Below are 144,179 nucleotides of genomic sequence, written 5' to 3'. Positions count from 1 at the left end.
ACCCCCTTCCCTCCCGCCCGGAGCCGCGGGGCGGGCGGTGGGGGGGGGGGGGGAGAGGCCCCCCAAAAAAACCCCGCCGACCCAGCCTCGCCAACCCGTCCGGCTCGTGGTCCCACCCTGGACCTTTCTCGGTTGTCCGACCGTGCGCCGGCCTTAAAAAGCGCATCTCTCGCCCCTCCTCTAAAAGGGCCTGGGGATGGAGCGCCAGAGCGGGCCCCTTCCCCGGGCTGGGATTAAGCTGCGGTGCTCTACAGGGGTTGGTTGGTCACGACAGAGAGTGGCTCCCTTTTCCCCGCTTTCTACAAGGAGGTGACCACTACAGAGTGGCTCCCTTTTCCCCGCGTTTTACAAGGAGGTGACCACTACAGAGAGTGGCTCCCTTTTCCCCGCTTTCTACAAGGAGGTGACCACTACAGAGAGTGGCTCCCTTTTCCCCGCTTTCTACAAGGAGGTGACCACTACAGAGAGTGGCTCCCTTTTCCCTGCTTTCTACAAGGAGGTGACCACTACAGAGAGTGGCTCCCTTTTCCCCGCTTTCTACAAGGAGGTGACCACTACAGAGAGTGGCTCCCTTTTCCCCGCTTTCTACAAGGAGGTGACCACTACAGAGAGTGACTCCCTTTTCCCCGCTTTCTACAAGGAGGTGACCACCACAGAGAGTGGCTCCCTTTTCCCCACTTTCTACAAGGAGGTGACCACCACAGAGAGTGGCTCCCTTTTCCCCGCTTTCTACAAGGAGGTGACCACCACAGAGAGTGGCTCCCTTTTCCCCGCTTTCTACAAGGAGGTGACCACCACAGAGAGTGGCTCCCTTTTCCCCGCTTTCTACAAGGAGGTGACCACCACAGAGAGTGGCTCCCTTTTCCCCGCTTTCTACAAGGAGGTGACCACTACAGAGAGTGGCTCCCTTTTCCCCGCTTTCTACAAGGAGGTGACCACTACAGAGAGTAACTCCCTTTTCCCCGCTTTCTACAAGGAGGTGGCCACTACAGAGAGTGGCTCCCTTTTCCCCGCTTTCTACAAGGAGGTGACCACTACAGAGAGTGACTCCCTTTTCCCCGCTTTCTACAAGGAGGTGACCACTACAGAGAGTGGCTCCCTTTTCCCCGCTTTCTATAAGGGGGTGGCCACTACAGGGAGGGGCTCCATTTTCCCCACCTTCCATAAGGGGGTGGCTACTACAGGGAGTGGCTCCGTTTTTCCCGCGTTCTACAAGGGGGTGGCCACTACAGAGAGTGGGTCGGGGAAGCGGAGTGTAGCCAGTCTGCAACCAAGTGGGATTGTGTCTGCCTCTCACACACACTGTCTCCCGTGCAGCTCGCCGGTTGATGAGCCGGTCCTCGTCCGCTCCGCCTCCTTTGTTCCGACGGGTCTCATCACCGTTAAATGGCCAGGAGGAGAGTGTGCCGAAAAAAGATCCCCCTAAACCCTTCGTTCTGGTGTCGGGAAGCCTTACGATCCTTTTAAGTTGGTCCGACTCGTTTGTTACTGCTGTCATCTGGCCTGAATGCTGCGATGCTGAACAGACTTAATACAGCCAATGGGAGAGAATGGATTTTTCTCCCTTACCCCACTCCTCCCCTTTGCTCCCCACCTCCCCGGGTTAAATTGACCAAGATTTTGACAGTGATGATAGCCTCCAGATAGGGGGAAAAGATTTCTTATTTCATGCACTTTACTTTGCTTTTTTTTATTAAAAAAACTTTTTTATTTGACAGTCTGCCTTCTGTGTATATATGTTCATAAGCTGTTTTGTGTAAATATACTAAAACTTATATTTCAATAAAAGGGAATTTGAAATTTAGGATTTTAATTTAAACTGCTGTATGGTTTTAACTCTCGCTGGGTACGCTGTTTTTAAATCAGTCGACAGAGAGACCAGATTCCTCGTGCCTCCACTAGTACTAAAAACCGCCTCGGTGAACTGAAGTACTCTTGTAACAAAGGATTTGGTTTATGTGGATTATTTCAAACAGTATTACTGGAAATTTGCTCCCCCATTCCTTTGGCGTAACGCTACGGGTTATGAATTCACCACTGTGAATCAAGTTCTGAATTCAAACAAAGCCTTTTATTTGCGGGTGAATAAAGCTCCAGTAAAAAAGGATTTTATTGTAATATCTTTTTCCATATTCATCATGTGGCCAATATGGTTGAGCCAGATGTGCAAGCTAAAAAACATGACACTTTAAGTGCACGACTACAGTGGTCACGTGTTACACATAATTTTCCAGCATTGCAATTGCCGCCTAATGAGATGGCAAACCTGGGATTAGGTGCTAAGTACATATTTGCAAATAGAGTGAGGTGGTAATAGAAAGATGTATCGACCAATCCGCTTCCGTCTCCTATTGTAAAATTTCCATCACACCGGGCAAGATTATCATCTCTAACATATGGACCGATTCATTTCTTTATTGAGAAGGCTCAAGGTGAGGTGCTCTAGTGTCCTCTTGAGGACCAACCACGCTACTGACTTTGGGGAGGTGGTTCCAGAACTCTTATCTCTTATTCTGAACCAATAGAAAACCATTTGCGTCCGAGGTACATCCGGTTTGAATTCCAGTTCCCTTACATCAGACTAACTGTCCGCTCTCTCCTGTTCACTCAACCCTGTCAAATTTTTGTCCTGAAACATTCTTCTCCTTCCTTCCAAAATTCAAATCTGGGATCAAGCTTGATGCTAGTCAGGATATGCCAGAATTCATATAGCAAGAGACTTGAATGTGTTTTTAATTACCAGTTAATTTCTTTATTGAAAAGACTGAGGTGTGGTGCTCTTATTAGGTACTCTAACCTACTGTTCTCCTTGGGGAAACACTACTGACTTTGGGGAGGGGTTTCTAGGACTCAGTGGTACATACCTTGTATGTGACTTCTTTTTTTTAATGGCTATTGATTTTCCTGTTCTCAAAACTGCCCCTCCTTTCAAAATCTTTTTGGTAAAAAAAATTAAGAAATTAAATCATGTTTTTTAAACCAAGAATAGAGGAGTTTTGTAGTTTTATTTAATGACTTTTTCAATGGTTTGTCAAAAGTGTGTGATGCTGTCTATAACCATGTCTTCACTTGTCCTTGTAAGTACTCAAAAGAAGCTTTCAGCCACACTGACTTGGTTCTTTATTCAACTTGCATATATAGCCCACGGGTTTTAGGTTTAGGGAGCACATTGAATCCCTTGTGATGTGTCCCTTTCACTTAAATTACATTAGAATTTAAGGCCTGGCATTATTTTTAATCCCTTTTGTTATAATCCCAACTCAACGAGGCTCAAGTGTTTCAGATGGTACCAAATCAATCAATCAGTTGTCTTTATTGATCACTTACTGTGTGCAGAGAACTACATTAGCCCACTTGGAAGCGTATGATAGCTGTAGACCTGATCCCTGCCCTCAAGGATATTACAATTTTATGGGATTACAATACTGATAAATAATTTGATCAAGAAAATACAGCACCATAAACATTTTAGGCTTCCTTCCGGCTAAAGTGTTTTTGTATATATCAGCACGACCAGTTTCGACTGCTAATGATAATATATCTTCTCCCTGACATCTTTAGAGAACTGGACCTCAGATAATTGCACCTTTGAAAAAGAAGCATTTTTTTAAAAAATTTCTGATGATGGGTAACTTTCTGAAAACATAGGCAGTATTTGAGGGAAATGAATAGAAAAGGCTGATCTTGCAAGTGATAAATCTTTGGGCCAACAGTTTGCTCACAGAGCATAGGAAAAAAACTTGCCAGTTCAGATTATGGTCTACTCACAGCTTTAATCAGATGGAGGCAATTGCTGTGGAAGTAAAATTTTTATTCTGAACTAATAGAAAACCATTTGCATCTGAGGTACACCCAGTTTGAATTCCAGTTCCCTTAAAGAAGACTGTCTACTCTTTCCTGTTCAGCAAACCCTGGCAAAATTTTTGTCCTGAAAAACATTCTTCACATTCCTTCCAAAATTTAAATTCGGGATCTAGCTTGACTCTAGTTGAGTTACTCCAGAATTCATACAACACGAGGTTGAGTGTGGTTTTTAACTTTCCTGGCCCTTGAGGTAAGGTTTCAAGATTTCTTTTTTTTAAGAAGTTAGGGAACCAGAGTTGATTTAGGGGCACGAGGGAGAATTCTGTTTTAGACATGCTTAGTTTGAGATGGTGGCAGGCTAACCAAGTGGAAACGCTTTGGAGACAAGAAATGTGAGATGGCAGATCAGGGCTAGAAGGCTAGATTTGAGTCATCCAATTAGGGGTGGGAGCTGGAGCCATGTGAGTGGTTTATCCTCCCAAGCAAGTTCAAAACAAGAAAAATAGAGAACCTAGTGCAGAGATTTAGAGGGTGCCCAGAATAAGAGGATGAGACCATGTGGGAACTGATTGAAGGAAACTGAAAAGGAATGGTTTTTGTGACCTTGGGCAAGTCACTTAACTTCTCTGTGCCTCAGTGTTATCTCATCTGTAAAATGGGGATGAAGACTGTGAGCCCCACGTGGGACAACCTGATTACCTTGTATCTACCCCACCGCTTAGAACAGTGCTTGGCACACAGTAAGCACTTAACAAATACCAACATTATCATTAGGAGAGGGACATTTAATAGCTTTGATCCTTCAGCAGATCCTTGGATAATGCTGTAAACTCCAGCCCGAGTACTAGACACAATAGTCCTGTCTCACTTTACATTGCTGTCTTCATTTGCATTCAAAGCACAACAGGCAAAGGTTTCTTCTGCTCCTGTACTCTTAGAATACACACAGGAAGGGCTGAACTAGAGGGGTATAGATTGTACAGTAGGTAATTCCTAGTAAGCTAAGCAGAAGCTTTCACAAACCAGCCTGCATAATTGCTTCTCAATAACCCTGCTAAACAGCAGTCGGGTATACAGTTCCTTGTGCTTTCAAGTGTGCTAAGTACATTTGCCTGTCCTTCCAAGACAGATCTACTCAACCGATATCCAAAAATGTATTCCATTCTGTGCAGAGCTACTGCTCGGCTTTCTCTCTAATAGACTTGAGGTATATGAAGATCAGCCACCAATAATGACTTTAAACATTCTAGAGCCTCCAGCTACAGCCTCCTTCCATGCATCAGGGTGGATCCGGGTAGTTCAGTTGGCCACATATCCCCCAAAGCCAATAGCACATAAATAGTTTAGGGTATTCAAACATTTCCCACAACAAATGTAGTTGTTTTCAAAATTTCATTTTTAGTAGCAGGCTCCTGAGGTGGTTTCCCTTTTTTTTTTTTTAGGAGCACAGGAAAGTTGAAACTCATTAGTTTGTTTTTCCATTTTTTTCCTCAAGGTGCAAAGAGAAAAGACTCCTATGCTTTGTTATAAAAAGTTATTAGGAAAAGAACTCTTCAAATCCAAGAAAAGAGTTGATGAAATCCCCTCAAAGTAGAAGTTTAGCAAGTCCTTGACAAAAATAGAGTTCACACTAATAGCATTAATGTAGGGGTTTAAGAGAAAACAAAATCATCTTTGTGCGCTCCTCTCTGATAGAGCACAATGGGCTTTTTTAAGAGGGCAGTATATTTTCTATATATCCGTACAGATCAGATGCAGGAGTCATAATTTTTTAATGCAGCTGTTTTTACCAGTTTCTTATTTTGTGTCTTGCTGTGGGGGAAAGTGCATTAATAAACTATGTCATAGTGCTGTTTGGCTGGAATTTTTTCCCTTTTAGTATGGTTCCTCAGAGTAATGTTGAAAGTATGCTTACTTTATCTTAAAATTTCTTTCATTTCTCTTTGTCTTCTTAAAATACCATAACAGGGGCTTAATTTTTTCAAGTGAATGTATTACTAATTGGTCTCATTTGCAAACTAAATGTTTTTCTCTCCTTACTTCCATATGGAATGTCTAACTGGATCAGCACTTACCTTAAAGCCCTGGCCAGAAATTGCATTACCTCTTCAACTGGAATTCATGAACAGGCGATCACAGGTTTCCTGAGATTAATTATGGTTAATATTGGGGAGAAGAAAAAATACTCCTCTGACATCATTCCAGATCCTTCACTGACATTCAGTAGGTTTTCTACATTGGTCCTTGTACTTACACATGAAGTGATTCCTCACAGAACAGCTAAGCTGAGTTTTTGGGGTATTTTTTTAAGATAACCCTTTTAATGGAAAAGCTCTTTGGTGACTCAAGTCTGCATTGGGAAAACATTCATTAATTCATTCAATAGTATTTATTGAGCACTTACTATGTGCAGAGCACTGTACTAAGCACTTGGAATGTACAATTTGGCAACAGATAGAGACAATCCCTGCCCAGTGACAGGCTTACAGTCTAATCGGGGGAGACAGATGGACAAAAACAAGACAACGTAATCACGATAAATAGAAGCAAGCATTAGTTGCCTAGCTAACAATAATAGAAATTGTGTGGACCAACACATCTGAAGCCACATCACACAACAGTTCCCTTTTCAAGCCTGTCAGGAATCGCGATGGCAGCATGATCAATAGCATTTTGTACTTTTTCCACATTCATTTGTTCATTCATTCAGTTGTATTTATTGAGCACTTACTGTGTGCAGAGCACTGTAATAAGCACTTAGAAAGTACAATTTGGTAACAGAGACAATCCCTACTCATCAACAGGCTCACAGTCTAAAAGGGGGAGACAGACAAAACATAACAAGTAGACAGACTCAGTAGCATCAAAATAGATAAATAGATTTTTAGGTATATATATGTACACAGAAGCAAAGTGGCCTAGCAGAAAAAGTCCGAGCCTGGAAGTCAGACAACCTGGGTTCTAATCCAGGTTCTGCCAAATGCTTGCTGTGTGACCGTGAGCGAGTCACTGAACTTCACTCTTCAGTTCTCCTGTTCTCCCTCTTACTTGGACTGTGAGCCCCATATGGGATAGGGACTATGTCCAACCTAATTCACTTGCATCTACCCCAGCACTTTAAACAGTGTTTGATACATAGTAAGGGTTAAACAAATACCATTTAAAAAAATCCACCTTAATCAGTATACTCTGGCCTTTTCCATCCAAACAGATTAATCAATGAATGGTACTTTTGGAGAGCTTATTATGTGCAGAGCACTGTTCTAAGCTCTTGGGAGAGTACAACAGAACATATGGTCACATTTTCTACCTATAATGGGCTTACAGTCTAGAGAAGCACCTTACACTCTGGGGGGGGGGGGTGCGCGGGGCGGTGTGTGGTAAGAATGTGTCTACTACAATTAGATACTGTCTAACAGGGAAGGGCCCCTGATAAAGGAAAATGCCCCTGAAGGTCTCCCAATAAAACCTCTGTGAAGAGAGAGGCTTGGCTCATAAAGGTAGGATCTCATTTGATTGGGAACCGTCTTCATTCACAAGAGATTGAAAGCAGAAGCCTCCTGATTAGAGCCTCCTCCCCATCTGCTCCAGTTGTGTTCACTGAAATTCAGGATGTCCACTCTCAGGAGGTCTGGGGCCAGGAAGGGGGGAAATTTGCCAGGACCTTCATCTAATAGTTAAGGGGGCAAATGATTAAAACTGGAGAGAGAGTACACACCTGGGAGACAGAAGACCTGTGTTCTAAGCTCCACCACCTGTCTGCTCTGTGATCTTGGGCAAATCACTTACCTTTTCTGAGCCTCAGTACCCTCATCTGCAAAATGGGGATTAAGGTTGTGAGCCCCAGGTGCGATGGAGACGGTGTCCAACATGATTATCCTGCGTCTTCTGAGTGCTTAGTACAGTGCCTGGCACTAAGAGCTTAACAAATACCAATAAAAAAATACAAAAACAGTTGGAAGGCAGCCTCATGGTCAAAATGCCTATCTGCACCAGCTCCACCTAATGCTTTTGTGACCTAAGGAGCTGAATGATAAGAAAGAACACTAGCTTCAAATCCTCCTAATGTTATCTGGCTATTGTGCAAGCTATCATTAGCGCTACAAAGGATAACTTGGATTACGGGTAACTTTTTCAACCTGCCATTAGGTTTGCCCTGTGCAGACACAGCCACGGAGTTTCCATTTTTCTCTTCATGTCGGAGACCCTCCCCTCTCCCAGTTTTCTCTTCAAACAGGACTTATCTTAGTGAAAGGAAAAATTGCTCCCCTAAAACAGATGGTAATCACCAGCAACACAGTTTAGGAGGCTCCAGCAGTCAAATGGGAAGCAGAACAGGAGTACAGCATCTATCAATCAATCAATTGATATTTATTGAGCACTTACTGTGATTTGAGAGTAATATACCTTCTCCTCTGGCTGCCACCATCTCTTTTCACTGGGTTCCCCCCAGGCAGAAGGTGTTTCTGAGCTTCTTGTGCTTAGGTGTCAGCTGTGCCTCATTGATTCTATGTCCAAGCAAAGAAGAAGAGACATAGTGTATCCTTTCATAAACCTGTGGAGGGCATCTCTGCATGGTTTATGATTCTAGTTCTCAACCCCTGAGGGAAGTATTGAAACCACCATCATCACTAGCCTTATAATTCATGATGGTTTCAGCTTTTCAGAGCACATGAAAAGCAAGAATGACTGGCACTGTTGAGAAAGAAGAGAGCTCTGTCCTGTTGAGCATAAAACTTACTTTGCCATTCTGGAGATATCATAGTAGGCTTTCGCCATCTGAAATACTGTTGAAGCAGTGTGACCTAGAGGAAAGTTAGTCAATCTTATTTATTGAGCGCTTTCTCTGTGCAGAGCACTATACTAAGCACTTGGGAGAGTAGAGACACATTCCCTGCCCACAATAAGCTCACATTCTAAAGGCGGAGGCAGATATTAATATAAATATATAAAATTACAGCTATAAAGAGCACACTCCTGAAAGTCAGAGAACCGGGATTCTTTTACTGGCTCTGCCAATTGCTTCTTGTGTGACCTTGGGCAAGTCACTTTAGCTTCACTGTGTCTCAGTTTCCTCATCTGTAAAATGAGGGCTCAATTCCTGTTCTGTGAGCCCTATGTGGGAAAGGGACTCTGTTCTACCTGATAAACTTGTATCTATCTCAGTTCTTTCAACAATGCTTGGCACATAGTTAGCACTAAATACCATTAAAAAAACTAACATTACAACTCTGATGTCTATCAGCAAATTAAACAAAAAAAGGTTAAGCTTTTTTTACATTTTTTACTCTCCCAGGTATCATTTTAATAAAAAGATGTCAAAAATGCTTGCTGAACATATGACTAGATCTCATCCTCTATACAACTGCTTATTTCATGTTATTAAAAATCATATCTCCACCAGGAAGCCTTTTCTGACTAACCGCTCACCTCCCCACCCTATTCTCCCTCCTTCCTATTTGGTCTATGCATTTTGTGTCCATACCCCTTAAACACTTTGATACTCACCCAACTCTCACAGCACTTGCGTACATATCCTTAAACTCTGTGATTTCCCTTCCTGTAATGAATTTTATTATCTGTCTACCCCTCTAGATTGTAAGCTCTCTGTGGGTAGGGATCTTGTCTGCCAATTCTATTGTACTCTCCCAAATGCTTAGTACAGTGCCCAGCATGCAAAAAGTGCTAATAAATCTCACTGATTAATTGTTTGTCATACACTTTTTGCAGTTCCTTTGGTCTTGTTGACTCAGAATTTTCTGGCCCCTGAACATTTGTGTAATCCTCTAGGCGCATATTTGTCCTGAAGAAGATACTGTGTGTGTAGATAGAAATAAGCCAGTTGTTTGTTTTTGTGTTCCACTCCTGAGTCTTGGTGGGTTTCTGGATAAGTCTTTCTAACCTGCTTCTCTGTCTCCACATCCTACCACGGTATTGTTTCCCACCTATTTTACTGAATGTTGTGAGGATTTTGTTTGTATATAACACTTTGAGAATCACACATAAATCATTCTCAGTTTAAGTGAAGCTTTGTATTGCATCAGCTGTGCATAGAAAGAATACTGTAACTTAAAACATTTTGATCACTGGCAAGAGAGAGTCATTCGCTGTGGTCCCATCTAACATCTGGATCCCAAAGCCAAAACCCCCTTTGAGCTTTCCTGCTTGCAGTGTGTGCATTTCCATAAATCTCACTAAAATAAAAGGCACACAGAGCTGCAAGAGTTAGAAGCATGAAGAAATTTAGAAATGGTAGCGTAAGGGGGATTATTTCAAACAGCTGCAACAAAACTAGGCAATCATAAAATCAGATCACCTTTTCAGAAATGGATTAAAACTAACTGTAAAGGGAAAGAAAAGGCTCAAACAGGATGAACCACCCTGGGCGAAACTCAGCAGTGACAGGTTCAGAATCTGGAGTTTAGTGGTTGCCTTTCTGAAACTAAACAGTGGTGCATGAAGAAGAGTGGATGGGCCTCCTGACTGTTACAGATCAACGAACGAGTCTGTCCCAAGATTCAAGACCCCTGAGGATTCCCAAATCATCATGGCATTAATCACCCTCCCATCAGCCAGAGAAATTTGAGGTGAAAAGAGTCTATTAAGTCATTATGCCTCTCCCCAGAGAGGCCGAAGCACAAATTGTTCCCTGCAGTATAGTTGGTCTCTTGCACACTTGATGCTTTTAAATTATTCAACTAAAGGGACATCCAGCACTTCCCTTGAGGAGATAATTTATGGATTTGGGGACTATTTCACTGATATTCCACTAGATGGTAACCTCTTGGAGGGCAAGAGGTCCCATCCTCTCACCATTCTATGAAGTACCCACTGAAGTGTCACTGTACCTTCCAGGGGCTCAGATAATAATGTTTTAGACGGAAGTTCCCTTTGGGGAAAGTGGCAATTGGACTTCAGTCTCCTAACACCTCAGTGTGGAGTCAGACAGCATTAAAAATTACAGCTCATTTAAATGAAGCTGATGGGTGACATCCTGTAGCAACTGGCAATTGGCTCATTTCATTGCTTCATTAAAAGGAAAACTCTCTCTCCCACAGTTTGAAGAGCAACAAGTTTAGGTACATGGAGTTGTACTGGGTAAGGTGTGTCATTTACTCGAAGATACTGGTGATTTGCTGATATTTCTACCCCTTTTGCCCCACATAATACCCCAAAACCCCTTTCCAGAAATGTGAGAAAGTCACTAATAACATTAATGGTCTCTAAATCTCTAAATGCAATATTTTAAACTAGTAGAATACATTACGTATATGGCAGATTTTAGGATCCAATCTTTTCTTCATTGTTTCTTCTGAGGCAGATGTGAGGGCTCATTTTTTAGGGTATGCCCTGTCTTGTTCTAAATGGGATATTGAGACAAGGCTGATCATTGATGATTTTAGAAAAGGGAGGAAGTGAATTCAGTGGAGAAGAGAGGATTGAGGACTTGGATTTGTGCATCAACATATGGGAGATTTTTTGTAGGGGGTTCAAATGGGGTGTGATGGCCTACAATGACTGGAGGGGTCTGAAGATCAGAGGTCTCTGTGGAGACTGGGGAAGAACTAGTTTGAGAGTCCCAGGGATACAGGTAAGGAGACAGGTTAGGAGGTGGTAACAGTCTGGATAGGGCATTCCTGCAAAATGGAGAAAAACTCTGGTCAAATCAGGGAAGTATGATCTAGCAAAGCCAGGCAAACCTGTTTTTTAAATGACTGCTCAGGGCTTTTCTTGACTGGGATAAGGAAAATTCAGCCACAAGAGGTTAGTTTCTGGATTTTGTCTATTTTTTTGGCTTGCCTGAAGCAATCCTGTGGACCTAGGACTGACTGGATATATTTCACTAGAAGAACTGAGCCATCCTTATTGTATTTGACTCCATCACCCCACAAAACTCTTTTATGCTATATACATGGTACATCTTAGAGGCTTGTGATCTGAAGAGGTTTTCTCATTACTGGTAATTATGAGGTTCTTCAAGCTTTGTCAGTTAAGGAACAATTGATATCATTGGATGACTGACAGTTTTTGCTGTCAGTTTATGGCTTAGAGTGGGGCTGTTGGAATGTCAAACCTTTTTTGGGAGAGTAAATTTAGGCTGACTCAAGAAGGGTTAATGCTCAAAATTCATGTGCCTCAAAGAGCCCTGCTTGAACAGAAAGGAAGAGGGCTTGTGGGTGGAGGTGGGAGGTGGGAGTTTTCAAGTTCAGATACAAATCTAAAGTGCTGTTCCCCTCTCTCATCTTTCACACTGATAATCTTGGGATTACCTAACTGTGTCCTGGAATCCATCACATTAACAGGGAGGGAGGAGACCAAACATTTCCTGCACATTTATTGGGGTAAAAGAGTCTGTATGCTTCTTGAGCTATCCTTTTGAAGACTTATAGTAAAGCCCTGAAGCAACCGATTCAGTTCCACATCTTTAGGAGTCTACAGGGCTAGGAGTGTCCAAGAGGCTGTGGTGAACCTTGTTGAACCCAGGAACTGATGGAAGCTTCTTTATTTCCATTGTGCTGCTTCCACTGGCTCTAAATCTAGCCCACTCTAGGTCACCAGGTCCCTTAATCTGATCCTGCTTTCTGGAACAGTTCAAGCAGTGTTGCCTAGAGAATAAAACATGGGCCTGGGAGTCAGAAGGACCTGGGTTCTAATCCCAGCCCTGCCACTTGTCTGCTGTATGGCCTTAGGTAAGTCACTTACCTTCTCTGTGCCTCAGTTATCTCATCTGTAAAATGGGGACTAAGACTGTGAGACTCATGTGGGACATGGACTGATCCAACCTGATAGTTGGTAGTACGGTGCCTGGCAAAGAGAAAGTGCTTAACAAATACCATTAAAAACAGTGTAATCCTGCCTGGAGGTGAAGGGATAGACTAGACCACCTCACCTTTCTATTCTGTAATTTTGGGTTTAATGTTTCTGGTTTAATAAGCATTTGCTGATGCCCCCTCAGGGATTCTCCTATGAAATATTCATTTCTGAGAAGTGGAATATTTTAATACTGTTAGGAGTCTTTGAGATCCTTGGAAGGAAGATGTTGAATGACCAATCAATCATTTGATCTGTCAATCAATAGTATTGCGTGCTTATTGTGTTGTGTACGATAGAGTTGGAAAACAGATCTCTGCCTTCAAGGAGTTTATAGTTTAGCAGGATAGTTAGGCACAAAATCATTACTGAGGAGGAAAAAGGAAATGGAAAGTTGGATATGTGGATGAATAAGTAGAAGTATGCAGGGGTTGTAAATACAGAAATGTGGAGGTGGTGCAAAAGTGCTGAAGCTGCAGTTGGGAGGGCAAGATCTAAGGAGAAAAAAAAATTAATCAGGAAAGGCTTCATGGAAGAAGTGGGGTTTGAGAATGTCTTTGAAGATGGGGAGAGCTGTAGTCTAGCATCTCTGAAAGAGGAGAGAGTTCCAGGCAGAAGGTAGGGCATGAGTGGAAGTCAGAGAATCAAGAATGAAGCACGGTGAGAAGGAGCTTGAAAGGAATGAAGGGTATGAGGTGAGTGTAATGGGAGCAGACAGTGGTTAAGTGAGAGAGCTGATGGAGGTCCTTAAAGCCAGTGTTCAGGAATTTCTGCTTGATATGGAAAGGAATGGGTAAACATCGTAAGTTTTTGAGAAATGGGGAGATCAATCAATCAATCATAATGATTGAGCTTTTACTGTGTGCAAAACACTGCATTATATGCTTGGGAGAGTACAACATAACTGACACATTCCCTGCCTTCGGCGAGCTTACAATCTAGGGGAGAGATGTTCAGAACTATATTTTATAAAAATTATTTTTGCAGCAGAGTGAAATATAAACTGGAGAGTGGAGAGGCTGCAGGCAAGGAGACCTGTGAGGAGACTGGTAGAGCAGTCTATTTGGGATAGAACAAGTGCCTGACTGGGGCACCGCCATTTGGTTGGAGAGGAAGGGGAAGATCTGGGAAATGTTATGGAAAGAAAACCAGCAGGATTTAGCAATAGATTGAATATGACAGTTGAAAGAGTGAAGAGTTAAGGGTAATGTTATGACTGTGGGCTTCAGCAGCAGAGATAATTAGAATAGTTTCTAAATAAAATAATAATAATAATGGTATTTGTTAAGCACCTACTACATGCCAGGCACTGTACTAAGCACTGGGGCAAATACAAGCAATCTGGGTAGGACACAGTCCCTGACCCACGTGGGGCTCAAAGTCTCAATCCCCATTTTACAGATGAGGTAACTGAGGCACAGAGAAGTGAAGTGACTTAATAATAATAATAATAATGTTGGTATTTGTTAAGCGCTTACTATGTGCCGAGCACTGTTCTAAGCGCTGGGGTAGACATAGGGGAATCAGGTTGTCCCACGTGGGGCTCACAGTCTTAATCCCCATTTTATAGATGAGGGAACTGAGGCACAGAGAAGTTAAGTGACTTGCCCACAGTCACACAGCCGACAAGTGGCAGAGCTGAGATTTGAACTCATGAACCCTGACTCCAAAGCCCGTGCTCTTTCCACTGAGCCACGCTGCTTCTCCAAGGTAACACAGCAAACAAGTGGCAGAGCCAAGATTAGACCCCATGACTTTCTGATGCCCAAGCCCATGCTCTATCCACTATGCTATGCGAATTGGATGTGGACAAGTCTGCAGAATTCCACTATATGGCCATGGTGCCAGATTTTTCCAGTGCAAGTGATCAGGACATTTGAGAACTCTTTAAGGCCCTTTGGTCTCTATTTGCCACACCAAAACCTTTACTTACAATCTAAGGGGCTTTAGATTTGAATTTGAATTTACTTACAATTCAAAAGGTGCCTTAGCTTACTCTTGGGAAGTGGTTTGTGCCCTGAGACAGTTAGACTCCTCATGTGATTTCTGGCTTTATAAAGCATCCCATTTCGATAGAGTGATCCCATGAGCGTGTTTGGGCCATACCACAAACCGCAGGTTATTTTTCTGAACTACAGATGGAGAATTATTTTGATTCCTGTCCAGCCAGAGAAAGTTCCCATACATCCTTGTTCTTTTTGGTCCTCCTTTGCCTAAGGCAGTCATGGGTCACCCCACTCAATCTATATTTTAGGTTTGTGAATCCTGAAAATAAGTGCCTTTTCTAAGCTACGGGAAAGTGCCCCTACATTACTCTGCCTTAGTGATCCAGACCCATGTTTAAGGGCCGACAGCTCAAAGCACCTTTAATATACATTGAGGAGTCTGAAATTCAGTCTTCAGATACAGATTGGATCCTAATTACGCATTTTACTTGATAATCCCAACCTGATCATCTTGTAACTACCCTAGTGCTTAGAACAGTGCTTGGCACATAGTGAGTGCATAACAAATACCATAATAAAAATAATAATGATGATTATCCACCACTTTGGGCCTTTTCCACTCCAGTGCAGGGAAAGAGGTGGGTAAAGGTGTCTGTTCTGTATGTAAGCATCACACATCATCCTCTAGTACCAATTACAGTGATAAATTGAAGGTGACAAGTGATTTTATGACATAAATGCAAATCAGCATTTACTTCACTGCAATTTTCTATTGCACTGGCATTTTAATAGTGCCCATAAGTTTCCTTCACTTGCAGCAAGCATCAGTATGTTCTCCGTCAGTCAGAGAATTTATTTTCACGTGGGGAGTGCAATGAGCTGAGCACACTGTCTGACTTGGAAAAATGATCACATCCCCTTCCACAAATTATTCACAAAGCTAGTTAGCACTTCAGCCTTTGTTGGTGGAATAACACCATAAATACACTTTGTCAGGAGAAATCATTTCCACCTGTCAGATTTGACTCTTCAAATGGCAGCCATTCACAGATTCCTCTTGGTGTTTATTAGAAAACAAACACCTGTTTGGCATTATATCATCCTTGTACAACCGGTAAGGAAATGAGGACCAGCCCCCCACAATTTAGCTGCCAACTCTTTGCCCACATCCTTCCTCTGACCTGCAACTCCCTCCCCCTCCTTACCCAAAAGACCACACTCTCCCCACCCTCAAACCCCACCCTACTAAAATCATATCTCCTCCAAGAGGCCTTCCCTGACTAACCCCTCATTTCCCCAGTCTATTCACCCTCCCCTCCGCATTGCATATACACTTGGGTTGGTACCACCCACTTCCTTACTTTGATACCACATCCCCAGCCCTTCAGCACTTATGGACACACCAATCAATTAATCAGTGTTATTTATTGAGTGCTTACTGTGTGTACAGCACTATCCTAAGTCCTTAGGAGAGTAGAATACAATGGAGTTCCTTATCTTCTGCCATTTTCTTTATCTGTAATTTATTCTAACATCTGTCTCCCCTTCTACTGGGGGCAGGGATAGTGTCAACCAATTATATGGTATTGTACTCTTCCAAGTGCTTAGTACAAAGCTTTCCACACAGTAAGTGTTCGATAAATACTATTGATTGATCAATTGATTGGGTCATCCTGGAATGGGCCTGCCTCCCAGGTGATGAAAGTCTGAAGCCAGACTCAGGGTTGGCTGTGGGGATGGAAACAGGACAACCTACCATGTTAGTGCTACCCAAATCAAGGGAAGGCTGAAGCACAGGGGCAAAGTCAGGCATTATCTGGTTGCAGAGGAGAACGAGCGAATGGTCTGATAGACAGGCAAGCAGGCAGTCTCTCCCCTTGTTGAACTGTTAACTCATCCAATTGATCAATCAATTACCCAGCATTTAGAATCATGTTTGATATAGAGAGAGTACATACATAATAATAATTAATTAATGGTATTTTTTGAGCACTTACTACATGCAGAGCACTGTACCATCCAGGATATTAGTAGAAGTTAGGCACTGCAATATCCGCAACATCAAAATGATATGAGTTGAAAAGGGTGAAGTTTATTTTGTGAATTTTGTCAATTCCAGAAGGGGAGGTGCTGCTATCTTTTTATTTTGAAGAATGGGAAAAGCAAACATATAGCCTAAAACCTCCTCACCAGGAACTTTTTCTTCTTCTCCCATCCCTTCTGTCTACCACATACAAATGTTAGCCTTAATAGCCAGTTGATGCTCTTAAATGCATATCTAATTAATATGAAATATAACTTCAGAGAGTCTACTAATTGTTAAATGGAACTTTATGAGGACATAAAGATAATCACAAAATTAAGCCATTAAGAGTTATAATGAAGTAGGTGAACTCTTTGGAGATGTGGGAATAACAAATGTAGTTAAATCACAAACATCACCTTTTCATGCCTAACAAATTCATATCTCAAACAAAGCCCATCGAATAATCACCATCTCTTCAGATGCTGGGCAGTTTGTTTTCATTTTTCTGCCTCACATGCAACATTGAAGCTTGGACTGTTTGCTTATTTCTATACGTTCAGCGGAATAGTGAGATTAAATGGTGGGAAATAGCTGCAGAAGCATTTCATATGCACCTCACAGAGCAACAGAGTTTTGCTTTATCAACACTTTTCTTAAGTGCATTTGCATTAGGCATTCTGACGTTACCACTTCAAGGCAAATTCCTTTCCTCTTCCATCCCCCAAACTAAACCCACCATCTCTTCACAACAAGTATTTAATTTTCCTTTGTTCAGAATAAAATGGCATGTAAAATATGTGTTGCTATGGATGCAAAATCCATGTTGCATATAGACCTCTTTGAAGTGGGTACATTTGAATCAAGCCAAGCTGACACGACGGTGAATTAGGCAGAGTCGGGACACCACCTTCCCAGACAGCATCTTCAAACATGAAAGTTTTCTATTTGGAGGTAAGGCAGAGTGGACATCATGCTGCGCTGAAACAGAGTTTTTGTCTGGAAACGTTTCTGGGAAGTTGGTTTTCCAGGCATTTGCTAAGTATTCTCCTGCAAGAGTGTTCTTTTAAATCTCTTCTTACACTCCCCTGATAAAGTTCCGGAGCAGAACTCTCATGGTCTCTTTAGGACTGACTCTGCAGAAGATTTCCTTGACAGCAAAAACCTAAGGTTAGCCTGGAGGCAAACACAGTTTTCTGATTCATTTTAAAACCTAAGTTTATTTCAGAGCAGCTCCATGGAATCTGAGAGTGGAAGCAAGGGACTGCTTCTGGGAAGAGGCATAGTATCAGGAAGGCTGAGGAACCAGTTTACTTTTATTCCATCCTGGGGTCTCTCCTATGGAGTTCTAAAGAGTTCTAACAGAACCAATGGAAAGGGAAGGTTTTGCAGAAAACCCAATGCTTTATATAAAGGCTGTGTCCTAGATCAGGGGTCCGCTCTGTTAAGAGAGCCAAACAAAATGAAATATTTGAGTGATCGGTGTGTGGAGAGCCAATCATACAATTTATGAGGCCCCCATGTGACATGTAATGTCATTCCATCATGCTGCACACGGCACAATATAGAGGAGGGGGGCAGGGAAGGGGATGGAGGTGGGAGGAGAAAGGAGGAAAGGAGAGGAGAGTGGGAGGGAAAGGAGAGAGAAAGAGAGAGGAGCAGAAGACAGGAGAGGAACAAAGCCAGAGGTTAGTGTCTGCACCTTCTCTTCTCGCCTTTTCTGACCTCCTCTCACTTCTCTTGCCTCCTCTCACCTCTTCTATCCCCAGAGTTATGAGAGAGGAACTGTCAGGCCTGGGCAGCAGTGACAACACAGCCCATCCCTCACCGCCCAGAGCTACGGATGGAGAAAGGAAGCCCTCATCTTCCCATATGGAAAGTGCAGTCAGTTTTGCAAAGGCAGATGGATCCTGCTTTCTCCGGTTCGGAGCAGAATGAAGTCACTCCTTGCCCTGGGGCCAGCGTGGGTTCCGCTGGGGATTCTCCTCCCTCTAGCTAACCCGACATGCAGGAAATCCTCTTCCTGAGCAGAATTGAGTGAGAGAGCTACTAATCTCCCTACCTTTTACCTCCCCAACTGGCACTTCAGCACTTCTGAGACACCCAAGCACTTTAGAACTTATTTAGTATTCGTATTTAGTAGTATTTAGTATTAAATTATAACTTATTTAGTAGTATTTAGTAAACACTTATTGTGTACAAAGCACTCTACTAAGCCTGTAGAAAGAATTCATGGGTGAGAATTACACAGGGTCCCTGGACCTTGAGGGGATCACAATCTAAGAATAAAGCGGGGGGGGGGGGGGGCTGAGCATGGATAATAAATTATTAAAACACTAAGTCAACATAAAAAACAAGGGCAGGGATAAATACAAAATAAAATAAAATCCATAGGGTACTGTGGCTAGAAGAGCAGTTTCAGGTTTGACACTCATGGATTAGAGTTCAACAGTCTCAATTACAGTGGCTGCAACATCTGCGGCCTTTCCAGCATCCTCCATTCTGTGGAGGTGGCCTGCTGCTGCTGCTGCTGCTGCTGCTGCTGCTGCTGCTGCTGCTACTGCTACTGCTACTGTGGCTGTCCTGCTCACCGAGATGAAGCCAGGTAGGTCCAGAAGGAGGCCCTGGAATAATGTGAGTCTGCAAGTCTTCCTATTTGTAATTTATTTTACTGTCTGTCTCCTCCACTAGACTGCAACCTCACGGAGAGCAGGGATCAGTTACTCTGAACAAATATATAGAGAACAGGTATACGGAGAAGCAAAGATGGAAAGAGCACAGGCCTGGGAGTTATGGATCTGGGAGCAAGAGGCTGAGGCCTGAGTTCTAATCCCAGCTCCACCATTTGCCTGCTGCATGACCTTGGACAATTTACTTAACTTCTCTGTGCTTCAGTTTCCTCATCTGTAAAATGGAAATTCAATATCTGTTCTTCCTCCCCCTTCATAATTAATAATAGTTAATTATTATTAAGTGCTTACTGTGTGCCAGGCACTTTACTAAGTGCTGGGGTGGATACAAGGTAATCAGGTTGGACACAGTCCCTGTCCCATGTGGGGCTCACAATCTCAATCCCCACTTTACAGATGAGGTAACTGAGGCACAAAGAAGTCAAGTGACTTGCCCAAGGTCACACAGCAGACAAGCAGTGGAGCCAGGATTAGAACCCATGACCTCCTGACTCCCAGGCCCGTACTCTATCCACTATGCCATGCTACTTAGACTATGATCACATGTGGGACAGGGGACTGTGTCTGATCTGCTTACCTTATATCTACCCCAGTGCTTAGTACAGTGCTTGGCACAGAGTAAACATATAACAACTACTGCCCTAATGATCAATTTTAATAATAGTAAATGTAATGTACTTTCCAGAGTGCTTAGTTCAGGGTGCTGCACATGGCAGGTGCTCACTAACGACAATTCACTGATTTTTATTTATTTATATTTTTTGAGAGTGAGCTTCAACAATGAGGTTAACTTGGGAGGAGCAAAAAATGCAAGTTGGAGTTTAGGAAGCAGATAAGTGTCAAGACAGCTGTTAGCCTTGAATCCAATGGTGAGGAATTTCTTTTGGATAAGAGAACTGGGTAGCCATTGGGGATTTTTGAGGGGGCAAACAATGCCCTTTTTTAATGGTATTTGTTAAGAATTTACTAGGTGCCAGGCACTCTACTAGATGCTATGGTAGATACAGGCTAATCAAGTCAAGCACAGTCCATGTCCCACATGGGACTGTGAGTCTTAATCCCCATTTTACAGAGGAGGGAACAGAGGCATAGAGCAGTTGAGTGACTTGCCCAGGTTCACACAGCAGACAAGTGGCGGATCTGAGATTAGAACCCAAGTTCTTCTGACTCCTATGCTCTATCTACTAGGTCGTGCTACTTCTGCCATCTGAATGGAATTTTAGAAAGATGACCCAGGAGCTCAATGGACTGTATAAAAAAAAATTCCACAGCTGTACAGACTGAATAGGAGGGATGTTGGGGGTGGGGAGACCAGTGAAAACGCTTTTGTAGTCATCCACCTAAAGGGTGATGAGGATTTGTAACAGGATAGTAGCTATAAGCTGGAAAGGAAAGGACCAATTCAGGAAATATTGTGGAGGAAACACTGGAGGCTGTGTGGTCCCCAACACCTTGTAAAAGTGAGAAACAGCCCTCAGGCTCAAATGCAGTTCCTGAAATTCTCCAGTGGCTAATACTCAGTGTGGATTTATTCATTCATTCATTCAATAGTATTTATTGAGCGCTTACTATGTGCAGAGCACTGTACTAAGCGCTTGGGATGAACAAGTCGGCAACAGATAGAGACAGTCCCTGCTGTTTGACGGGCTTACAGTCTAATTGGGGGAGACGGACAGACAAGAACAATGGCAATAAACAGCGTCAAGGGGAAGAACATCTCGTAAAAACAATGGCAACTAAATAGAATCGAGGCGATGTACAATTCATTAACAAAATAAATAGGGTAACGAAAATATATACAGTTGAGCGGACGAGTACAGTGCTGTGGGGATGGGAAGGGAGAGGTGGAGGAGCAGAGGGAAAAGGGGAAAATGAGGCTTTAGCTGCGGAGAGGTAAAGGGGGGATGGCAGAGGGAGTAGAGGGGGAAGAGGAGCTCAGTCTGGGAACGCCTCTTGGAGGAGGTGATTTTTAAGTAGGGTTTTGAAGAGGGAAAGAGAATCAGTTTGGCGGAGGTGAGGAGGGAGGGCGTTCCAGGACCGCGGGAGGACGTGACCCAGGGGTCGACGGCGGGATAGGCGAGACCGAGGGACGGTGAGGAGGTGGGCGGCAGAGGAGCGGAGCGTGCGGGGTGGGCGGTAGAAAGAGAGAAGGGAGGAGAGGTAGGAAGGGGCAAGGTGATGGAGAGCCTTGAAGCCTAGAGTGAGGAGTTTTTGTTTGGAGCAGAGGTCGATAGGCAACCACTGGAGTTGTTTAAGGAGGGGAGTGACATGCCCAGATCGTTTCTGCAGGAAGATGAGCCGGGCAGCGGAGTGAAGAATAGACCGGAGCGGGGCGAGAGAGGAGGAAGGGAGGTCAGAGAGAAGGCTGACACAGTAGTCTAGCCGGGATATAACGAGAGCCTGTAATAGTAAGGTAGCCGTTTGGGTGGAGAGGAAAGGGCGGATCTTGGCGATATTGTAGAGGTGAAACCGGCAGGTCTTGGTAACGGATAGGATGTGTGGGGTGAACGAGAGGGACGAGTCAAGGATGACACCGAGATTGCGGGCCTGCGGGACGGGAAGGATGGTCGTGCCATCCACGGTGATGGAGAAGTCTGGGAGCGGACCGGGCTTGGGAGGGAAGATGAGGAGCTCAGTCTTGCTCATGTTGAGTTTTAGGTGGCGGGCCGACATCTAGGTGGAGACGTCCCGGAGGCAGGAGGAGATGCGAGCCTGAAGGGAGGGGGAGAGGACAGGGGCGGAGATGTAGATCTGCGTGTCATCTGCGTAGAGATGGTAGTCAAAGCCGTGAGAGCGGATGAGTTCACCGAGGGAGTGAGTGTAAATGGAGAACAGAAGAGGGCCAAGAACTGACCCTTGAGGAACTCCAACAGTTAAAGGATGGGAGGGGGAGGAGGCTCCAGCGTAGGAGACCGAGAATGATCGGCCAGAGAGGTAAGAGGAGAACCAGGAGAGGACAGAGTCCGTGAAGCCAAGGTGAGATAAGGTATGGAGGAGGAGGGGATGGTCGACAGTGTCAAAGGCAGCAGAGAGGTCAAAGAGGATCAGAATGGAGTAGGAGCCATTGGATTTGGCAAGAAGGAGGTCACGGGTGACCTTAGAGAGAGCAGTCTCGGTAGAGTGGAGGGGACGGAAGCCAGATTGGAGGGGGTCTAGGAGAGAATGGGAGTTAAGGAATTCTAGGCATCGATTGTAGACGACTCGTTCTAAGATTTTGGAAAGGAAGGGTAGTAGGGAGATAGGACGATAACTGGAGGGGGAAGTGGGGTCAAGAGCGGGTTTTTTTAGGATGGGGGAGACGTGGGCGTGTTTGAAGGCAGAGGGGAAGGAGCCCTTGGAGATTGAGTGGTTAAAAATAGAAGTTAAGGAAGGGAGGAGGGCAGAGGCGATGGTTTTAAGAAGGTGAGAGGGAATGGGGTCCGAGGCGCAGGTGGAGGAGGTGGCACTTGCGAGGAGGGAGGAGATCTCCTCTGAGGATACTGCAGGGAAGGATGGGAAAGTAGGGGAGGGGGTTGTTGGGGGGGAGGAGAGAGGCGGAGGGGTGACTTTGGGGAGCTCAGACCTGATCGTGTTGATTTTCGTGAGGAAATAGGTGGCCAGATCATTAGGGGTGAGAGATGGGGGAGGGGGAGGAACAGGGGGCCTAAGGAGAGAGTTAAAGGTCCGGAACAATCGGCGGGGGTGACGGGCATGGGTGTCGATGAGGGAGGAGAAGAAGCTTTGCCTGGCGGAGGAGAGGGCAGAGTTAAGGCAGGAAAGGATAAATTTGAAGTGTGTGAGGTCGGCTCGGTGCTTGGACTTTCGCCAGCAGCGCTCAGCAGCTCGAGCATAGGAGCGTAGGAGGCGGACGGAGGAGGTGATCCAGGGCTGTGGGTTAGTGGAGCGAGAGCGGCGGAGGGAAAGGGGGGCGAGAGAGTCGAGATGAGTAGAGAGGGTGGAGTTGAGAGCGGAGACCTGATCGTCGAGAGTGGGAAGAGAGGACAGGGCGGCAAGGTGAGGCGAGATGCTATTGGAAAGACGGATGGGATCGAGAGAGCGGAGGTCTCTGTGGGGCAGTAGCGAAGATTTGCAGGGGGAGGGAGTGTGAGAGATGAGGCAGGTGAGAAGGTTATGGTCCGAGAGAGGGATTTCAGAGTTGGTGAGTGAGGAGATAGTGCAGCGATAGGAGATGACAAGATCGAGGGTGTGACCGAGTCGGTGAGTGGGCGCGGTATGGTGGAGGAGGAGGTCGGCAGAGTCGAGGAGGGATAGCAGGCGGGCGGCAGAGGAGTCGTCGGGTACATCCGTATGGATGTTGAAGTCTCCAAGGATCAGAGTGGGCAGAGAGAAGGAGAGAAGGAAGGTGAGAAAGGGGTCAAGGTGGTTGAAGAAGTCGGAGGTGGGACCGGGAGGGCGGTAGATGACGGCGACAAGTAACTGGAGTGGGTGGTAGAGGCGAATGATATGGGCTTCGAAGGAGGGGAAGGAGAGGGAGGGGGGAGGAGGGATAGTGCGGAAGCGGCATCGGGGAGAGAGGAGGAAGCCGACGCCTCCTCTCTTACCGGTGAGTCTCGGGGAGTGGGAGAAGGAGAGGCCTCCGCCGGAGAGAGCGGCGGCGGAGACCATGTCTTCGGGAGAGAGCCACGTTTCCGAAAGGGCGAGGAGGAGGAGAGAGCGGGAGAGGAAAAGGTCATGGATGAAAGGTAGCTTGCCTGTAATAGAGCGGGGGTTCCAGAGGCCACACTTGAAAGTAGCTGTGGGTGCAAGGGGAGGAGGGGGGGAAGGGCGGGGGGAGGGGAGGGTTTGGATGGGAAGGAGGTGGCGGGGCCCTGGACGAGGAGAGGGGGATGAGGGGTGGCGGTGGGACAAGAGGACTGGGATGGGGCATGGGTGGGGAAGAGAGAAGGGGGGAGGGGGTGAAGAGGGGGTTTGGTGGGGGGAAGAGTAGGGGGAGGGGGAAGAGGGGTAGCGCTGGTAAAGTGGGGTTCTAGGGCGGGAGAGAGGAGGGGGGGAGGAGACAGAGGAGAGAGCGGGAAAGAGCTGAGGGAGAGAGGGGAAGGGGAAGGGGAAGGGGAGGATAGGAAGGGGCGGGAGGGGGGAGGGGGGGAGGAGGGACATGGCGAGGCCAGAGAGGTGGGTGGCAGCACTGACAACAATAAACAGTAATAAACGAAATCGGTAATATAGCAACATGATACAATATGATACAATACAGTGGTGCTAATATAGCAACATGATACAGTATGATACAATATAGTCGTGTTAATAAAAGGGGTGATGACTAGGGTCGGGGGTAGACTCGATTAAGGGGCGACCTGATCAAATTCAAAATCTGACAACAATAAACAATAAAAAGCGAGATCGCAAATATAGCAACATGCTACAGTAAGGCACACTACAATAGTGTTAATAAGCAGGCGATGACCAGGGTCGGGGGACGAGCCGACCCTACCCGATCAGACTCAAAGTCAAGCGGCCAGCGGCCGAGAGTGTCCCAGAGCTCATGACCAAATAACCCTGTGGGGGGGGGGGGGGCCCTGTGGTTGTCCGGGGTGGGTGGCGGCCGTAGGCGGCGGCTAAGGCAAGGTAACATGGTGAGAACAAGGACGTCGTCGCCCGGGGCGGGGGCGGGAGGGATGAATCACCTCAAGAGGGAAGAGGGAGTGAGGCCTTCCCAAAATGGCCGCCTCAGGCAGAGTGGGGCTTCCTAAAATGGCCGCCTCGGGCGGAGTGGGGGAGCGGTTGGGGAGCACAATGTCCCCGGGCCCGAGCAGGGGGACACAATGTCCCCCGAGGACACAATGTCCTTGGGGCCGAGAAGGGGAGCACAATGTCCCCAGGATCGAGAAGGGGAGCGCAATGTCCCCGGGCCCGAGCGGGGGGGGGGGGTGGACTGGAAGCTGGTGGCTGGGGGTCTGTGGGGGCGAAGATCCGTAGTGTCGGAGTTCCCGAGCGGGGGTGCGGAGATCCAGGTTGTGAAAGGCTGAGGCGGGCGTGGGTCCGGACGGTCCGAGGCTCAGCTCCCCGGTGGAGGCGGAGGAAGCGCAGATGAGTCAGCGAGCGGTAGGCGAAGGGGGGCTTGTCGGGAATCGGGGCCGGGTGGGCCGAGGCTGCGCCTCAGGGGAGCAGAGATCCCGAGCCCACGAGGTAATGGCTCCAAGGGTCCGGGCGATGACAAGGCTCAGCTTCCCGGGAGAGGGGGGGTGGTCTCGGCGTGGATGAGTCGGCGGTCGGCGGCCAAAAAGCCGCTAAAGTCGGCGGTCGGTGGCCAAAAGGCTGCTAAAGAGCTAGGCTGGAAACGGGGGGCAGGCAGCCCAAGGAACCACCGCCTGGGAGGAGAGCTCCAGAGTCCATGTGGTGGTCGATTCGGCTGGGAAGAGGGGGCCCGGCGGTCTGAGACTTACCCCCAGGGGAGCAGAGATCCCGGGCCCACGTGGTAATGGCTCCAAGGGTCCGGGCGATGACAAGGCTCAGCTTCCCGGGAGAGGGGGGGTGGTCTCGGCGTGGATGAGTCGGCGGTCGGCGGCCAAAAAGCCGCTAAAGTCGGCGGTCGGTGGCCAAAAGGCTGCTAAAGAGCTAGGCTGGAAACGGGGGGCAGGCAGCCCAAGGAACCACCGCCTGGGAGGAGAGCTCCCGAGTCCATTTAAGTGACTTGCCCAGGGTCACACAGCAGACAAGTGCAGAATCAGCTCTGCCACCTGGTAGGGGCCTTGATTAAAAACTCCCTTGTTCAGGCACTTAAGGTAATGATTGTCTGGTATTTGATTCTAGGAGTCATGGAAATGGTTTGACTCTTGATACTACTCAGTAAGTACTTAAAAACACCTTATAAAACCAGAAAGGGATAATCCAGGGAATTTTTTAATTTGCCTTGTGGGCTATAACATTTTCCATATATTTTGTGGTCTTTTTCAGGTGTCTGGATAGTGTATCCTATTGCTTTAACTGGATGCCCTTGCACTGAAATATCAACTGGCCTGGTAATTTAGCACTGATCTCTAGGCATGAAAGTACTGCCCTGAAATTGTTTCATTTCACAATCTCTTTAGAATACAGCCTTGCCCCTATTAGACAGCCACCAAAATAGTTTCATTCTACTTCAAATTATATCTTATATTATATTATAATATCTTATATCGAATTATATCCCCCAAGACTGCACTGGTATTATTATTGCCTGCACTGGATTCTTGCATATAGAAACCCAGTTTTTCATGTATCCTAGATCACCCTTTTAATGAATCTGGGGGATTGTGGCTCAGTGCTCCAGAAAATCTTAGGGCACATTGTATTCGTTTGTCCACAGTTGGTTCAGCTGAACCTATAGAACTGCCATCGTGTGCTCCCAAATGAGAGGGGAGCTCAGGAAAGCCTGAGACTGAATTTGCCGGTCATTCAAAAGTTTTATTCCTGTGGCAAGGGAAGATCAGCAGGGGGTACGGGGTGAAAGCTTGTCAGCCATTGTTTTCTTTGTTCAGGAAAGTTTTCTTCCAGTGGGCTATCTGCGTCTCATCTTTCACCCGAATTACTGGGGCAGGAAAATTCATTCCTCTTTGTAACTGAATCACAGCTTTAATAAAGCTATTGTATTTGACCAGAGGCTTAGGAAATGGTAATATAACATAATAAGAGAAGATCATTAAAGTCCTATAAAGCTGGCATTCAGCTGCAACCATCTCCAACGTTCCCAGCCCCAGATAAGGGTAAACTATTTTTTTAATTAAAATCTAAATAGCAGTAAATTTCACTTTTCATTTTATTTCAAGTATATTTCCAGTAGGTATATGTTGTTCTCCAATTTCCTGCTTAGACCAGATGTAATATGGGCCAAAGGAGATGGATTATAAATTTTCAGAGAGTTTTCCAGACTGCAAACCCCAAATGAGCCTTATAGAGAATTGTACTTTCCAAGTGCTTAGTACAATGCTCTGCACACAGTATGCGCTCAATAAATACGATTGAATGAATGAAATTGGGAGCCTATCAAGAAGAAATAGTTCAGAAAAGAGCAAGTAAAAAGATTAAAAGACCAGAGATTGATTTTTAAGAACAAGAGCTAAATGACTTTAATTGGCCAAAGAATAGCTAAGTGGAGAAAATAACTCCGAAAGTATCTAAAACACTGATGAAAGGCAGGAAGTAATTAGCATGGTGTGAGGGTAATTACCAAAGCCAACAAAATGAAATTAAGATGAGGGAAGTTCACGTGATTTTTCAAGGGCAGTTTCTTGATGATGATTTGTATTGGACACAAAACTGATGGAATTGCTGGCAGGGCTGCCCCTTGAGATGTTTCAAACTAAATTAAAGTTTAGGGAACTCTAAATGCTGAGGGGGTGCATGAGTTGCCCTAGAATACCAGGGGTAGGCTAACTGAACTCTTTCAGATTTTATATTAGCATTAGCATCATCAAAAGTGAAGTCAGAGTTAGATTAGTCTCAGCCATGTGAGGTGGCCTATGAATGTGATGACAACACGTGAGGTCTTGGGATAGGGGAGTGAGATCAAGGACCAAGAACAGAGAGCCTTAAAGGACCCCTCTGGGCAGCAGAAGATGGGTTGTTGAGGTCCAAAAGAGGTGTTGTAGAAGTGTCAGAATTGTACGAGGCACACCAACCATCCACCGCCATCAGGGAGGTTAGTGAGAAGAATCCCCAATGTCCAAAGCTACAGAAAGGCCAAGGAGGAGCTTCCAAATCCCACAAACCAATCAAAAGTGAACATGTGGAAACCATTTCCATTCAAGCCCAAGGGATGTAATTGCAATTTCAGTTTGATGTGGTTAAAAAAGTTAGCTGCAACAGAATTCATCAAGACATTTCCATGGTCAAATAAGTTTTCTCGGGATGACCCAGTGATTCCACGGATCCCACAGTGCTCTCTTATTGTCGACAGATGACTGGTGTTCTGATGCCCACCTCTCCCCCCCACTGTGGGTTTCACAACAGCAAATCAGCCTCCTCTCCAGTCATACTTCACTCTGCTGGCCCATTCTTCTTCTAAAACATCAGTCTTCACTAACTATACCCCAGCTCTTTTGCTTCATTCCTCTCAAGCCACCCCCTTACTATGCCTAGTTCTCTTCTCTCTCATCGCTAACCTCTTATTCGTACCTTTCCTTCCACTTGGAAGTCCCCCCCCTCCACATCTGGCAAAGCAATGGTCTCCCCATCTTCAAGGCCCTTCTGAAATCACATCTTCTCCAGGAGGTCCTCCCTGATTATTCTCTCATCTCCTCATCCTAAATAATAATCATAGTAATTATGGTATTGGTTAATAAGTGTTTACTATGCATCAAGCACTGTTCTAAGTGCTAGAGTAGACACGAGCTAATAAAGTTGGACACAGTTCCTGTCCCACATGGGGCTCACAGTCTTAATCCCCATTTTACAGATGAAGTCGTTGAGGCCCAGAGGAGTTACGAGTTGCTTAAGGTCACACATCAGACAAGTGTAAGAGCCAGTATATTAGAATCCATATCCTCTTACTCCCAAGCCCGAGCTCTTGCCACTAGGCCATGCTAATTCCATGTGATATCCCTCCCAACTGCCACTTCAGCACTTCCTTCTCACCTTAGGACTTGTGTACTCACTCTCCTCACACACACCCCAACCCCAGAATTTACATATATATCTTTATACTCTATTTGTTCCTCCTACTTATAATTTTTTTAGTATCTGTCTCTCTAAGCTCCTTGAGCTTAATTGTAAGCTCCTTGAGGACAGGGATCAAATTTAATAATTCTTTTGTGCTACTAATGTACTCCTCTAAGATCTTAGTACAGTGCCCCGCACATGGAAGATGCTCAATAATTACTATTGCTTGGCTGATTGAGGGAGACAGAAATCAGCATCTGAGCAGTCCATCTTGCATGCATTTCCCAGTCCATCCATACACCCATACTAGCTAGAGGAGAGAGCTGTGGGTGGAAGAACAAAATTAAAGAAGATGACTCCCTAACTGGCCTACCAAATGTGGTCTAGAGAGTAATCAGAAGATGAAGAAATTGTCCAGGGTCCCAGAGTGCTTTTTCCCAATTGGAATTGTAGTAGAAAGAAGCAACAGAAAGTAAATATCCTATTGACCTGACTGTACCTGGCCTCGTGGATAGATTACAGGCCTGGGAGTCAGAAGGACATGGATTCTAATCCCCACTCTGCTATTAGTCAGCTGTGTGACCTTGGGCAAGTCACTTCACTTCTCTGTGCCTTGGTTACTTCATCTATAAAATGGGGATTAATGCTATGAGCCCCATGTGGAACATGGACTGTGTCCAAATTAGTTTGTGTCTACCCCAGCGTTTAGAACAGTGCCTGGCACATAGTAAGTGCTTAACAAGTACCATCATCATCTATCTCAGAGGGAGTTTCTTGTTTGGCTACCATTTCAGAACCCCCTTAGGGTGCCTGAAAGCTGACAGCAGGACTCTAATACTTTTTTTAAGGCCCTGAAAGTCTCTGTCTCCCATGTTACCTAAGATAGTTTTATCCAGCCTCTTCAATCAATGAATGGTATTTTTTAAGTGCTTACTGTGTAAAAAGCATTGTACTCAGCACTTGGGAGAATACAAGGGAGTAGATGTGATCCCTGGCCTCAGGGAGTTTACAGAATTGTCGGAGAGACACACTGAAATATGTTAAAGAAGGGGAAATGACAGAATATAAGAATATGTACCTAAGTGTTGTGGGGCTGGAAGTGTGGTGAGTATCAAAGTGCTTAAGCAGTACAGGTCCAAGTGTGAAGGCAATTCATTGGAGAGGGCAAACAGAGTGGGTCAATGTGAGGTTGGTCACAGAAGGCCTCTTGGAAGAGATATGATTTTAGGATGGATTTGACAGTGGGGAGAGTGCTGGTCTGTGAGTTATCAATCACTCAATCAATCAATGGTATTTATTGAGCACTTATGTGCAGAACACTGTACAGTGCTTGGGAAAGTACAAAACAACAGAATTAGCAGATATGTTCCCTGCCCATAACAAGTCTAGAGGGGGAGATGGAATTATAAAGGGGGAAAGATGGAAGTATAAAACTTTCTGTTCCACACCTGATGGATATTGTGGACACCAAGAAGAACAAAGTAAAATTTTTGTACTGTCCCAGCTGCTTAGTAGAGGTGCTCTGCATATGGTAAGCACTCAATGAATATCACTGATTAAATCCGAAATTCATGAGATCCAGTCTGATTTCTATCCTATCGGTACATTATCTGTGTCCATTTCCAAAGGTTAACAGAGTGAAAGGTTAACAGAGTGACTGCAGTTTAAAATAGGAACAACAAACAGAAAGTACCGTAAATTGTGTTTGTAGTTAAACCTCCTTGTTGCATTCAACCACAGAGGAAGCAGTATTTTGATTTGGATACTCAGACAGTATCCACAGCCATTGGCTTATCCAAGAAATGGTGATTGTAATAAGGGTTATGTTTTTACCTATGAAGTTCTCATTCCCTTGTCCTTTCAAGCAAGGTCATATATAGGATATAAAGTGGGAGGGAGTTCCATGTCAGAAACAGGATAAAGTCACCAAGAAAAAGGAAACAAATCTTTTTTTCTCTCTCAAACATTTAGTAAGGTGCTCTGCACTTACATGCCCAGATCATTGCAATAGGGCAATATCTAAATGGAACTTTAAAACACTACTTTTATAAAAATGCTAGTTTGGTCCACAAAATTTAGGGTCTAGTCTAAACCCTATTGCTGCTAAGACTTTGAACAAATCAAGTATCCTTTCTGTATCACAGCTTGCCGTTTGTTAAATGGGGAAAACAACATCCTCCCCTCAAGTCTCATAGTGATGTTACAAGGATGAATATGAGAAGTGCCTGGAAAGAGCTGTGTGTTTTGGAGGAGAAGGAAATTTCATGGAAACAAGATTATCTGATAGCACACAGCAAGGTCTAGTGGAAAGAGCATGGCGTTGGAGACACAAGGTCTGGGTTCCCTGCCACTAGTCTGCTGTGTGACTTTGGGTGCATCATTTAATTTCTCTGTGCCTTGGTTGCACAAGGGAAAATATGACCTCTCTCTCCCTACCAACACAGGAATGTTTTGACCACAAGATGAGATAATGGATATGTGAAGGTGTCTTAGGAAAACAGTAATTAAAACAGCACTATTCAAACACACACACACACACAGTCCATCTCTTAGACAAACCCAGGAACTGTTTAGCAAAAGCAGTGGATTCAATTCCAAATATTTTGATTGATGGCCTCTCTGGGGTTGTCCTGTAAATTTATTCTTCATTTGAAGGTTTTTTAGAAGCATTACAAATTTACCAAGGAGTGAGCCATAAGCATATATGACTAAACAAGTGTGGATCATAATTAATATCTCCAGGAGGGTGTCAGGCAGGGGAGTTGTTTAAAAAAGAAGTCAAATTGCCATTCTACAGGGTGACGATGGGCATTGTTGGGCGCCTGGAAAGCATCAGGCAGGGATGAAAATGTTCCATTCATTGTATTTTTGAAAGGATTTGATAGGCCAGGGGACAGCATATTTCGCTGCCTTGACTCTAATAGGATAAGATGTTGGCTAATATGATAACAGCATGAGATGAGATTAAGGTGATCTCATGGGCATGTCAAGCAAAATGAAATCAGTCATAAAAGTGACAGTCTAATTACAAACGAATGCAATGTGCATACAAGGGGGTGAGGAGTCATCAGTACAGCATTATTGTGGATTTAATTCCTCCCTTTTCTCCTCTCAACTTTCATCACTGTTCATGTAACAAAAATAACACATTTCAACCCGGTGAAACCAAGATTGTGATGGTGTGAGCACCGAAGGCCTTTCATTTGGGGAGGGCGTGAGCCGCTATAACGATTTTAGCAGATGTAAGTCTTTGACAGATGGGGTTGAGTGGGTGGCAGCTCCATTTAGCAGATAACGTGGTGGGCTAGGAATCAAGAGACAGGGGTTTCGTTCTTAAAGGTGGAAATGAAAATGGTTTACTCTGGGATTTCGGACTTAATTACTGTTAAATTATTTGCATAACATGAAAATGATTTGCATATCGCTGCAGCTGGGTTGTCCTGAAACCCAATTTTGTCTCCCGAATTCCCACCACCAGTGTCTTATTCCATCTTGACTACTGTTAGCCTCGCTTACTCTGGGAAAATTGTTACCTCTTTGCCCCAGTTTTCCTGAAAACAAAACGATCTTCTCTAGTTCTTACCCTGTGAGACTGGAACTCCTGGAAGTGGAGCATTATGTAAATAGAATGCATTCTTCTCGGATGAGAATGTTTGTTCTCCTGTGGTGAGAAAATCCTGCTTTCTAGTTCCCTCTAATCACAGATTGAGCACAGGCATGAGTAAACAGCAACTTTCCCTGATTCAGTGTATAGGCTTATGACAGTCAGTACACAGGAAAATTTAAATTAACCAGATCATACTGGTGACAGCAGATGAGGGCCCTGGAGGCACTTTAAAAGAGTCCCTTGAACTCTGCTCATCTGGAAGGATTTTTACTGTAGTCAGTTCAGCCTGCTGTCTGGGATGATTAAATACCATTAAGTACCACTGATTGATTGGGATGATTGGATTGTAGCTACACAGCTTTTAGCACAGTATTTGGCACTTGGTAAGCACTTAACAAAAACTACTTATTTTTTTAATTATGATTATTACTAAAAAACACACATGACTCCTGCTGCCCCTGTCGATCCCCATCCTCTTTCTCTTTTACCCTCTGCCCTCCTTTTCCTAACCTCATCCCTGCCCAACCTCGTAATAATTGGTGGTATGTGTTAAGCCCTTACTATGTGCCGGGCGCTCTGCTAAGCGCTGGAGTAGATTCAACTTCTAGACTGTGAGCCCGTTGGGTAGGGATTGTCTCTATTTGGTGCCGAAGTGTACTTTCCAAGCGCTTAGTACAGTGCTCTGCACGCAGGAATTGCTCGATAAATACGACTGAATGAATGAACTTTATGAGGTTGGATGCAGGAGAGCACCAGATTTAGAGGGTTTTATGAACCCTAGAGCAAAAAGCCTTCCAGGTGATCAGAATCCGAGCGCAGTCTTTCTGGCCAAACGAACTGCCCTTCCTCCCAAGAGAAGACAAAAATCCCTAGCCAGGGTGCTGGTGGGTCATCCGGCTGATCAGGACCGCCCGACCCCGCAAAGAGCTCCCGGAGAGGCTGGAGAGAAAATATAATAATGATGTTGGTATTTGTTAAGCGCTATGTGCCCAGCACTGTTCTAAGCGCTGGGGTGGGTACACGGTAATCAGGTCCCACGTGGGGCTCACAATCCCCATTTTCCAGATGAGGTAACTGAGGCACAGAGAAGTTAAGTGGTTTGTCCAAAGTCACACAGCTGACAAGCGGCGGAGTCTGGATTAGAACCCATGACTTCTGACTCCTAAGCCCGTGCTCTTTCCACTGAGCCACGCTGCTTCATTGCAGAAAAAGGGGCCATGGCCACTTTAAATGACTCAGGAAGTGAAAAGGAGGCCGGTCGCAGTTGCAAAGTGAAAGTCGAATCCGGTCCCGATTGGGGGGCTCGCGGTAGCCCCCATCAGCGGAAGATCCTGGACCCGAGGGGCAACAGTTTGGATGCCCTAAGTAGTCGTTCGCTCGGCCGCGGGGGAGAGGAAGGGAGCGGCTGGGCTCCGGACCCACAAAGGCAGCAGCTGCAGCCGGTGCGAATTGCAAGCCGCAGCCGGGGCGAATTGCAAGCTGCAGTCGGGGCGGATTGCAGCTGCAACCAGTTCCGATTGCAAACTGCAGCCAGTGCGGTTTGCAAGCCGCAGCCAGCGCGGCGATCGAAGAGGGCCTTTAGGCGTGCAGCAGGGGGGCAGGCCGAAGCCGGGCGGCGAGGAGGCGGGAGCTGCGGGATAAAAGGCTGCAGCAGCTTGCAGCAGGCCCTGCCCTGCTCAAGCCCCCTTTTCCAGCCAGCTGAAGGCGGTGGGGAGGTGGGACCGGGGCGGGGGGGTCGTCTGGGAGCTAGGGGGGTATCGGGTCCGTGAGTGGGGGCGTCCAGCATGGCCTCGGAGAAGGGTCTGGACCCCCAAGAGCGGCTCCCCCATGACGGTACCTGCGATGCCTGCGAGCCCGATGAAGCCCAGGCCGCTGTCAAAGTGTGCGAGGATTGTGGCTTTTGCTTCTGCCGGCCCCACGCCGACGAACACGGCCGAAAATACCGGGCTCACCGACTGGGGGGCTTCGTCCCCCACTCCGCGGCCACCCTGCCTGGCCAGGGAGGAGGAGGAGAGCATAAACAGGAGTGTGACAAGCTGGAGAGGAAGAAGTGCGAGGAGCACGGGCAAGAACTGAGCCTCTACTGCAAGAAGGATGAGCAGATCATCTGCGTCCTTTGTGCCGTGACTGGGGCCCATCAGCATCACCATCTTATCACACTGGATGAAGCTTATGAAGCTATGAGGGTGAGTATTGGTCAGGGGGTTAGAAGCAGGATTGGGTATCAGGAGTCCTACATCCCATTTTCACCCTTGCACTGGACTTAGTTTAACTGTGGACATCCCACTTGACCCCGCTTTTTCGGTTCACCCATCTGGAAGAGGCTGCAAAACATCAGTAGGCCTAAGAGCAGGTAATTTATTAAATCAGCCAGGACAGGTGACTCTGTTCTTATAGATGTTTAACCATAGAAGCTGCCCTACCTCCTGCACTTTATCTTAATTCCAACGTTTTGTCACTCTGGCTGTCAAGTGAAGAAGTTCTTCCCATTATCCAATCCAACTCTGTGGAAACAAACTTTTTTTTTTGTTTGGTTTGCTCTGGATGTGGTGACAACAGGTTAGTGTCCTCCCAATGGCCTGTAACAGTTAAGTTTTACCTCTCTTCAGGCTAAGGAACCCAATTCCTTTACCCTTTCTTTCCCATACCTACTCCTCTTCCCTTCTAAACATTTTTGTCTCTTCTCCGCACCCTTTGTAGTTCTTCGACTTTCTTTTTAAAGTGCTACCATCACACTGAATACAATATGGTAATATTAAGTACTTGATGCCCAAAATACAGGACCAGAAAGACTAGTCCCTTCTTTCAGCTTATGCATGTCATTTATTTGGTTCATACACTTCAGTATCATGTTGGCTTTTTTAATAATGGCACTACACTGATGATTCTAGTTTGTGGTCATCTGGTTCTCCAGGACTCCTTATAGTCATGGCTAAAGAATCTTTCCCCACCCTGTATCGCTGTATTTTTTTTTTCTCTATCATTCTCTTACTTCTACTGGTTTATTTGGGGGGGGAGGGCTAGTAGAGCAGTTTTTTTAAAAAATGATCAGGGCATTTAAAATTGTAGTATCTTCTAGAGTGGTAAGCACCTGCCCATTTATCAGTGTTCATTTAATGGCAGGGATTCTCTTTATTGCTGTATTGTATTTTCCAAGTGCTTAATACTCTGCACACAGTAAACACTCAGTAAATACTCAGTAAGTACAATGAATACTTTGCCCAGATTTTACTGGTAGATATTGAGTAACATAGATCCCAAGACTAAGCCAGATGGGACCCCTCTCCAGAGAAGCAGCATGGTGTAGTGTGGAGAGATCACAGGCCTGGGAGTCAGAGGTCATGGGTTCTAATTCTGGCTATGCTGCATGTCTGTGTGACCTTGGACAAGTCACTTCATTTCTCTGTACCTCAGTTCCCTCATCTGCAAAATGGGAATTTGAAACTGAGCCCTACTTGGGTCAGGGACTGTCCAATGTGATTTGCTTGTCAGCCCAATGCTTAGTACAGTGCCTTGCATATAGTAAACATTTAACAAATATTGTAATTATTATTATTTATTATTATTATTATGTTCTGGTTAGCAACACCAGGTGATCAAGAGTCAGCTGTGGAGTGTGACCCTTGATCCAGCTGTGCCGTGAACAAACTGTTAAATAGTATTAACCTTTTCCTGCCTTCAGATGGGAATGGACTACTGGGTATTAGTTTACTTGATATGTAGAAGTTCTACCTTGCCCCTTCTGGTCAGCTCCCTAAAATGGTACCTTAGAACTTAATATCTGTAAAGCTAGGGGTGAGTTACTGGGCAGAATGTAAACTAGTTCAGCACTTCCCTCCCTCTTAAACAAGTTCTAAACCCATAATACTGTTGAGAAACAGGGTAGCCTAGTGGAAAGACCATGGGCCTTGGAGTCTTAAGGACCTGGGTTCTAGTCTTGACTCCACCACTTGTCTTCTGTGTGACCTTGGGCAAGTCACTTAACTTCTCTGCTTCAGTTACCTCACCTTTAAATGGGGATTAATACTGTGAGCCCCATGTTAAACAGGGGCTGTATCCAACCTGATCATCTTGTATGTACTCCAGCGCTTAATACAGGGACTGGCAGATAGTAAGCACTTAACAAATACCATAAAAAACAAAAATTAGTTCAAATTATAGCTTTCTGATGTTCAAAAGATGTACCAGGACTTTTGACTCTGCACTTTGGTTTTCTCTGAATTTATCTTATTTCACCAAGATCTGAAGATTTGCATCATTCTGAGATTGATTAGTCAATGGTATTTATTGAGCACTTACTATGTGCAGAGCACTGAACTAAGCACTTGGGTTCAAAGCTGTATTGAGGGCACATCTCCTCCAAGAGGCCTTCTCTGACTAAGCTACCCTTTCCTCTTCTTCCACTCCCTTCTGTGTCACCCTGACTTGCTCCGTTTGTTCATTTCCCCAGCCCCACAGCACTTATGTACATATTTATAATTCTGTCTCCCCCCTCCTTCCTCAACTGTAAGCTTGTTGTTGGCAGGGAATGTCTGTTGTATTATACTCTCCCAAGCATTCCCAAGCTCTGCACACAGTAAGCATTCAAATATGTTTATACAACAGATATGTTTCCCGCCTATCAGGGGATGCCTCTGGCATTAACTAATTTGTTGTTCATCCAATACCTATCACTTATTGAGGAAGGAACAAAAACCCCTCCATTTTTGGTGACTGAAAGCCCCCTTAAAGAATAAAACACTGTACAGAATATGTAGGATTTGGGGAAAAAGTCCCAATTGTCTGTGTTTTCTTACAAGGAACTTGTAGTGTGTTAAAGTGCCAGTGATGCCATGAAATGTTGAAAGGACCCTTTAAATCAAGTCACCAATCTTCAAAGCATCCTGATATCAAATCCTACAAGCTTCTGAGTTTGGAGCTCTCAAAAGTTGGGCTTGTTTTACTTAGTACAACTTTGTCCATTATAATTTCACAACTATCAATCTGCTATATTTAGAAAAAAATTCACCCATTCTATCTGTTACTATGAAGTCCCCAGCCCCTAAAAAAAACTCCTGATATAATAAATGCTTCGAGTTTTCTGTCCCTCACTTACACTTTTTAAAAATTTAGGCAGATCCTTGGGCCAGAATCAGGTCTGAGATCCCTTCACAGACAGTTCAAACCACTTTATATGTCAATAACGAGGGGGGGGATGGAGGCCTGAAGTTCAGTAAGGTGTACACCAGAATTAGGCAAGTTACCAAAAAAAAACAAACCCCAAAAAACCTGCCCAAAGAAGAGTAAAGTGGGTTGCTTCAATAAGTGGCTTCCTGATTCGCATTAAGCCTCAATCTTCCAGTCCTGAAGTTGCCATCAGAAGTATTTGCTTCTCTAATAATGTTGTGGCAAATGCGGTTTTGAGATTAGGCTAATAATGGAAATAGTGGCAGAAACCCAGAAAATAAACTTACTATTGGTGTCTCAAATTTTTGTCTCCAGCCATATAGCTCATTGTCTCTCTGTGGCTTCAAGGAAATTCTCCAAAAGCTACATTAACTTATTTTTGTGGCTGAATTCTCTCTTTCAGGATTCAACTCAGACCCTCTTCAGTTTACTTCCTAAGTGGGAGTGTTCTTGTTCTGAAGATTTTATTTGTGTATAGATAAAGCTGAAAAGACTGATGCCTGACTCACATTCCCTTCCTCAGAGTGCACGTGTAAGCTTGTCCTCTGTTACACTGTTGCATTTGCCATATGTGGGACCAGGCAACATTTCCAGTTTGGTTTATTGATAGCAGTTTTTCTTCTGCCCTAAAGGAATCACCTCTCCTGATGAGTGGAAAATCGACTTTTGTTGGCTACTACTATTTTCCAGCAGTTCTCAATTGTGTTGTCTGAAGTAGCACCTTACAATGTCTATTCTTCAACACTAGTACTGTTCCTAAAAGGTCCTCCCTTTCTCTTGTAGCCTAGCTACTTATAACAGATATTTGAGAAGCAGCATGGCTGGTGGAAAGAGCGTGGGCCTGAGAGAGAATCTGGGTTCTAATCCTTCATCTATCACTCTATCAAAAAACCTCACAAATATTTGGTGGTTCAGTAAAAAAAACAATCGCAAAGTGACCAGATGGTACTGTGGTAGCCTAAAAGAATTAATGCACCCTTCAAAGATGTTTGTTACTCCTTGAGAATAGCTTGGGCACTGAGGAATGTGACTTCTAGTGCATCCTCAAAATAGAGGATTCGATTTTACAACTAAATGACTACTGCTTTATGCCTAAGTTGTGTGCTTGCGCTTGGGAATGAAGATTCAAGCTTCAACCAAGTGTGAGGTCCAGCTTCTGTATTTCAGTGAGTTAGTATGCCCGAATAAGTGTGGTTTTTTTTAACCTTTGCTGCATTCCTTTCTCTCTTCAAAGAATCTCTCTTTGCAGCATCTTTACTTAGTGCTGCCAGTGATCTATTACCAAAGTACCAGAGTACTGAGTTAAGTTGAAAGTCATTCCAATCAGAGTAAGAACAAGGCACTTAGTTTAGTTTTTATCTGCTTGTCACCACTTCTGTCCCTGGGCCTACTTTGATAAATACTGTTTACTGATCTCTGAACATAAAGGGAGACTATATCTCCAAGCTGTATCTGATACTGATGTTTGACTGAATTCCTAAGGGATGCCCATTGAATTCATAAAAACCAGTGTTGCATTGCCCTCAATCCTTCTAATTCCCCATCTATCTTTTGGTACTTAATGCTTTGGTACTTAAAACCAATTAACCCAGGTAAAATGATTTACTGGGTAGCAAAAACATTGAGTCAATCTTGAAGTATTTTTTTTGTGCCACACACTGTCCTAAGCACTTGGTAAAGTACAAGAGTTAGGCAGGATCCATGTCCTCAAGGAGTTTATAATCAAGCTGGCGAGACAGATGCTGAAAAAAATTATAGGTAGGGGGAAGCAGTAAAATGTATGGATATGTACCTGTCTAGAGGTACCCGAGTGCTTAAGGTACATGCAAGTCTTGAAGTATGGCTTGGGGAGATGAGAGAAATCAGGAAAGACTTCCTGGAGAAGTAATATGAGAAGGACCTTGCAGATGGGGAGAGCAGTGATCTGCTGACTGGGAAAGAGGAGAGAGTTCTAGACAGAAGGAAGGACATGAATAAGAGGCTGGTGGTGAGAGAAATGGGTATTAGGCACAGTGAATAGGTTGGCTTGAGGGAGAGTGGGAAGCTTATCTTTCTAACAGAGGCATGAATCTGGCAAGGTGACAGTCACAGGACAAAGGGTGGATAAAGGGAGATAAGCAGCTTGTAAGCCTTAAATACTGCTGGAATTTGTTTTAGTCCTAAAGGCACTCATTCTGAGCACACTTAGGGAGCAGTGCTGGGCACCTGACAATTTTTTTTTTTATGGTATCTAAGCATTTGCTATGTGCCAGTCACTGTACTAAGCATTGGGTAGATGTAAGCTAATCATGGACATAGACCCTGTCCCACATGGGGATCACAGTCTTAATCCCCATTTTACCAAAGGGATAATTGAGGCACAGAGAAGTGAAGTGACTTGCCCATGGTCACTCAGCAGACAAGTGATGGATCTGTGATTAGAATCTAGGTCCTTCTGACTATCCACTAGGAAACACTGCTTCTCAACAGCACAGCAACAGTACTACAGACAAGACACCAAAGTGGGAGGGATTCTTTTGTCCACCCTTACTCTTCCCCTTGCCCTCCATGGCCACTCAAGTTGATACCTCAGTGTGGCCCCTGCCCCCCACAAATCAGACCTGCCTAGATTTGCATAGGCTGGTCCTGTGAGTTTGGAAAAGTCCCACTTTCTGTTCAAGGGCCACCATATGAAGTCAACTCTACCCCACCCAATCAGATGGCATGAATGAATGGATGCAAAACTATGCTTAAGTGTTTCTCTGCTGCCTCTCCTTTCTGCTGTATGTTGAGAAGGCAGTCAAGGGAGAAAAACTAGAAGATCTGTCACCTGAAGAGGCTCTGGTTGGTGTGTTTCAACACCCTCTTCTTGGAATATGACCTTGCAAATAGAATCACAGCAGGCAGGTATGATTTTAAGCCCAAGGAATTTTGACAGTTGTTCTCTTTAACTGTGCTCTCAGAACTGTGGGAACATTTTAGAGTTCTGAAATTCCAATGAGGGGTAGAAGGGAACAGATTCTTGTTGGGAGTAGATTCAGTAAGAAATAGATTCTTGTTGGTTTGGCATTGATGGGCAAAGAGGCAGTATTTTACTTTGAAGTCCCATCCTTGCATCTTAGTACATAGTATTTATTGAGCACTTACTCTGTGCAGAGCACTCTACTATTTGGGCAAGTACAGTGCAGAAGAGTTGGTAGACGTGTTCCCTGCCCACAAGGATCTTACAGTCTATGGGGGAGACACATTAAAATGAATTGTGGATATGTTCATAAGTGCTGTGGGGTGAATATCAAATGTTTAATAGACTGAGCCAAATGCATAGCCAATGCAGGAGGAAAAGGGGAAATGAGGAATTAGTGGAGGTGGCCACTTGGAGAAGATGAAATTTTAATAAGGCCTTGAAGGTAAGAGTAATGGTCTATCATGTATGAAAAAGAAGGGAGTTTCAGGCCAGAGGCAGGGCATGGACAAGGGCAAAATAGATGAGATCAAGGTAACCTGTAAATAAAGTCTGATACGTGCAATCCAGATGCCCTTTTTTGGGGCACAATACATGGCTGGTGGGGCCATTGGGTCTGATCCAATATTGCATAGTTTTTGTTCTCATCGCTTGTAAAGAATGCATTTTCCTGCCAGTGAAATCAGCCATAATTGAGATGCTAGAACTTTTTATTCCCTGCCCCATTACAGAATCATCAGTTTCACACTTGTTTAGCCCCCAGTATTTTTTCCATTTTAATCATCAAGTTTTCTTCAAGCACTAGGTTCAGCAACATGTGATGAGTATTTTTGTCAAGGTTATTTATTGATATTGACATTAAGAGGTAACTATGATAAACCTTCAAAGAAAAACAGTAGTTTACTGAAGTATTCTTTTCCTGCAGATATTTTAAAATATATTTGTTAGGTAATGTAGATTTAGGAGTGGCTCAGTGTATGATGGGGCTAGGCTCTTAAAGGCGTGGGATTCAAGAAAGCACGACCAAAGGGGCTGAGAAACGAAAGGATGATGATAATGGTATTGAAGAGCTTACTCTCTGCCAATTGTGGAGGTAAATTTCAGATTATCAAGTTGGACAGGGACTATATCCAGCCTAATCATCTTGTACCTACCGCTTCACCTAGTAGAGTGCTTGGCACATAGTAAGTGCTTAGCAAGCACCATCAATATTGTTATCACTAATGTCAATTTTTGTCTGACTTTGACCAAAGGTGTAGTAATTTCTGATTTGGGGGCTCAGAAGAGAATCCATTATAGGATTTAATGGTCCATCCTACATTTTATGTATTTTATTCTTCTCTTACTGCCTTCCTTTTTACTCATAAATGTGGGCCACCATGGAAATTTGAGTGAGGAAAAATGTCTGGATGGGGAGTGATACGGCACATATCAGGTCCTTCTGGTTTCTCAGACTGGACTGGGTTTGGTAAGACTCCTTGTTTTAAACCCTTTGTCTAGTGCATTGAATTATAGAAACCAGATTAGGCTGTCTGTTATTTACACTTGTGCTGACAAGACCTTTTTTTATCCTCTTGCTCTGTTCTTTGTTTGTGTGATTGTACAGGAGGCAGTACAGACTAATACAAAGTGCCCTGCCTGGGAGTCAGACAGTTGGGTTCTATTTCTGGCTTTGCCTCTGACTAGTCACAGTTGCCTTTGTTTCTGCCTTCTCCCCCTTCCTGTCACCCGTTTTGGTTTTTAAAGACCAAACAGTCCTTCAAGAGCTCTGCTTTGGCTGGATTTTGCTTTTCAGCTGGATCTGATCTAGTCTAAGCACCCTCCCATCTGTAGTCATCAGACAAGGCAAAAGTGTGGAGCCCCTAGTTCGAATCACAAATTAAAACTTTTTTGTGAACACAGCTAATATGGCGAGGGCACTGACTGCCTTGAGGTATGGAGAATAGGAGGATAAAGCCTGAAAAAGATGGGGTTTAAATACTCCCTTAACCCCTTCTCACCCCTCAGTCTTCCTTAGTCTGCAATGAGACACAGGCAATGGGTATGGAAAGTAATTGTCTTAACCAGGGCTGAATCAGAGTTTGACTATGTACTAACCCATGCCTGAGGGACTCCAGGACAGGATTCTGTAGACTTCCATAGCTTGGGTCTCCAGGAATTAGGGCAAGTGGTGGATGCTGTCCAGCTCCTGGTAGGCAGGAATCATGTCTGTCATTATTGTGCTTAGTACAGTGCTCTGCACACAGTGGATGCTTAATACCTATGACTGATTATCCAGTTGGTAGTGTGAGATGTCCTGTACTTTCTGGGTTTGAGTTAATCAATCACTGGGTGCTTACTCTGGGCAGAGTACTGTACTAAGTGCTTGGGAGAGTACAGTATTTGACATCTTCCCTACCCACAACTAGCTTACATTTAAGCATTTATATCATTGCAACATTCTTCTCACACTGCCTCCCAGAGGAGAAGGAAAAAGGCATGTAAAAACATGCTCAAATTTAGCTTCAAAGTTGCTCTTCTGGGTGTAATCTCATCATCCTACCTCTAAGGCTGGTACATGCTGCAACTTCCCCCTTACCACCCTACCTTCCTAGGGGCTGTGTTTGTCCTAGAGAACTGGAAGGTTTCATTTCTGTTAGTGGGTTCTCAATCCTACCGAACTTCTCCATTCCCCTGGTTAGTAATCTGATACTGGAACTAGCTAGTCTGCCTTGGAATTCAGTTCAATTTGATTGTATTTGAGGGCTTACTGTGTGCAAAATACTGTACTAAGCGCTTGGAAGAGTACAGTATGACAACAGACACATTCCTGTCCACAGTGAGCTCACAGTCCAGAGTGGGAGACAGACAATGTAGATAAATTACAGGTATATACATATGTGTTGCGGAAATGGGAGGGAGATTGAATGAAGGAGCAAGTAAGAGCAGCGCAGAAGGGAGTGGGAGAAGAGAGGACTGCTTAGTCAGGGAAGGAACAGTGATCTTCCAAGAACAGTGCTCTGCATACAGTAAGTACTCAAATACCATTGACTGTAGACTGTAAACTCTAATAATAATAATGTTCGTATTTAAGTGCTTACTATGTGCAGAGCACTGTTCTAAGTGCTGGGGTAGATACAGGGTAATCAGGTTGTCCCACGTGAGGCTCACAGTTAATCCCCATTATACGGATGAGGTCACTGAGGCACAGAGAAGTTAAGTGACTTGCCCACAGTCACACAGCTGCCAAGTGGCAGAGCCGGAATTCGAATCCATGACCTCTGACTCCCAAGCCTGGGCTCTTTCTACTGAGCCACGCTGCTTAGGTGTACTAGGCTCTAGACTGTAGGCTCATTATGGGCAGCGAATGTGTCCACTAATTCTGTTGTACACTCCCAAGTGCTAGTACAGTGTTCTGCACATAGTGCTCAGTAAATACCCATTGTTTAATTTCCAGGCTGCCTCCTGCAGTTGAGTGGACAGACCTGAAAGCTGTGAGCTTATGGGTTGTGGGTCAGTTTTAATACATATCAAAACTACATGCCATCTTAGTGTATAATCTACTTTAGCCCAATGTAAGTATTTCAGATCTTTGTTCTAGAGACCCTGGGCTAATTTGCATGGGGAACTGATAATGAATCAGGATGGGAGGATGACTTAAGAGGTCAAACCCACTTAAGTTTGTTTAGACTCGTTACTTTCACTTTAAAGCACATTTATTTTTCATTTTGATTACTTATTTTAAAGCTGTTAAAGGCAAATGCCTTACATTCCATTATTGTCCTGAAGAGCATCTCCAGACTAAATCAACACCACTGCTCCTTAGCTGGGTGAGTCAAGACATTTCTGGCCAGTGAATCTAGCACAGTCTTTGCTATTTACCTTTTAGAAATGTCATGTGAAATAAAGCTTCCAAGCCTGGTCAGGGTACTTGTTTAATATTCTATGGGGAGATGCCTTGAAGGTTAGGGTAACGATCCCTTTAGTTTCACGCTTCACAGTTACCCCGGGGTTGTTGATGCTGATGCCTTGTGAAAGTGTTCTGTTCAGTAACAATTCTGCTGATGAGCCATGTTTTCTATGGGAAAGGACAAGGCACAGCTGAATGAAAACAACCCCTCTGCTGAAGGAGATTCCTCAATCCCTTGTTCCTGTCCCCAAGGTTTTAGGGCAAAGTTTGGAGCATTACTGTTTCACTTCATAGTGAGCAAATGGAAAGGGAGTAGTAGAATTTTTTTTTCTTCCTAAGAGCTTAAAACACTCACTAGCAGCTGGGTCCTGGGGGAAGAGCTTTCTGAAGAAAAAGCAGCAACTGTTCAGCCAATGAAATGCCAAGTTAGTAGAATGACATCATAAGACAAGCTCCTTGTCTGATTATCCCCTGAAAGCAGGGCACTGTTCTGCCAGCTTAACCCTTTCCTGGATGAATCAATTCTTAGTTATTTTTGCTTAATAATATGATTTCTTTCACAAAAAGACAGATGTGAAGTTGCAGACCACAGGCAGAAGGGTTGAGGGTTGTAAAAATGGTAGGTTCCTGTGTTCATGTGTGTAATTTTGACAATCCAAACCAAAGGGAGACTAGGAAATGGACTGTATTATCCAACTAATTCTAAATAAAATGCCTTTGAGGCATTGTAAATGGTTCTTCATTTGTAACAACCCCCCTAGAATTGAATCTCATATATGCTCTGGTTAACAGATGTTTGCTAACTCTTTGTAGTAGGGAATGTAAGCTATGTATGTACTAAAGTGCTATTATTGTGAATATACCGGTGAATAGGTGATGTAGATGTAAGTGCTGAAGTGTCATTGGAGAGCTATAATCTAGGGAATGTACCTCAAGATTGTTTTAAGTAGTAGTTTTAATATTTAAGTGCTTATGTTCTAAGCATGGGAAAGAACTTATGGGTGAGAATTAGGGCTCACAATCAGTATTAGTGCTTACTGTGTGCAGAGCACTGTATTAAGTGCCTAGGAGAGCATGACAGAGTTGGTAGACATTATCCCTGCTGTTAAGGAGTTTTTCAGTCTAGAAGGGGAGACACATTTTCCCCCCTCACAATTCAGTATTAAGAAGGGCAAGGGGTTTGGTAGCAGACCCCTAAAGAAAAAATAAAGTGAAAACACATCTGCTTCTGGCACTTGAGTTGCTGTTGCAGTACTGGCGATGGTTTGTGCCGAGCCACCCACGATCTCCCATCCAGACCCCCATGTTCACTGGCATTCATTGAGAAATGGCTGAGAGGGAGAATGGGTGCAGACTGTGGTCTTGGTACAAGATGTCCCTGAGATTCCAGCAGCAGCAGATACCCCCGGGCCCTCATCCAGTTTGTATTCCATCTCTGAGTAATACCTGGAATCAATCAATATGTTTTAAAAGGTATTTAAGTGCTTTCTGTGACACCCAAATCTATATCTCCTCCCCTGTTCTCTCTCCTTGCGTTCAGGCTCACATCTCCTCCTGTCTTCAGGACATCTCAACTTGGATGTCCTTCCACCACCTAAAACTCAACATGTCCAAGGCAGAGCTCCTTATCTTCCCTCCCAAACCCTGTCCTTCCTAAATCCCTAACTCCCATCACTGTGGATGGCACAACCACCCTTCCTGTCACACAGGCCCGCAAATTTGGTGTCACCCTTGACTTCACTCTCATTCACCCCACATAGCCAATCTGTCACCAAAGCCTGCCGTTCTCACCTTCACAACATCTCCAAGATCCACCCTTTCCTCTCCATCCAGACCACTACCACGTTAATACAGTCACTCATCCTATCCCTACTGGATTACTGCATCAGCCTTCTTTCTCACCTTCCAACCTCCTATCTCTCCCCACTTCAGTCCATACTTCACTCTGCTGCCCTGATTATCTTTCTACAGAAACCTTCTGGACATGTCACCCCTCTCCTGAAAAATCTTGAGTGGTTGCCTATCAACCTCTGTATCAAACCAAAACTCCTTATTATTGGCTTCAAAGCTGTTTATCACCTTGTCCCTTCTTATCTCACCTTCCTTCTCTCCTTCTACATCCCAGCCCGCACATTCCGCTAATCTTCTCACTGTGCCTCATTCTCACCTGTCCTATGTCCACATCCTACCTCTGGTCTGGAGCACCGTCCCTCCTCAAATCTGCCAAACAATCACTTTGGTATGACCTGCTGTCTCCCCCCTGCCACTCCCCAACCTGCTTCAAAGCCCTTCTGAAGACTCACCTCCTCCAGGAGGCCTTTCCAGACTAAGCCCCCTTTTCCTTCCTTCCACCTCCCCCCCACATCACCTTGACTCACTTCCATTGCTCTACCTCCCCGCAGCACTTATTTATATATTTAAATATCTATAATTCTATTTATATTGATGCCTGTTTACTTGTTTTAATGTCTGTCTCCCCTCTTCTAGCCTGAAAGCCCGGTGCCGGGCAGGGATTTTTTCTCTCTATTGCTAAATTGTGCTTTCCAAGCGCTTAGTAAGGTGCTCTCAAATATGATTGAATGAATGAATGTGTGTTAAGCACTATTCTAAGCTCTGGTGTAGATTCAAGACAGTCAGTTGGATGCACACAGTCCCTGCCTCACAGGGCTTACATTCTGTCAAAGTGAATCAATCACATTTATTGATTCCAAATCAACTGATTCCAAATCCAGGTGCAGAATGCTTAATAAGCATTGTAGAAAAATATTCTCTCTTGCTTTACTCCCAAAGTGCGTGTGTGCTAATGGTATTTATTCAGTGCTTATTATGTACAGAGCAGTATTCAAAGTGCTTGGTTGAGTACAACACAACAGAATTAGACAAATTACCTGCCCATATATTAAAAATCATCCCCAGTGTGGAAGTCCAGGGTAAATATAACATAGGCTAGAAGTAATTGGGATGGAAGTATAAGAATTTCTCCTGTCACCCACTCCTCTACATAGCTTCAGCTCTTTAGCACAGGCACAGTTGAGCCCAAAGACAAAGCAGTGAAAGAATCAGCCTGTTGTATTGCATTTCATTTTCATTCCGGAAGAGTTTCTGGGTTACTTCGAAATTTTTGTTCCCGGTTTCTCTTTGCCCATGTACAAAGTTTTGAACAGAGCAAGGCAGCCCTCACTGGTGGTTCATGGCTTCTTGCTGATATAAAGAACTGCTTCCTTGGTATTGTCTGTGAAAATCCTGTGTGTGCTTGGTAGAGCTACAAAGTGCTAGCTGGTTACCTCTGACTCTTTTTCTCCCAGAATAGAGAACCTGTTGATCTGAAGGTGGCAATGCTGGAGATGGTGGAAAGGTTAAAATTCAAGTGTGCGGACCCTAAAGTAAGTGTTGCTTTTGAACTGACTTTTCTACTTGAATACTCCCTCTGGCTCTTCATTCTCCTTGAGCGAAGTGCAAGGTATTGTTAATGATCATCTATCTGGATATGGCATTAAGATCTAATTAGGCCTGTCAGTCAGGAAGAGAGCAAGGTTCTTTGATACCTAGAGATAAGTTCTCTGCTTTTTTCCCTTCACCATTCTCTGACTGCTAGCACATCATTAATTGTTTTCCCTGAACTGTAGACAAGTGCGTTTTTAATCTCCTTCACCAGCCCTTTGAGGCTATCTTCCACGGTCTGTTAAATCCGGCAAAATGTTTGAGATGCACAGATCGGCTTAGAAATTGGACTCAGGCTTCTCCAGTTGGTGTCCGCTGGGAGTATGTCTCCTCTTCCTCATTTACGGAGAGCCAGCTGCTTTTTGAGAATGCTTTTGTCCATATGACCTGGAGCCTGACTGGGGCAGTAGGTTAAGCCCCCTGGCTTTGTCTGCAAGATGCTGGGGGTTGGAGGTTTGGCATTCTGGGAGTGGCATTCCAAGGTGTGGGTGAGGGGCAAACCAAGGAGAGAATACAATGGAATGATTTGGACTCTAGTGCACATCCTCTGTTTCTGTCTAGGCACTTAAGGCACTGCCAGGTGTTGGTGCCTGCTGGCTGAGCCTGAGATCTGTGCTGTCAAATGAACAGAACCTGGATCAAGTCTATTTCTGCCTCAGTACTGGAATACTGAGGGCATATTGATGTGGCAGGAGAGAAAAAGGGGAGCCTGCTTCTCTCCCCCCCCCCCTTCTGCTGGCCACCAATAGCAAACCCATGGAGACCCTAGCCTGGAGCCCCCTCCCTTTTCATAGACAGCACACCACTACTGTCCTGACATTGAAAGCTTATTAAAATCACATCTTCTTCAAGAGGTCTTTGCTGACAGCCCTCATTTCCCCTACTTGCTCTCCATTCCATGTTACCTATGTTCTCAGATCATAGAGAAAAATATTATTTTTTCTTTAAGTATTTGATATTCACCCCACCCTCAGCCCTACAATACTTTTGTACATATCCTTATACTTTACCATTTCCTCTCTGTAATTTATTTCAATGTCTGTCTCTTCATCTAGACTGTAAGCTCCATATAGGTAAAGATTGTGTCTACCAACTCCGTTGTATTGTACTCCCCAAAATGCTTAGTACAGTGCTCTGCATATAGTAAGCACCCAAATACCATTGATGGAATAAACCAGAGCGTGCACCTAAACTCAATAGGGATGGGCAAAGGAGAAAATCAGGCTCAACATTCATCAAATTTTGGTATAATAATGGTCTGCTTTGAGGGGAGGGGGCATGTTATGAAAATGAATGAAAATGCTTTGAGATCAGTCAGTGATATTTGAGGACTAGCCATGAGCAGAGCACTGAACTAACCACTTACTATTCAATACAGTAGATTTGGTAGGAATGATTGGAGCTCTCAAGAAAATGACCTGAGTATTTTAGTGACTGGAGAAAGAATAGAGCATCACCAAATAATGCTGTCACCCCATAGATGATTGGGGCCTGCTCCTGCTGGCGAGGGAGAAACTTTGTTCTCTCAGCGTCTGATTTGGGATGATGGGCTGGGTCCCTGAAGTGCTCCGCAAAGAATCAGGCTTGATCAGACACAGCATAATTTGCAGACTATGACTTTCCCACAGGCTCCAGCTTTGGAGCAGCTGCTAGCTTTCTGGGTTGTTTTTTTAGACCCAGAATTGCACTTCATGTGTCATGCTTTGCACACCTGGAGACAGCAGGTCATAGTGCTGCTTAGCATCCAGGTACCAAATGAGACAGTGAGCTGGTGTGAAAACAGGACATTTGAGTACTTAATTTCCATCTCAAATAAGATTAATGTGTACCCAGTAAATCTGCCTAAAAATATATCTGCTTATTCCAGAGGGAACGATAGTTCCTACCCTAGCCCCTAATGACAAGATCTCTTTTTAAGTAGTTTTTCTCAGGCCAGGTAAAAATCCTTCTATTTTTGTCCCATGCCCGCTCTTTCAGAGTCAGCCTCGACTCAACTAGGACTGTTCATCCTGACCCCACCCTCCCTTCTCTACACACTTCCTGTAGAATTATCCCCAGCCTCACAAAGTTTGAGGGAGTCCAGACAATGGGTTCCCACTTGAGTCCTCTCAGCTATCTTTCACCCTTGAGATTTGCAGAGAGCCGACTGAGGTGTCTGCATTTGGTCACAATATACACTTTTCTGACCTAGTGTTCATTATTGGATTTGGGATGCTTTTCCCTTTCACACTGTAATTTTATTATATTTTTTCTTTAAGAAGTCAAAGGGGCCAATAATTCCAGGAAGGACTGGTTGTAGAGGTGGGGAAGCAGGGGATGAGGGGGCTGAGGGGAGAGGGCAGCTGCACTAGTGTAACCATATGAGGATTCTGAAAGACAAGAAGTAGTGTGACCCAGTGGAAAGAGCACAGACTTGGTAGTCAAAGATTCTGGGCTCTAATCCCTACTCTTGTCAATTGCCTCCTGTGTGACCATGGGCAAGTCACTTAACTTCTCTCTGCCTGTTTCCTCATCTTTAAAATAGGGATTCAATATCTGTTCTCCTTTCCTCATGTTGGACAGGGATTGTGTCTGTCCTGATTAGCTTAGATCTACCCCACAATACTTGGTACTTAGTAAAAGCTTAACAAATACGTATTATTGTAGTTATTGTTATTACTACAGAGGAAGCTATTATCGTTATTACTGCAGGAGAAACCAGGCAGCCACCTTGCTCTAATATCTAGAAGTGTTTGGGAAGCTTAAAGTTTCAGATGTGTGAGGAATTTACGTCTTCCCTCCCACTCATAAGGGATAGTGCCATGGGTACCTCTGATTGGTGCCAGGCCTTGGTTAGAGCTAACTCTGATCCCAGTGAAGCTATGGAAATCAGCATTTGTTCTCTAACTAGCCCAGACTTCTGCACTTCTCATGGGTCTTTAGAGCAGGCCTGCTAGACTGTAAGGTCCTTGAGGCCAGGGATAATGTCTGCTAACTCTCTACTGTATTCTTCCAAGGACTTAATACAATACTCTGCACAGGGGAATCACTTAATAAGTACCACTGATTGATTAAACCTGGCATTTAGGGCACATGTTGCTTTAAAGAGCTCAAAGCACTCAGGAGCTTATCGATCAGTCATATCTGAGCACTTACTGTGTGCAGAGCACTGTCCTCACAAATCCCTTTATGGCATTGCTAATGTTTTTATGACTTCTTTTGTTTTATAGCAAGAACTCTCTAAGCAAAGAAATAGATTGAGAAATGAATAATGAAGACTGTGTAATTATGTTTATAATAGTAATTCAGTTTTCTTCCCTAATCGGTTAGCTCTAGAGAGGATACTTACTTTAGAGAAAAGATGAAGTTATCTGACTGCATGGAGTGGAAGTTTAAAAGCAGCAGGAGTTCAGCTCTGGCTTGGGATCCAAACCGCCATGCCATTCCAGTTGATGATACCTTTGCTCCTGACATCCCATGAATCTTATGCCCTTCAAATGATGGGAAAATTAAATGCATTTAAGTGTCGTGAGTGCATCAAATCCTCTCTTTTCTCCTAACCCAGGGAGAGTGAGTGTTTTTCTAACTTGACTGTTGAAAGTATTGCTTAGCAACATGAAATTGGTTAAATTTGCGATGGTGTTTTATCTTTAGATAGCATTTATATGCATTTAATAATAGCAAAAGAGCCACAATCCTTTTTTATTAGCAACTTTTGAGGGATGGAATGAAGCCCACTTCTCTATGTTTGCAGCCTCTAATCAGCATTTTTTGTCATGTTCAAATTCAGAAATGTTTGTGATTATAAGAAACTTGGACTGCTCATTGTAGGGTGGTTACACAAAGCTCTGTTACCCAGTGACTCCATTGATCTGGGATCATTGGTTAAATATTGTTCTGTAGTTTATCAAGGCTATTTCCTCAGCTGACTAGAAGTGTGTTCTCCTCGCCCCGCCCCGTCTCCCATCAAACAATAATTGTAATATTTGTTAAGCACTTATGTGCCAAGCAATGGACAGAGTGCTGTGATAGATACAAGTTAATCTGGCTAATCACAGTCCCTGCCCCACTTGGGCTCACAGTCTAAGGAGGGAGAGCAGTGGTTGGATCTCTATTTTGCAGATGTGGAAGTTAAGACACTGAGAAATTAAGCGACTTGTCCTAGATTTTAGAGCAGGCAGATCGCAGAACTGGGATTAGAACCCAGGTCATCTGTCTCCCAGGCCTGGGCTCTTTCCACAAGGCCATGCTGCTTAACCTTTGGGAAAGGAAGTCAGGGACATCCTCGGAGCCTAACTAGGCTAGAAGTGGGGCTGGAGCCCCCCACAGCAGCTGCCTGTCCTTGGGCGGGGGGGATCACGGGTCCATCACAAGGCATAATAATAATAATGGTATTTAAGTGTTTACTATGTGCTGAGAACTGTTCTAAGGATTGGGGTAGGTACAGGGTAATCAGGTTGGACACGCTCCTTCTCCCACATGGGGCTCACAGTCTTAATTGCTGTTTTACAGATGAGGTCACTGAGTCACAGAAGTTGTGATTTGCCCACGGTCACACAGCAGACAAGTTACAGAGCCGGAATTAGAATTCATATTCTGTAACTTCCAAGCCTGGGCTCTTGCCATCCACCTTCAGCATTAACTTACACGCACATTCAATTATTCATTTCATTCAATCGTATTTATTGAGCGTTATCTTTGTTCAGAGCACTATACGAACCACTTGCAAAGTATAGTTTGGTAACAGAGAGACAATCCCTGCCCGATAATATTTGGTCACTCCACCCCAATATACTGATGTTACTAACCACTATATCTTCATTTCTGCTCTTACTATACCTACATGATTGACATCTTCTGCCCCGGTACGCCCACAGCAGGGATCATGGTTTTGGCACATGGTTGTTCTTACCAGAACAGTAAGCACTAAAATACCATCAACAGATTCGACTAACAAACTCAGTAGAGACCAGTGCAGGCAGAAGGTCCTGCCTGGTTTGAACTTCGCTTATGAACCTAATCTTTAGGAAGTGTGGCCTAGATAACACAGTATCATTACTTATAGCCACAGCCTATTTTCTCTTGACCAAAGAAGTCATTTCTTGGACCGAATCCCCAATTTTCTCTTCATGTAGTGTAGTGTAGTTCAATAAGTTCTGAATGAGCTCCAGTTCAATAATCCTTATATTCAAAGTAACATCCAAGTCATCCTCCTAATGAAAATTGGAATCTCATGAGGGAGACCTAGTCCTCCCATCTGTGAAGCCCACTATGTTCAACTCTTAGGCTTTATGCAAGTAGTATTATGGAGCCTCAGACTTCACCTAAACTCCAAGTGTCTGCTGCACTAAGCATCTTCTTGCTTTGCAGCTTTTGATGATTGGAGCTTTTATTTTTTTTTGCCAAAAACAGCCTTGCAACATGGCTATGCAAATTGCACCACTTTTCAATGGGATCATGATAACCTGCTGAAATAGCATACAACTCTTTTGAGGGGATAGATCCCTGGCAGAGGAGAGCAATTCAGTCTCTGGGCAACCTTTCTACTTATGTTGGACCTATCTTCCTTCATTTTGAAGACACCTCGGGAGAGCTGAGTTGGCTCCAGAAAACCCCTTCTTCCCAAGTTCCAATGAAACGAAAGAGACACCATTTTCTGGAGCTAGTTCTCAGTCACTCAAATGAGTCACCCAGGCTGGTGACCTGTCGCAGCCAATTGATGGAGTTGGCACGGTTCTGCATCTCTCAACATAGGGGTTGAAAGGAGCGTAAACCTGATCCGGAGAATTTCCCCAAAATTGATGATTGGTACTGACAATCAACAGTCATTATGACTAGTATACACAACTTTATACTAACCCAAACAAAAACAGCAACACAAAAACCCACAGATGTTGTCTATGCCTGGTTTGCAGATCTAGCCAAAAAACTAATGCCTACAAGTGGTTGGGTTAATTTGATTTATCTATCACAACACACAAGAGGTCAAAGTAGAACTTGGGAAGCAAAATGACTTAGCTTATTAGTAGTAGAAAATGGATTTCTTCATATTGTATTGAAATCATAACATTATCCACAGGGCCTCATAATTTGATTCAAGCAGTGCAAGATATGGCCTGCCCTTCAAAAGAAGTACAGTATTCTTCAAATAAGGGTATATGTTAGGAAGAGCAATTGATTTCCAAGCATATTTTACTTCTGGTGTGAAAGCATCCTTGGGTTGGTCTTACTACTAGTAATAATTATGGTACTAGTTAACAGCTTATTATTTACTAAGTACTCACTGTATTAAGAGCTGGGACAGATACAGTATAACTCAGTTGGACACATTCCCTTGTCCCACAAGGGAGCTCCCAGTCTAAGTAGAAGAGAGTAGGATTTAAATAATATGCTGTCTGTTAAGTGCTTACTATTTGCAAGGCACTGTACTAAGCTCTGGGGTGGATACAAACAAATTGGGTTGAACACAGTCCCTTTCCCTTGTTGGGCTCACAGTCTTAATCCCCTTTTTACAGATGAGGTCTTTGAGGCCCAGAAAAGTGACTTGCCCAAGGTCACATGGCAGATAAGGGGCAGAGCCAGGATTAGAACTGATGACTTTCTGACTCCCAGTTCCGTGCTCTGTACTAGGCCATGCTGCTTCTGTGTAATGTCTACTATGCCCAACTGAGGCCCAAAAGTTGTGACTTGTCCAAGATCCCACTGTAGACAAGTGGAGAAGCCAGGGTTAAAAACCCATCATGTGACTTCCAGGTCCATGCTCTTTCCAGTAGGGCACACTGCTAAAACAACCTAAGGAAATACAAAATTCGAGAGTCAGCTCCATTCAGAGGGAACTACATGGAACAAGAGCATCAGCTATTGCTGCAGCTTCCTAGAGCACTTAACTGCAGAAAGAACTTCTTAATTTACCTACCACATTTTAACATCTTTCAGCCATAATCCACAGCAACCTCAGATATTTTGGTAAGTGTAGCAACTCTAGGATTGGAACTGAACCATGCATAACTGAGGGGCAGAGGTGACTTGGGTCCCATTTCTAACCTGGAGTGAGTGCAGATGAAATCTTCTGGGTTCCACTCCAGGCTCAGAAACAAGGTGGCAGGGAAAAGAGAGGATCTCTCCTCAGAATGTGCTCAGTAAAACAATGCTAATAATGATATTTTTTCAAATATTGTAGCGTACACAGGGCTATACCACCTTGAGCCTTTTCCAAGTTCCAAAGGGTGATTATTGTTAAGTATTCTGGGATACAGTCACTGTCCGTGATGGTCCTTGACAGCTGATCTGCACAGTCCCTCAGGATTTGTGTCCCCTTCACCTACAGCACTTCCATGACTGGATTGCTGCTTAAGTAGCCAGCATCTCAGAAACTCTGCATTACAATCAAATTCCCCTCTTTGCCTGAAGTGACTCTGTTCCGCAGTCTGCTGTGCCTAATGTGACCGCAGCATGAAGCGAATACAAATGGTAAAGGATAGTCATAAAAAGAAAAATAAATAGATAAGTTATGGAAGAATCCAAAATGAGATTCATTGCCAGATCTCTTTAAGCATAAATTCCATTGATTGATGTTTTTAGGCCCCTCACTTGTGGGGATTCAAGGCAGAGCTCCCCTTCCCCAAGCCGGAACTTCAGGGTGAACTCTAGGGGGAAGAGAAGAGGGAAAATGTCACCAAATGGAAGGCTCAGCTGTTTTGTCACTACTATCCTCCTAAAGTTTTAATATCTGGGTATCAAGGATCCTAAATTAAATGTCAAATACAATCTCGCACTGGAAGCCCAAGATGTTACTGCTGGCGGGGGCAGCTCTGACAGTCCCTGCAGCGCTCCTCAGAGCAGTGTCGGCCTCATAATCAGCTCTTCAGGAATATGAATCACAGTTGGCAAAGTGTATTATTGAGACTCCTCTGTCTAAGCAGAGCTGGCGGGGGCCGTCGAGGGAGGAGGACATCAGAACTCTTTCATTTTATTAAGCTGTTTAGGGCTCTTTGCTTTCGAGAAATACAGGCAGTGGAGACCAGTCTGGTGTTTTGTTTATTACTCAGTTTTGATTGGGATATAAATTCAATTAAAAGCTTTTGGAAGATAAAAGAATGGGTGAGGAACCCACCGGAGATAAGATAAGTTGGAGAATGTTTTTCCTTAAAAGCATTTTTTTATTTTGACTTGCAGCCAGGAAGCCTGCTAACTAGAGTTCTTTTACTCCATAACAATAAACCTAATTGCTTCTTTGCATTGATTTCCTGTTGGTATCAGGAAGATGTAGACCCACAGCCTAAGCTCATTGGATAATACTTGTCCTGGCTTTCATGGGGCCAAAAGCCCCTTTGGACAGGCTAACACCAGATGTGGCATGAGAGAAAGCATTGCCATTTGTGTGCTTGCTGTATGAAGTTTAACACATTTTTCTGCATGTTATCACTCTCAGACCTATCAGTGACCTTTAAAAAACTGCACTGTAAGTGTCACTAATCCTGGGAAGTGTTAATTGATGAAAATTCAGAAAATATTTATAATGAGTTTTTTGGGCAGAAGATTTTGATGGGTCTTGGTTTTTCCAGTGTCAGTGACTGCTGCTTCCAGATTCCCCTAAGGTCTGGCTGAAGTCAGAGGAAGGGGACATACAGGGCAGATCTCTCCAGGGGATTACCAGTGCCAATTAAAAAGAATTGTACAGAATCAACACAGTTCTTAATGCCATGTGCCCTATTAGTCATTAATGAAAGGAGAATTTGTTACTGGTGTGCAGGGAAGCATTGTGGCCTGATGGAAAGATCATGGGCCTGGGAGTCAGAGAACCTGGCTTCTAATCCCATCTCTGCCACTAAATTGTAGTATTTGTTAAGCACTTACTCTGTGTCAAGCACTGTTCTAAGTGCTGAAGAAGATACAAGATAATCAGGTCAGAAATGGTCCCTGACCCACACAGGGCACACACATTTAAGTAGGAGGGGGAACAAGTATTGAATCCCCATTTTACGGGAGAGGTAATTGAGGCACAGAGAAGTTATGTGACTTACCCAAAGTCACACAGCAGGCCTGTATTGGAGCTCAGATCAGAACCCAGTCCTTTAACTCCTAGGCCATGCGCTTTGCTACCTGTCTTGCAGCTTTGGACAAATTGCTTAATTTCTCTATGCCTCAGTTACCTCATCTGTAAAATGGGGTTTTAATGCTTCTGATTTAGGTTATGAGACCCATATGGGACAGGGACTATATCCAATCTGATGGTCTTTTATCTATCCCAGTAGTTAGTAGAGTGTCTTGCACATAATACGTGTTTAAAAAGTACCCTTCAACAAAAAAAGTGAGATACTAACCCTGAGAGCAGGCAGGGGGTGTTGAAAAGACCATGGGCAATTGATCATCTCCCTGCCTCTTGGTATCCTGATTTTACCCAAAACTGTTCACTCAGTGGTATTTACTGGGTACAGGGCACTGTACTAACTGTTTGGGGGAGTGTAGTAGAGCTTAGAGACATGATTCCTGCCCACAAGGACCTTACAGTCTAATGGGGGAGGTGGGCATTAAAATAAATTGCAGGTAGGGAGAAAGCAGCAGAGTATAAATATTGCGTCCATAACTACTTTGGTGGTGGGGTGAGTAGCAAAGTGCTTTGGGGCTCTGAAATATAGATGACAGAGGAGGACGACTAGGTTGGGGAAGTAAGAGGTTAGTCAGGAGGATCCATGCTAGCCTGGCCTGTCCTCTGCTATTTTCACCCAAAAATCTATTTCTAAGTGGCATTTTTTGAGCTATGCTTGAGTAAGTTTGAAAATACAATTATATCCTGCCCACAATAGGGCTGAAAAACATTATAAAAATACATATAATTGTATTACGAAAATTTGATTTTTGCCCTCCAAAAGCTTATTAGCCCTGACAGTTTGTTCAAATGGTTTTGCTAAAGGAAAAGAAGTTTAGAGATTTTGATTCCAAAGATTAGCTCCCTATACAACTCAAAGTTTACTTACAAAAGCTTGAGGAGCAGAACTTGATCTTTCTGCTCTGAGCTTGTTTTATTTTTGCATCTATATCAACAGTTGTCTCTGATGCACAATTCTTGGGTAAGTCAGATTATGTCAAACTAGAAAAAGAGAGGATATTGTCTGTCAGCCAGAGAAAATGACACCCATGAACTGAACCAGTGGCATATGTCTTCTCATGAAATTATGCCTTCTCAACTCCAAAACACTCAGTAAAACTATGAGTCCCAAATGGGCTGAATACATGTCACTTGGACATCTTAGCATTTCTGAATTACTCACTTCGATTTGAATGCCTGCAGTTCACCAGGCACTAGTGTGGCTGCTGATCACCCCTATGAATACCAGCCTGGGAAGAGCACTTGACATGATGTGTTTGACTGGTGATGTACCCTAATGTAATAAGATCACAAGTGCTATAAGGTGACAGTACACAAATTTTACTGGCACTTAGGGCACTTTTCTGGTTGGACCCTTGGTTCATTTCTTTCCGTTCCTGCCCACTTGATGCAGAGCCTTTGCATTCTCCTTCCAGGCCCTTGTGGACATGGGCACCATTTCAGAGTCAAAAGCTGTAGCAGAGGGAGCCTTAAAGGCATCAGTCCTGTATCCATTCCAGACAGAGAATAGGCCAGGTGAAAGCTGAGCAGTCATATGGCCACCAAAATTACTTCATGTCTTTCGTGTCTTTTTTTCTTTTGTGTGTCATCATCATCAGTGGAATTTTTGAGCTCTTACTGTGTGCAGAGCACCGTACTGAGCGCTTGAGAGAGTATGATAAAAGAGTTGGTAGACATGTTCCCTGCCCATGTCGAGCTTCCAGTCTAGAGGGAAAGGTCAACATTAATATAAACCATTTATAATATATAATTTATAGATATGTACCCAAGTGCTGTGGGGCTGAGGGTGGGGCAGATATCAAATGCCCGAAGGTCACAGATCCAATTGCCTGGAAAAGGCAGAAGGGAGGAGTCCGGGAAAAGAGCACTTAATTGGGGAAGGCGTCCTGGAGGAGATGTGACCTTAATAAGACTTTGAAGCTGGGGAGAGAGATAGGCTGGCATAGATGGATGGGAGAGGGAGTGCCAGGTTAGAGGGAGGATGTGGGAAGGGGGTTGTTGGTGAGATAAACAAGATAAGGGCAGAGGGAGTGAGGTGATGCTAGAGGAGCAGCTAGGCTGTAGTAGATCTGTGAGGTAAGGTAGAAGGGGACAAGCTGCGTGCTTTAAAGCCACTGGTCAGGAGTTTGTTTGTTGTGGAGGTGAATGGGCAACAACTGGTAGTTCTTGAGGAGTAGGGAGGCATGGATTGAACTTTTTTTTAGAAAAATGATACTGGCAGCAGAGTGAAGTGTGGATTGGAGTGGGTAGAAGCAGGGAGGTCAGCAAGGGGGCAGATATAAGATAAGGTATCAAGATACCTGCTTGGATCAGGATAGTAGTTGTTTGGATGGAGAGGAAAGGGTGGATTTTAGCAATGTTGTGAAGATAGAATCAACAAGATTTGTTTGACAGATCGAATATGTGGGTTGAATGAGAGAGATGAGTCGAGGGCAACGCCAAGGTTAAGGGCTTGTGAGACAGGGAGAATAGTGATATTGCTTACAGTGTTGGGAAAGACAGGAGAGGACAAGGTTTCAGTGGCAAGATAAGGAATTCTGTTTTGTTCTTCTGTATGTTCTCCAAGCTCTTAGTTTAGTGCTCTGCATGTAGTAGAAGCTCTATAGGAATAAGTAAGCACAGCAGCCCCGGAACAGCTCACTGGTCAAAGTGCTGATGTGTTCATTCATTCATTAATTCATTCAGTTGTATTTAAGAGATTACTCTGTGCAGGACACAGATATCAATATAATTAAATGAAACTGCAGACATAATATTAAGTGCTTTGGGGCTGAGAGGAGGGGAAGAGCAAGTCAGGGCAATGCAGAAGGGAATAGGAGAGGAGGGAAAGTGGGGCTTACTCTGGGAAGGCCTCTTGGAGATGTGCCTTCAATAAGGTTTTGAAAGTGGGGAGAATTAACTGTCTATCAGATTTGAGGCGGGAGGGCAGTCCAGGCCAGAGGCAGGATGTGGGCCAGAGCTTGGCAGCGAGACTGGAAAGATCAGGGCATTCATATATTAATTATTAAACAGTGGATTTTAATTATTCTCTTTTCCTTGGCAGATTTTCCTCCGGAATTTTTCGGGCAGGAAAAGTGGCCTAGCTAGTCCACCACCCTACCCTTTGGAAATAGGTGAGAAATAGAAAAAGTTCAGAGAAGCAGCCAAGATGGCTGCTCACCCTTTGCCCCTGCCAGCAGGATCTGGAATCCTTGTGGGGCTGGTACAGGCTGGGGTCCCAGCAGTGTGAGAAAAGGGAGCTGTTCACATCAGGCCCTGGCGCCCTTCCCTTTTCCCATCTCTCCCTCCCTTGCCCTCTATTTGCTCCTTCCCTCCCCTAATAGGCCACCCTCCAAAGCTCCGGTACCACAGTTGTCCTTTTCTCAAAATGCACAATTGCTTCTCTGAAGCCTGGCAGGACTTAAGCCAGTGCAGAGGCTGTTCCCAGGTAGAGATTTTGGGGAAGCTTTCCCACCTTCCTGCTGCCCTGCCAGCTCTTCTGGCTGGCAGGCTATGACTCCAGTCCTGGGCCTATGCCCAGGGGGTTCCCATCATCATTGCTGGCCTGTAGAACTAGCCAGCTAGCCCTCCCCTCACCTGCAGTGCCCATTCACTGACATTGTTGTAAGCACCTTGCCATGCCCCTCTCCCTCTCCATACAACAAATGCAATTTTGAATGGCTGCTAGCCCTTTACTGTTAAATCAGGAAATGCTGACAATGCTGACACATTTGTGCAGCTATGTTAGTAGCAGTAATGAGGGATTTTATTAAGTACTGACTTTATCCTACACATTGGATATATTGGACATAATTTTTGTCCCATATGGGGCTCAAAGTGTAAAAGGAAAAAAGAACAGACATTTTAACTGCATTTTACAGATGAGGAAACTGAGTCCTAGATAAGTGACTTCCCCAAGGTCACACAGCAGATCAGTGGCAGACTGGGTCTAGAAGCTCGATCTTCTGACTCCCAGTCCAGCGGTCTTTCCACTTGGTCACAATCCCTGACCTCTAGAAGCTTGCATTCTAAAATCTAGCTAAATGCTATCATGAGGTTGCTGTTGGGTAGGCCATTGTCCAAGGCAGTGTTTGAACAGGGTGGTAGGAGGGTTGTGTGTTAGCCATAAATTGAAGTTAAGGAAAGCAAAATTGGGCTTTTTCTTTGTATGCAAGCCTAATACTCTCTTCACCAATGTTTAAAAATAGTGTGTGCTTGAATAGAGGGCCCCCTTAAACTTTCAGAGTCACTCTCAACCACCCACTTCCTACACAATTACTTCTGGAGCAGATTTATGTCTTTGTCTTTTATGTAAAGTTTGGAATTGTAAGAGAAGATGGTGGAGGGGGGTGGGTGGGTGATAAGGGAGAGGACAGAAAGGAAGTAAAAACAGAAAGCTAACTCCTTTGCTTGTACTTACAGCAGATCTGACTGATGTTGTGGGCTTCTGAGAGATTTTGTCCTTGTCATTTAGAGATCCTTCACCAAGAAGTTGGATTCCCTCCATTTCTATCAAGGGAACAACCTGAAAGTTTGTCAAAGAGATTCCCTTTCCCCATAGGGACATATTGCCTCTCTTGGGATGGGAGAACAGACTGCTTCATGAGAACCCTGAGTGAAGGAGTGAACTGTACTTAAAGGGTTCATGTCCACCAATGCTGACATCCCAACATCTCGGTTGAACTGATTGCTTCTGAGACCTAGACCAGTTAATCAAGATATTCTCTGGGCAGAGCCCTATACTAACTGTTTGGAAGAGGTTAAAAGAAGGCAAGATACCTGACTTCAAGGACCTTGTATTTTAGTAAGGCTGACTGACACTAAGAGGGGAAGCAACAGAGTTTAAAAATCTGTACTTAAGTGCTACAGGAGTAAGGAGGGGAATGGTGAGTACCCAGGTACTTAGGAGGAGGGTACATCATGTGGGAAGATGAAGTTAATAAGGGAGGTCTTCCTGGAGGAGATGTAATTTCAGAAGGGCCTTGAAGATGGGGAGAGCAATCATCTGCCCAATGAGAAGGCAGAGAAAATTCCAGGCACCAGGAAAGATGTGAGCCAAAGGCTGGTGTGGAGAGAGATGAGAATGAGGCACAAGTATGTTGGCTTGAGAGAAGTGAAATGTGAAAGTTGGGATGTAATGGGAGAGCAGGGGTATAAGTAGGGTATAAGAGAGCTTATTGGGTGTCTTTAAAGCCAATAATTAGGAATTTGTGCTTAATGTGAAGAGGTTAACCATGCAAAGTTTTCGAGGAATGGGGACATGGGTGAAAAAACAATATTTTAGAAAAAATGATCTAGGCAATACAGGAAAGTATGGGCTGGAGAGGGAAGAGACTGGGGACAGAGTTCTTATACCAGGCTGATGAAGTAGTCAAGTTGAGATATGACAAATGCTTGGATCAGAGTGGTGGACTCTCTTCCCTTCTTCAAAGCCCTACTAAGAGCTCACCTCCTCCAAGAGGCCTTCCCAGATTGAGCCCTGTCTTTCCCTCTGCTCTTCCCCCGTCCCTTCCCCACAGCACTTGTCTATATTTGTATATATTATTTATTACTTTTTATTTTGTTAATGATGGGTATATACCTATTATTCTATTTATCTTGATGATAGTGACGCCAGACTACTTGTTTTGTTTTGTTGTCTATCTCCCCTGTTTAGACAGTGAGCCCGTTGTTGGGCAGGGATTGTCTCTATCTGTTGCCGAATTGTATATTCCAAGCGCTTAGTACAGTGCTCTGCACATAGTAAGCAGTCAATAAATGTGATTGAATAAATGGATGGTGGCAGTTTGGACAGGGCAGGGTAGATTTTGGAAATGTTGAAGAAAAAAGTGACAGACTAAATTTGGGAGTTGACAGTGAAGTCAAGGATTATGCTGTGGTTGTAGGCTTGTGAAACATGGAGGATCATGGTGTTATTCAACTGTGATGGGAAAGTTAGTTGGAGGAGAAGATTTGAGAGGAAACATGAGTCCAGTTTGGGACATACTGAGTTGAAATGCTGACTGGGCATCCATGTATAGAGACAGGAAGTGATGTGAGTTGGCATAGGAGTGAGGTCAGGGCTTAGGTAGATTCGGGAGTCGTAGATGGGGAGGTGGTGGTTGAAGCCATGAGAGCAGGCCCACCAATTGAGAAAGAACATACTGCCACTCTCCCTGTATCTTCTCTGGTACAGATGGCCATGTGAATGACCAGGGCTACTTCATGGTTCATGGGCCTCCTCCCCACCCCCCCATCCCAGGAATTCAACCCTCAGGCTATGCCCACCAAGTTATGCTCCCTTCTAGAGCACTGGACACTTGTTTTTTTGGTGATCCACTGCGGAACAAATATTCTAAAAACAAGCAAATGTTAGTTTAGCATCTTTAGTAAACTTCTATTTGAGCATTCAGTTGAAATGGCAATATTCAACAGACTGACACAGGAACAAAAGAATATGGGGCAGTAATTTGCTATTTCTTCTGCCCATTTAACAGCTAAATAAGCCAATCAGCTGTTGAAGAGAGATGGTCTCCACTTCACAGCTGATTAGTGGGTGCAAGGCAAGATCCAGGGAGTCTTCTATCTCCCCATTTCCTTTGTTAATTAGATGTGAAGCAGGGTTTGGAGAGGCAAAGCTGTAAAGTGATTGTTTCTAGCAGGATGAACTCTGCATACTCTTGTCTCCCATTTCACTGGGACTGCTTCTCCAGGACTGAGAAAGGTGTGGCCAAGTGCCATCATACCAGGAACGCCTTCTGGGTCTTTTCTAGGTAGTTTTTGTTAATTAACTGAATTAAGGAGACTGTGCCTGTTGTGTGAATTTGGGCAAGTCATTTAAGAAGCAGCGTGGCTCATTGGAAAGAGCCCAGGCTTGGGAGTCAAAGGTCATGGATTCTAATCTCTGCTCTGCCACTTGTCAGCTGTGTGACTTTGGGCCAGTCACTTCACTTCTCTGGACCTCAGTTACCTCATCTGTAAAATGGGGATTGAGACTGTGAGTCCCACGTGGGACAGGGACTGTGTCCAACCCGACCTGCTTGTATCCACCCCAGGGCTTAGTACAGTGCCTGGCACATAGTTGAGTGCTTAACAAATACCATAATTGTTAGTATTATTATTATTTAACTTCTCTGTGCCTCCATTACCTCATTTGTAAAATTGGGTTAAGACTGTGAGCCCCAGGAGGGACATGGGCTGAGTCCAACCTGATTAGCTTGAGTTTACCCCCATTGCTTAGTACAGTTCCTGGCACATAGAAAAGCACTTAACAAATACCATTTAAAAATGAAACAAAACACAAAAACCTCTGTGCCTCCCTTTCCTCACCTATAAAATGGGGATTCAATTCCTGTACCTCCTTCCACTTGTACTCAGTCCTTTGGTGAACTCATTCGTTCTCACGGCTTCAACTATCATCTCTATTCAGATGACACATAGATCTACATCTCTGCCCCTGTCTTCTCCCCCTCCCTTCAAGATCGTATCTCCTCCTGCCTCCAAGACGTCTCTGCCTGGATGTCTGCCCGCCACCTAAAGCTCAACATGGCCAAAACTGAGCTCCTCATCTTCCCTCCCAAGCCCTGTCCTCTTCCTGACTTCCCTATCACAGTGGATGGCACGACCATCCTTCCCGTCTCTCAAGCCCGCAACCTCGGTGTCATCTTTGACTCGGCTCTCTCGTTCACCCCACACATCCAGTCCGTCACCAAAACCTGCCGGTCTCACTGTTATAATATCGTCAAGATCCACCCTTTCCTCTCCACCCAAATGGTTGTTTTACTGTTACAGGCTCTCATAATATCCTGGCTGGATTATTGTGTCAGCCTTCCCTCTGATCTCCCTTCCTCCTCTCTCGCCCCGCTCCAGTCTATTCTTCACTCCGCTGCCTGGCTCATCTTCCTGCAGAAACGATCTGGGCATGTCACTCCCCTTCTTAAACAACTCCAGTGGTTGCCTATCAACCTCCGCTCCAAACAAAAACTCCTCACTCTAGGCTTCAAGGCTCTCCATCACCTTGCCCCCTCCTACCTCTCCCCCCTTCTCTTTCTACTGCCCACCCGACACTCTCTGCTCCTCTGCCGTCTACCTCCTCACTGTCCCCCGTTCTCGCCTATCCCGCTGTCGACCCCTGGGCCACGTCCTCCCGCGGTCCTGGAATGCCCTCCCTCCTCACCTCCGCCAAACTAATTCTCTTCCCCTCTTCAAAACCCTACTTAGAGGTCACCTCCTCCAAGAGGCCTTCCCAGACTGAACTTCCCCTTTTCCCTCTGCTCCCTCTGCTCCCTCTCTACCCCCCTTCACCTCCCCTCAGCTAAGCCCTCTTTTCCCTGCTTTCCCTCTGCTCCTCCCCCTCTCCCTTCCCCTCAGCACTGAGCTTGTTCGCTCAATTGTATATATTTTCATTACCCTATTTATTTTGTTAATGAGATGTACATCACCTTGATTCTGTTTATTGCTATTGTTTTAATGAGATGTTCATCCCCTTGATTCTATTTACTGCTATTGTTCTTGTCTGTCTCCCTGGATTAGACTGTAAGCCGATCAATGGGAGGGAACTGTCCCTATCTGTTATTGATTTGTACATTCCAAGCGCTTAGTACAGTGCTCTGCACATAGTAAGCACTCAATAAATACTATTGAATGAATGAATGAATGAACTGTGGGCCCCATATGAAACAGGGCCTGGGTCTGTGACTGCCTTGGGAATATAAAAAGCCTTCCATTTTTGGCTTAGCCACAAGTCCAGTGCCTTATTCTCACTTAACAGTTCCTTTTCAGGAAAGTAGGGTTAATGATATGCTTGTTATCAGATAATGTTTTAAAGCTTACAGAGAGCATTCTGCCCAAAAGAAGCAGTGATATCATTATTCTTCTTCCGGGAGTTCCAGGGCATTAGCTGGTCATCGGCTAGGTTAGGAACTTTTTCTTTTGTCGTATCAATTTAAGTGTGTATTCATTTTAATGTCGGATTAGAGAGCCTAATCTTACTCCTCACATAACCGTTTTTTAAAAATCACCACAGTATTCTTCAGGAATTTTGTTTTACCTTGCTATTGGCAGCATATTCTACTTAACTCTATTGTACTGTCACGGGCCCTTAGTATGGTTGTCTGTATACAGTGGACACTCAGTAAATATCAGTCGTAGTTATTGAGAGCTTACTATGTGCAGAGCACTGTACTAAGCACTTGGTAGAGTACAATATAACAGTATAATAGAGGTGGTAGGCACCATCGACTGCTCGATATGGGACCAGATGACTGTTACTTGGGTCTTTAAAGTGAGTCTTGTTTTTCTCTGCAGCATAGGTCTTGATCATGAATCTCGTATGTCTTCGGAGTAGGTGAATCACATTTTTGAATCCCTAGTAGGACCTGCTCGATAGTTCTTCAGTTCCAAGTTTCCATGGACATTAAATTGTGCCCTTCTGCTTCTGGGTCACTGGAGCTCTTGAGGGGTAGCTTGCAGAAGGCAAGTGTTTCTCAAAAGAGCTCATGAGCTATTTGGCTCTTCTAGTGCTCTTCTTTTTAAAAGGACTATAATGCAGAGCACCTTTTCCAAAAAATCTGAACTGTCATTAAAAAGAAGAAAAATAGGATGAGGAAATAGCTCCAAGTATAATTGGGAGGGTGGTGGCTTTTTAAAAAGGAGATGAAATTAAATGTTCACTACTACTAGAATTTTAGTGGCCTTGAACAGACCAACCCCTGCCAAGAACCATTCTGCTTGGAGGATAGTCAAAGAGGAGCAAGGTTCATGGAACCCAGTAGCATGACCTTGTAGAAAGAGCAGGGGCCTGGAAAGCAGAGAGAGTTGGGTTCTAATTTTGGCTCTGCCACTTGCCTGTTCTGTGATTTTGGGCAAGTCATTTAACTTCTCTGTGCCTCCATTACCTCATTTGTAAAATTGGGTTAAGACTGTGAGCCCCATGTGGGACATAGGCTGAGTCCAACCTGATTAGCTTGAATTTACCCCATTTCTTAGGACAGTGTCTAGCACATAGAAAAGCACTTAAATACCATTTCAAAACAAAACAAAAAACCCTCTGTGCCTCCCTTTCCTCACCTATAAAATGGGGATTAAATTCCTGTGCCCCCTTCCACTTAGACACAGGCCCAGTTTCACATAGGGCCCTCAGTTCGAGTCTGCCTTGATTGTGTTGTATCTACCCCAACACTTAGCATGGTGTCTGGCACATAGTAAGTGCTTAACAAATTCCACTATTATTATATTAATCTCAAATAGTGGCAACCATACTTCACTATCCTAATGGAGTCCAGGGCAATTGCCCATGCCACCTATTTCAGACCTTGAACTCTGTCCTCATAGCACCCTCCTTCTTCCTTCTCTTGACACTAATGACCTTGCTACATACTTCATGGACAAAATTGAAACCAGATATGATTTCGCTAAAACCTCTCTTGCCAATCCCTCTCATCTTTTCCAAAAGTTTCTCAAGAGATCTCCCGCCTCCTCTCAAAATTGACCCTCTACATCAGTGCCTCCAATCCCATCCCTTCCATACCTTATTAAAACTCTTACCCACTCCTTTCTTACCTCCCTGGCTGCCATCTATGTTTCCCCACAGTTCCCTCCAGTTATCATCCCATTTCCCTTCTACCATTCTTTTCCAAACTCCTCCAATGAATTGTTTGCATCCTCTGCCTCCATTTCCTCACTTCCAATTCCCTGCTTGACCCCCTGCAATCTGGCTTCTGCCCCCTCTACTCCAGGGAAATTGCCCTTTCTTAGGTAACTGATGACCACCTTCTTGCCAAATCCAGGGGCCTCTACTTTGTTCTAATCTTCCTCAAGCTTGCAGCTGCCTTTGACCCTGTGGACCACTCTCTTCTCTTGGAAATATTATCTAACTTTGGTTTCACTGACAGTGTCCTCTCCTGGTTCTCCTCCTATCTCTTTGGCCACTTATTCTCAGTCTGTTTTGCAGACTCCCCCTCCCACCCTCTGATTGTGGGAGTCCCTAAAGGCTCATTCCTGGGTCCTCTTCTATTCTCCATCTACACTCACTCCCTTGGAGAACTAATCCACTCCCATGGCTTCAAGTACCACCTCCATATAGATGATTCCTAAAGGGATCTCTCTCTTCTCTGCAAGCCTTACATTTCCTTCTGCCTTCAGGACATCTCTGGGTGTCCCACTGACAATTTAGAACCCACAAAAACCTTCAGTAGTTGCCCATTTGCCTCCAAATTAATCAATAGTATTTATTGAGCACTTCCTGTTTGCTCAGCACTGTAATATGCGCTTGAGAGAGTACAGTACCACAGAGTTGGTAGGCTCATGCCCTGCCCTCAGTGAGTTTAGAATCTAGAGACAAATTTACAGTCTAAACTATCAGACTTAAGATGCTCAACTAGCTGCCTCCACCCTTATCTCCATAATCTCCTAGCACAACCCAGCTTGCACACTTTGCTCTTCTAATGCCAGTTTACTCACCGTACCTTGATTTTGCCTTTCTGACCACAAACCCCATGCCCTCATTCCCTTCCCATATCTAATAGACCACTTCTCTCCCCGCCTTCAAGATCCCAAAATTCTTTCCCTTATAAGCACCTCATTTCTTTCATTTGTCTTTAAACGTGCCTGAGCTCTTGATATTCACCCCAGCCCCAAAATACTTGAGTACATGTCTCCATACTCTCCCATTCCTCCATCAGTAATTTATTTTAATGTCTATCCCCTGGTTTATTCATTAATTCAATAGTATTTATTGAGCGCTTACTATGTGCAGAGCACTGTAGGCAACAGAGACAATCCCTGCCCAATGACGGGCTCACAGTCTAAACAGGGGAGACAGACAGCAAAGCAAAACAGAACAAAACAAGACAACATCATCAAGATAAATAGAATCAAGGTGATATACACCTCATTAACAAAATAAATAGGGTAATAAATAATATATACAAATGAGCATAGTGCTGAGGGGAGGGGAAGGGGGAAGAGCAGAGGGTGGTCTTATTGTGAGCTCCTTGTGGACAGGGCATGGGTGTATCAATTCTACTGTATTATTCTCTCTCATATGCCTAGTAAAGTACTTGTTACATAGTAAGTGCTTGCTCTTGCTCTGTGTGTGTGTATACACACACATATATATACATTTTATATATAAAATTGAGAATCATTCTCAGATCATTGAGGGCAGAATCTGGATTAAAATTCAGACTCTCTCCAATCTGGGTTTGTTATTTTGTTGTTGTTTGTTTTTTTTTTGTAAATCTGTCACTGCTTCCTGGGGGTGGGTGTCATGTGAAATGAAAACCTCACTAGACTCTTTATACCAGAAACACAGTCTTGCTTCAAACAGTCAAAAAGTGTCCTTCCTCATCATCCTGACTGACTACATTCTTTGCTCAACCACTCAAAGCCAAACAGAGTTCTGGAAAGAAGATGCAGTCACTAAGGGAGAACAGCTGAGCCCTTACAGAAGCCTTGGCTTTGAGCTACGAAGTTGAAAGTTTCCAGCTGGAGAGAACTGGAGGCCACTGCCTCTGTGCAAGTGAGAAAAACTCAAACTATCTGAAAAGTTCCATTTCCTGCTCTTTAGCTCTTTCTGAACAATGACCATTCAGATAAGCCAAAAGGAACACTTTTTTCTGGGCCCATTTTATTATTACATTCTTTACATTCCACCTACATGACAATTCTCTGACCTAAAGATGAGTCAGGAAACTATTTCCTTTCTACTTGGCAGGTAGTCAGTCGAATAGGACTTGCATTTCTGAAGTAGTGCGAATGCTTGTTTTTTGCATATAGCTTACTGGCCTTGATTCTCCATGTCTCTGAACGTTCACTGAATGCCTTAGCAGTGCCTCCTGGAGCTGACTTTTTTCCCCAACAGGAAGCAGAGATTTTTAGTTCCTAAATTTTGTAATGATCCAAAATATATGATGGTACTAAAACCTCCTGGTTCAGGCCCAACAAGCACATCAGATGTTAATGGCATTCAGTTCATGGAAGTCTCCTGTTGAAGTGTGATGGGTTTTCAAGCACATACTTTTAGTTTGAGGTTTGGGTTATTTAATTATGCATGTATGAAAAGCTGGTTGGTGAGCTCCTTGGGTTTGGCAGACTCTGGAAATACTATTCATTCAATTTATTGAGCATGTACTGTGTGCAAAGCACTGGAGTAGCAGCATGGCCTAATGGATAAATCACAGGCCTGAGAGTTAGAAGGACCTGGGACCTGGGTTCTAATCCAGGATCTGCAACTTTTCTGCTTTGTGACCTTGGGCAAGTCACTTGACTTCTCTGGGCTTCACTTACCTCAACTGTAAAATGGAGATTGTCTGTGAATGCTATGTGGCTATACTCCAGTGTATCTACTCCAGTGCTTATTACAGTACCTGGTACGTAGGAAGAGCTTAACAAATACCTCAATAATTATTATTAGGGAAAGTGCAGTGGGGCTGATGAAATAGATAATTTATATCTATCTTTTTATGGTGTTTACTAAATACTATCTATCAAACGCATAGTCAAACTGTGTTCTAAGCTCTGGGTTAGGTACAAGTTAATTAGATTGGACACAGTCCCTGTCTTGAGTGGGTCTCATAATCTAAGTAAGGAGAACAGATATTTAATCCCCATTTTACAGTTGAGGAAACTGAGGCAAAGAGAAGTTAAGTGACTTGCCCAAGGTCACACAGCAAGCAATTGGCAGAGCTAGTATTAGAACCCAGATCCTCTGACTCCCAGGCCTGGACTCTTTTTACTAGGTCATGCTGCTTCTCTTCAGGGCAGCTCAAAGGCCCACATTCCTACTTGATCAGTTTTACCAAGGGGCATGTATTAGCATGTAATAGCACAAGCTATTAGATTTAAGACAGTGTGGACTTATGAAAAGGGTTTGGGACTGGACATCAAGCGACCTGGGCAGTGGTACCACTCTGCCTCTGGCCTGCTGTGTGACCTTGGATAAGTCACTTAATTGCTCTGTGCCTCAGTATCCTCTTTTGTAAACTAGGGATAAAACACCTTCATTTTCTCTGTCTTGGATTACAGATGGAATGAGAACTGTATGTGCAATCTAATTATCTCATGCATGTCCCAGCCAGTAAGAGTTTAATAAATACAGTTAGTGTGCATTAAAAAGCAGTATTTGCAGGTCTGAGCTCGAGAAGGTTTTGTTTTTTATAATAGAGCCCTACTAACCCATATACTGTAGACTTCCTCTCGTTGCAGCACTTTGTTGGATTCTACTACTGATTTAAAACTGGGGCAGGAAGGGGATGGATGAGCAATTAGAGACAAGGAATCCTGGCATGAGTTCTTTTTTTTCCCTCCTCCTCCTCCTCCTCCTCCTCCTCCTCCTCCTCCTGCCTCGCAAAATTTTCCTGATGCTGAATAATTCAGATTCAGGTTATTGGGAATGAGAGGATAAAAAAATGAAAGTCCATAATCTCAAGTTTTGGTTTTACTGGTCCATTCTTTTCTTGGCTGTGAACTTCATTCTACTACATTTGTAATGGTTGTGTGTAAGAGAAAAATAGGTTCACAATTTTTATTATACTTTGCATTTTTGGTCCGTAGGACCTGCTAAAGAATTATCAAAACATTCTGAAAAGTTTATTAATAATAGTAATAATAATGGTATTTGTTAAGCCCTTACAATGTGCCAAGCACTGTTCTAAGCACTGGAGTAGATACAAGGTAATCAGGTTGTCCCACATAGGGCTCACAGTCTTAATCCCCATTTTACAGATGAGGTAACTGAGGCATAGAAAAGTTGTGTCTTACCCAAGGTCACACAGCAGACAAGTGGTGGAGCTGGGTTTAGAACCCATGTTCTCTGACTCCCAAGCCTGTGCTCTTGCCACTTAAGCCATGCTGCTTCTTGATCCCGAACTAAAATTCCAATGTTTGGCTTCAGAAAGAATCACTGTTTAATTTCAGTGATGCCCATTTAATAAATCAATAATATTTATTGAATGCTCACTGTATTTAGAGAGCACTGTACTAAGAGCTTGGGAGAGTTTGCATAAATTCTCTGTAATAATAATAATGATGATGGTATTTGTTAAGCGCTTACTGTGTGCTAGACATTGTTCCAAGCTTAGGCACTTTGTGGTGAGTGGACACCTCAACCCTTGACTGAGTCCTATGATGGGCTGTCTTTCGCAGATGGAGAGACTTAATGTATAATCAGGAGAGCTTGAGGGCGGTTTTTCAAATCACTTCCATTCATTCATTCATTCAATAGTACTGAGCGCTTACTATGTGCAGAGCACTATACTAAGCGCTTGGAATGTACAAATCGGCAACAGATAGTCAGCCCCTGCCCTTTGACGGGCTTACAGTCTAATCGACGGGCTTGCAGTCTAATCTTCTATTGTGAGACCTGCCTGCGTACACCAGCTCAATTTACTGTTTTGTATTGCTGTGCTAACCGCAACCAGGAGGACTTGGGGAGAGTAGGTGGAGAACTTAATGGGTCGGAGGCAGAACTTAATGGGTCAGGATCTCACCTCATCCCTAGCTTCCTGGAGAAACACCATAGGTATTGGAAAACTGGTTACGCTTTTTTCAAAATGTTATCCTGCACATCTTGTAAAATGCATGTGATGCCACTGTGTCCAGTATTTTGGTATGAGTTAATGTTCTCCTTACTAGGCTCCAATCCTCCCGGCTTTAGCTAGTTAACATACAATATAATTAGTAAGGAGTGAATGGAGGGTGTTTAAAAAAAAAGTTTCAACATGCTGTTTTTCATTCATTAATTTAGTCAGTCGTATTTATTGACTTCCTACTGCGTGCAGAGCACTGTACTAAGTGCTTGGGAAAGTACAATACAGCAATAAAGAGAGACAATCCCTGCCCACAACAAGCTCACAGTCTGGGGGAGGGGGACAGACAGACATCAGTACAAATAAACAGGCATCAATATAAATAAATACAATTTCAGATATATACAAAGTGCTATGGGGTCGGGAGGGGGGGAAGAGCAAAGGGAGCAAGTCAGGGTGACCCAGAAGGGAGTGGGAGATGAGGAAAAGTGGGGGTTAGTCTGGGAAGTCCTCTTGGAGGAGATGTGCCTTCAGTAAGGCTTTGAAGGGGAGAGAGTAATTGTCTGGCAGATTTGAGGAGGGAATGCATTCCAGGCCAGAGGTAGGACATGGGCCAGGGTCTGATCCCTGCCTGTCAGCTTTCTTTCTCAGCTTCCCTGCCTGGTGTCGAGCAGGCTTGGACAGTCTGCTTCTTTTGTTTGCGTTATTTTATGATATTTATTAAGTGCTTACTGTGTGACAAGCATTGTTCTAAGCACTGGGTTAGATACAAAGTAATCAGGTTGGACACAATCCTAATTCCACAAGGGATTCACAGCCTTAATCCCCATTTTGTAGGTGAAATAAGACACAGAGAAGTGAAGTGATTTGCCCAAGGTCACAAAGTCGACAACTGGAGGAGCTTATCTGGAGCGTGCTCTGCCTCTACCATTCCCAACTCCCTCTCTCAAACCTCCACGTAGGTAGACCCCTTGTTCCTCCCTCTATCAATTGGAGTTAAGGGCGCCAGAGTCGGGATATTGACTACCTAACCTAGCCTACACACTCTCCCCATCTTCAAAGCCCTTCTAAAAAATTCCATCTCCTCCCTCTCTGTCCTCCTCCTCACCCTGCTAGACTGTTAGGTCCTTGAGGGCAAGGATCATATCTACCAACTCTATTTTATTGTAGTCTCCTAAGCATTTAGTGCAATACACTGCACAGAGTAAGTGCTCAATAAATACCCCTGATTGATTAAGGTGGGGCAAGGCAGCATAGGTGGTGGTTAGGGCCAAAGTCAGCAGACCCAAAGGAAAAAATCGTTGTTAACTGCTAAGGGGACAAATTTTGCATCTCTCCCTACCATTGGGATTCAGGGGTGGAGTGATGTTTTGTGGGGTGACTCTGGAGGTATCAAGGACCCCTGTTGCTAGAGATAATAAGAAATCAAATTCCCCAGGGCTGTCTTTTCACTTTCCTTAGTTTGTTGCAGTAAACTGGATATCACAGTACATATTTGGAATTCATGCAAATGTACAGGCTGTAAGCTAAGAGATTCAATTAAATATGAAATCCACTACAGTAATTTAACGATAAAGATTTCATTTAAAAATAAAATTTGGCTATAAAAAAGTTATGGCTCTCAGAGCAGTGTCAACTTTCCCACTCTGTGTAGATGTAGTATTTTTGATCACTGATTAGCCTATCAAATCACTTACCCTTCAGCTGGATGAGTTGTGTGGACAAGTTCCTATGGAAACCTTAAGTTTAACTGCACTCGTGATGGCTTAGTATATTTTGTTGGTCTCCTTCATCTATGCCGCAGCCTGTCATCTTTCAGTCAATCAGTAGTACTTATTGAGCGTTTACTGTGTGAAAAAGCGCTGTGTGCAAAGTGCTGGTCTAAGTGCTTGGGAGAGTTCAATACTAAATATACCCATTGTTTGTTGACCCTCAGTTTCTCCCTGCACTTGTTCCTGCAGCCTCCGTATGTGGGAAATAGCAACTAAGAGTACAGTACAAATGAATAATACTCAGAGTTCAACTGAATTAAATGTCCTTACAATAAATCCTCACAATATACTTGGATCTAGTTAAGGCCAGATGAATGTACATGGAGAAGCTGCATTATGATCTAGCAGTTCTAAAGAACTGTATCCTATTTAGAAAGTGTAAATTTATGCATTAAGTATCTATCTCTTGCTCAAAGAATAAGATTTTTCTCCTAGGCAAGGTTTAAAATAGCTAGAAAGATTTTTACCTTCTCCAAGCTGGTCTTTAGAGGAGCAAATGTGACCCAGAAAGTGTGGGGTGGGGAGTATGTGACCCTCAGGACTACATGGTATTTCATAACTCCATCCTGGTCTCAGCGTGATCAGAAGCGAGAATGCTGTAGAGTTCAGGCACCCCTGTAGTGAAAGCCTACAGAACATATGAATGCATAAGTTATTCTCTCTCTCTCTTTCTCTTTTCCTTTCCCTTCCCTCTCACCTGCTTCTCTTTCTTCCTCACCTATTAGATTTAGCATAAGCCCATAGACTAAAATAATATTAGCATGACCTTGCATTTGCATAACACTCTTATTTCCCTCCTGTTCCCCAGCAATTTCACATTATTTCATTTTATCCTCACAAAATCTCCATGAGGTAAGGAGAGGTGGGTGTTATCCCATTTTACAGATGGAGAAACTGAAGCCCAGAGAGGTCTCACATCAGGCCTTTGGGCAGAGCTGGGACTAAAGCTCAGTTCTAACTTCCAGCCCAACCCTAGGACCATGCCGCCTTCACAGACCATGCTCCCCACAGAAATCAGCCTGCAGGCACACATGGATTATATATAAATGTGAACTCTGACTCCCAGTTCTGATACATTTTTTTCAGGGTGCTGGTGTCCCTGTCACCAGACCTCTCTCTGAAACAGGGTGGACTAGAAGAGGTTGGTGACAATTGATGTGGGTTGTTGAGCAAGATTGCCCTAGCTGCAGAATTGTTTTGAGAATGGTCTCCTATCCACAGTAAAGATGTATGACAGGGCTCAGAGATGCTTCTACATAGTGCTGCATCAGCGTTAGCTTCTCTCCTTCCACTCCGTGGTGTCAATATCTCTCCCTTCCCCCTTTGCTCTGCAGGTAAATCGGAGTGAGATGAAGCTGTGTGTGCAGCAGGAGTTTGAGAAGGTGCGGCAGCTGGTCAGCGAGGAGGAACGGAAAGCTATTCACCTGGTGGACCTCCAGGAAGCCGTGGCCACGGCGCACGTGACAGAGGTCCTGGCAGAAATCCACTTCCACATGGAAAAATTGATGACAGACATGGCGGAGGTCAAGCGTCAGCTGGGTGCTTTTAATGACTTAGCGCTGCTCAAGCCAGAGGTAATTGAGCAAGTAGCTCACCTTACCTATATGGCTAGAGGGGAGGGGGTAGTGGTGCCTAAGAACCCCTCTCTTAGTGAGTCTTTCTGGGCTCTTTACTCGACTTCCAAAGTGAGTAAAGAGAGGCTGTTTGGTGGCAAAATGGAAAGCTAAGTAGTGGAGTAATTTGTAGAAACCCATGGGGCTGGGGTTCTTAAATGAAGCAGCATTACCTAGTGGAAAGCGCATGGACTTGGGAGTCTGAGGGCCTAGGTTCCAATCCTGACTCTTCCACTTGTCTGCTGTCACTTAACTTCTAACCCTCAGTTTCCTCATCTGTAAAATGGGGATTCAGTCCTACTCCTACTTCTTAGACTGTGAACCCCATGTAGGACAGGGACTGTGTCCAACTGTATTAGCCTGTATCTTCCCTGGCATGTAGTACAGTGCTTGGCACACACTAAGTGCTTAACAGATGTTATTATTGTTATTATATTTTATAAAACTTAGAATATGTTTTTCAACAGTCCTTTAATCAATCAGTGGCATTTATTGAGTGCCTACTATGTGCAGAGAGCACTGTACTAAGCGCTTGGGAGAGTACAATAGTAGAATTAACAGGCATGTTCATAATGAGACATAATGAGTTTATAATCTAGAGGACTATAATGGTTTTGTGTTCTCCATAGGAAGAGCAGTGGTCTTAATAAACTCTTGGAAGAATCTACTGAAACTAGTGGGCCAGGTACATTGGGCGGTATGCTAATTCAATCCTTTAGGGCACCTCTGGCCTGTAAGCTTCTTGTGGGTAGGGAACAACCAACTCTGTTGTACTGTCCAATGTGTCTAGTACAGTTAAGCGCTCAAACAGTTCCTTTGATTGATACAGCATAGTTTTAGAGCACTGTGTTAGATGGTTGCAGAATTAGTAGACATGATCCCTGCCCTCAAAGAAATTACAGTTTAATGAGGTAGAGAGGCACTAAATTATTTCAGATAGGAAGAATAATTATTCAGGGGCACCTTGGTGGTCCCAGATACTTGGCTTCGTCACCAGAATTATTTGTATTCCAAAAGGTGCTATATGAGTACCACCATCTCCCAGCCCTTTTTTGGCTTTCCAGACTCCTGTATGGGCTCAGAGCTTTTGTCTGGAGAAGTTATAATCATACGTCTTCATTGGAGGGGAGACTGGACAAGCTGTCTCAGGGAATAACCCCTCCATGCCCAATTTGTGGGACTTGTGTGTCTTTTGATTGTTCCTGAAAAAGGAAAATTTGGGTTAGGCTGACTTCCCGTGTTTCTCGAATCTGTTTCTCACCTCATAGAGTAACCTGCATTATGGGCCTGTTGAGCTGTGGCTTCCAAGTGGAGGTAAGGAGGTGCTCTGTCACTTGCAGAGCTAAGCCGTAAATATTACTTGTCAACCTCAGGATCCAGTGGGGAAGTAGCAGGTGTGTGGAGTATAAGCATTCATCTATGTCCAACATGGAAAATAATATGAGCGCTGGCCCATCCTACCAATAATTGCGGAGTCTGAGTCACTATTGGGAAACCTTGCCTTGAAGAAATGAAGCCAAGTCTGAAATGAGTCGGGTCTTCTGAGTAATCTTGACTAGACCTGATCACTCAAAGACCTTTCCTCCAGTGCAGTGCCAGCATGGTATAGTGGATAGAACACAGAACTTGAATTCAAAAGTTCATGGGTTTTAATCCCAGTTCTGTCACTTGTCTGCTGTATGATCTTGGGCAAATCACTTCTCTCTGCCTCAGTTACCTCATCTGTAAAATGGGGATTTTGACTGTGAGCCCCATGTAGGACAGGGACTATATCGGTCAATAAGTCAATTATATTGAGCACTTACTGTGTGCAGAGAACTGTACTAAGTGCTTGGGAGAGTACAATATAGCAATAAACAGAAACATTCTCTGCCCATAACAAACTTGCAGTCTAGAGGGGGAAACAGACATTAATAGAAATAAATAAATTAGATATGTACATAAATGCTATGGGGCTGTGGACTGTGACCATCCCTATTTGCTTGTATCCTCCCCAGCACTAAGTATAGTGTCTGATACATAGTAAGCACTTAACAAATACCACAATTATTATTAGAGATGCTCAGTTACATTTCTTTCAAGTGTCAGAAAGAATCGGCTTGTGCCTACTTGGCTTTGGAAGATGAAAAAATGTCCATTTTTATGTTTCTTGGAGGCCAAGAACTCCCGTTTGGAACACCATAGTGCCTTCATTGTTATCTATTGGTGGATAGCAATGACGGTAAATGTCCAGAAAGCATTATTCCCCAAGGATTTATGGACAGGAGAACAGAAAGTCACTTTAATGGGTTGAAGTAATTTTGGTGCTGCCCATGTCTTGAGCCAGGACTGGCTTCAGACACTTGGTTCCTGTCATTCTTATTCCATGTGACACCATCATGTCATACTGCGTGTGCACATCCCAATGTGTGCATAGTGCAGTATGCTCTCTTGTCTCACTGCATGCACGACACAGAACATTGATGATCCATGCTGCATTTCTCCCACCCACCTTACTGCCTCCAGACAGCTCAGCTCCAAGACTCGAACTTCCAGCCCCCCACCCTCCTTCACTTCCTAGAAGATTACTTCTGTCCCATTGCTGTCATTTTAGAGAAGGGTAGGGGCCTGGCCACCTTGAGGAGAAGTTTGCAGAGGCTATCTTTGACAAGTGGCCACTGCCCAGTACTCTGGGGCAGCCTAATGACATAACCGACTGTCTGAAGTGAGCCCTATGTCCTTCCCAACTGTTGGGAAAAAACCCATCATGGGACCTAGCACCCTTGCTGGTGCCCCACGTGGGTGGGCCAGGTCAATCAGGGTAGGCTAGACAGGCTAGGCCTAATGGAACTGACCTGTGTGTCCTTACTTTGGGCCTCATCTGGTCTGGGAGGACGTGGGCAGAAAGTACCAGCAGATGAGGTGACTGTGTTGCTTTGGTTTTGGAAAAAAATATACAGTTCCCAGCTGGGACTACCATTCTAACTTCCCACGGGGAAAATTATGCATATGTAAAATGTCATGCATAAACAGCAATTCCCCTATTTGAAAGCTTGGCCAGAGCTTTTTCAGGCCATATTTGTATCCTTACCCCTAGGTATGAGCTAGGACTGGGTTTTAATCCATGCAGCCTCAGTTTCCCTGCGGGTCTCCAATAGGACAGGCTTGAGGCCTCCTTCCCCCCCCGCCAGCCTCCAGTTGTTCTGTGCACATTCTGTGCAATTAACCTGGGGCTTGAGTCTTGGATCTGAGGGGCCACAGTGGTATGTGGCCTAAACTGGGGAGAGTGACACTTGAGGTGGGGCTTTGAAGGGGTGAAATGAAAAGAGAAGGAAGATGGAGAGGTGTGGGAAGGAAGGTTAGAGAGCACTTGGGGCTGCTCTTGCTCCTTCCTCTGGTGCCTGTGGGCAGGCCGTCTCTTTCCTGCCATCATTGCTTCTAGCTGATAGGAGCTGTGGGTTGGCATGCCAAGATGGACGGGAAGGAGGGCAGCTAGGTATTAGAAAAGGGGATCACTCTCAGGTTGTTGGTGGGGGTGGGAGGAGGAGGCGGAGGCGAGAACAGCTCCAGCTCACCTTGCAGCCGGAGAATGATGCGAACCTCATGGGCCCATATGCTGAGTCAAAGCCAAGTCATTACATCTGAGGGTAAGGAGTATAGCTGCCATCTCAGGTTCCACATTTGGCCCCTTTCCAGTTCAGAAGGGTGGGGTGGGATGGTTGCGTCTACACTTCTTGTCCAGAAAACTGTGGGCAAACCTAGTGGTGTTATCCCCACTTTGTCAAGTTCATGATGTTAAGAAATCCCCAAACTACACCTGTGGGAGAAAGGTGCAGGATGCTGTCACCATTTCCCCACCAGAAGGACAACCACGCCACATTCTGAAGTTACTCACACTATGCCAGTATGTAGTTAAATCACTTGCCAACTTTTGTTGTGCGAAAGGAAGAGTGGGATGAAGTTACCTTTCTAGAAGCCACCCTCCACCCACCTCTTTATTTACACTTTAAAGGAATTAAAAAGATGCCAGTTCTTCCTTGGCAATAAGCCTCCATTAAGTAAATCTCCCCTGCCTTGTGCTCCTTAACAGTTTGAATAGCTCTTGGGAAGGGAGGGGTGAAAAAGACCCAGGATCTTGCTATGCATAATATACACTGTTAGTAACAATAAGTAACAGAGCCTTTTCAATAAGCCTGTTATCATCTAATAGCCCCTGTTCCAGCTAATCTAGTAATTCATTGGTCAAAGCAAATTCCCAGCGCATCTCTTATATCCAACAAAGGAGTACAACAAAGAGGAGAAAAATGTATGCTTATTAATTCCAGGGCCTTTCTTGCGAGGATAGTTTTTTTTCAAGTCTCTTAGTGTTCCCCTTGTGTGTTGTAAGATTTAAAAAATACCTCCAGCATTTTGAATCCTGTCCAACAGTTTAATAGTTATTATACTGAGTATATTGATCCCCAGTCAAACACTATCCATATAGAGAAGCCGCATAGCATAGTGGATAGAGCATGGGTCTGGGAGTCAGAAGGACCTTGGACTTTGTCCAGCTTGATTATATTGTCTCTACACTAGCGCTTACTCGCTTAGTGCTGTGTTTGGTTTTTAAATGGCGTTGTTAAGCACTTATATGCCAAGCACTGTTCTAAGTGTTGGGGTAGATACAAGATATTAGATTGGATTCAGTCATGTCCCACATGGGGTCCACAGTGTTAATCCCCATTTTACAGATGAGACAACTGAGACACAGAGATCACTTAGGGTCACCTAGAAGGTAAGTGGCAGAGTCAAGATTAGAACCCAGGGCCTCTGACTCCCACACCCCTGCTTTTCCCATTAGGCCATCCTGCTGTCAGCCAAAAGACCAAGAAGCTGTGTGTAGCACCTAGAGCATAACAAATACCATTTAATTTTTTTTAAAAAAAACAGAAGCTGCCTGCCTTGAATTTATGAATATTCAATTCATAACAAATTCAATGATTTTGTTTTAAGAAACCAAGAGGTAGATAGCCACTATGATACTGCTTGCATTCTTACTTTTAATAATTATAATTAAGTCCTTCCTATGTGCCAAGTACGGTACGAAGTGCTGGGGTAGATGTAAGTTCATATCGAGAGCTCCTGGGTACAGATAAACTCTAAAAATATTTGTTTCAGTGATCCTAGCATCTGAAAGGCAGCCCCATAAATAGATTTTGAGGTTATTAGTTCACGGAAGTCATTTCTGCAGGTCTTTTGAATGGCTTCTTGCTGAGGTTCTTGGGAGAATTGCATTATCAATCCCAGGAGTATCAGAGTGCAACTGTTTTCATCCCACCTCCAGCAAAGAGACAACAGCCCCGTTGAGGTTAAATCAAGTAGGAAGTTGCTTCTACAAGGATGTTAATTATTCCTTGTATTTTAAAGTAGGTATCTAGCCTGAAAGTTTGCCAATAATCAGACACCCACAGTTTGAGACATATGAAATAGTCCTGGTTTCATCTGTCATGGTTTCTGTGTGTCTGACTCCAGGAGCCAGAGAACAAAACAGATTTGTAGGCAGTTTGGCCCTGTCTGTCGGGCATTGCAGTTTGTCTCTGTATCCTCAGTGCTCACTGATTGTGTCTGGAAAGCTCCCCAGACCCAATACCCAAAGTAGGAGATACTTGATGATGAATTGGAGGCTTCTGACTTTTTTTTTTTGTCCCATGGTACTTAAGCACTTTACTATGTGCCAGGCACTGTACTAGGAGCAAGGATAGATTAAAACCTGATCAGGTTGGGCACTGCCTCCATCCCATGTGGGGCTCTCAATCTAAATCCCCGTTTTACAGATGAGGAAACTGTAGCCGAGAGAAATTAAGTGCCTTGCTCAAGGTCACCCAGCAGACATATGGCAGAGCCTGTTTATTGACTCCTAGGCCAGTGCTCTATCTACCAGGCCATGCTGCTTCTGATTCCATGCAGAGAGATGGCAGTTGCTAAATTTGTCCCCTCTTCCTCTTCAGGTCTGTGGAAAAGTGAGATGGGCTTTCCTCCTCCTTCCTCTGCATTAGAGTGGGCAGAATCCACAACCCTGTTACTTGGCACCCAAGAGCTTGTTGGCTCATATTTCTCCTCCAGATTGTGTTTGAGCAGAAGTGCAGTGGTTTGCCTGGGGACCCAGATGCAACCACTTCTGAAAGTTGCCATCCACATGGCTGGGAAGAGCATTGTAGGGTCTTGGAGAGAGCACTAAACCAGTGGTTTCTCTGGAAATATCATCATTTTTAAAGAACTCAGGAAGGGAGGAGACAGAAAATATGATCCCAAAGCAGAACTTGTTCTCAGTTTTCATTGGAGATTCTGTTCTATAAGTCAGAGTTGTATATTTAGATATCCAGAGATGATTGAAAAATTGTGTTAAGGTTAACTATGTCATTGATAGTTATATAACTCATATTAAATCCAAATTACATGGCTGTTTTCCCACCAGATTATGGTTCCCAATAGGCACACCAGTCCTTCAGAAATAAAAGGAGGCTGACTGTATTTTCTCTTCTTTCTGAGGGCTTGGTGAGTTTTAAAAATCATTTTTCTTCATTTAAATCTCAATGTCTCCTGTTTCTGTAGGTCTTATTCTCTCTTTCTCCAACCCCCAGGGGAACAGAATCTCCTTAGTGTATCCAGTGGAGAGTGGGGTGTCATCTGGGTATGTTTGAAAACACTTCCCTCCCCACTGTGAGGTAGATATTCATGGGAAGGCGCTCTGCCTTTTGGTGCTCTTGCAGGTCCCTCACAACAAATAGATATTAAGACCCAATTGGGCAGTAGGTAAATGTGCTTTATCTCCCAGGTGATAGGTTGGGGAAGGGGGGCGGGGGTCTCAGGAGAAGGCACTGTAGACCTTAAAGGAAAGATCTGTTATTTCCATAGGCCAGGCCTCAGGGGAATTGGCTGTGATCTTTGGAGATATTTTTGGAGGCTGAGTGGGAGACCTGGCTGGAATAATAACCATGGCTTATAATTAAAGTGACAGAGAAAGGGGAAAAAAGCTGTTGGGTCTCAGGGTGGCCTCAGATGGCAGTTGAAAAGTCTGGGCAGAAAGTGGTTGGCAGAGATGCCAGTGATTTAAGGAAAATAGTAACAATGTTTTTGGAGCTGGCTAGACAGTATGAGGGATTGGTTGATATTCTGAAGTAGAGCTGTATGCAGAAACTAAATGCTGCCAGCCTTACAGCAGAAGATGGTGAGGGGAATGATTTTATTCCTAAAATTGTCTCTTCTGTTTTTGCTAAGGGCCTGTTCATCTCTGCTGGGTGGCCCTTAGGCTTGTTATATCAAACCTTCCTATGACCCTGGATTTGTCATGAACACAATAAACATGTCTTCTTACACTGGTGAAATCTGGATGGAAGTTAGAAGAAACAGCATGGCCAAGGGGAAAACTCAGGCCCCGGGGACCCAGGTTTTAATTTTGGCTGTGCTACTGACCAGCTGTGTGACCACAGGCCAGTCACTGAACATCTCTGGGTTCATTTCCTCCTCTGTAAAATGAGGATAGGAAACACATACTCCCTACCTCCTAGAATGAGTTCTATGTAGAAGAGGGACTATATTCAATTTGATTATGTCGAATGTACCTCAGTGCTCAGCACAATGCTTGGCACATACATGTTTCATGAATACCATTATTATTATAGAAACAAAATTTGAATCTATCCCATACCATAATTCTGATCCCAACACTCTTTCTTTCTGTTTATCTTTCAGAGAACAGTCAATGAGTTAAGGTAAGACCATGTTTTTGTTGTTGGTATCTGAATGCCAAAATTGCTGTTTGTCAGAATTGAAAGGGAGAGACCTAAGACGCCTCTTTATACAGTAGTCCAAAGCCCCCTGAAATGTGTGAAATAGTCAATTGACACAGGAATAGGCCTGTTTCCCTTGATTTGGGATTTTTATGTTTTTTTTCTTTTAAGGGAAGAGGTTCCCTTCTCACCCCAGCCAGCTCTGCAACTTCTCCTCCTACACCCCAGTCATTTCCTGCAGAGAGAGCAGAGCTGAGGAGATCCTGCTCACCTAAGCCTCTTCAGTCTCAAACGTTGTTATAGATGCAGCTCCACTTCACTACACCTTGTTTGAATTGTAGACTATCACATGAATTGAATTGAACCTTTACTTTGTTATACCTAGGTGGATGCTAGATTATTTTTCTGAAGGGTTTCAGATCCTATATCCTTTAGTACCTCTTGCCTACTGGACTCGGATAATGATAAAATGTGTTAAATAGTATAAATGAATGTCTACTTTGTAAAAATTCACTGTTCAGAAAGAGAATGCTAATTTATTTTTACCACTTTGATGCTGAATTAGAAATAATAATAATTATGGTATTTATTAAGCACTTACTATGTGCCAAGCACTGTAGTAGATGCAAGGTAATAAGATTGGACACGGTTCCTGTCCCACACGGGGCTCAGAGTCCAATTAGGAAGGGAGTAAGAGTTAACTCCCAATTTAAAGATGAGGAAACTGAAGCACAGAAAAATTAAATGACTTGCCCAAGGTCACACAGCATAAAAGTGGCAGAGCTGGGATTAGAGCCCAGGTCCTCTGACTCCCAGGCCTGTGCTCTTCCTGCTAGGCTATGCTTTCTCTGCCCGTAGTAAGTGCTCAGTAAATACTGTTGATAGAATTACAAAGCTGGCTTTAAATCACTGCTTCTGCCGTAAGGCTCTTAGTAGTGGGTTCTGGACCAGTTGCTTTACTTGCCAAAGTCATTTTAATAATGAAAATAGGGCATGTGATGGCTGCAGCCAAGAATACTTGAAACATTTACTTGGACAAAGTAAACTACAGTCCTTTGGTAGTGGGTGACAAGCCGAAGAAAATGTTCCATGACAGCTTTCTGAACTCATTGCTGTCTCCTTTCTCTCTCCTCTTCTGATGCATCCCTTCCCTTCATTCCCTATTCCCCTGCGTTTCTTGTGGCGCTGCTGTCAGATTGGATCAAATAGCAGGCTACGCTGCTGGCTCAGGACAAGGGCTGATTTGCATGTGCTTATGGAAAATCTTTGTCAGGATAAACCTCTTCAGTACTGGCTATTTGGACTAGTAGAAAAGGGGATTGTGCATGAGGAGGACATAAGGAGATGGGTGAGAAAGAGTTGTTTTTAAAAAAGTGAGACATTGTCATTTTAACGTTTAAAGCTGTGAGGCCCAGAGGTACTTTACTGAAGACCAAGATCTCAAGCTGTCTCCTGAGAACTACTGTGCCCTAGTTGTTGGCAGGGCACAAATTGGGCAGCAGTTCATGAGATCTCGGAGACACAAATCTTTTTATTTTGTTACTGAACCTAACAATCCTCAGTTATCAGGCAGGCAGAGGAGATGTGCATCAAGGTCCTTTTCCTAGTGCCTTTAAATCTGTGGTTATTGGTACTGATTAGTTTGTTTGTGTTGAACCACCATTTGGCTCCATCTGTTCTAATTAACACTTCAGAGCAGACTGATCTAGAATTTCTCTTTCATTTTTGATGTGTATTTTACCCTTCCAACAATTTCCTTTTGAAGTTTGCTGGGTTGTTGGCAGTATTGGACTGGGGAGAACTAGATATGAACAGTGAGTGTGTGTATGTGTGGTGTGTGTGTGTTGGTCGGGGGGGTGGGGAAGGATGGCTCTGGACCCAAGAGATGTATTAAAAATTACATTGTAGGATTATAGTTCCATTCAGCATGGGCAACACCAGCCCAATTCAATTGTGATCCGTTCTGCTCTTTCTACCACTCCTTTATCACCAGTAAATAGAGGTTGAGAAGCAGGATAGGGAAGGGCATCAAATCCTTTCCAAAATAGGAGATATTGGGAAGATCTTTTTATATCTAAACCTTTTGCCCCTAAAAGCACCACTTATTTCCCCACCCATCTATTGCCCCTCAACTCCCCTCCAGCCCCCCGATCACTGGGAACATTGTTTATCAACTGCAGCATCACAGCTTTCTTTCTTTTATCTCAGTGCTGGATGAAGTCAACTGTCCGAACACTTTGCTTTAGTTGCCTGTGTTCCAGATCCATTCTCTCGATTCAGACTATACTCTTCAGCTAGAGCATTTGAAAACCCCAGTGACGGTGAAACTATCGCAACAAAGAGCGATCGTTTTGGTGCATCATATCTTCGTTACATATTATAAACTACTTCTTCAAATCAATGATTGTCCCCCTCTTTAAACTGTAACCTCATTAAGGGCAGGGAACATGCCTAATTCTGTTGTATTGTACTCTCCCAAGAGCTTAATATAGTGCTCTGCATATAGTAGGTATTCAATAAATGATTGATTTGTGAGCTGCAAGATGCAGTCAGAGTCTGAAGCAAACACCCCAGCTCTCAAACCAAAATACCACAGCACAAATGGAAGGAGACAATGACCTCACATCTCTCTATTATGTTAAATGTCCAACAATATTGAACTGACCCATAGCTATATTTATCAGGCAGATATCTAATCCAGGAGATATGTTCTGAAACCTGTACTCATGAATTCATTCATGAAAGAGCACGGCTCCAGAAATCAGAATATATGAATTCTAGTCCAGGCTGTGCAGGTAGGGGCATGTTTGCTGGGGTGTAATTCCTGACCAAAGAATAATTCCTGACTGAAAAAACACTTCGGTATTTCCTCAGGAATTCTAAAAGATAGTTACCTGATACAGGCAGGGAGGATCAAAACAGATACCAAGGCAACTGCCTAAACGGTTCTGGAGCTTTGGCACTGTACTTGACACTATGCTGCAGTCTCTCTGACTGAAATAAGTATTATGAGTGTGGGAGTGGCGGTGGCAGGGGGAGAGAAAACTTTTGCCTGTACTTTAGTGGGCTGTACCCCTGCCCACCATTTTTTTATGGTAATTGAAGCGCTTACTCTGTGCCAGGCACTATACTAAGCTTTGGGGTAGATATAAGATAATCAGGTTGGATACAGCCCACTTCCACATGGGGCTCACAGTCTTAAGCCCCATTTTTAGATGAGGTAACTGAGGCATGGAGAAGTTAAGGGACTTGCCCAAGGTCACAGAGCAGACAAGTGGAGAAGCCAGAATTAAAACCCAGGTCCTCTGACTCTCAGGCCTGTGCTCTTCACATTAGGCCATGCCGCTTTACTTGCTCACCGCACTCTGTGCCCCAGCAGGAATCTGGCTGACAGGCAGGGATGAGAGAGTGGGTGTGACACAGTGGGAACCTCTGTAATCAATTCCTTCTTGCCACTTCTCAGTCCTGAGGCTTCAGGTTTGAGGTGCGTCCTTTGTTCTCATCAAGACACTTTCCTGTAGGTTACTCTGCTTCCTCCAACATGGAGCAAGAGTGGATTTGTCCCTCTTTTTCCCCCATGTAAACTAGGACTGAATATCCTCCCTTTCTGCTAGCCACAGAGGGCTCCATATGAAGTCACATGTAAAGTCGCTGCCTGACAGACTCACTGACAAGCTAATTGGAGTTCATCAGACCAATACATTGCAAATGGAAATAACGTGCACTTCCTTTGGACTGACTGAATAAATCACATGGTTTTGCCAGTTGTCTTTCTGCTTTCCTGCCTCTCTCCATCCAACCATCCCCTCCCTCCTGCCCTTCCTTCTCCTGTATCAATCACTGGTATTAAATATGTACTGTGGGCAAAGCACTGCACTAAACACTTGGAAGAGTATAGTCAGTGGACATATCCCTGTCTTCAAGGATTTTACAATATAGTGGGATAGACAGGCACTAAAATAAATTACAGGTAGGGGAAGGAGCCACATATGTACAAAAGGGCTGTGAGAGCAGGGAGTGGAAAGAATAGGTGGGGTGGGAAGTACCCAAGTGTTGGAGGGGCTATGGACTCAACTTCAAAGGCTACATAGAGGGAAGGAAAATTGGATAGGGATAAGGATTATTAATATGTATGAAATAATTCTTATGCTTCGTCATCTTTTTCAGAAGGTGTCTTTAAAACACTGATTTAAAAAAATTAAGAAAAAGCAATTTACAGGTTGAGCAGCAATTTTCTGTCATCTGCTATTACTGGAGAATTTGTGTTCACCCTTTCATAAATTGGCTTTACCTCTACTCTTGTTGATGCCTGCTGAGAGATAATATTTATTTGAGGAGAGAAGGTGGCAGCTGTGATGTGGACCTGCACATTCTGGGGGACTACTGTAAAATAGAAAATTAACAATGGACAAACCTTCCTCAAGTTCTTACGCCTGGTGGGGAAGCAAGGCTGATGTTAAAATTTGGTTGTGGTTTTTGTTTTCAGTAAAAGGTAAATTGACTTTTTTTTAAATAGTAACAGCCATACTTAGCACCTCGATAGCACTTTTCATCTTCAAGGCTGTCTTTACTCAGACGAAACTGGAATTGATTTCAGCGTGAAGCTGACTCATGCTGAGTCAGTGATCAAAGTGGAAGCATGTTTTAATGGAAAACATGCTGATGGGGAAGTCAGAGGACCTGGGTTCTTTCTATTCCTATCTCTGACTCACTGGATGACCTTAAGCAAACCCACTCAACTTCTTGGTGCCCTATTCTTCTTTCCCTGTAAAGCCAGGGCTAATAATACATGCTCCCTATCTCTTATAAGAATGCAGCTGAGAGGAGGAATGAGGTGAGACTGATTTGAAATATTGAGTGAAGATGGAGAGAAAACCTCCAGATTGGGAGTTCTAATAGTCTTAAAGGTGTGGTGAATTTTGTTCCTTAAAAAATTGGTACTAGAATCTTTTTTCTTTAAAACCATAAAAAATGGTTCTTGGGTTTGAATAGTGTAGTAGAAATTCATTTGTGTCTGTCAAATGCAAAAGGCAGCACAGGATGTAAAATCAGGTAAAGATTCAGTCGTGCCATTACAGTCAGAACAACAGTGCACTTGGCTTTCTGTACTCTCAGTGATGTGAATTCATTGTTTTGTTGTTGCATTATCTCCATTTCAGTGGGCTTAGCTGGAAGCCAAAGTAAATGGCTCAGAAGCTAGTGAAATGGAGAGGAAGATATTGAGGCTGTTTATCATTTGGAGTGGTATTCCACCATCCATGTTCTACTGATATATAAAGCAACTTTCCACTGTCACATTTTCTGTGAAAGCTGCAATTGGTTCCCCCCACCCCCTTTTTTCTGTACACTGGACAGATGAAGGATAGAGCTGTACTGAATCACTTGGCTTGTCACTAGCAAAAGCAGAGCTTCTTCCAAATGTAACTGATTTTCAGATGTTTTGTCATACAAAAGTCCCAACTTTATTTTTATTTGTTAAGTTTTGACCCACAGTTGAGAGATTTCTTTCACAGTGGAAAATTCAGATGGGTGTGCTGGCTTCCTATAGCTGCATACCGCAGGTGGTAGTGGTTAGAGTGATTAGGAATGGCTTGGATTCTTACACCTTGTCCGGCTTTTACATTCCAGAAAAGAGCCTTCAGTGAATGGATTTCAACTGCACACATGCTATGGGTCCTTTTTTAAGCAACTTTTATGTGCAAGTAAAACAGTGATGGTGCTGTATCCAAGTGGCTGCCTAAAGCAATTTTCACTGCACCAACCCTGTTTGTGTTTTCACCTTAACAGGTCTGGATTACTGCAAATGCTGCAGAGAGCCACATTAACCTCAACCCTCCTTCACCCTACATTCTAGGGTTTGTAAAGCAGTGAAGCTGTACTCTCATTTTCTCATGGATAGACACTCTGTCTTAGAATTGGAAGTGGTTAATTCCCCCCTCTCTTGCTGGATGATTGTGTGGCTGTGAAAACAATACTGAACCTCATTTCCCCCATCTGTGCAAGGGGGAAATGGTACTTGGCCATATGCCAGCAGTGAAAAACATTTGAGGTGACTGAAGATACAAAATAGGATACAGTGTCCTTCATTTTAGTTCTGTGTTGCTACTTAAAACATGCTACTTTGGAAAAGGAAAAAGTGTGTAACTATATTTGAATCTAGTAGCTTTTTCCTGAGTTCAGTATGCAGAGTTAGGTCTTAACCTGTAGCACTCTTCCCCATATGACAACAAGAAATAAACTAGCCTTCTTTAAAAGTATATTGAGAGTACTTGGAAGAGAGGAAAGGGTATACTGAAATACATTTTTATGAAATATGGCATTTTATTCATACTAATGTCTATCTCCCCCCTAGACTGTATACTCCTTATGGGCAGGGAATGTGTCTGCTAATTTTGTTATACTATACTCTCCCAAGCTGTTAGTACAGTTTTCTGTGCATAATAAGCACTCAATAAATATGATTGATATATGCCTATTATTGTCAAAACAATAGTTGTTTTGAAGGGTTTTCTTGGCAGTTGCATGATGCATTACAGATATAAACAAAAGAAGAATGGTTGCTCCAGGAAATAGTCCCCAAAACCAAGAAGCCAGAATTGGACCTGCTCCTAAAGTGTCCGAATCCTGCTCTGCATTGTTCATCTCCACAGCTGTTTCTGCCTGATAGGAAAGAATAATGGGTTTACTGCATCTCCTACAAAGCTCTATGTTTTTTGTTTTTGTTTTTTTCTTTAAAAGGTCCCATTTCAGAGTGACCAGAGTATACTGGTAGTCAGTGCAGCCAGAATTGGTGTTGGTTAAGTCTTTCTTTACCTCTTCCTCATCTATCCCTTTTTATGGCTGTATTTTTTTTATTGTATCAATGGTATTTACTGAGGTCTTACTGTGTGCAGAGCACTGTACAAAATGCTTGGTAGAATACGGTGCACCAGAGGAGTTTATAGTCTAGAGGGGAAACAATCATTAAGATAAATATCTAAATTATAGATATGTACATAAGTGCTGTGGGGCTCAGGGTGGGGTGAGTATCAAGTGTTTAAAGGATACATCTCCAAGTGCATAGATGACATAGAAGAGGGAGTAGTGGAACTTGCTTGTATTACCAGCTTTTGAGAAGTAGCAAGGAGTAAATAACCCCACTTTCTGGCAGGAGTTTAATCCGCACTCCTATAAATGGTATCTGGGTGGAGACTGTTTACCTCTTTTTTTCTTGGAACCTCTAGAAAGGTGTGGTAGCAAGTTCCTATTAGTCTGCATAGATTTCAAGAGAGAGTGAAAAATGAATGCTGACAGGCAGCCTTTAAAATAATGACTGAGAGTAAAAAGCTCATGGGGCTTCCAAAATCAATCAGTCAATCAGTGGTATTTATTGAAGGCTTACTGGATGTCTAGAAATGTACTACATGCTTGGGAGAGAACAGTACTGTAGGGTTGGTAGATATGTTCTCTTCCCATAAGAAGCTCACACAGGAAAATAAAGAAACAAAATCTGATGGAGCTTATCTCATGGGTAGGCCCACCTGTCTAGTTCTGATCTCAGAAACCTGAATTTTTATGGTTCTAAACCCCAGGAGGCAGACACTCTTGGTCACCTACAAAACTTTGGGGAAGAGAAAACACTTTGATTCATTCTCCCCCCACCCCTCAAATTGTTGTTATAAGTTGCAAAGTCATTGTGAAAAAGGTTTTTATTAACTTGATAGTGTCAGTGATGATATTTATTGCATGTCTTGTATGTGCAGAGAACTGTACTAAGCAGTGGGTTGAGAACAGTGGAAATATCTTGAGCTTGTTTGTGCATTGAGCCAATTACCTTTAAAGGTTTTGTGAGGAAAAGTTTTAAAACAGGCTTAGATTTGGACAAAATATCTGTGAGGCTTCACTAACACTTCTCTGTTTGAGTATTGTAAAGTATTGAGTTTTTGCCTGGCAGGTAGATAGTGTGGTATAATGAATGGGAACTTTTCTCCCCTGGTGAGTAAACATTGGTTTATTCTTTTACTTGCGTGAAGGCAGCAAATGCTGTCGCCTTTTTGAAAGTGCCACTGTTTCACCCAGTGGCAGGTGCAGGCCAGTTGTTGTCATGGCAACACCAGGAGAGGCAAGCAGCTTAATTCCAGAATTGATAATTAACTGGGGGTTGGTGGGGGAGAGGATTATTGCAGCAGGAGGGGAAACTCACAATTACAGGCAAGCAGGGCAGAGGAAAAGCAGGTCCATATGCAGTTCATGTTCATAACCCATGCTATCACTGGTCATCCCTTCTAACTGGAAATTTTTGATCAAAAAAGGCCATGCCGTAGTTGACTAAAGCTTCTTTTGGAGGTTCAGGATGAGGCTAATATTGGGCTCAAGGGGTGGGGAAGGGATGTTCAGAAGCCTAGTTGAATCACCACCCCGATAATAAAAGTGGTATGTGTTAAGCATTTTGTGCCAAGCACCATACTGAGGTAGATGCAATACAATGAAATCAGATCCAGGCCCTATCCTACAGGGACTGACTCTAAGAGAAAAGGAGGAAAGGTATTTAGTCTTCCTTTTACAGATGAGGAAACTGAGGCACAGATAAGTTTTGTGACTTGTCTGAAATCACCCATCAGGCAGTTGATGGAGCCAGTATTAGAATCTAGGTCTCCTGGCTTTGTCCTGTACTCTTTCCACTTGGCCACACCACTTCTACGGGCTGCTTTTGTTAAACTGCATCTTCTCCTACAGATATCCCGATTGTTATCCTCCAATCACCTGGATTGACCCTCTGAGGGCTGGGATGAGATCTGCTAATTCTATGGTATTGTATCTCCCAAGCCCTTAATATGGTGCTCTGCACATAGTAAGCATTTGATAAATGACATAAATTGAATGATGAAATGTGGCCCTCCAACCCTACCTGTTGCACACTTTTTTGGAAAGTGGAGTGAAGAGACTTTGACTAGTATTGAGGGATGTATTTTTAGGAAAAGTGAATCACCTGAGGTGAAGTCTGGGCTAAGAACTCCAAGGTGGCCCTTAACATTATCTTGGGTTCCCAAAAATCCCTCAGTGGCATAAGTGGTCAAAGTTATCTGCTATGCAGGAATGACCAAAGGCCAGGGAAGGAAGGCGCTGTCTACCAAATTGCTGGAAAAAGAAAAGCAGTGTGGTCTAGTGGGTAGACCACAGGTCTGGGAGTCAGAAGGACCCGGGTTCTATTTCTGGCTCCACCACTTACCCAAGGTCACACAGCAGACAAGTCACTTCATTTCTCTGGGCCTCAGGTACCTTATCTGTAAAGTGAGAATTAAGACTGTGAGCTCCATGTGGGACAATGACGGTGTCCAACCCAATTAGCTTGTATATACCCCAGCATTTACTACAGTGCCTGGATCATAGTAAGTGCTTAACAGCTACCATTTAAAAAAAGAGAACAAACATAGAACTCGCAGCTTCTCTCTGTCTGTCATTCACTCACTACCTTTCCCAATGCATAAGTGCCATACTATCAACCCATTGCCTACGTTCTTCCTCTGGCCTGAAATTCCTTCCCTCTTCATATCTAACAGACCACCACCACTCTCCCCACCTCCAGAGCTCTTCTAAAATCATATCTCCTCCAAGAGGTCCCGCCTACTAAGCCCTCATTTTCCCTATGTATACTCCCGGCACCATTGATTATGCACTTGGCCATGTTGTACCCCTTAGGCATTTTGATACTTGCCCCACGGCACTTATGTAAATATCTTTAAATTTTACTGTTTCCTCTATCTGTAATTTATTTTAATGTCTGTCTCCCCCTGGGATTCTGTCTACCAACTCTGTTATATTTGATCTCCCAAGCTTTTAGTACAGTGCCCAACAAGTACCATTGAGTGATTCATTTAGTATTTGAGGAGGAAAGAGTTTAGCCAGGAAAGGGAGACAAAATGAAACAAATTGTAGGTACTGCCTTTTAGGTGAAAATGTCCATCTCTGAACACATCTTCTTCTTAACCCTCTAGACTGTATGCTCGTACTTTAGACTGTAAACTCCTTATGGGCAGGGAATGTGTCTGCTTATTGTTATATTATCCTCACCTAAGTGACAGTATAGTGCTCTGTGCACAGTAAGCGCTCAATAAATATGATTGAACACATTTCTTATCTACACCTGGAAAGAGAGGTGATCATGTGTTAGGCTAATCTTATACACTTATACATTATCCTTATAACCAGGATAGTGCAGAAGGGCTTTTAGGCATTCAGACTTCCCCAAGAGCAGGAAGTGTATTGAAAACACTTTTAATAAACCCTGATGCTTCTTCTCTGAGAACAGGGTGTAGGCTCTCTTGGCTTAGAGTGCAGAGCTGAGACCTCAGCTGGTCTTCGGGTTTCTTGGGGAGCTCCCCATTTGGGATTGGATGGGAGACATTTCCCCCACCCCCTGTATTGAGGGAACATACACCTCAGTTCTTCCCGTATCTTCAGTAGAAGTTTTCTTATTAAAGAAGTGGGGGAGATATGGGAGAGGCATCATTGTGCTGAGAGCCTGTTTCTCCCTTGAGTACCTCTAGACTCTTCAGTAGAATCTAGTGAAGGCTCCCCCTCCCACAAATTAATGCTGCCCCTACCTCCCTTCTCCACATTTTCTTAAACGACAGTATTATTGAAGCAGGAATTACCAAAAACACACTTTCTGCTCTTGAAGAGTGGGGGCACAGTAAAGCTGTAGGCACTTTAATTTGGCAAGGAGGAAGAAAAAGCCTGGTTCCCTGTATATCACATGGAGGCAGTGGTATAGGCTCCCTTCAGTTCAAGAATATGAAAACTCATTGTGGGAAGGCAATGTGTCTACCAACTTCGTTCTGTTGTACTCTCCCAAGCATGTAGTTTAGTGCTCTGAATGCAGTAAGCGCTCAGTAAATATGATTGATTAAGGGGCAGCCCAGAAAATTCAAACTTATTGGGCAAAATGACTCATGACCAGACGGTTTTAGGCCACGTGATAAAGTCGGCCAGTGTGTACCTTTGTGTGTTGATATACATATGATATATGAATATTCCCTTTCCTTTCTGGAGAGTTTTGATACACTTGAACATTATTGCTGCCTTTCTAAGTGACACCATTAATTCCAAAGTTCAGGTGCTTGACTGCTGCAGTAATTACACTGGAAAATGTAATTTTCCCATCATATTGGAGATGGGATTATTTCAAGGATATCTCATTAATATGCTATTTCCCAGCAAAGTGCAGCATCACATCTCCCTTAATAAGATTAGCTCAGGGTCATGATGCACAAGACTGTTGGATCATTTTGAGCCTTTTGTTCTAAGGAAATGATCTCTGCTGCCTAGAAGGGTAGAAGCACACATCATCTAAAAACACTCAATAAATACAGTTGATTGAATGAATGAATAAAAAGCTGGGCTTCCACCATTCCTGCATTGCCTTTATTCTCTTGGTCACTAAGAACCAGTTAATATGGCTACACACTCTAAAGTCACAGGCAATTGTCAGTGATTCTCCCAGGATAGTTTGGACAGTAGTCCTCCAGGATGGTTTGTGCCTAGAATCTCTTTCCTTTTGAACTGTGTTGATGCTTTACACAAAGTTGTAGTGTAATCACCATACAGCTCTCCTGAGTGTAATTTGCACACTGCAGCCTGCAGGATTTTCACTGCATTTCTAGACCCTCCTCTGTTTTCTTAGCAGTAAGATGGGACTCAGCAGCAAGGCCATTATCACTGACTCAACACTAATAAGATGAAAGCTGGTAATAATAATGATAATAATGAAAATTTATAAAGTGCTTACTATGTGCCAAGCACTGAACTAAGGGCTGGAGTAGAACCAAGATAGAGAGGTCAGATACACTGTCCCTGTCCCAAATGGGACTTACAGTCTAAGTCAGAGGGAAAACAGGTATTGAATTCCACTTTTACAGATGAGGAAACTGAGGCACAGTGAAGATAAGTGACTTGTCCAAGGTCACACAGCAGGGAAATTGCAGAGCTGGGATTAGTACCCAGGCCCTCTGACTCCCAGGCCTGTGCTCTTTTCACTAAGCCAAACTGCTTCAAGTTAATAAACGTTTTTGTGGGATGATAAATTTTAAAGTATCTAATTGCATGGCTCAAATGTTTCCTACCCTTTATAGCAATAATTCACAGTACTTATAACCAGTATGCAGTCCTTACAGGTCACTGGCCCAGTAGTCCAGTTTTTGTTTGACTTGAAGTTATAGGTGTTTAGAAATAATAGAAATGGAAGTAAATCATCTAAGAACTAGGAAATAGTAAATTCAGTCATTCTAGGGCAGGAAAAACATAGGAAAACGGAAGGCACTTCCCATGGTCATTTTCAGACCCTGTTTTGTGTTCCCGGGCTTACCTGGCTGTCGTGTTGCATTTAAGAAATGGAGGAATCCAGTTTGTCAGGGCCTCAAATCTGGAGTTCAGAATGAAGTAGCCTCCTCCCAAGGGGTTGTCAAATTAATTTCTAAGACTTAGGCTTCCTGTCTTGAATGTTGTTTGTCCAACATCTGGGAAGGATTATTGTTAGCATTCAGACCCAGGTCTGTCTACTTTACTTTCCCCCAGGCTGTAGTCCACATTGAAACAACTTCTGCTTACCCCTAATTTTCAGGGCAGGCTTTATCCCCCTCTACCGGTAGTGATCAATTGTATTCGTTGAGTACTTACTGTGCGCAGAGCACTGTACTAAGCATTTGGGAGAGTACAGTATAACAGAGTTGATAGACACATTCCCTGCCAACAGAGAGCTTACAGTCTAGAGGGGGAGACAGACATTAATATAAATTATGGATATGTACATCAGTGCTGTGAGGCTGTTTTGTAGGTGGGGTGAAGTTTTGAAGATGGGGAGAATGATATGAAGAGGGAGGGCATTCCAGGTCAGAGGCAGGATATGGGCAAGAGGTCGGTGGTGAAATAGATGAGATTGAGGTACAGTGAGAAGGGTGGCATTAGAGGAGTGAAGTCTGCAAGCTGTGTTGTAGTAGAAAAACACCGAGGTAAGATAGAAGGGGCAAGGAGTTTGAATGCTTTAAAGCTGATGGTATAGATCCCATATATATGTGTGTATATGGGCCTGGGAGTCAGAAGGACCTGGATTCTAATCCCAGCTCTGCCACATGTCTGCTGTGAAACCTTGAGTAAATCACTTCTCTGTGACTCAGTTACCTCGTCTCTAAAATGGGGATTAAGAGTGTGAGACCCACATGGGACCCGGACTGTGTCCAACCTGATCAACTTGTATCAACCCCACCGTTCAGAACAGTGTTTTGCACATAGTAAGCATTTAACAAGTAGCTTATGTATATTAATGTCTGCCTCCTTCTCTAGACTGTACACCCCTTGCACTTGAATTTGTATCCTTTATTCACCCCATCTTCGGGCCTACAGCCCCTATGGCTATGTATATAAGTTCTTTTGGGTCTGAGGATGGGATGAATAAAGGGTACAAATGTCCAAATCCTTAACTTTTTTAATGTGTCTTTCCCCCTCTAGACTGTAAACTCCTTGTGGGCTTTGCCATGTTGTACCAACTTTACCATGTTATACTCTCCCAATCCCTTAAAGCAGTGCTCTGCTCAGAGTAAAGACTCAATAAATACCATTGATTGATTAAGATCTGTACATAAGTGCTAGAGGGGATGGTCGCTCAACATCTCGGTACCCTGGTCAGTGGTAAAACCTGGCACACAACAAATTCTGTCTACAACGTACAAAGGCAGTAAAGAGTCTGATGAGTTGGTTTAGCTGTGAAAGTGGATGTTAATCCAGAGATTCAAATGTCAAGAAATCTTATGCACCTGGTGATTGTGTGCTTTGCTTGCCGTGGAACAGAATACAGTAGGGAATTCAAGCCAGTGATATTGTGGTCTGCTGCCTTAAAAAGGAGTGTGTTAAGTTACATTGGTTGTTCTGAGCAGTCTAGTCTTAGAAGACAAGTCCCAGAATAAACAGACTTCTCTGCTGACTCCTACCTGTCTTCCTGACAGTAACAGGCCTAGTCACTTCTAAAGCCCTTCTAAATCAGCCTCTCTCAACTTCTCTTTCTCTCTCCTCCCCACAACTTTAATGAAAAGCCCGATCTCTGAGAAGGCAGAAATTATCTCCTTTTGAAAGGCAGACATGAGAACTTTTGAGAATTCAGGCTTTGTCTCTGAAACCCTGAAATGGTTGAAGCAAAAGAGCTCAGATCCTAAATTTGGCCTAGTAGAGCTAGCTGGGATCTTATAACCTCACTCCAAAATCAAGAGATTGCATATATCATGGTTCTTTGGGTTCTGGACCCTTCACCTCTCCCTGTCCCCTCCCCACCTTTCCTTGTCTTGCTCATGTGGAGGTGCAGAAAGCATGTGTAATCCTACCTGATTTCTAAGGGATTGGGATCTGGGCATTGAATGGTAATTATGGTATTTATTAAGTGCTTATAATGTGTCAAGCACTGTTCCAAGCACTGGGTTATGTACAAGTTAATCAGATTGTACACAGTCCCTGTCCCATGTGGGACTCACAGTGTAAGAAGGAGGGAGAACAGTCATTGAATCCCTGTTTTACAGATGAGAAGTGTGAGGTATGTAGGAGTTAAGTGACTTGCCCAAGGTCACATAGCAGGCAAGTGATAGAGCCAGAATTAGAGTCTAGGTCCTCTGACTCCCAGGCCTGTTCCTTTTTCCACTAGGCCACGCTGCTGCTGGTGTGTGACCCCTTCTGGAGCCCAAGCACCTCAGTACCCTCTTGGCTTGTAATAATGTCTTTGGAGCATCTCTGAAATGGGAGCCAAAGAGTCCATTCAGAATTCAGAATGGAATTATTCCACTTGTGTTCTCTTTCCTCAATCTGTAGATGGGGAAACTTTTTCCAAGAAGGGAATTAATTTGCCCATGTTCCCATAAACAAAGGGATAGCTGAACTGAAATAGCCACCCTAGTCCTCTGCTTCCTACCTCTGTGTTGGCTTTGTTAGATCACATTTTGGGGAGACTGTCAGTTTGTTTAGGAAACTTTAAGGAAATTAATCAGTTGCCATTTTGTACATATAGTTTTAGATAAAGCAAATCCAACCAACTTAGTAATAGCACCTTCAGGAAGAGGGGAAAGGTAACAGATGCAACATGCCAATGTCAGCATTGATCCTCTTCTAAATCTAGGAATTAATAATAATATAATAACTGTGGTATGTGTTAAGCGTTTACTTGGTGTCAAGCACTGTTCTAAGCACTGGGGTAGATACATGATTCTTTGTGCTTTGCTTTGAAAGGGGGAATCTCTGCAGTTCTTTGTCTCTCCTTCATTCTCTTTTATAAGCAGAGTTGTGACTGGAAAGAACAAGGAATAAGCTTAAGGACTTTTTTTTCCCTGTCCGCTAGCAGCATGATCTAGTGGAGAGAACATGGGCCTGGGAGTCAGAGGACCTGTGTCTAATGCCAGCTGTCCGTGGGTGATCTTGGGCAAATCACCTAAACTTCTCTGCACTTCAGTTTTCTCATGTGTCGAATGGGGATTCCATACCTGTTCTTCTTCCAGCTTAGACTGTGAGCCCCCTTTGGCTCAGGGACTGTGTCCAGGGTGATTAACTTGTATCTATCCCAGTGCTAAAAGCAGAGCTTGGTAAGTAGTAAATACTTAAAATAATGTGGGACGGGGACTGTGCTTAACCTGATTTTCCTGTATCTTCCCCAGTGCTTAGGACAGTGCTTGGCACATAATAAGTATGTATCAAATATCCCTGTGGCTGCAGTCTAGGAAAAAGTCAATTTCCCTAATTACTTTTAGTTGCTTCTGGGCCTTTGGCATTTCATTCTGTACAGTGGTAGTCAATTGGCTTATTCCCTGAGCTCTGTCTGTGTGGGACAAATTTAGGAGGAAGCAGAAAACATTTACAAACTTTTGTCTCTTTATTTGCAAAGTGCTTATTATGTGTCAAACACTGTTCTAAGCTCTGGGAGGTGGGGAGGGGAGATACAAGTTAAATAGGTTGGACACAGTTCTTGTCCTGCATGGGGCTCCCAATCTATTATTATTATTGTAAGCCTCTCCGTTCTGCGGGCAGCAACTGCCTTTTTAACAGTCTGGTCCCTTGTAAACAATTTAGGTGTACAGATTAGTTTGTTTTATGAAATCCAGTCCATCCTACCCCTGTTTTCACAAAGCATTTGGTTAGAAGGCTATAACAGTTGTGGGAAGTGTCTTCCATTGAGGCACACCTATCTCTTCGGAGTGTGAAGCGATTTCAGAAGTACTGCTGTGCACATGCAGGCAGCATTACACATGCACACACTGTGTCCATCCTAATACCATTTTCCGTAATCTGGGGTTCATCAAGAATATGACCCCCACATTTTAGGAGAACAGACTATATTGGAACCTCGACGAAGTATCAATCCTCAGAGGCCAAGCCAACCCCCCGCATAACCAGACTCCTTGGCATTTCAGGATGGAATAATGCCCAGAAATAACCAAAACAGTGGCCGAAATGACTCATCGCTCCTGCCAGTGTGCCCCTTCAGAGTTTGTTATAAAAGCAGTAGGCGGACCTGCAGCTTAAACTTAAAAACAGAGTCCTCCTATGCTCACTTTCAGTGATTAAACTACAAAACCACATCCACCTACTTGAGCACACACCGAAAAAAGCAATATATGTGTGTATATATACACACCCAAAACAAAAAAGGACTCTCAGGAAGTTGAAGGTTGAAATCCATGACTGAAGAGTTGTTGAATCTATAGCAGTGCATTTTAAGTTTTTTGGGTTTTTTTGGTTTTTTGGGGGGTTTTTGTACCTATACTACCCGTGGCACTACAGTGGGAGGCAGAGATAGCTGATGGATCCAGAATAGAGAACGAAAACAACACTGACAGGCAAACAGTAGACAGTAGATGTAATGTAATTTAATCAGGACATTTAGTCAGCTTGCCTTTATCAATCAATCAGTGGCATTTATTGAGAATTGATTCTATGCATAGAACTGTACTAAGCTCTTGGGAGAATACAATATATCAGCTGGAAGACATGTTCCCTGTCATACAAGGAGCTTACCTTTATCTTCCCTGTCAAAGCAAACTGCATTAAGGAACTTGGTTGAGTTCATCTAGAGTGTTGTGAAGTACCACCAATTGAAAAGCACTAATAGAGCCACATGGACTTTCTGCCTGCAATACTGTAGTCTCTTTTGTCATTTATAGAGGGACCAGTGGAATTTGCTCAGTGCTGTAAAGAAGTTAGAATCACTTGTTCAGGAGAGGGAGGTGGTTGAGAATATCAGTAGTCACAAATCACAAGTCTTTGAAATCTCATCCGGTCTATCCTGCCTCCAGGTAGATTGACTTTTAAGGTGTCCCATTTCCACAGGCCCTTACTCTCTTTTCAAGAACTCCAGCGAAGGAACTGCTACTGTCTTCTTCAGCTACCCAGTGTTTAGCAACCCTCATTGTCGTCTTTATGGCCAAACGAAATCTCTATTACAAGTTCAATCTGTTTCGTCCCATATGACTGCAGGGAAGATTTGAAAACTGATGGAATATAGGGGGATGATAGGGGAGGGATGGAGTTGGTATGAATGTAGCATAGTTCCTCCAAGAAACATTTTTATACAAATAAGGCAGCTAAACTGGAATACATAAATTCGCTTCTAAAAACAATGTAGGTGTATTTTTGTTGACCAAACCTTCAAAGCGTTTGTCATATGGACAAGGTAGGCAGCATTACATGTTGTTGATGCAAATTTTAAGATGCTTGCTGTTTGGGATTCAGCTGGAGCCTTTACCACCTGCCTGCCATCCCTTTTCACTGGTAGTGGGGATCCTGGGTAGCAAACAGAATTATTTCTCAAGAATGAAGTAACATTTTGGGCCAAAGCATGTCCCCAAATATTATTCCACACAAGGATGAAAGCATTGAGTTTGAGGGAGGGGAAGAGAAGGGAATGTCATAAAAGGATGCCCAGGAGTGTAGGTGCTGGGGCTGATGGCCAGGTGGGTCGCCGAAGGAAGTGTCAGGGCAGGAAAGAGATGTCTAGAGATGCTTCCAGGGTCCCAGAGACAGAGATTCAAGGGCACAGTCAGAGATGCTCTGTCCGAGTAAAGCGGGAAGCTAGGAAGGACCAGGGGCAAAATCGGGGACGTACCAGAGATGCACCTAGAACAGGATTCTCTCCCTGAAACATCTACAAAGAGCATAGCAGAAGGTTGACTTGAAAAGGAGAAATGGAAAGTCGGAGAGAGATGCAAAGGCAGGTAGAGAGGGCAGACATCTGTTGGTAGGCAGTCTGATCAGCTTGTCCTCCTTGGGTCTTCATCCCAAAGGGAGAGCGTAGACCACTTCTACTAAAGCAGGGAAGCACAAGACCTGCTGCCATCTTAGCTTGGATAGGAAAGAGCCTCATCTGCCATCTTAGCCCGGCCCAGCCTGTAGCAAGGGCTGGGATGACTTAGCCACACTTCATGTCTGGCTCCGGTGACATCATTTCCTTCACCCTAACCCTGGGGTGGGGGCAGTCATTCTTATCATCCCTCCAAACTTGGCCTTCCTTACCAGAGAGTAATCGAGCCCTCATAGTGATTGGCTTGGTCTGGACGGGGCAAGCATGTTTTTCGAAGGTTATTTTTCCGAGGAGCCACTGGGTGGGGTTGGAGTGGGGGAGTGTTAGAGTGAGCAAACCCTAGAGCAACAGCTGTCAAATGGAAGAATTCCCAGGAGTCAGTTAGGAGCCAAATACTAAGATGCCATCCCTCAGACAGTTTCCCCGAGCTGAATTCAGTCTGATATTGTTCTGCCCCTCCACAGTGAATTGAGACCAAAATACTAATAGCATATCCTGCTAACTTTAGCTGGCTGAGGTGTCAAATATCATCAGTGCTTTTTGACACCGACAAAAACCTTTACAATTTGGTTTTTCTCCTGCCCTCTGAAGGCATCCCTGGATTCCCTTTAAATTGTCTTTGGAGGATTTATTACTCTTAATTTTCATTTCTGTTCATAGATTCCAAAATTGCAAACAGCATTAAGTCATCTTGTCTGTTCCCCTGTCCCCAAGACTGTATTTAGTCCATCCTGAACAAATGAAAAATTTGTCTTGAAGAGGAGATTCCTCTGCCTCCCTCTGAAACCCATTCCATGATTTAACAACCTTCTTAAATCCCTCCTATAGCAGTCCTCTGCATGCAGGGCTCTTCTTCCTTCTCTGTTCTTAAACCATCCTGTACCTATTTTAATCCTCCATCTTCAGGCTCATAACCCCAATTCCTTTAACCTATTTTACAACTCTTTGATCAGGCATCTTTGTTGCTCTCCAGATTTTCTGTTCCTTTATTTGATGAGGGAGTCCAGAATGGAATCAGGACTTGGGAAAGGATCTGATCAAAGTTGAGTATGTTAGGGAGATTACCTCATGATTCTGACCTCACGAGAGTGCTGTTAAGTCTAATGTTGTACCTGCTGTCTTTGCAGCAGGAACTGCATTTCTGACTCATTCCTAAACTTGGTAATATTTGCCTTTATATATTCTGCTGTACGTTTTGTAAAGTGCCTTGCATTACATTTTTTATGGGGTAATTCTTAAGAAACTTCCAGTCTTATGGAGTCATAGTAAACACCCTGACATTTTTAGGGAAGAGGAGTTGAAATTATTTTAAGTAGATGGCATTATTCAAATCCGTCCCCAAAACGTAAAAAGAAGGCTCTGAATACTACTGTTAGTAATAGTAGTATTTATTAAGGATCTACTGTGTGTAGAACACTGTACTAAGAAGGAGGGAAAGAGTACAGAATAGGAACTAGTTATGGTCCCTGACTCACAATCTAAAAATTTCAAAAGTGCAGAGATGGGATTGGTGACAGATGCTTAAGGAGGGGAAATTACAAAAAGCAGTGTGGCATAGTGGAAAGGGCCCAGGTCTGGGAATTAGAGGACCTGTGTAATAATGGTTCCACCACTTGTCTGCTGTACCTTGGGCAAGTCCCTTAACTTCTCAGTGTCTGTTTCTGTAAATCTGTAACTTGAGGATTAAATCCAACTCCCTCCTACTTAGATTGTGAACCCCATGTGAAACAGAGACTGTGTCCAACCTGATTAACTTGTATATACCGCAGGGCCTAGAACAGTGTTTGATCCATTGTAAGTGTGCAAATATGTGTGTGTATTTGTGTACATAAATGTGTGTGTGTGCGTGTGTATATATACACACATATATATGTGTGGAGAGAGAGAGACGAAATGGTACAGTGGCTAAAGGATCATTATTAGAGGCTCTTTGTGTCTCAGAGTCCAACATTTAAAACCATAGCCATAGTGGCTGCTGCAGCAGAAGCTACCACAGTCTTCCTGAAGGCTATGGGTGCTTTTCTCTGTCTTGTCATGGTGGTGGAAAGCAGGATGTGGTGGGGAGGGGTTCCTTGATGAAGCGGTGGAGAGCTAGTGCTGGATCCTTGACATACAGCACAGTGGTCCGGTAAAGGAGAATGCCAGTGCCCTGGGGGTTTGTGATTGGCATCAGGTGGTGGAGTGGCAGGTTCCTGGAGGAGTCACAGGGCTGTCTGGTGGAGAAAGAGGGCCCAGGGAGAAATCTGCAGCAGTTTAAGTCTTCTTGGCCCACGGGGCATAAGGCATGCTGGGAGCTGTGGTGCATGTGTGTGAGGGGGAGATGGGGGAGAGTGTTTGGAGGGTTGCAGTTCCCAGAGGGACTGTCTGATGGAGTCCCTTACAATTTAAAAATTTCTTGTAAATAAAAGAAATATTTCTTACTGCAGCACTCTAGCTTCAAGGATCGTGCCTGGGCACTGAGCCCTTGAAGCCCTGTTAAGTCTCTTAATTTATGTGATCCACTACTGTTTCTTCATTATCACTTTTATAAACAAGGAACCCAGCAACACATTATTTTAAATGTTCTGCCATTATGAGTGCATTTGCTTTTGTTGTAATAGAACCATCATAATGAATACATTCTGCATTCCTGCAGATGTCATGGGCGTTTTGGAAGCTCCATTCTAATTTATATTGGTAAATGGACACTTAAAGTGTTACCCAGACTCTCATTACTCTGCAGCAAAAATGAGGAAAGACACTTCACACGTAAGCAAGTGTGTGTGACTGTGTCTAGGCATGTTGAGCAAAGAGACCATCTTGGTCCAAAGGAAAACTCTTTTTATTTTTACAGTTAATGTTTAGCCTGGCTTGTCTCATTGGCAAACTCTAGGAGTGGTGCACATTTAAATGAATTCACTGTGTATCTGGAAAGCACTTCTGTCTTGATACCATAGGTATTCCACTGTGATTTAGCACTTGGCCCAACTTAATGGGCCACTGGAGACATATGCCTTGGAAAGAGAAAGCAACCCTCTAATTCTTTATGGCAAGTGGCCCACTCTGTCGGATGCCAACGTTGGCTTCTTGCTCTCGTGAGCATGAGAACGGGAAAAGCTGGGGTGGGGATGATGTGCTCATTGGCAGGAGCACTGTCAATCGGCAGAATGGAATCAGCCTTCCGTGAACTGTGAGGAGAAAGATGCCTCCTAGAAAGCAAAATGCACCAAGCGTCCAAGAGATTGTAAGTTAATATGCGTGTGGTAGTGTCATGACTAGGAGGGTAGGCTAATATACCCCTCTCATGTGGGAAATTGGGCTGTGAGGGCTGGATGTTATTGTGATGAGCAGCCCTCCATAAATGGGGCTTGGTACTCTTCATGTAGTGCATTGCTATTCCCTGCTAGGATCAATCAGTCAATCACTCAATTTATTGAGTGCTTACTATATGCAGAGCACTGTACTAAACCTTTGAGTGAGTACAGTACAACAGAATGCGCTTACCATGTTGTGTGCTCAAAAACCCTACCAATGTAAACTCTTTGCTGTAATCATGTCTACTTACTCCGTCATACTCTGCCAAGCATTTAGTACAGAGTACATTTAGTATTTAGTACAGTACTCTGTACAGAGAAAGGATTCAGTAAATATTACTAATTGATTACACAGTCCCTGCAAACACCTGAGTTATCACCACCATTTCTCTAGAGCTGGCACTGCAGTTAGTGGGAAAACCTCTAATACCTTTTGGATTAAGCTACATTTTTTTTAATTTTTCCACAGAAATGGAGGATAGCATAATGGCCTAGGCGGCTCCTATCCTCCTCCCTAGAGGTTCCACGTGAGATATCAGTTAATCAATCCATTAATGACTTCTCCCCCTCTAGACTGTAAATTCAATGTAGTCAGTGAAGAGGTCTACCAACTCTGTTATGGTATTCTCCCAAGGGCTTAGTACAGTGTTCTGCACACAGTAAGTGCTCAGTGAATATGAGTGATGGCTTTTTTGAGCACCTTCTTCATATAGAGCACTGAACTAAGCATCTGGATAAGTACAAAAGAGTAAGAAGATACGATCTCTGCCCTCAAGGAGTGTGTGGTCTAGTGTGGGAGGGAGACAAATTATGGATAGGGGAGTAATAGAGTATGTAAGATGTGTATATAAGTCCTTTTGTGGCTGTGGCTCCTCAAGTGCTTAGTTGACGCAGGAGTAGTGAATCAATCAGCTGTATTGAATGCTTACTGTCTACAGAGCACTGTACTTAAGCACTTGGGAGAATACCACACAACAATATAACAGATACATTTCCTGTCCACAAAGTGCTTACAGTCTAGAGGGGAAGTAAAGTGGCAGTTGGAGAGTTAAGGATATGTCAGGAGTTCGATCCAGTCATTGGCCTGACACCTTGGGGATTAGCCAAGGCTGCTAAGGGAAGCTGATCCTCCCCTCACTCCAGGACCTGGAAACTGCTCCAATAGAAACCCATGCCTATACAGGGGCAAGCCAAAGAGGACCTTTCCATTGGAATGTATTATCCTTCACCACCTAATTATCGACTATCCAGCAGCACTTGGACTCAGAGGTGATGCAGTAATCTGGATTCCTCAACTCTTCAGGAATCATTCTGCAGAGGATGATGGGTTGAAACATGCTTAACAAGAGCTTCTCTATCTCTGAACTACAATTTGGATTCCTTAGTCATTTTCCCTGGGGAGTTGAGATGGCAAATGATGCCTTCTGTTCCATGCAGTTGAGTTGAATAGAGCTCCTGTGCAAAAAATATTCTTTGGAACTTTAGTCTGTGCATTACTCAGTTTAGCACCTGTGTCCTCAAAGGTGACCAATTCTAGCCAAATTTGGTTTTTAGCCTATTGGACAAGGCTATTATAGTTGGCCCACACAATGTTCTTCTTCAGGGGTCGGGGGAACAGAAGGTGGGGGAACCTTCAAACCTTTCTTGAAGTACTAGGCTTCAGATTTTGGGGGGCAGAGAGCAATCTGTGGAAACAGAGACACCGAGTCGAAGCCCGTTGCTCATTATGGGGATTGCTGCTGTCTTGTCGCTAAAGAATGCAGAAGGACACCAAGGATTGGGAATGGCTGCCCAAGTGCTGTTCCCCTCTGACAATGACAATCCACTCAGGACTGTTAGCAGTAATGTCAGATGGTGTTGTTTCTTCCGGAATGCTTTTCTGACTCTACTGTGTGACTGTGGGCAAGTCACTTAACTTCTCTGGGCCTCAGTTACCTCATCTGTAAAATGGGGATTGACTGTGAGCCCCCTGTGGGACAACCTGATTCCCCTATGCCTACCCCAGCGTTTAGAACAGTGCTCGGCACATAGTAAGCGCTTAACAAATACCAACATTATTATTATTATTATTACTGTGAACAGAATTAGCTTGGCAAAGCAGGGAACGGGGAGGCAGCTGGGATGACCCCAGTGGTGAGCAGGACATCTAGGGAAAGACACCTTTAACCAGAAAAAACCTCTGGGGACTGTGCTTCAAGTGGGAGAAGGGGAACCCTATAGAGAGTGGTACGGTTGCCAACTGTGTCAATTTAATCAGTCCATAAAAATGAGCTAAAATTTTCAGTGACCATAAAGCCATGTTTGCTTGAGAATTGGGGAACACCTTCTTCATGTTATTCATTGTCGTATTTATTGAGTGCTTACTGTGTGCAGAGCACTCCACTAAGTGCTTGGGAAGTACAATTCAGAACAGACACTCCCTACCCACAATGGGCTCACAGTCTAGAAGGGCAGAGACAGACATCAAAACAACAGGCACCAATTGCATCAATATAGATAAGTAGAATTATAGATATATACACATCAAAACAAATAGGCATTGATTATAAATAAATAGAATTATAAATATGTACATGTATATACACAAGTGCTGTGGGGCAGGGGAGTAGAGCAAAAGGAGCGAGTTGGGGTGGGGGGGGGAGCTGAAGAAAAAAGGGGGAGGCTTTCTGGAGTTGAGCTTTCAGTAGGGTTTTGAAGGGGGAAAGTGTGACTGGTGGATTTGAGGAGGGAAAGCATTCTAGGCCAGAGGCAGGTCGTGGGCCAGGAGTCAAAAACGGGACAGGTGAGAACGAGGCACTGTGAGAAGGTTCTCACTTCATATAAGAGGGGCAGTTTAGATTGGTTGCAAGCAAGAAGGGTGAAATGCCAGTGCTTTGAGACCCCGCTTCCAAAAGATGAGAAGTGCGTCACAATGACTGCCCACATCTGTCTGGCATTAAATGGCAGGGCTGGTGAATTGAGTTGTGGAAGGTCCAGGTAGCCCAGAGGAGGTATGCTCTTGCCGAATCCTGTCTGTATGTACTTGAAGCTTTGAGAAGATGCAAATTCCTCCCTAGACTTTAACATGGAAGAATCTGTGGTTGACAGCTTGCAGTATCATCCTTAAGATAAACATAAAATGCTTGAGTTTTCTAGGACTCGAGATATCAATCAGCTACAACATTACCTGACTTGGTCTGCCGATGCAAGATGATCAATAAATACTATGAAGCGAAGCTTACAGAAGGGGTGAACAGGCCACCACAGATCCTCAGAGAAACGGGATTATGGCCCTCTGACCGTTCATTCATTGTTGTATTTATTGAGCACTTACTGTATGCAGAGCACTGTCCTAAATGCTTGGATAGTACAATTCAGCAATAAAGAGAGATAATCCCTGCCCACAGCAGGCTGACAATCTAGAAGGAGGGAGAGAGACATCAAAACAAGTAAACAGGCATCAATAGCATCAATATAAATTAATAGAATGGTAGATATATACACCTCAAAATAAACAGGCTGTAAACCCTTGATTAGACTGTAAGCCCATCAAAGGGCAGGGACTGTCTCTATCTGTTACCAATTTGTACATTCCAAGCTCTTAGTACAGTGCTCTGCACATAGCGCTCAATAAATACTATTGAATGAATAATATAAATAGAATTATAGATATGTATATATATATATATATATTCATTCATTCAGTAGTATTTATTGAGCGCTTACTATGTGCAGAGCACTGTACTAAGCGCTTGGGATGAACAAGTCGGCAACAGATAGAGACAGTCCCTGCCGTTTGACGGGCTTACAGTCTAATCGGGGGAGACGGACAGACAAGAACAATGGCACTAAACAGCGTCAAGGGGAAGAACATCTCGTAAAAACAATGGCAACTAAATAGAATCAAGGCGATGTACAATTCATTAACAAAATAAATAGGGTAACGAAAATATATACAGTTGAGCGGACGGGTACAGTGCTGTGGGGATGGGAAGGGAGAGGTGGAGGAGCAGAGGGAAAAGGGGAAAATGAGGCTTTAGCTGCGGAGAGGTAAAGGGGGGATGGCAGAGGGAGTAGAGGGGGAAGGGGAGCTCAGTCTGGGAAGGCCTCTTGGAGGAGGTGATTTTTAAGTAAGGTTTTGAAGAGGGAAAGAGAATCAGTTTGGCGGAGGTGAGGAGGGAGGGCGTTCCAGGACCGCGGGAGGACGTGACCCAGGGGTCGACGGCGGGATAGGCGAGACCGAGGGACGGCGAGGAGGTGGGCGGCAGAGGAGCGGAGCGTGCGGGGTGGGCGGTAGAAAGAGAGAAGGGAGGAGAGGTAGGAAGGGGCAAGGTGATGGAGAGCCTCGAAGCCTAGAGTGAGGAGTTTTGTTTGGAGCGGAGGTCGATAGGCAACCACTGGAGTTGTTTAAGAAGGGGAGTGACATGCCCAGATCGTTTCTGCAGGAAGATGAGCCGGGCAGCGGAGTGAAGAATAGACCGGAGCGGGGCGAGAGAGGAGGAAGGGAGGTCAGAGAGAAGGCTGACACAGTAGTCTAGCCGGGATATAACGAGAGCCCGTAATAGTAAGGTAGCCGTTTGGGTGGAGAGGAAAGGGCGGATCTTGGCGATATTGTAGAGGTGAAACCGGCAGGTCTTGGTAACGGATAGGATGTGTGGGGTGAACGAGAGGGACGAGTCAAGGATGACACCGAGATTGCGGGCCTGCGGGACGGGAAGGATGGTCGTGCCATCCACGGTGATGGAGAAGTCTGGGAGCGGACCGGGCTTGGGAGGGAAGATGAGGAGCTCAGTCTTGCTCATGTTGAGTTTTAGGTGGCGGGCCGACATCCAGGTGGAGACGTCCCGGAGGCAGGAGGAGATGCGAGCCTGAAGGGAGGGGGAGAGGACAGGGGCGGAGATGTAGATCTGCGTGTCATCTGCGTAGAGATGGTAGTCAAAGCCGTGAGAGCGGATGAGTTCACCGAGGGAGTGAGTGTAAATGGAGAACAGAAGAGGGCCAAGAACTGACCCTTGAGGAACTCCAACAGTTAAAGGATGGGAGGGGGAGGAGGCTCCAGCGTAGGAGACCGAGAATGATCGGCCAGAGAGGTAAGAGGAGAACCAGGAGAGGACAGAGTCCGTGAAGCCAAGGTGAGATAAGGTATGGAGGAGGAGGGGATGGTCGACAGTGTCAAAGGCAGCAGAGAGGTCAAGGAGGATCAGAATGGAGTAGGAGCCATTGGATTTGGCAAGAAGGAGGTCATGGGTGACCTTAGAGAGAGCAGTCTCGGTGCATATATATACAGTGCTATGGAGGGGGAGGTAGAGCAAAGGGAGTGAGTCGGGGCAATGGGGAGGGGGAGCTGAGGAAAAGGGGGGCTTAGTCCGGGAAGGCCTGTTAGAGGAGGTGAGCCTTCAGTAGGGCTTTGAAGGTAGGAAGTGTGATTGTTAGACCTGTTCAATGGAGGGAGACCAGAAGAACACACACAGTGTCATGCTGGGCCAAACCAGTGGTCCATTCAGCCCAACATCTGGTCTCCAACAGAGGACCCTTGAAAGAGCAGAGTGCCAGGTGCCCTACTTGGCATCAGTTCTCCTTTTCTTGCAAAATAATCCATTATGGACATTCATCCATGAATCTACTTGCTCTTTCCCTGAGCCTTCTAATTTCCCTGACTTTTCCCTTTAATGACTCATTATAAAATTTTTCCCTCCATTAATCTAGTCATACATTTTTTATTTCTATTGGTATGATTTACCCGGTCAACCTCCTGAAATAGTGACTTCCACTAATTATTTCCAACAGCTGTTGTGGGAAATGTAGCCTAGACCTGTGACAACATGCACCATACCTCCCACATGGAGGCAGAGCTGAAGCTTCTTGCAATTTTTCCAGAATTAATCAATCATTGGCATTTATTGAGCACTTATGGTGTGCAAAATACTCTACTTAGCATTTGGGAGAGTATAATACAATAAATTGTAGCAATTGTCACTATACCCCATTTCCAATAGCTCACTGCAGAGGGGAACTGTATGTCGGAAACTGTCATGGGTGGCCGCAAAGGCTGCTAGTCATTCATTGTCATATTTATTGAGCACTTCCTGTGTGCAACGCACTACACCAAATGCTTAGTTCTAGGAGACTGAGTGATTCTTCATTTGATCCATGTGTGATGATGTATTCTCCCATTGGAAATGACGGATGAGCCTCAGTCCCAAGACTTCAGGACCGAGAACCTGCACGGAGGAATTGATGCTCGTGATCATGATTTGTGCAGTGCCTTTCACACTCTCTCGTCCTTGCTGGTCATGCTTCCACTGTGGGTACAGAATGCAATGAACAAGCTGCAGGAGTGCTCCTCATTGTGGAGGACACAGAAATCTTTTTTACATGCAGGACCCGTTTACAGTCAGGGTGCCACAAGCAAAAACTCTCCTCACTATTGTCTTCAAAGCTCTCCATCACCTTGCCTCCTTCTACCTCACCTCTCTTCTCTCTTTCTACATACCAGCCCGCACACTCTGCTGCTCTGGTACTGACCTTTTCCCTCTGCCTCATTCCCACCTGTCCCGCCATCAACCCCTGGCCCACATCCTACCTCTGGCCTGGAATGCCCTCCCTCCTCAAATCTGACAAACTAGCATGCTCCCCCCTTAAACTCACCTCCTTCCCAGATTAAGCCCCTCTTTTCCTCTGCTGCCCGTCCCCTCCCCATTGCCCCAAACCACTCCCTTTGCTCTACCCCCGCTCCCTGTCCCACCGCACTTGTGTATATATGTACATATTTATAATTATAATTCTATTTTTATTAATGATTTGTATATACTTATAATTTTATTATAATGATACTATTGATGCATGTTTACTTGTTTTGATGTTTGTCTCTCCCGGTCTAGACAGTGAGCCCATTATGAGCAGGGATTGTCTCTATTTGTTGCTGAATTGTACTTTCCAAGCGCTTAGTACAATGCTCTGCAAACAGTAAGTGCTCAATAAATACAATAGAATGGATGAATGAATGCTGAGGTATTGTGACCTAGTAGCCGCTATGGTCTCTGCCGTTAGCTGATTATCTTACAGAAATCCCACTGGACCTGACTACCTTCTGGGATATACTAGGTGGTTCTTTGCTTAGAAATCTGTACCACTGTTGATGTAGCCTCAGCAGTTAGAACCAGCACTGAAGTCCAAAACTCACGATTCCCAGAGAGGTGTTCTTCCCACTGGGCCAACAGCTGATCTGAGGGAGTAGAGTCCATGGTGCATGGGGGTGAGGAGGGTGATGAAAATGAAAGATGTGGAATTCTCCACTCTGCTAGTTCCAAAGGTATGCTATCGCACCCCCTGAAACTGCAAGGAGAGATTTGAGCTTAGTGGTATAGTGGAAACCATAGTAACTGATCTGACATATGAACAAATGAAATAAGTTTCATCACCATGTTGATGTTTCATCAACATCAGCAGTATGTATTGAGCATCCACTGTGTGCAGAGCACTGTAGTTGGCCTTGGGGAATATATAATGGAAATAAAAGATGTGGTCCCTATTCTCAGTGAGTGTATGTGCTGATGGCTTTGCAAAAGAAGGAATTCTGAAAGTTGTTTTACTCATTATGTTGTGGTATGTGTTACAGTATGCTTAGAAAATGTGTCTCCAGACACCTTGTTGTGTTGTAGTCACAGCTGGAGAATGGTTGGCATATAAAATCCTTGCAGCTATCTCAGCGGCATCCCGGAGTGTTGAAACCAACTTTGGTTTTTGTTGGGAAAAAAAACAACTCAAAGGAAAAAGATGGGAAAAATGGAACGTGGGTTGCTGTTTTTTCCTTTTGCCCTCTATATCCTGGAGCTTTCCCCAATGTCTTCCCTCCCAATTGTGATTTCCTAAAGTGTTTTTAATGGCTGTTTGACACAAGAAAGCTCTTCGAAGCGCAAGCTTAATTTGTAATTGTTGCTTGTTGCTTGGCATGAACTTGCGAGTGACCCCCAGTAAAATAACTGTTGGGGTGGAAGGTTAGCGGGGAGGAGAGAACTAGGTTTCAGGCAAGAAGTAAGATCTTGTGTGACACTGGATAGCAGGTAGGTGAAGAGCTGGAGGGGAGTTTCTGAAGATTACTCTCACACCTTCAGTCATCCCCTCGAGTGGATCTGGAAATGCAATTCACAATACCTTTGGGTAAGGACAAACTCCTTTGCACTGAAGAAAGAGAGGTAACAAGTCCAGATGGTTAGTGCTCTCCCCATTTCACCACTATCTCTGCGATGTCAGCTTTGGAATGTGCAGGTCCCAAGAAGGATTGATCCTCCAGGGTGGGGATTGTCCGAGCTCCTGGCTTCTCTTTTTTCCCCTCCAATGACACATTTTGGGGCCATTTTACTGTGTACTTGCACCGCTTCCTGGGGATGGACCAATACAGAGCTATGAGGTAGAAATCAGATCAGTATATGCTGTGGCCTCCTGGCATCTCCATTAAAGATTTGGTTAAAAGAGGTTCTGGAAACAACTGGCAAAATGAAGGTTGGTGATTATCTATGGATTTGAGTGATTTGTGCTAAGCCTGAGGTATAGACTTTGGATTTTTCTTAATAGTATTTAAGTGCTTACTACATGCCAGGCACTCTTTTGGGTGCTGGTATAGAAACAAGATAATCAGATGAGCCATATGGGGCTCACAGTCCTAATCCCCACTTTATAGATGAGTTAATTGAGGTACATAGAAGATAAATGACTTACCCAAAGTCTAACAGCAGAGAAGTGGTGGAGCCAGGTTTAGAACTCAGGTCCTCCAACTTCCAAACTCGTGCTCTTTCCATTAGGCAATACTGCTTCTCATGGATAATGGAAAATTGGCCATTCTTCTTTGATGTTGAGAAGCAATGTGGCCTAGTTCCTTCAGGGTATGGGCCTTGGAGTCAGAGGGTCTGGGTTCTAATCCTACTCCACTTTCCTACTAGAGGGCCCTAGACAGTCACTAATTTCTCTATGCCTGTCTTCTCATATATAAAATAGGGATTAAATAGTTGTTCTTCACTCTCATTCTTAGTGAGCCCCATGTGGGATAGGGACTGTGTTTAATCTGTATATACTGTATCTGTCTCAGAGCTTGGCATATAGTAAGAGCTTAACAAAGATTATTATTATTATTATTATTATCAACTCCCTGACTGGGGAAAAAAGAATGGAAGGGCACATTGAAGCTGAACTTAGCTTCCTTCTACTAGAGAACAGAGTCAAACTACTAGTCAGAGTTTGGACTATCTCTTTAGAACTCAACATATGATAAATATCGTTCTCAAATAGTTATTCAGATTGCATTTCTATCTGTAGGTAATAATCCCATTTCAGCTTCATGTTGAACCAGCATCTTGCAGAGACAGAGCTCTCCTGATTCCAGATTTGGAAACCTGATTAATTCCCGCAGGTCATTAGGGTACCTGTAGGTGTAACTGTCCCGCAAAACTCATCCTAAAGGAAAATGGGTATTTTAGTATTTATTTTATCCAGTGCAGGACACATGCATATGTGTACATTTGTACAAACCATTTCTTCTGACACCAAGGCACGTACTATAGCCAGACGGACTCATGTTGTTGGATGAAAATGGTCCCTAATTCCCTAACAACACTCGACCTAAACCCATAGTGAAACACCCACTATAATGGTTCTGGGTGTATTTTGAGGAAGCCTGAAAGGGTTAATGCATCTCTCAAAGGGGCTTAATTTGCCGACAGGAAGAATAGTGCATCTCTCAAAGGGGCTTTCTCAATTTGCCAACAGGAAGCAGATTAGGTCCTGGGAGAATCTGACTCACGCTATGTTTATTTGTAGCTCCCCTTGGTGGATTTGTCAAAGACGAGGGAGCAGGTGGGTGGGAGGGGGAGAATAAGGGGTTTTTTTCACATTCCTGGAGTTCTTGATGGAATATCTTTTTGTTTGCCCCCCCACTACTGTTCTCTGCCTTATCATTCCTCTCTTTTTTCTCTGAAATAGTAACTGTGGCACAGTTACTGGAGGGAAAGCTAGACCACCGAAGACTTAGATAATGCTGATGTCATCTCATTCCTGCCTCCAACTTGGTGTCTGACCTAGGGAGTTTTACTCAGAAAAAATCCTGCCATTTAAATGACCATCACCCTAGCAACATATTTAAAAGAACATTCTTGTTAGTCTCGTATCTGTAGCTTCTAGGGGACAAAGATCTAACCGTTTTCTTTTATACAGCAAAATTGCTGGCCCCTTAGGAATAGTCTGATACATATGATGATTATGGGTAGTTTAAATATAGCCCTGTACCCATGCCTCTCTTTCTGTCTCTGTCCTCGTCCCCCACCCCCACACAAATCTCTTTCTTCTAGGCTCCCTGCTGTCCCTCAGATTAAAATTCCAAAATGCTAACATCAGCCTCTGGAGCAGACTGATGGCAAAGATAGGTTCATCAGTCATATAAACTATGGCTAGCTTTCACAAGGCTGTAAAATGACAGCTCAGTCAGTCAATCGTATTTATTGATGCTTACGGTGTGTGGAGCACTGGGGTTTAGGAGAATACATTATAACAATAGACAGACACAATCCTTGACTACAGTGAGTTTGCAGTCTACTGTCTCTCCCAAGTCAGCTCTGTCAGGGATGAAGGCTGGGTTATACAGTCTCCTAGTAGTGTTCTCAGGTCAGAGAATTTGGCTGAAAGCAGGCATTAGCGCTGCTGAGATGAATGGCAAAGGATGGCCCCAGGGAGAGTTTACATTTCCCCCTGTGTAAAGAGTGTTGTACTTAAGGGCTAGGTGGTTTCTGGTGTCAGACCTTAGAGCCAGTGTCTTAAAATATTGCATTGATAGCTGCTTAGGGAGAGATTGACACTTTGAGTTTCGGTAGACTGAACACATTTATTTTCAAAAATTTCATTGCAATTGTCCTTAACTGACATCTTTAGGACTGTCACTGACCTAGAGGCATCGCTAATGAAGAAGGAGGGGGCGGGGATTGCGTTTCAAAATAGCACTGGCTCTATTTCGAAGACCGGGGTCGGGAGCAAGGAGGCAGGCATTGGTCACCAGATAATAACCAATGATCAGCAAAAGTGTTTATTAAACTCCCTATTGCATAAAGCTTAAAGCTATGTGTTTGACTCTGAACGACTAGGTTAAAGATATCTTGTGTGTGCCCCTGGATGACCCAGAATCTTCAGAACCCCACTCAGGAAAACGAGTGGAAAGGAGCAACTCAGAAGGAAAATTATCTTCCTTTTGCCAGATAAATACCAAACCTTACAGTTTTGCTAAGAGATGTTCTTGGAATTTTTCTTTCTTGATCATTTTTACTTCTCTAAAGTGTTGATTTATTGTGCTTGGAGCATATCACGTTTGAAAAGTACTCGTGTTGAGCACTGTCTTGTTGCTTTACCTGAAGTTTCTTGATACTATGTAAAAGCAATTCAAAATGAGCTATCTCTTTTCTGTGCTGTTTATATTGGTAACATTACCTATTAGCAACCACTTTCTGGGCAAAATCAGTGGTCTGATTTGTTCTGAGTGTTGAGGCGATGGGTAGATGGGTGATTCCTCTCACCCCAACTGCCATTCGCTTAAGTCCTCATATGTAGGACTGGAATCATGCCCAGAAGACACAGGGTGGTGGATATGCCTCCCATCAAGCCTTTCCGTATTGCATTTCATCAAAACTTTAAGAACTGTGAGGATTCCACAAATCCTCAACTTCATCGGGGTGGGGAGTTGGAGGAGCGACTCTTCACAACCATGAGCGTCCCTGGAAGGTGAACTGAAGTTTTCGGTCTCCACCTCTACACTCCAAGATCTCTACAGAAAAGACTTGAATATTCCGAAAGCGTCCTTCTGGCTGATGGAGATCAGGGACAGGAGTGTTTGGAGGCAGCTTTAGCAGGGAGACATAGGGTCAATTGGATTCTGAAGGACAATTCTCCCTGGGCCCTTTTTTGAGGGTGATAACTGGATTGGGGAGGGACTTTAAGGATCAATTAATCAATGGTATTTAGTGAGTCCCTTTACTAAGCAGTTGGGAGAGTACAGTAAAACAGAGTTGGTAGACACATTCCCTGCCCATAGTGAGTGTACAGTCTAGAACAGGAGACAGACATTAATATAAAAAAAAATTATAATCCTCAATCACTGAAGAGGCCAGAAATAAATGAGCTTGTTTAAAAGCCAGCCATTGTGGAAAAGTTTTGTTGGACATGGTAGAAAGCAGTATTTTACCTTTTTACGTTGTTTTAAAGGAACCTTGATTAACTTATTTAGGCACGTGCTTGCTGTCACATTTTTAGATACTGCCTCATTTTTATTTTATTTTTAGGCTATTTCCAATAATAATAATATTAATGGTATTTGTTAAGCACTTACTATGTGCCAAGCACTATTCTAAGCACTGGGGTAAATACAAAGTAATCTGATTGTCCCACATGGGGCTCACAGTCTTAATCCCCATTTTTCAGATGAGATAACCAAGGCACAGAGAAGTGAAGTGGTTTGCCCAAAGTCACACAGCTAAGTGGAGGAGGTGGTGTTAGAACCCATGACCTGTGACTCCCAAAACAATGTCCTTTCCACTAAGCAATGCTGCTTCGCATATAATAATTATGGTATTTGTTAAGTGCTTACTATGTGCCAAGCATTGGTCTAAGTGCTGGGGTAGATCCAAAGTAATCAGATTTTCTCATGTGGGGCTCACAGTCTTAATCCCCATTTTTCAGATGAGGTAACTGAGGCACAGAAAAGTTAAGTGGCTTGCCCAAAGTCACACAGCAGACAAGTGGTAAAATCGGGATTAGAACCCACATCCTCTGACTCCCAAGCCAGTGCTCTTTCCACTAAGCTACACTGCTTCTCTAGATATGTAGGAGGCTTAGTTTGGATATTCAGCCTCTGGAAATCCCAACCCTAGGGCCAATGGCTGTGACTAACGGGTTCTGAAGTGCTGAGGTTACATGTCCTGGCTCATCCCTTGGCCCCTATCAACTCATGGCATTGGTTGAGTGCTTACTCTGTGCAGAGCACTCTACCAAATACATGGGAGAACACTATAGAATAAGGAGACACGATCTCTGCCCTCAAGGAGTTGACAGTTAAGCAGGAAAAGACAGATATTAAATTACAGGTAGAGGAAGCAGAGTATATACTTACAGAAGTATAGGTGGGGCTGGGACAGGGGTGGGTATCATGAGTGCTTCCCCCTCTAGACTGTAAGTTCATTGTGGGAAGAGAACCTGTCTAGCAACTCGTTAATATTGTACTCTCCCAAGTGCTTAATTCAGTGTTCTGCACACAGTAAGCCTTCCATAAGTACAATTGATTGATTAGAGGGTACAGACTCTAAGCATGCATTTCTTGCATAGTCTGAGGTGAAGATATGGCATAGTGGATAGAGCATGGGTCTGGGAGTCAGAGATGGTCATGGATTCTAATCCCTCTCTGCCACTTGTCTGTTGTGTGACCTTGGGCAAGTCACTTCACCTTTCTGTGCCTCAGTTACCTCATCTGTAAAATGGGGATTGAGACTTGGAACCCCACGTGGGTCAGGGACTGTGTCCAATGTGATTTGCTTGTATTCACCCCAGCACTTAGTACAGTGTCTGGCATATAGTAAGTGCTTAACCAATACCATAATGAATTGATTAATTGAGATATGTGTTGTTGACATGAAGCAAAGAGGATTGCAAGGGAAAGTTTGTTTACTTGTTGTGGAAGCCCATTGCTTCCAGAAGCATCTGCTCTGACTCTCACATGAGCTCATATCACCCACCTCTAACTTGCCAAAGGGTGGAGGGGAGTATTCAAGGATCTGTTCTGCCTTTCATTTTGCACTTCCCATTTGGCATTTTCAAATATAACTCTCCTGAAGAGAGCAAAATGCACCTGCAGACTAGAAGCCCATGCAACTGAAAAGGTCCATAGGGAGGAAGAGGGGATTGTCAGCTCATAAACCAGCCCCAAGACATCATCTTGTCTGGAATTTCAAGGTCTCATTCCAACAGTCACACAGTAGAGTGTTTTTTCTCCTCTTTTCTCAACCCCTGACCCTCTGCACTGGGCTCGGATGCTGTACCAAATCCTCCTGGAGACATCTGTGTAATATTTCCCTCTGTTCTCCTCTCCCTCCCCTCCAACTTCATCCCATGCTGTCAGGCTGTTCTTTCTAACTAGCAGTTGCCTTCTGGGGATTCAGTAGATGTGGCTGGTATGGTCAGGTGAAGGTAAATTGAATATGACACTCTTCTTCTCTGATGTCTGGACTGTGCAGCCCTCCTCCTGATAGGGACAGATTAATAGTAACCAACTCTGACACCACATCACCCGCCATTAGAGATTATACTGTTTTCTCCTGTGTTCTCTTTTTAACGGGTAGAATGAGGACCAGGAGATCGTTTCACTTGTCTTGCAGCCTGAGTTCTCCTGAGAAATAGATGGGCCAGACCAGAAAACAGGGCCGCTGTCATTTCAGCGCCCTCCCTTGTGTACACATTCATGTCCAGGTAAACATGGAGCTTGGAGAATACATCATGGCTCAGGGGTGGTGTGACATTTGTCTTCTGAAACAGGTTTTTCACCGAATGCTAAATTAATAGAGTACACAGGAAAGATTTACTGAGCCTCCATTCTGGCTCCCGTCCAAAGTCCTCATGTTCTCTGATCAGACATTCCTGGCAAAGAGTAAGTTGCACGTGAGCCAAGGAGTCAGATCTGTTTTTCGCTCTGCCTGAAGGCAGATATAAATTTGCTCTTCCTGCACCTTATGTAATAATAAGGCATCTGCATTACCATTCTGAGCCCTTTCTCAAGTTGCCCATATCTGATATCATGTGGGAGAAACTTGGTGCTTGAATGTCCCACATTGGCTCTATGTTGAATTGCCATTGTTTCCTTCATTTCCTTCAACATCTGTGTTTGGTGCTGGGAGTGGAGGGTGGGGGGATTATATTAAACACACCTATGATATTTTAAATGCATCATTCTTTCTTATTTGTTGAGTCCTGGCAGGGTGCTAGATCTTGAATGGAGAAGAGCAGTTCCCTCTTGAATCCTGCTCCACCAGGGTTGCCCCTAAGAAGGAAAAGCCCAGTACCAGGCACAAGAGCATCTGTGGTTTGTGCTGGTGAGACAGTCCCAATCCCAATTTAGCCTGTGAATTGATCAAAGTGTGCTAAGAAGTACCACAGGCTCTTCTGCTTGATCAAGCCCATGTTATTTTTCTTTTAAGTTACATCTTTGAGAAGGAAAGAGCCCCCACTCCTCCCCCTCCTACCCCTTTTCGCCCTTCCTCCCCCGGCAAACCCCAGGAGGCAAAGTTGCCACACATTAATTCATTCATTCATTCAATAGTATTTATTGAGCGCTTACTATGTGCAGAGCACTGTACTAAGCGCTTGGGATGAACAAGTCGGCAACAGATAGAGACAGTCCCTGCCGTTTGACGGGCTTACAGTCTAATCGGGAGAGACGGACAGACAAGAACAATGGCAATAAATAGAGTCAAGGGGAAGAACATCTCGTAAAAACAATGGCAACTAAATAAAATCAAGGTGATGTACAATTTATTAACAAAATAAATAGGGTAATGAAAATATATACAGTTGAGCGGACGAGTACAGTGCTGTGGGGAGGGGAAGGGAGAGGTGGAGAAGCAGAGGGAAAAGGGGAAAAAGAGGGTTTAGCTGCGGAGAGGTAAAAAGGGGGGGTAGCAGAGGGAGTAGAGGGAGAAGAGGAGCTCAGTCTGGGAAGGCCTCTTGGAGGAGGTGAGTTTTAAGTAGGGTTTTGAAGAGGGAAAGAGAATCAGTTTGGCGGAGGTGAGGAGGGAGGGCGTTCCAGGACCGCGGGAGGACGTGGCCCAGGGGTCGACGGCGGGATAGGCGAGACCGAGGGACGGTGAGGAGGTGGGCGGCAGAGGAGCGGAGCGTGCGGGGTGGGTGGTAGAAAGAGAGAAGGGAGGAGAGGTAGGAAGGGGCAAGGTGATGGAGAGCCTTGAAGCCTAGAGTGAGGTGTTGGTAGCATGACTGATGCCAGTCTGAGGCAGGTTTGCAGTGATTGATTGATGCTATGTGGTGATCAAGCTAACCAGTATACATGGAGGAAGCAGAGAGCCCAAGGTGCCTTACATAAATGACCCAGAAGAATGTTAAATTCCACAGTGCTGTGGTCCTACGTGGTGGAATTAAAGAGAATAGAAATGGTACTTAGAAAAGGCCCCTTCCTTCCCTTTTCTCTCCAATCGTGAGTCCCATATGGGACTGAGGCTGTGATTTGATTACCACCTATCTGCCCAAATGCATGGGACACATTTATGGCTAATAAATAGCATAGTTCTAGAAATGGGAAGCAGCTACTTTTGTACACAGTTCACTCACAAATACAATAGAATGAATTTGCCTTCATTTAGTATTAGCATCCTCTGTCCAAGCACTGCATAACGAAAAATTTGCTGCTGCCTCTAAAATTACAAAGTATGTAACATAAATGAAAGTAGAATCAGGGTGGAGGATGCCCCAGAGGAAACAGGATTAAAGCCAAATACATACCAAATCTAAAAATAACATGATGTCTTTAAGACCAAATTGCCCTTCTCCTGAGAAATTTGCATTTGTATAGAAAACCAAGCAATGGTATTGATTAAGCATTTAGTATGTTCAGTGCATCTATTAAGCTCTCAGAAGGGTATAATACAATAGAGTTGATAGACATGATCCCTACCCTCAAGGATCCTAGAGTTTAGTGGAGAAAACAGACATTAAAATAAATTACAGATGGGGAAATGACAGAATATAAGGCTGTGTACATAAGTGATGTGGAGATGGGAAAGGGGTGAAGACCAAAGTGCTTAGTGGGTATAGACACAAGTGTCTAGGTGATGCAGGAGGGAGGACAAATAATAATATAATATTGGTATTTGTTAAGTACTTACTATGTGCAGAGCACTGTTCTAAGCGCTGGGGTAGATACAGGGTAATCAGATTGTACCACATGAGGCTCACAGTCTTAACCCCCATTGTACAGATGAGGTAACTGAGGCACAGATAGGGTCGGTCAAGGAAGTCTTCCTAGAGGAGATACGATTTTATTAGGGTTTTTAAGATGGGGAGAGTGAGTGATAGTCTGTCCGATAAAGAAGAGGAGGGAGGGCATGAACACGGTGTCAGCAGTGAGAGGATATGATCAGGGCAAGAGACGAGAAAAGGGGAAAAGCAGGTGTGAGCAAGTTAGGGTCTTGCTCTTGAGTTAAAACATGGAAACCAAGTGTCATTCGGTCTCACCCACACTCATTTTATTCATTCACCCAAGGGTATTTATTGAATATGTACTCTGTGCAGATCACTGTCCTAATCACTTGGGAAAATCAATAAAAGTAAAAGATGATTGCTGACCTTGATGAACTTAATGAGGAAACTGGCAGACATAGGTGTCAAACGTAGTGTGAGCAGGAGGACAGATATTTCCCACAGGCTCTCCTAGCACTTGCAAAAACTGAAAATCTGGCACTTTGTGTTTTGTCAATAAGTAATTTGCAGTCCCGACTCCTCTCTGCAACAGTAAGGGGTTCTTAAAGTAGTCAGGGCTCTTTATAGTTGGATGTGCCAAGTCCATATCCCCCCCCGCCCCCCGAGTGTCACATACACCTTGATTCAGGAGCCGTTGTTGAGAAATCAGCATGGGATGCACTCAGGGCCATTAGCAATAACTCATTTCTATGGATGCAGCCTAGGCAGGCAATGGTTCTTACCCCGTGTCCTGCATCAGGTACACTTGCTCATGCCAAGCAGCCCAGTATCGTGCTTTATAGACCAGCAAGATTGCTTTGATTTTTAACCTTTGGTGATCTCAGGGGCCCCTCACTGCTTTTCTTGTTCCGAGCTACGTGCGTGGCATAATTGATCCTAGAGCCATGCTCAAGTGGGTCGCAATTATAAAGCTGCTTCTGCAGCCAGCAGCTCCCATCCTGCTTTCTAAATGGGCACGCTGCCTGCTGGGACAAAAGGCCTGCAGTGGTCTCCCACGCAAAGGTCAGGAGAACTGAACTGCGTTCTGCCCCATGGGCAAGGGGCTTATTGTCTCTAATGTTGCAGTGGACAGGGGAGGCATATGGCAGCAAGGTGATGGATAGGAAAAGTTGGGGCTGACTTTGGAAAGGTAGAGTGGGAGCGAGGGAGGGAGGAGTGCATGGGCTGCAGCTATTTATGAATACAGTTCCCAGATGCGTGGGCTCTGCCTGTGTCCTTAGAACTTTAGCTCAGCAAGCTTGGATTTGGTATGGGGCTAATTATTAAACACCCAATTCCAGTGCCCCTCTCTTTGTGAGAAGGTAGGGGTGAAGGAGAGGTCTGAAGGCTATGTGCCTAACAGATGAAGTGGAGTAAGTGGGAGAAAGCCCTTGCTTATTCTCTAAATGCAGGTGCCTGGTTTAGATCTGTTCTGCTCCAACTTTTGCTTTCTCTCTGGTCTGAGGTTATGGGCTAATCTGGGTGGAGGGAGGCGGGATTGTAGGGATGCTGAATGTCGGAAATCAGAACAGCTCATAGCCAGATGTGGAGTTCACCAAGTTGCTATGATTGCAGTTGTTTTATGGAGAAGACTGTTGATTCACTCCTAAAAATGAATAAGTTGGACAAAGATCCTTGTTTTTGGATGGGTGGGGCTGTTTCTCTTTTCTTTTTTGTGGTATGTGTTAAGTGCTGTGTGTCAAGCACTGTTCTAAGCACTGGGGTAGATACAAGTTAATCAGGTCAAAGTCCCTGTTCCCCATGGGGCTCTCAGTCTACGTAGGAGGGAGAACAGTTATTGAATCTCCATTTTACAGTTAAGGAAATTGGGGAAGAGAAGTTGTGACTTACCCAGAATCACTGGCACAGACTCACAAGTGGTTGACAGAGCTGGGATTAGAACCCAGGTCCTTCACCTCCCAGGTCCGTGCTCTTTCCTCTAGGCCACACCACTTTTTCCGATTTCTGAGAGAACTAACCTGCATTCTGATGGCCAGACGCATTTCTTCTTGCCAGTTTGTGTCAGCAGCTGGACTGATCTGATCTCATTACCATTAAGGTTTCATCATGGTGGTTTAGAAGAGTAATCGTTGTCCATGTAGTCACATTTGAAATGCAGTTCTGAGAACAGCTTTGGTGTGTTTGCGTGTATGTGTGTGTGTTTTGTTGGTTCCACCCAAAGGCGATCAGATAACAGACTGAGTCTTTGTTTACCTGCATTATTATTTATTGTAGCATCATTGAACAGTGACTGAGAAGGCCATGGGAAGTGTTTCTGAAATCAGCAGGTGGATCACTGTTTGGGTGGATGAGAATGAATGGCAAAGTAAACACTAATTTATCAAACATCTCACTGTGCTCCAGAGTGGCTGGAGAGGGCATTTGTGAACCAGTTCATCACTAGATGGTGGCCATCCCTCAGAACCACCTTTGGGGTTGGGAGAATTCCCCCCTTTTCAGCCATGAAAGTTATTCTCTTTTGTTGTCATGTGAATAAGAATTTCAGTTTCCTGTGGCAATCAAACTTGGAATATAATCAATCAGTGCTACTGGGGGGGGGGGGGAATTTACTGGGTTCAGAGCACTGTCCTAAGCACTTGGGAAAGTATAGTAGAGCAAGTAGTCATGGACCCTACCCACAAAATGCTTACAGTCCATCGGGGACCTTAATACAAGGTCACACAGGATTTATAGCTCCTGGGGACCGGGCCTTGAAAAATCTGCGGAGATTAAAGATTAGTGTTTAGAACACATTTATTTATTGATGCTTCTTTTTTTCATTTTGGTAACCAGTATGCTAGAGAAACTCAGGCAACAGGAAATTTAAAGTCCAGTATTTTATTACTTTTTTTTACCTGAAGATTTCTATGGCAGAAAACTGCTTCAGAGAGATTTAGTTTCCATTATCTGAAAGCTGAGAGGAGATGAGGACACTGGAGCAGGGGAAGGTTTTTGAAAGTCAGGGAAGGTAAAACCCCTCTAGCTATTTTTTTTTCTATTCTGATGTCGATGAGAAAGGGGTTTGAGGCACCTCTGCACTTTCATTTACCATTTGACCCAGCCTGACCTTGGCCTGACTGTGTCTAGAGATACTGACACACTCCTGCCTGTTTTTTAAGGTAAAAAAAGGGACATAGATGAAAGAGAAAACTGGCTCTTTCTTTCTCCCTTCCTCCTCTTCCATCCTATGACTTTCGTATGCAATGCAACAGAAAACAAAATAATAAAATGACACTCTGATCCAAATATGAATAATAAAACACCACAAAAAGCCCATATACTTCTTGGTTTCCTTCCCTGTTCAATTGAGAGTGAAATACTGACAGAAATCCTGCGATATGGGACTCCATGTTGAACAGAGGACCCCTGGGATCCAGAGGGTCATCGGCAAACATTTCCTTCTGCTCAGTCGGTCCCGCTTCTTTGCTGATTGCAACTGAGCAAGCTTGCTGCTGTTCTAACTTCCTGGTCAAGAAAGCAGCCAACACTGTCATCCCTTGCGTGGAGCTAGAAAGACAAATGTATTGGGAGCCAGCCTGACTGTAGCATCTGGATCAAAGGGGAGGGCCTTGTGGATAGGATGTCTACCGACTCTGTTGTACCGTACCCTCCCAATTGTTCAGTGCAGTGCTCTGCATGCAGTAAGCACTTAAAGCCATTGATTGACTAAAGAGCTACCCACCTGTTGTCTACTCTGGAGACAGCTTAATGCAGCTGAGGCAGCTGGGATTTAAGGTTCCTTATTAGGCAGACTCAGTGACATCCCCTGTTGTATGAACATGGGTATAATATGGAGTGGCACCCTTATTCTGTCTTGTTTTTCCTCCAGATGTGGTTTGAGTACCTCTAAACTGTAAGCTCCTTGTGAGCAGAGAGCATGTCTACCCACTCTGTTGTACTGTACTCTCCCAAGTACTTAGTCCACTGCTTTTCACACAATAAGCGCTCAATGAATGCCACTGCTTGATTGAAGAAATAAAAGGAAGTTAGAGGCCCGCTCCAGTATTGTTAGTGTCTTCAGAATAAGACTGATAAAGCTCTATGGGAGGTTCAGGCCTGCACCTTTACGGCTAAGGAGACAATGTCTCATGGGGCTGCCTTCTATTTCATTTCCTGTTCAAACAGGGAACAAGTTACCTATCTGAATCAGATTTCCTTCTGTCAGATGCTCTACTGACAAGTTTCTGGGAGTAATTTCCTCTTTGTTGGACCCCAGCAAAACCCACTTTTTTAATAGTATTTTTTAAGCGCTTAGTATGTGCCCGACACTGTACTAAGCATTGGGATAGATACAATCTAATCAGGTTGGACACAGTCCCTGTCCAATATAGGGCTCACAATCTTAATCCCTGTTTTACAGATGAGGTAATTGAGGCCCAGAGAAGTTAAGTGACTTGCCAAGGGTCACACAGCAGACAAGTGTCAGAGTCAGAATTAGAATCCAGGGCCTTCTGACTCCCAGGCCCATCTATATCCACTAGGCAATGCTGCTTCTATACAGTCCTTATTAAAATGAGGTATTGATAGGCCAGGATCCTCTTACCTGTTAGGTGCACTTGCAGCTTAATGTAAAGAATGTTAAGTTGAGCTTCTCTTCCTTGCTGATGTTTCTTAGTTTCTCCCTCCTTCTGAGGACCCTTTTCAGATTTAACTAGCAGATAGCAAAGGACTTAGAAGTAATATAAAGAAAAAGTGCTCTAGCAGTTAAGTTGTTTTATATTATTTTTTTGAACTCTCAAAAATGCCAGTACCAGAGAACATCCCAGGTCATTTCTTAACTAGCAAGATGCTCTTATGTGCATCCAAAGAATAATACAGCTGAGTAACTTAGTGTTGGTTTGTAGAATGGCTAGAAATGGTCAGGCTGCAAAATTCTAGTGGGTTGCGGCCCTTTGGTTCATGTAAATTTGGGCTTAAATTTGATGGGGTCCCACCGTGTTGATTTGATCACCTCTTCATCTTTGTCCCTTTCCAGGCTTGATCCCTTTCCTCCTGCTTCCCCAAACAGAGAACCCCACCAATACACCAAGAGGGATCCCTCCCCATCCAATGGACCCTGCTGAGAGGGAGACAGGATTTTGCTGCAGAGGAATGTTGGCAAGTATTCTCCTGAACACAAAACTCCACTTAAAACAGGTCATATCTCACCTCACCCTGGTTAGCTGCCTGTGTGTCAGAAGATCCTGTGGTTTTTCCCTTATTCCCTGTTAGAGCAGTGACAGAGGAAGTCCAGAGCTCAGAACCCCCTATTCTGCCCCGTCCTGCCGACTCAACTGTGCCATGGCTGTCTTCCATTTATAAAAGAGCCAATCAGCCTGGTTCCTTCCTGCAGATACACATCATAGGTCAGCCCGGGGATATCTTTTCATTCTAGGGAATTCAGAGGTCCCTTGAGCATTACTGATGTGGCTTAAATACTAAGTTTTTGCGCTCGTGGGGGTGTTGAGGGAGAACAAGTATTTATCCTAAGTCAGTGAATCAAAAGGTAGTGGTAGTGACCATGACCACAACACTGGGGACCATACACTGAATTGATCCAAGGACGCAGGTGTTCCTGGGCTGTAGGGGCCACATTCTAAATTTTAAGAAAGATCATGTCTGCCTGCATGACCCATCTCTGTATGGTAAAACCAGTCCTTGAAGTTATCAAGCTTGGGATGTGGAGTTGTTTGAAGGAGCTTCAGAGAAGAGCAATAAAATTGAGAAAGGGGTTGAGTAGGAGAAGGTTACAATCAATCAATCATTGGTATTTATTGAGCACTTACTGCATGCGGAGCACTGTACTACGTGTTTGGTGGAGTACAGTGGAACAGAGTTGGTAGTTGTGCTCCCTTTTGCATTCACTAAATGTGAAAAGCTGCATCAGCTGTACAGTACACCTTATATGCTCCTGGAGGGAAGGGATCGTGTCTGCGGGCTCTATTTGAATGCTCCTAAGTGCTTAGTACAGTGCTCTGTACAGAAGCACTCAATAAACACTACTGATTGATTGATTTGCTGCTCTAAAGAAGACAAGGAATCTTTGGGAGCTGGTCCAGGGCAGGGACAAGGGATAATGAGATGAAATCATGCAAATCTCCAGCAGACACTTTGACAGTGTACAGTTGGAAAAAGCAGAAGTCTTTTGAGAAAAGTGGCATCCTGGGCTTTTGCCATTCCATTGGTCCCAACCCTAAAGGCCATATTCTAAAGCACCAGTTTCCTCAGCATTGCTTGGCTCTCCTAAAGAAAGAAATTCATGGCATGGGGAAAGGGCAGTGGAGCCCTGCTAGATGGACCGTATATTTTCAGTGTTTTTTTGGAGTTTCTCCTCCCCCCTTGGAGTAGTAAAACTAAAATGTGAACAATGAAGTCTTGATTTGGGTTTAATACCAGGAGGGCGGGTATGGCCAGAGTTCAAACTCAGCCCAGCTTCGGGAGGGAAGCTTTGACAAAAAACACTCTGTTCCTCTTGGGACAGATGCCACCAACTAGTGTGGTTCTTGTTTTCATTATTTTTCCATCGCCTGGCCCTGGCCAGAGATGCTTCATCTAGTGACTTGCCTGGATAGAGAGAGCGGGAGGGGGGACAAGGATGGGAGACAGAATTTGGGATTTGCTTTCTAAGCATGGTATGATGTTCCTGGGGTGTGTGACTTTGTTGGTTTGCTCTGACCCCTAGGATGCCCTTGCCATAGTTTATGAGCCTCATCTCTTTCTTTGCTTCCCATTTAATAAGGACAAGAAATCTGCTGCATGTGACATTTCCCTGATAATCCCAGTTGGTTTGGAAAGATAAGAATCAAGAAATAAAAATTTCCTGATACACAGCCAGGGGTGGCTGACTCCTCCTCCCCTTCTTCCCCCTCACCTCCAGTCCCTGCATCTCTCTAGGAGGATAAAATTATGTCCTCCTAGCAAGAATTCCTCTACGCTCCCTGAGACCCCATCTGCTAGGAAGGGTTCTCTGGAGCTGTAAGGACAGTGACCCCTAGGGTGGGAATGGAGATACTGCAGCGAAATTCAGAAAAAAGGATTGCTCCGCTGGATTAAACATTTTTTAAGGGTGTTTGTTAAGGGCTTACTATGTTCATTCATTCATTTAATTGAATTTATTGAGGGCTTACTGTGTGCAGAGCACTGTACTGAACACTTGGGAGAGTACAGTACAACAACACACACATTCCCTGCCCACAATGGTCCAGGCACTGTATTAAGTGCTGGGGTAGATTCAAGCTAATCAGGTTGGACACAGTCACTGTCCCACCTGGGGCTCACAGTCTTAATCCCCATTTTACAAATGAGGGACCTGAGTCACACAGAAGTAAAGTGTCTCCCTGAAGACACATGGTGGAGCTGGGAGTAGAACCCAGGTCCTTTTGACTCCCAGGCCTTACTCTATCCACTAGGCCACATTGCTACTCAAGGGATTGAGAAGCAACATAATCTAGTGGAAAGAGCACAGGCTTGGGGGTCAGAGGACCTGGGTTCTAATTCCAGCTTTGCCATTACCTGCTGTGTGACCTTGGGCAAGTCACTTAACTTCTCTGGGCTTCAGTTACCTCATCTGTAAAATAGAAATTAAGACTGTGAGTCCTATGTGGGACAAGAACTGTGTCCAACCTGATTATCTTTTATCTACCCCAGCACCTTAGTACAGTGCCTGGTATATAACGAGTGCTTAACAAATACCTTAAAAAACAATAATAATGACATTATCATTATTACTATTAATGATCTGGGAAACTGGAAACCTTTTGATTAATTTTACAAGGTATATTTAAATCCCATATTTGCACCAGTAACTCTGAGGTCTACAAGTCCTTGTTAATTTTACAGCAGGATTCAAGTTTGGTCAGACCAGAGGATATGTTTTTTTCAGCTCTGGACTCTCTCACAGTCGGGACAGAGGACTTGAGACACCGAAGGCTGAAAGTAAGAAAGCTGAACTGGAGACAAGCCTCCCTCTTGCCTCAGTCAGTGGTAGTTGATTCCTACCGTCTGTCTACATCAACAGCATCTGACTAGGGATATAGTAGGTATAGTAGTGCTGCACACCCAGTCTCTATTGCTTCTTAGTCATAATAATAATTATTATTAAATTATGGTATTTGCTAAGCACTTACTGTTTTAAAGCACTGTTTTAAACTCTGGATAGATATAAAGTAATCAGATCCACATGGGGCTCGCAATCTGAGTAAGAGAGAGAACAAGTATTGAGCCCCCATTTTGCAGGCACAGAGAAGTTAAGTGACTTCAAGGTCACACAGCAGGCAAGTGGCAGACCTGGGATTAGAACCCAGGTCCTCTAACTCCCAGGCCCGTGTTCTTTCCACTTGGCCACACTGCTACTCCTCCTTCTTGGACTCACCAGAGCAGACAGATCTGATACTGCTTCTGGGACTCCTAGCCCAACTTCTTGGCCCTTCTACTACCTTTTTCACAGATGTCCCTGACCTGTTTTTTTTTTAGGTCTGGCCCTCTTCCCATCATTCCCATCTGTACTGGTACAGACCAATGATGATTGAACATTAGGTTTCAGAGGAACCAATGAAAAATGAGTTGGGTTCTTTCCAAGTGGGAAGTGGCACAACAAACCAGTGAGGGACTGCTGGGCCCCTGGTTGACAGGATCACCTGAGGCAGGTCCCCAGTCGGTTGCATTTATTGAATGCTTACTGCGTGCAGAGCATTCATTCAATAGTATTTATTGAGCGCTTACTATGTGCAGAGCACTGTACTAAGCGCTTGGGATGAACAAGTCGGCAACAGATAGAGACAGTCCCTGCCGTTTGACAGGCTTACAATCTAATTGGGGGAGACGGACAGACAAGAACAATGGCAATAAACAGCGTCAAGGGGAAGAACATCTCGTAAAAACAATGGCAACTAAATAGAATCAAGGCGATGTACAGTTCATTAACAAAATAAAATAAATAGAGCACTGAACTAAGCGTTTGGAAAACTACACTATGATAGAGTTGGTAGACTCGTTCCTTGCCTACAACAAGATTATAGTCTAGAAGGAGCATATTCTTCAGCTACAGGAGGAGAAGCAGCATGGCACAGTCGATAGAGCACGGGCCTGGGAATCAGAAGGTCCTAGGTTCTAAATCAGGCTTACTGTGAGTTTGGGCAAGTCACTTCACTTCTCTGTGCCTCAGTTACCTCTCTGTAAAATGAGGATTGAGACTGTGAGCCCCACATGGGACAAGGACTCTGTCCAGTCAGATTTGCTTGTATCCACCCCAGTGCTTAGTACAGTGTGTGGCACATAGTAAGTGCTTAACAAATACCATGATTATTATAATTATTCAATGGGCAAGAGGACCCTTTGGGAGGAAGGGCACATAATGGAACCCCAGACTTTTTCTGTTTCAGAGAAAGTAGATTTTATCCTGCAGACGAAAGTAAGCTGGCTTCTTCTCACTAGCACTTCATTTTCCGGGGAACTTCCCTAAACTCTGGTCCCTTTTCAACTCTGCCAAGAAATCTTGACTAATCGGATTCTCCTTTTGCCTCACAGGGGAGTCCTTTCTGGGTGGCCTGGCGAGTCAAGAAGAGTCAAGAGCAAGATATATGGACTCTTGCTATAACCCTGGAAAGTCATCCCTTCTTTGTGTGTCTCTATGTGTTCTGATTTCTGTATGAACGTTCCTAAACCAACTCAATTTACATTGCATCCGAAGACAATTTGACCATTTTACCAGGTTATCTTCAAGTTAGCCCCTGATTGATTTTCCCACCATCCTGTTGAAATAGACAAATTCTACCAAGAGTGGATTGACATCAAGGACAGTGCTTGAGAAACAGACATAAGCATGTTTGAATGTGTGTATCCAGGGCAGGGTGCAGTGATAGCATTAACCCAGCGTTTGGGGTCCTGTTAGCAGAGTAATTCTTCTATCATTCAGGAGAGTGACCCGGGATATCTTGTACCCAGAGTGCTTTTTAATATATGTTGCCAGCAATTGTAATAATAATAATAATAATTGTGGCATTTAAGTGCTTTTCTATGTGCCAAGGATTGTACCAAATTCTGGGGTAGATACAGTGTAAGCATTCCCTGTCCCACATGGGACTCACTGTCTAAATCAGAGGTAGCATAGGGATTATTACAGATAAGGAAAATGAGACACAGCTGAGTTAAGTAACTTGCCCAGGTCCACATAGCAGGCAAGTGGCGGGCTGGGATTAGAACCCAGGTCCTCTGACTCCCAGACCTGTGCTCTGTCCAACACTACTAATTAAGATGAAGAATGCATTTTAGAGAAAAAAAACCAGTAAAAAAAAAACCAACCAGTCTGGAAACCACTGAATGCTTTTTAAGAAAGAGATTCTCCAGAGCTCCAGTTTAGTAGTTCAGTGCTATGGAGGTGATTGAATGATAGGTTTGACCTTAAACAACAATGGTGGACTGAAGAAGTGTAATAAAATGTTAGATTTGGAGCACTCTGAATCTTGCCATCTCCGTGGTGATGCAGCGACCCAACCCAGCAAGTTAGGGAGAGTCTATCTTGTGGAAAATGTTATGTGCAAGACCCCTCTGGAGACGTTAACAATTGTCGCATGCTAAAAGGCAAGGATAATTGCTAAAATGCCAAATAGGGAGATTCAGAATGGATGTCTTACCTCCCAGCTACTTCTTCCTTGCTTCACAGTAGAGCCTAATTAATTAACCCTGGCTAAAATGTGGAGATCCAGATTGAATCCCCGCTGTTTGAATGATTGGCAGGTGTAGTTGATCTAGCTTTCATATTTTTTCCCTCTTATAAAACCATTAGACTATAAGCCGCTCCTGGAAGGCAGGAATCATGCTTTCCATCTGAATTATACTCTCCCAAGCACTTAATACAGTGCTCTGCACAAAGTAAATGCTCAGTAAATACCATTGATTGATTGATAAGAATGTGATTGCCCTTCTTCCATTGGCCTCTCCCAACAAGTTCCCTCCTCACCTAGGACTCTTCTCTGGCATCCTTGGCCTCTCCAAAATAAGGACGTCTCCAAGCCGCCAGCCATCCCAGGTGGGCAGAGATCAGTGCCCTGTGCCTGCTGGAGCCCAACACCTCAGAATTTTCCAATGGTCCCAACAGATTGAACTGGCGTAGTGGATAGAGCACAGGCCTGGGAGTCAGAAGGTCATGGGTTCTACTCTGCCACTTGAAAGCCAGGTGACTTTGGGCAAGTCACTTCATTTCTCTGTGCCTCAGTTACCTCATCTATAGAATGGGGATTTAGACTGTGAGCCCCATATAGGATACAGACTGTGACCAACCCGATTTGTATCCAGCTCAGTGCGTAGTACAGTGTCTGACACATAGTGTTTACCAAATACCCTTCTTATTATTCCAGCGCTTAGTACAGTGTGTGGCACATAGTAATTGCTTAACAAATACCCATATTAATATTATTATTATTTGAAGCTCCATTGCCAGGAGCAACTTCCCTCTCAAGATTTGTCCTTTGCCATGTGTTGCCATCTTCTTCTGCTTCTAAACTTCCTAGACCAGAACCAAAGGAAAAGTTTGCATGCTCACTGCATTCAAACATGCAGCCCTCCATAGTGTATCCATTCAAGCAACCATCTCCTTTCACATTTGACTATGCCTTCAGGGTACAGCAAGAGAAGTATGGGGACATATGGAAAGGGGAGTATTTTTTTTTACCTAACTTCCAGAAAGCATAATGGGGACAAATCATCACTCAAACAGAGGGTAAAAATGGAAAATGATTTTCGCCAAGGGCCTCTGGTGGTATTGCCATTATTCATGTGTCAACTATGAATTGGTTTGTGTAAGGACAGGATTGGGAATCTAAAAACTCCATCCCTGTTGTAGTTTCTATTAAACCATCACCAACCTGGGAATCAAGGATTTTCCTGACTTGTTCACTGTGCTCGGAACATTGAACAATCGTAGCTATATAAGAAAGAGATTGTAAGGGACTGATCTGATTGAACTGTATTTATTCTAGTGCTTAGCACAGTACTCATAGTAAGCATTTAACAAATACCACTATTAGTGTTAGTATTATTATCATTATTATTAAGATATTCTTCCTCTGCACAGGCATTCCTGGAAACAGGAAAGGAAACCTAAGGAATTTGTCTTCCTTCCAGATGCCAAGAGAGGTGGATTGGTCCTCCCCTACTCCTCTGCATCTCCACACCATCAGCTGAGCAAAGTAATTTTGAAGACAGATCCATAAAGACAGGTATAAGTGTCAAAAGAATGGAGGAGTTTAAGGTTTAAAGTTTTACACTGCCTTTTCCCTACAGGGATTGGTTGTTTTCAAATAGAAATTCAATCACAGAACTAGGGAGATTTTCAGGGCATCCACAAGTCCATAATGGCACCAGCTGAAAAAAAGCATTTTTGATTTATAGCCAGATTTTGGACAGCCTTGAGTTTATTTGATGGTTATGACTATACAAAGGAAAATATTCTGTGCATTCTCTAGAAAAATTATCATATCTCAGTAGTCCACATGGGAAAGGCATTTGAGCTTGTTCTGAGAGAAGATTTCAAATTTGTTTTATGGTCTCCTGCTGTCTTCAACACCTGATAAAACTTTAACCAGGGAAGCATTAAATACAGAGCAATGGCTTATACCAAAATGCCCCAGGTTCCTGCCTGCTGCATTTATCAGCTGAAATCCAATGATGCTTTCTAAGATTTAGGACCCCAGCCTCCCTGAACGGCAGGATGCTGTTAGTCCTTGAGCATCAGAACGACATTGTTTGTGTTTTACTCTTGGGCCACGCTAGTTGTGGTACTGATGTATTCTTCAGATGGCACCGTTTGATGTTTTGATTTGACAAAGGCTGCGGGGCTTAACAGAACTGTTCAGGGCGGCTTTATCAGGACACTAGGTTACGGCTTTGTGTTGCTAATTGTGAGTGCTGGCTGGTTGCTGCCCAAAAGGCACGTCAGGGAAGCTCCCTGATTTGACCAGTTTCATTAAAGAAAACATTAGCCCAAGAAGGCAGTGTGGGATGGGGATAACAGCGTCCTCTCTGTCCTGGGTCTCCCAGGCAAATACAAATGCCAGAAAGGGTTTGTTTCCCTGTTAATAATAATAATAATAATGTTGGTATTTGTTAAGCGCTTACTATGTGCTGAGCACTGTTCTAAGCGCTGGGGTAGACATAGGGGAATCAGGTTGTCCCACGTGGGGCTCACAGTCTTAATCCCCATTTTACAGATGAGGGAACTGAGGCGCAGAGAAGTGAAGTGACTTGCCCACAGTCACACAGCCAACAAGTGGCAGAGCTGGGATTCGAACTCATGAGCCCTGACTCCAAAGCCCGTGCTCTTTCCACTGAGCCACGCTGTTTTAACTATCCATCCCCATTTCCTCCTTCAGAATGCCATACTAATGTCTTCTTGGGGCTAAAGTTTGAGCTGAGAAGGAGCAGCTGATATTTTACTTCTGAGTTGAGTACTCTAAACATTCCTCCCACATCCCTCCTTGAGATGGTACCAGCATCAGGCTCCAAAGTTTGTGTTTGTAACCACCCTTTCTGAAACATTAAGATCGCTCCCAAAATCCTATAATGCAGTAGTAAACTGCATTAAGCACTCTCAGAAAGGGCAAACAAGCAGTGACATATTCTCAAGCCACAAGGACCATATGCTCTAATGGGGAGGCGCACATAAAAGTATTTATAGAGTAATCAAAATAAATGCTTGAGTGTACAATTGAATAAGCATATGTACATAAGTGCTGAGGATGAGTATATGTGAGTACATAAGGTCTAGAGATGACTGACAGGTATATATGATGGGATTCTGGGAATTAATTGGAGAAGGCAAGTTGGAGGAGGTAGGCTTTCAGGAATGCTAGATTCTGACATAATATAGAAATTCCAAGCCATAGCAAGAGTGAGCAAGGGGATGCAATATGGCTTAATAGGAAGAGCACAGGCCTAGGAGTCAGAGGACCTGGGTTCTAATCCCAGCTCTGTCCATGGCTTGCTTTGAGAGCTTGGGAAGTCACTTAACTTTTCTGCTCCTCAGTTTCCTCAACTGTAAAATGGGAGTAGACTGTGAGCCTCAAATAGGGATGGGGGCTGTGTCCAATGTGATTAACTTGTACTTACCCCAGTACTCAGAACAGTGCTTCCCACATAGTAAGCCCTTAACAAATACAATAATAATAGAAGCTTCAGAGTGGAGAGTGAGGTCTTATTAGTGGAATGAGGAGAGCAGGGTTTTTTATCGTATTTGATAAGTGCTATTATAGTGCCAGGCACTGTACTAAGCACTGGGGTAGATATAAGATCATCAGGTTGAACCCACAGTCCATATCCCACATGGGCCTCATAGCATTAATTCCCACATTACAGATGAGGTAACTAAAACACAGAGAAGTGAAATGACTTGCCCAAAGGTCACACAGCAGATAAGTGGCGAGCCAGGATTAGAATCCTGGTCCTTCTGACTCCCAGACCCATGCTTTATCTACTAGGCCGCGCTGCTTCCCTTGGAGAGTAGGAGGTGAAGTCTCCTCTCAGGATCGCACCTGGAGAGTTTCCAGTACTCTACCAGTCTCGACTTCAGGAGGGAGAGTCAAGCAGAGGCATATCCATTCCATTCCTAGTTTGGGCATTGGCTAGCAAGTGGAAGGCAATCTGCTACAAGTCAAAAGTCACTTGTGCTGGGCAGCAGTAGCAAGGGAGAGAGTCGAGGGTGGAGACTCAAGTTTACTGCGCATAAGAAGGCAGTGGTAAACCACTTCTGTATTTTTACCAAGAAAGTTATGGATCACTACCAGAATGATTGCAGATAGAGGTGGGGAGTTTTGGGAGAGATGTGTCTGTGGCGTCACTATGGGTCGGAGATGATTCGACAGCATAAGACAAGCAGGTGAAGTGAGCAGATTTATGCAAGGTGGGGGAGTTGGTGGAGAGTCTGGACCACTTCAGAAGTATTGAGGGATCAAGCCCATAATCTCTAGGTCTGGTTCTCACCTTCAGCCCTTACAACCCCTTACATTGACTTCAGCAGCCTCTGAGGAGCTCTGCTTCACTCCAGCTGTATAAAACCATTGACTGCTTATAACTTAGTATATTTATATGTATGTGCTTAGCACTGGCATAGACTCAAGGTTATCAGATTGGCTCACAATCTATCAACCCATGTTACGGATAAGGAAACTGAGGCCCAGAGGTTGTGATTTCCCCAAGTCCACATAGGCCAGTGTCAAAGCTGAGACCAGAAGCTGGATCTTCTGACTCCCAGTACTATGCTCTTTCTACTGTCTAACATCTTTGATTTTCCTACAGTGTCACCTGTAGCACTTTTATATGTAGCCTATTTAAACACTCACTCAAATATACACTTTCTTTCTTTATAATTATTCTAGTATCTTTTTTCCCTGCTAAGTAGTAAACTCCTTGAGGGCTGGGATCATGCCTGATAACTATTGTACTTTCCTAAACATTACTTTGTACCATGTTCTGCACACAATTAGGGGTTCGGTAAATACATTAGATTGATTTTTGTTTTTATTCCTCTATAATCAATTCATCCTGGTTTGGAGTTAACCCTCCTTGAGATTTCTGACGTCTAATGATTTTCTGTCTACAACCTTAGCTTTCCCTTCAGTGACCTATGAATTTTTCCAAAAGCTGCTTGAACCTATTGTTGTTTTCATCTTGTACAACTGCCTGTGCTTACGTATTCCATATGTTTATAACTTCACCAAATAAAGAAATGTTTGTTTTGACCGCCTACCTTCCAGTCCTGGGATGTAGTGAACAGCAGTCTGCCTCTTCCCTTCACAATTTGCTAAACTTCAGTCACACCATCTAGACTGTAAGCTCTTGATGGTCAGGGAACACGTCTACCAATTCTGTTGTGTTGTACTCACCCAAGTGGTCTGCACACTGTAAGCGCTCAATAAATATCGCTGATTGATTAATCCTGGCTCTGCCTTCGTCATTGCAGTGTTAATCTTTTTAGTAAATCTGTGTGAAAGAAAGACCCCTTTATTCATTCATTCAATAGTATTTATTGAGCGCTTACTATGTGCAGAGCACTGTACTAAGCGCTTGGAATGAACAAGTCAGCAACAGATAGAGACAGTCCCTGCCGTTTGACCAGCTTACAGTCTAATCGGGGGAGATGGACAGACAAGAACAATGGCAATAAATAGAGTCAAGGGGAAGAACATCTTGTGAAAATAATGGCAACTAAATAGAATCAAGGCGATGTACATTTCATTAACAAAATAAATAGGGTAACGAAAATATATACAGTTGAGCGGACAAGTACAGTGCTGTGGGGATGGGAAGGGAGAGGTGGAGTACAGTGTACAGTGTGCCTTGATTCTATTTATTTGCCATTGTTTTTACGAGATGTTCTTCCCCTTGACGCTGTTTAGTGCCATTGTTCTTGTCTGTCCGTCTCCCCCGATTAGACTGTAAGCCCGTCAAACGGCAGGGACTGTCTCTATCTGTTGCCGACTTGTTCATCCCAAGCGCTTAGTACAGTGCTCTGCACATAGTAAGCGCTCAATAAATACTATTGAATGAATGAAAAGTAGGGTTTTGAAGAGGGGAAGAGAATCAGTTTGGCGGAGGTGAGGAGGGAGGGCGTTCCAGGACCGCGGGAGGACGTGGCCCAGGGATCGACGGCGGGATAGATGAGACCCGAGGGACGGTGAGAAGGTGGGCAGTGGAGGAGTGGAGTGTGCGGGGTGGGCGGTAGAAAGAGAGAAGGGAGGAGAGGTAGGAAGGGGCAAGGTGATGTAGAGCCTTGAAGCCTAGAGTGAGGAGTTTTTGTTTGGAGCAGAGGTCGATAGGCAACCACTGGAGTTGTTTAAGAAGGGGAGTGACGTGCCCAGATCGTTTCTGCAGGAAGATGAGCCGGGCAGCGGAGTGAAGAATAGACTGGAGCGGGGCAAGAGAGGAGGAAGGGAGGTCAGAGAGAAGGCTGACACAGTAGTCTAGCCGGGATATAACGAGAGCCCGTGGCAGTAAGGTAGCTGTTTGGGTGGAGAGGAAAGGGTGGATCTTGGCGATATTGTAAAGGTGAAACCGGCAGGTCTCGGTAACGGATAGGATGTGTGGGGTGAACGAGAGAGACGAGTCAAGGATGACACCGAGATTGCGGGCCTCAGAGACGGGAAGGATGGTCGTGCCATCCACGGTGATAGGGAAGTCTGGGAGAGGACCGGGTTTGGGAGGGAAGATGAGGAGCTCAGTCTTGCTCATGTTGAGTTTTAGGTGGCGGGCCGACATCCAGGTGGAGACATCCTGGAGGCAGGAGGAGATGCGAGCCTGAAGGGAGGGGGAGAGGACAGGGGCGGAGATGTAGATCTGCGTGTCATCTGCGTAGAGATGGTAGTCAAAGCCGTGAGGGCGAATGAGTTCACCAAGGGAGTGAGTGTAAATGGAAAACAGAAGAGGGCCAAGAACTGACCCTTGAGGAACTCCAACAGTTAAAGGATGGGAGGGGGAGGAGGCACCAGTGAAGGAGACCGAGAATGACCAGCCAGAGAGGTAAGAGGAGAACCAGGAGAGGACGGAGTCCATGAAGCCAAGGTGAGATAAGGTTTGGAGGAGGAGGAGATGGTCGACAGTGTCAAAGGCAGCAGAGAGGTCAAGGAGGATTAGAATGGAGTAGGAGCCAGAAGGAGGTCATGGGTGACCTTAGAGAGAGCAGTCTCGGTAGAGTGGAGGAGACGGAAGCCAGATTGGAGGGGCTCCAGGAGAGAATGGGAGTTAAGGAATTCTAAGCAGCGATTGTAGACAACTCGTTCTAGGATTTTGGAAAGGAAGGGTAGTAGGGAGATAGGGCGATAACTGGAGGGGGAAGTGGGGTCAAGAGCGGGTTTTTTTAGGATGGGGGAGACATGGGCATGTTTGAAGGCAGAGGGGAAGGAGCCCTTGGAGATTGAGTGGTTAAAAATAGAAGTTAAGGAAGGGAGGAGGGCAGGGGCGATGGTTATAAGAAGGTGAGAGGGAATGGGGTCCGAGGCGCAGGTGGAGGGGGTGGCACTTGCGAGGAGGGAGGAGATCTCCTCTGAGGATACTGCAGGGAAGGAGGGGAAAGTAGGGGAGAGGGTTGGTGGGGGGGAGGGGAGAGGCGGAGGGGTGACTTTGGGGAGCTCAGACCTGATTGTGTTGATTTTCGTGAGGAAATAGGTGGCCAGATCATTGGGGGTGAGAGATGGGGGAGGGGGAGGAACAGGGGGCCTAAGGAGAGAGTTAAAGGTCCGGAACAATTGGCGGGGGTGATGGGCATGGGTGTCGATGAGGGAGGAGAAGAAGTTTTGCCTGACGGAGGAGAGGGCAGAGTTAAGGCAGGAAAGGATAAATTTGAAGTGTGTGAGGTCGGCTTGGTGCTTGGACTTTTGCCAGCAGCGCTCAGCAGCTCGATTCTGTTGCGTTGTACTCACCCAAGTGGTCTGCACACAGTAAGCGCTCAATAAATATCACTGATTGATTAATCCTGACTCTGCCTTTGTCATTGCAGTGTTAATCTTTTTAGTACATCTATGTGAAAGAAAGACCCCTTTACCCATTCCAGATTCACCTCATGTGGAAAGGGGCAGATTTCTAGATGGGGGAGCTTGCAAGCTCCAAGGGAGATCCCCACCTGTGTGAAATCAGGTTGTATTCAGTGCGATTAAAAAAACAACAACACAGGGTACCCACTGTTCTGTTTCCATTTCATTCTTTCCTAAATGCAATTTCTCTTTACTCACCTTTTCCCATCTTTAACCTTTTAGATTAAATGAGGAAACTCTAAATCTTAAAGGAGCAGTGTATATATGAGTTTGTTTCAGTAGAGAAGCAGCGTGGCTCAGTGGAAAGAGCACGGGCTTTGGAGTCAGAGGTCATGGGTTTGAATCCCGGCTCGGCCACTTGTCAGCTGTGTGACTGTGGGCAAGTCACTTAACTTCTCGGTGCCTCAGTTACCTCATCTGTAAAATGGGGATTAAGACTGTGAGCCCCACGTGGGACAACCTGATTCCCCTGTGTCTACCCCAGCGCTTAGAACAGTGCACGGCACATAGTAAGCGCTTAACAAATACCAACATTATCATTATTATTATTATTATTATATCATTTTCATACTTTAAATTATTTCACTAGATTGATTTAATACTCCCCTAGGTTGTTTAACCTGGATGCCTTTGTACTTTTGAAAATCAGGAAAGCATTTCTGAAAATATAATTTGTCTTTCAGTAGTTTTTCCACAAAGGCCCTGCTTAAATGTAAATATTCTTAATGATATGCATATGTAACAGTTGAGATTATTGTTTTAATGGATATTAGATATGGGAGTCTATAATTTACCTTCCATGACTTCCCCTGAATGTCATGGCTCTGATAAATGTTTTAAAGAAGACCTATTTTTAAAACAAAGTAAAATTCCTATGTAAATTTTTAGGACACAGAAAAGTTGAACATGACTTAGCTGCATCTGGACAAATGGGATTCTTCCCGAATGGGCTGAGAGTGTTTTACTTCTCATTATCCTGCAATTATTTTTATCCCATCTTATGCCCAGAGAAACTGGGTCCGTGCAGTTCAAGGACACCTTGTGAGTTAGGGACAGGCAGGAAAGCAATATGCTCAGTGGATAGAGCATGGGCTGGGGGTCAGAAGGACCTGAGTTCTAATACCAACTCCACCACTCAATTGCTGTGTGACCTTGAACATGTCACTTCTTTGTGCCTCAGTTACCTCATCTATAAAATGGGGATAAAGACTGTGAGCCACATGTGGGATGTAAACTGCATCCAACCTAATTAGCTTGTATCTACCCCGGTGCTTGTGCAGTGCCTGGCACAGTGACCACTTATACCATTAAAAAAAAACAAATATAACCCAGTTTTCCAGCCTGTCAGCCTCCTCAGTAAGCACTAGATCCTAACCACTTCTAAATAAAAAAAGATGTTGGCTTTTCTGAGTTATGGAACCAGGTAAGACAGAAATAGCAAATGGTTTGCAAATCTCAGAGATGTACTTTCACTTTGCTTTTCCAACAATCATTTTCCTCCACTTCTATTTAATTTCACTTCACAGTCCCTCTAGACTCTAAGCTCCTTGTGGGCAAGTATTGAATCTACCTATTGTATTTGATTTTTCTCTTCCAAGCTCTTAGTATGCTGCTCTGCCCCCAGTGAGTGCTCAGTAAATACCACAGATTGATTGACTGATGTCTGCATTAAGCATAAACTACTGACCCTTGACTCTTAGGCACTCGGCTCTCTTTCCACTACTTCTTCCCATTCTTCTCCTGTTACACTCCATTCCTCATACATCTCTCCTCTGATACCAACCTACTTACTGTGCCTTGATGATAATAATAGTATCTGTTAAATGCTTACTATTTGTCAAGCACTGTACAAAGTACTGCGGTAGATGCAAGAGAATCAAATGCTCTGGGCATGTCACTCCCCTCCTTAAAAACCTCCAGTAGTTGCCTGTCAACCTCCACACAAAACAAAAACTCCTCACTCTTGGCTTCAAAGCTCTCCATCACCTTGCCCCCTCCTACCTCACCTCCCTTCTCTCTTTCTACTCCCCACCCCGTACACTCTGCTCCTCTGCCGCTCACCTCCTCACTGTCCCCCGTTCAGGCATATCCCACCATTGACCTCTGGCCCACATCCTACCACTGTCCTGGAATGCCCTCCCTCCTCACGTCTGCCAAACCAACTTTCTTCCCCTCTTCAAAGCCCTCCTGAGAGCTCACCTCCTCCAAGAGGCCTTCCCAGACTGAGCTCCCCCCCTTTCCCTCTGCTCCCCCTCCACCCTCTGCTCCTCCCTCTTCCCCCTTCACCTCCCCTCAGCTGAGCCCTCTTTTCCTCTGCTCCTCCCCTTCACCTCCCCTCAGCACTGTGCTCATTTGTATATATTATTTACTACCCTATTTATTTTGTCAATGAGGTGTACATCCCCTTGATTCTATTTATCGTGATAATGTTGTCTTGTTTTTGTTTCGTTCTGTTTTGCTCTGCCGTTTGTCCCCCCTGATTAGACTGTGAGCCCATCACTGGGCAGAGATTATCTCTATCTGTTGCCTAATTGTATATTCCAAGAGCTTAGTACAGTGCTGTGCACATAGTAAGCACTCAATAAATACTACTGAATGAAAGGTTCAAATGGAGAGCACAGTCTAGGTAGGAGGGAAAGCAGATTTTGAAACCCCATTTTGCAAATGAGGAAATTGAAGCACAGAGAAGCTAAGTGATATGCCCAAGGACACACAGCAGACAAGTAGCAGTGCTGGCAGTAGAACCCAGGCCCATGGATTTTCCACTTGGCCATGCTGCTCCACTCATCCACTCACCATCAGTTCCAGAAAAGAGGGAAGTTGTGAGCCAGGCTCACAACTTTCCTCTTTTCTGGAACTCCCTTTCTCTTCACATCCTACAGACCGCTAGTCTCCCAATCTTCATAGCCTTTATAAAATTGCATCTCCTCCAGGAAGACTTCCCTTACTATTCTGTCACTGCCCCACCCTAGTGCCCCTCTCTACTGCATCATCTAGACACTTGAATCTGTACCCCTAGGCACTCACACCACAGCACTTAACATACATCATTTTATACTCAGTTGCTCCTACGTGGAATATATTTTAATTTCATTTACTTTAATGTCCATCAATTATAAATTCTTTGCATACTCCTACTGTACTTTCACAAGAGTTTAGTATAGGGCTTTGCACAAGAGTAAGCTTTCAATAAATACCATTGGTTGATTGCTAGTCCAGGACCACTGAGAATTTTGGTTTCCATCTTCCCAGATGAAAGCTGGAAACCTTTATTTTGTCATATTAATCTTTATGCTGTCCAGCCAGTGGGGCTAGAGTTTCCATCTCGATGACAAGAATGGAGAAGCCTCAGCCCAGGTGGAATAGCTTATTAAACTTTTTTAAAGGTATCGGAGCAAAACCAAAGCACCCAGGTAGAGAATCAGTCCTGATTAATAGAAGAAGATGAAATAGATGAAAAAAGCCACTTGAAGTGGATTGGGTCTGGTACTGGGCTTCGTCTTTCTAATCCTGCAAGACCATA

The 144,179-nt window shown here is 44.1% G+C and overlaps 2 protein-coding genes and 1 non-coding gene across 9 annotated transcripts in view; all 3 read left to right on the top strand.

Moving 5' to 3' along the window:
* Positions 1-2,096, top strand: part of FJX1 (four-jointed box kinase 1) — a 3,630-nt gene extending 1,534 nt beyond the window's left edge. The window contains exon 1 of the mRNA XM_007660867.2: positions 1-2,096. This exon is cut by the window's left edge and continues 1,534 nt beyond it. Within this exon, the coding sequence (XP_007659057.2) occupies position 1 (1 nt within the window). The 3' untranslated portion in view covers positions 2-2,096.
* Positions 2,097-34,201: 32,105 nt separating this feature from the next.
* TRIM44 (tripartite motif containing 44) lies at positions 34,202-132,179 on the top strand. Of its 7 annotated transcripts, none has more exons than XM_029059045.1 (6): positions 34,202-34,643; positions 47,759-47,836; positions 75,574-75,813; positions 83,563-83,582; positions 127,168-127,256; positions 131,664-131,748. In XM_029059045.1, the coding sequence occupies exons 1-5, from the start codon at positions 34,242-34,244 to the stop codon at positions 127,220-127,222; spliced, it is 795 nt and encodes a 264-aa protein (XP_028914878.1). In that variant the 5' UTR covers positions 34,202-34,241; the 3' UTR covers positions 127,223-127,256; positions 131,664-131,748. The 7 variants fall into 7 exon arrangements, with proteins under 7 accessions (XP_028914878.1, XP_028914876.1, XP_028914880.1 ...); XM_029059043.1 differs by having other exon boundaries at positions 127,135-127,256; XM_029059047.1 differs by lacking the exon at positions 131,664-131,748 and adding an exon at positions 77,121-77,166 and having other exon boundaries at positions 127,168-127,248.
* Positions 132,180-136,645: 4,466 nt separating this feature from the next.
* LOC114810552 lies at positions 136,646-136,783 on the top strand. The gene has a single exon (XR_003758248.1). It is a non-coding gene; the product is annotated as a small nucleolar RNA SNORA7 (small nucleolar RNA).
* The last annotated feature ends 7,396 nt before the right edge of the window (positions 136,784-144,179 follow it).

The sequence above is a fragment of the Ornithorhynchus anatinus genome, chromosome 3, assembly GCF_004115215.2.
Source record: "Ornithorhynchus anatinus isolate Pmale09 chromosome 3, mOrnAna1.pri.v4, whole genome shotgun sequence".
Taxonomy (NCBI): domain Eukaryota; kingdom Metazoa; phylum Chordata; class Mammalia; order Monotremata; family Ornithorhynchidae; genus Ornithorhynchus; species Ornithorhynchus anatinus.
Note: the sequence above shows the minus strand (reverse complement) of the source record. Positions and strands in the feature narration are given on the sequence as shown.

Excerpts from the sequence above, each read along its gene's own strand:
- TRIM44 (XM_029059043.1), top strand. The coding sequence starts at position 34,242 with ATGGCCTCGGAGAAGGGTCTGGACCCCCAAGAGCGGCTCCCCCATGAC. Across the intron at positions 34,644-47,758 it reads AAGCTTATGAAGCTATGAGG|AATAGAGAACCTGTTGATCT; the intron begins GTGAGTATTGGT and ends TTTTTCTCCCAG. Across the intron at positions 83,583-127,134 it reads AGAACAGTCAATGAGTTAAG|GCTTGATCCCTTTCCTCCTG; the intron begins GTAAGACCATGT and ends GTCCCTTTCCAG.